At 38.0% G+C, this 144,179-nt stretch overlaps 3 protein-coding genes and 1 pseudogene across 6 annotated transcripts; 3 read left to right on the top strand and 1 right to left on the bottom strand.

The window, feature by feature from the left end:
- The first annotated feature begins 27,221 nt into the window (after window positions 1-27,221).
- On the top strand, window positions 27,222-27,725 carry LOC100616693 (adenylate kinase isoenzyme 6-like; annotated as a pseudogene).
- A 2,716-nt stretch (window positions 27,726-30,441) lies between these two features.
- Window positions 30,442-84,672, top strand: CCDC152 (coiled-coil domain containing 152). 3 transcript variants are annotated; one of them, XM_007487406.3, is made up of 10 exons: window positions 30,530-30,593; window positions 32,120-32,145; window positions 32,245-32,335; window positions 33,830-33,935; window positions 47,619-47,687; window positions 61,049-61,113; window positions 77,233-77,335; window positions 80,991-81,118; window positions 82,987-83,073; window positions 84,340-84,672. In XM_007487406.3, the coding sequence occupies exons 3-10, from the start codon at window positions 32,249-32,251 to the stop codon at window positions 84,460-84,462; spliced, it is 768 nt and encodes a 255-aa protein (XP_007487468.2). In that variant the 5' UTR covers window positions 30,530-30,593; window positions 32,120-32,145; window positions 32,245-32,248; the 3' UTR covers window positions 84,463-84,672. The 3 variants fall into 3 exon arrangements, with proteins under 3 accessions (XP_007487469.2, XP_007487467.2, XP_007487468.2); XM_007487405.3 differs by lacking the exon at window positions 32,120-32,145 and having other exon boundaries at window positions 30,443-30,593; XM_007487407.3 differs by lacking the exons at window positions 32,120-32,145; window positions 47,619-47,687 and having other exon boundaries at window positions 30,442-30,593.
- Window positions 84,568-96,535, bottom strand: SELENOP (selenoprotein P). Of its 2 annotated transcripts, none has more exons than XM_016431589.2 (5): window positions 96,277-96,535; window positions 90,818-91,033; window positions 89,539-89,751; window positions 88,615-88,732; window positions 84,568-86,179 (listed from the first exon to the last, which is right to left on the bottom strand). In XM_016431589.2, exons 2-5 carry the CDS (start codon window positions 91,018-91,020, stop codon window positions 85,775-85,777), a joined length of 939 nt encoding a protein of 312 aa, XP_016287075.2. In that variant the 5' UTR covers window positions 91,021-91,033; window positions 96,277-96,535; the 3' UTR covers window positions 84,568-85,774. The 2 variants fall into 2 exon arrangements, with proteins under 2 accessions (XP_016287075.2, XP_056680556.1); XM_056824578.1 differs by having other exon boundaries at window positions 96,222-96,363.
- Window positions 96,536-108,318: 11,783 nt separating this feature from the next.
- Window positions 108,319-109,263, top strand: LOC100017563 (vasculin-like). Its single transcript, XM_056820915.1, has one exon. The coding sequence runs from the start codon at window positions 108,355-108,357 to the stop codon at window positions 109,261-109,263; it is 909 nt and encodes a 302-aa protein (XP_056676893.1). The 5' UTR covers window positions 108,319-108,354.
- The last annotated feature ends 34,916 nt before the right edge of the window (window positions 109,264-144,179 follow it).

A 144,179-nucleotide genomic window follows, 5' to 3' on the forward strand; every position in this document is an offset into this window, starting at 1 on the left:
TCTCTTACTGCTGAAGGGACTCATGACACAAAAAAAGTTAAGAACCCCTGTTTTACCCCAGCCTGCCCTATAGGATCAGACCAGGAATCATGATTAGTGTCAGGAAAAGCAAAGGGGGATAAAGCAGAACACCCTTCATCCCCCATCCAAATTTCAGTCCTTAAACAAATTTGAGGCCTAAGCAGAGTCATCTCTAATTGACTTTGGATAACACATTAATTTTTCACTGTGATCAATCATACCACAAAATCAGTACAAATGAGGACTTCGTTTATTATTTTGTGGATTGTCTCTACTTTTAAAAACTGTTAATAATTCAAATTCAGTTTAGAAGTGTATATGTATACTTTATTTTCCTGAGGCCCTGGTTGTTAAACATTTACAGGCAGACCCCTGAGATAGCCCAGAGGTGTTAAACCAGATTTCAGCTGTATCTCTTATTCTTCCTCTTCTGTCTTATATCCTCAGGTCTTCTTCCCCCAGTTCAGAATTTTCTTCTTTTTTTCTGTCTGGTCTTCTGTTTTCATCGTTTCTTTTTTCTCACCTTTAAGCTAGCTTTTAAGAGACCCCTTCTGTTCAGTGGTTTTCCTTTGGCCTGTCGGTTGGAGCTGTGTCACATTCAGGACTGAATAGGCCCTTTTGGGACTTAGAGAAGATGCTGTTCTAGAAGTGCTAATGATTAATAGAGGCCACATGTGGAAACAGGAGGAGCCACCTGCCAAGACTGGACTGCCAAGACCAGACCACCAGTCTAGAAAACAAAATCGGGCCAGCTCCATTTGGCAGCTCAGGGGTTGCAGGCAGTCAATCAAAGCCATTTTTATTTATTTGTTCTTGTTTAATTTTAGATGACTCTAGCTCCTTATTAAATGATTTTTTTCTGATTATAACAAATTTCAAAAGTTGAGTTTCTCACTTTGAAAAATAATATTAATCCTGATGATTTAGTTACCACATGGATCTCTTTACATAAGCTTTCAGGAGCATCTATTAGTTTGGCAAGAAAAAGAAGAAATTCAGAATGAATCTAAGCTTTTCAAAAGTCCAGATATGGGATATACTCTTTGTTCTTCCACTGAGCTATTTGGTTCATTTTTGTTCTTAAAAGGAACATTAACTTCCCTGAAAGGAAATCTTTAAAAACAGGTTTAACATAGCACTTTAAGGTTTACAAACACTTTTCTCCCAAAGAACTGTGAAGCTGGAAGAACAAACATTCCTATTCCCATTTTACAGAGAAGGAATCTAAAGTTCCAAGAACTTCAGTGATCTATATGGTTCTGCTCACTTCACTTTGCATGAGGTCATGTAAGTCCTTCCAGATTTTTTTGAAAGGATCCCATTAAAGAAGGCATCATTGGACAAAAAGATATATGTATGAGTGTGTCTGTGTAAGTATGTGTGTAACTATGTCTTACTTATTTCTACTTATCAATTCTTTCTCTGGAAGTGGACATATTTAAATCATTCATATTCTTCAATTTTTCTTTTATCATTTGTCAGTTAAGGAATGACTTGTATTCATACACAATTGACTAAATTCTTTATATATATTTGTGAAATTAGGCCTTTATCAGAGAAATTTGCTGTAAATTTTTTCACAATTATATCTGTGTACTTCCCTCCATTCTATCCCCCCCCCCTTTATCCTACTCTCTCCTTTCACTCTGTTCATCTTTGAAGATGTTTTGCTTCTGACTACCTGCTCTACCAATCCACTCTCCCTTCTCTCATTCCTTTCTTCCCATAATTTCCTATATGAAAAGATAGATTTCTATACCCAACTGAGTGAGTATATTATTCACTCCTTAGGCCAATTTCAATAAAAGTAAGATCCAAGCACTCTGTCTTCCATTTCCTATTTTCCCTTTCACTGTTTATAAAAGCTCTTTTGTACTTCTTTGGTGTGAGATTTTACCCCTTTCTACTTATCCCTTCTCCCAGTGCATTCTGCTTTCTCACCCCTTAATTTTATCCCATCATATTCAACTCACACTTATAACTTCTATCTATCTATCTATACACACACACACACACACACACACACACACACATATATATGTATATATATATATATATATATATATATATATATATATATATATATATATCCCTTCTAACTGCCCTAATAATGATAAAATTCTTAGGAGACACAAGTGTATCATTTTCCCATTCCCAAGAATGCTTACCTTTATTGAATCCCTAAAGATTTCTCTTTCCTGTTTATTTATTTTTTTATGCTTCTCTTGAGTTTTGTATTTAAAAAGTCAAATTTTCAATTTAGCTCTGGTCTTTTCATCAGAAATGTTTGAAAGCCCTCTCATTGAATAACCATTTTAATACTCTAAGGAATAATATTCAGTGTTGATGGGTAGATAATTTTGAATTCTAGCTCCTTTGCCTTCTGGAACTTAACATTCCAACATCTCTGATCCTTGAATGTAGAAGATGATAAATGTGTTGTAATGACTGTGGATCTATGATATTTGAATTATTTCTTTATGGCTGATTTCAGTATTTTTTTCCTTGCCCTGGGAGCTCTGGAATTTGGCTATAATGTTCCTGGAAGTTTTTGTTTTCAAATATCTTTCAGGAGGTAATCAGTAGATTCTTTCAATTTTTATTTTATTCTCTAGTTCTAGAATTTCATAAGTGACTTTTTGTACCTCCTTTTACATTTGACCAATTCTACTTTTTCAGGAATTTCTTTTCTTCAGTGAATTTTGTATATTTTTTTCCATTTTTTCAATTCTGTTTTTTGAGGAATTTCTTCCACATGACAGATTTCTTTTCCTGTTTTGTTATTTGGCCTATTCTGTTCTTTATGGCATTATTTTCTTCTGCATTTTTTGTGCCTCCTTTACTAAGATGTTGACTCTTTTTTTCATTATTTTCTATATCACTCATATTTCTTTCCTCAATTTTCCTCTATTTCTCTTATTTGATTTTTAAAAATCCTTTTTTGAGCTCTTCTAGGAATCATTTTGAGATCTAAGACCAATTCACATTCTTCTTTGGGGTTAATGGAAATAGTAGTTTTGACTTCATTGTCTTCTGGGTTTGTGTTTTGATCTTCCCTGTCAACGTAGTAACTTTCTATAGTAAAATATTGTTGCTGTTTGCTCATTTTTCTAGTCTATTTCTTGACTTTTAATTCTATGTTAAAGTTGGGCTCTGCTCCCAGGATAGAGAGGGCACTGTTTTAAGCATCAGGATTTTTATGCAGCTGTTTTCAGAGCTAGTTCCAAGGATCTGTGGGTTTTAAGTTCTTCTCTGTAATTTGATCTAAGGAGAGGTGTGTTTACTACTCTCTTGGCCTGTGAAGGACCATAAGCACTCTATTCCACCTGTCACTGTGATCAGGCTCTCCACTGCCCTGGGGTCACAAGCCTTGGTGTGCTAGTGCCCCTCCTTGTCTTGGGACAATGATCCAGGACAATGACAGGGATATGGGCAATGTAACAGTGTCCTTCACTCAGAGCGAGCAAAGGATCACCTATAATGTCCTGACCAGTTATCTGGGGATTATATATAGAGAGATATAGATATAAGGGGATTCCCTTACCATCTGTAATCCAGAAACCACTACTACTGATTCAATTGCCCCCCAAAGATATAGCTTTCTGGGAGCATTACCTGTGCTCGATTGCACTCCACTCTCACTCTAATGAGACAGACTTTTTCTGCAAACCTTCTGAGTTATATTGGACAGAAAAAAAAAATTGTTTTAATCTATCCTTTTGTGAGTTATAGTGCTCAATAATTCATTTTGAGGAGTTATTGTTGTTTGTAGAGGAATTTGGGAGTTCTCAGGTAAGTTGCTGCCTTTCTCCATCATCTTGGCTCCATGCTCAAAACTTAAATTCTTAGAGAAATGTTTGTGTCCTTGATAGGGTAAGTCATTGTCCAGGGAAACACAGCTAGTATATGACAAGGACAGGACCTGAACCTTGGAAGAAATCGGGAAGACTTGGAAGTCACATTTGCCCCCATTATTAGGTTAATTCACTGAAGAAAGAAACAGCATACCATTCTAGAATCTTTGCCAAGAAAACTCACTGGCCGGTACAGTCAATGGTATCATGAAGAATGATTTGAGCAACTGAACAACCACCCATTGCTCATACTTATTAGGTACTTGATAAATATTTGTGTATTCAAATTGAATTGAATTGAAAAGAGGGCCTTCCTTCCACGGAATTCCTCTCTGAAGGCCTTGCAGTCATCTATAGGCACTGTCTAAATTTATGCTTCCAAGTCTTGAAACGGGTCTTTCCATCTCAAGGAACTTTTATACTATATAAAGATTAGCTAAAATTACCTAAAAGAATCTCTTCAGAAGAGCTCTTTAATCTCATTCAATATGACAGATTACAAGATGAAATGTAGAGGGAGGGACCTGATGGATGGATAGTTTAATAGAGTCTTCATTGTCTTTATTCCACTGATCTGAGTGAGACCAGTTGTCCCATTGAGGCCCCAAAGAAGAACTATTTTCTTTCAGAGCTTTTTGGAGAATGTAATTCACTTTGCTACAGCTTTCCCATCAATATCTCATTACAAGTGATGAACTTCATTTTTATCAATTTGGTGCTTTTGCTAAAGCCAGAAAATTGATTTTCAACACATTAATATTTTGTTTTCTCATGGAGTTGCAGGGCAGAAATAACTAATCTTTCAAAATGCAAAACAACCACAGAAAACCAACCAGGGCTTAACAGGGGAGAACAGAATATGTTCTCTAAGCAAACAAATCAGGAAAGCAATAAAATTAAGTGTCCCTCCCTTGTTAGTGTGATGGATTCAATTATGTAGGCAGGACACATGGATCATGTGCCTTAACCTCATTTTCTGAGGCCTGTCTATGCTCATATAAGCTGGAAGATAAATGGCCTGACTGGTAAAGTGGCAGCCACTATTTGTTACTTAAAGTTTTAAAATGCTCACAGGGGTAGAAGTGGAGGGTGAGAGAAGTAGGCTGATGAAAGTTCCTTTAAAAGTATATTATTATATCCTTTCACTTTTTTATTAAAAATATTTATTATATTTACTCATGGCCTTATGATATTGAAACTAAGCATAAGCCTGGAGATATTTCATTATATTTTCAGTATCTCTAAGAAAGGCTTTCCCCAACAACATACTGCTGTACATGAGAATGTTCTTGATGTAAAAACTTTTTTTTCATTTGCCTATATTATAACAAACTGAGAGACCGCAGAGCATATTATATAGAAAACCTTCTTTGGAGACAGAAAAAATGAGCCCAAGACCTACTTCAGGCATCTTACTAATTGTGTGCCAAGAAGAAGACTTTTAATCTCAGAATTCTCCAGGCAACTAGGGACTGCAAGGTAGCACAGTGAATAGAGTGCTAAGCCTTCAAATCTGGCCTCAGATACTTCCTAGTTATGTAATCCTGGGCAAGTCATTTAACCTTGATTGTCCAACCCTTGCTGATCTTCTGTCTTAGAACTGATACTATCAGAAGGTAAGGGTTAATTTTTTTTAATTAAAAAAAAAAAGAAATTCTCTAGGCACCTCATTAAGAAAGCATGTTACAGATGAAATGAGTTGCTGATCTGTCAGTGTTTCCATACCAGGGAGTCCCCCTACAAGTCTAGACCAGTCAATAAACATTTATTAAGTATCTACTATGTACATATGGTATCTACCATATATGTCTCATCAGTGCATGTACCATACAGTGCTCTAGATGCTGGGAAAACAGAGGCAAAAGACAGTACCTGCTCTTAAGAAGCTCACAGTCTAATAAGGGCTACAATATACCAATAGCTATGTAGAAACAAATTAATTAAAGGATGAATTATGAATAACCAGCAGAGGGAAGACACAAGAATGGAGGGGAATTAGAAAAAAACATTTTGTAGAAAGTGAGATTTTAGGGACTTGAATGAATCCAGGTAAGCCAGGAGGCAGAGATGAGAAGAGTATTATAGGCATGGAGGTCAAACGAAGAAACAGCTAGGAGGCTGGTGTCATGACATGACAGAGTAATTGGTTAGAGGGAGGCAGGAAAGAGGATATAATGCTGGAAAGATATGTGGGGCTAGATTATGAGATTATGAATACCAAGCAGAAGCTTTCATATTTGATTTGGAGGTGACAGGGGCCACTGGAATCAACTGAATAGGGAAAGAGTACCACAAACAGATTAGAATTTTAGGAGGATCACTTTGGCGGCTGAATGGAAGATTGACTGGAAAAGGGAGGGATTTGTGGCAGGAAGGAAGCCAAATAGCACTGCAATCTTGCAATAAGCCAGGAGTGGCTTCTTAAGAGCCTATAGCAAGGTGGTGAGAGTGTCAGAGTTGGGAAGGAGACATATATGAGGGATATTATGAAGATAAAATTGACAGGTTTTGGCAACAAATTAGATATGAGGTGCAAAAGAGGGAGGAGTGAGGATGACACCAAGATTGTAAGCCTGCAGAACTGGGAGAATAATGTTACTCTTTGTAGTAATAGAGAAGATAGGAAGAAGGGAGGGTTAAAGGTAAAGCATACTGAGTTCAGTTCTGGTCACACTGAGTGTGAGATATCTACAGGATATTCAACCCAAAATGTCAAATAGGCAATTTTAAGATATAAGTCAGATATAAGGTCAACAGAGAGGTCAGGACTAGATCATCAGGTTGAGAATCATCAGTATAGAAATGATAATTGAATTCATGGGAGTTGATCAGATCAACAAGCAAAAGAAAGATAGAAGGCCCAGCACAGAACCTGCAGAATATTCATGTCAAGTGGGATCTGGATAAAGAACCACCAAAGTAGTCTAAAAAAGAGTGGTCAGATAGGTAAGAGGAAAACCAAGAGGGAGCAATGTCAAGGAAACCTACACATAGTATTGAGGAGAAAGTGATTGCCAGTGTCAGTGGCTACAGAAAAATCAAGGAAGAGGAGACTTGAAAAAAGGCTATGAGATGTGGTAATTCAGTGATCATTAGTAACTTTGGAGAGAGAAGTTTCAGGTGAGATTGAAAAAAATTGGAGACCCAACTGTAAAGTGTTAATGAGGAGGTTGAGGGCAGAGCCAAGATGACAGAATAGAAGCAAGGAAGCTTAAGCCACCATAAGAATCCTCTCCAACCAATCTTAAAATAAAATCACAAGGGGGCAGCTGGGTAGCTCAGTGGATTGAGAACCAGGCCTAGAGCCGGGAGGTCCTAGATTCAAATCTGGACTCAGCCACTTCCCAGCTGTGTGACCCTGGGCAAGTCACTTGACCCCCATTGCCTAGCCCTTACCACTCTTCTGCCTTGGAGCCAATACACAGTATTGACTCCAAAGGTTTTAAAAAATAATAATAAAAATAAAATCACAAAATGATTACCAGAGTGAAAGAACCAACAAGGAGATAGAATGAAGCAACTTTCATGCAGAGAACAACTTGAAAGGTAGGCAGAGAGTATCTAGGTCTCTTGAGTGAGAGGGGATCACATCCAGCAGGAGACTACAAGAAGGAGTAAGCAGCAAGCCAACAGGAAGCCCTCCACCCCCACCCCACATCAACAGTTCCAGGGTTTGAACCTGGGCCCAAGCCAAAATCCAGACCTTGAGCTCCTGCCTAAGCCAACAGCAGTGCAACCCAATTCACATCCCGTAAAGTTCCAATCAAACCTGCCATGAGGTCAGGAATTCCATCCTAGGGCAGTCAATGCTATGCAATATGATCTGTGTGGGCACAAAGCAGGCCCAGGAGTCCCAGCCCAGGCTTGTGGTGAAGACCTGAATCCCAGTTTGGGGCAGTCTGTGTGGCACTCTGGGTCAGTGTAGACCCAAAGCTTGGTTTCCAAATCCCTGGAAAGGGCAGATCCCAGGGTGCTCACCTGTGGGGGCCCAAGCTTGATAGGCCTTTGCCAAAGCTCAAGGAGGAGCTCTACAACAGGGCAGTCCACAGTGGGCCTGAACTGATGAAGTCTAAAGTGAGGTCAAAAACCCTCACCCAAGCCTGAGGCTAGTATTTGAGCCATCAGCAGTCTCAGGGTATGATTGAATCAGCCATGAAGGTAGGTCTCAGAGCTCCCAACCCACAGGCCATCACACAGTCTTGGAAGAACTGAAACTTGAAGAAACCCAGAAATAAGGCTAAGAGAAGCAGCAAAGAAGAACTAAAGTTTAAGAGAGTACCCTATCCTCCCTTAGAACAAAGCTTACCTTTAAAATAAAAGTGAAAGTGAAGAAAAAGGCTGAGAAAATGAGCAAATGTTAAAAAAAAAACGCTCATCACAGAAAATTTTTATGGCAACAAAGAACAAGTTACAAACACAAAAGGGGACAGTGAAAGCAAAGCAAACACACACAAACATTCAAAGAAAAATATAAATTATACTCAAATTCTGGAAGAGGTCAAAACAGAATTTCAAAAATCAATTGAGAGATGGAGGAAAAAATGGAGAAGAGAAATGAAAGCAATGCAAGAAAAAAGGCCAACTGAAAAAGGAGACTCAAAATCTCATGGAAGAAAATCATTTCTTAAAACTAGAATTGGGCAACTAGAAGCTAATGATTTCATAAGACATCAAGAAACAATAAAACAAAATCAAAAGTGAAAAAAAACAGAAAGCAATGTGAAACATCTCATTGAAAAAACAACTGATGTGGAAAATAGATGCAGGACATACAGTTTAAGAACTATTGGGGCAGCTGGGTAGCTCAGTGGATTGAGAACCAGGCCTAGAGACGGGAGGTCCTAGGTTCAAATCTGGACTCAGCCACTTCCTAGCTGTGTGACCCTGGGCAAGTCACTTGACCCCCACTGCCTAGCCCTTACCACTCTTCTGCCTTGGAGCCAATACACAGTACTGACTCCAAGATGGAAGGTAAGGGTTAAAAAAAAAAAAAAGAATTATTAGACTACCTGAAAGCCATAATAAAAAATTAAAATTAAAAAAAAAAACCTGGACATCATAATACAAGAAATTATCAAAGAAAACTGCCCTGATATTCTTGAACAAGAGAGAAAAATAAAAATTGAAAGAATCAAAAGATCTCCTCAGAAAGAAATCCCCAAATGACAACTCCAAGGAATATAATAGCTAAATTCAAGAGTGCCCAGGTCAAAGAGAAAATACTGCAAACAACCAGAAAGAAACAACTCAAATATCATTGAGCTACAGTAAGGATTACATAGGATTTAGCAGCCTCCACATTAAAGGATCAGAAGGCAAAAGATCTAGGTTTATACTCCAAACTCACCTATCCAGCAAAACTGAGTATATTATTTTCAGAGTGAGGGTGGAGGGAATGTTCATCCAATAAAATAGAAGATTTAGAAGCCTTCCTGATGAAAAAAACAGACCTAAACAGAAAATTTGAAGTTCAAACACAAAATCCAAGAAAAGTCTATAAATATAAATAAGAATGAGAATGAGCTTCAATAAGGCCAAACTATATGTAATCCTACATGGAAAGAGGATATTTGTAAATCCTAAAAAATTTTATCAGGAGTAGAGGAGTTAGAAGGAGTATACATAGTCAGAGGGTGTGGAAGTAAGTTGATTAGGATGATATGGTGTGCAAAAGAACAATCAAGCAGTGACAAAAACAGATTTTGCTGAGAGAAAAAAGAAGGGAGAGATGGGATGGCATAAATTATCTCACCTAAAGAGCCATAAAAAACTATTACAGGATTACTATTACAGGAGGATAAGGGTGGTGATGAGAATGCTTAAACTTTACTCTCATCATAACTGGTTCAGAGAAGAATAATGGCCATACTCATTAGGATACAGAATCCTATCTTAGCCCATAGAGAAGTAGGAGGGGAATAACACAAGGAAGGGGAAAGTTGGGGGGGGGGGTTGTAAAAAGCAAAACACTAGTTAAGAGTTGTAAACCTCAAATTTCCTTAGACTTATAAATGTTGGAAATTTCACCATTGGGATATTTCATACTTGGAAAATTTCTTACTGATAGTCTATTGGAATGGGAACTCCATTGGCATGGGAGGTTCCTTCTCTTCCCTTCTTAAGATTACTTTAGGACAGAAAACCTTTTGCTGAACAATGGAAAGGACTTTGACCTATGCTTAAGCATAGAACAGGAATTTCTTTGAGTCTTGATTGATTTTAGAATTGATACAATGGAGATACTTGGAATAAATCTCCACCCTATTCAGTCCTAATAGGATTGAGTAAGGGCTGCAGCCTAGATCAAAATTTAATTATTCCAATCTCTACCATACTCAAGTTAACAGGATTTAGAAAGGGCTGGAACAAAGGAGTAAAGATTTAATCATTTGAAAAATATGACCTTCAACAGACATGTGCAAAAGCCAGAAACCTCTGGGCGGTCCTGGGTTAAGCGAGAGCCTCCATTGACAGGGAAATTGATGAAGAGTGATTGGTAGATGTGAGGACTGAGGGGAGGCAACTTGGATGGTGTCCTTAAAGATAGGAGGGTCTGGAGACTCGGGGAAGAGGATTGAGTTTTTGGTCGGTGTGGTTCCTGGGCTTGGAGGAAGCTTGCTCTGAAGGAAGCTGAAGGTGGGGGCCTCTGAGACTGTTTCTCCATTTTGGACACGTGAGTGAAAGGGACTGATCTCTTTTCTTTGCCCCAGCTATCTAAGGGCTTGGGCCTTTTGGCCCAGCCTAAACAGAAGGGGTACTTAAGCCCTATTCCCTTCTCTCCCCTTTCTCTCTCTATATATATCTCTAATTCCTTTCTTGCTCCTATTGTAATTAAACTCCAAAAAAGGCTGACGGCTGACTTGAGTTTTCATTTAGGAATTACATAGCTGATTCCTTGGCGACCTTAAATTAATATATATCAGTCTTTTAAAGTGATTCCCTTGTAACATTGTGGCTGACCACACGGGAGTCTAAAGAATCCTCTCAATAAAACTTTTTCCTTGCCTTTTTACTATACTGTTTCACCACTTAGTCCTTTTTTTTTTAAAAAAAAAAAACTTGGCTTAAAGACACAGCTGCTAGAACACGTGAGTATAAAAAACTTTTTCTCTTTTCTCCTTAAGTTAAATTGGAATCAGCAGTTTTTTCTTTTTCTTCCCTTTAATCTTAAGGGACAGCTGGGTAGCTCAGCGGATTGAGAGCCAGCCCTAGAGGCAGAAGGTCCTGGGTTCAAATCGGACCTCAGATACTTCCCAGCTGTGTGACTCTGATAGACAGAAAACAGCTGTTTTTAAATCTCAGCAACAGGACTCTAAAGTCCTGGCTGGAAGAACTGTTTCTAAATATCCTTTCCCTTAAGGAACAACTTCCTGGATTAAAAAAAAAAAAAACCCTGTGGAAAGTTTGTTGCTTTGCCCTGCTCCCCACGTGTTTTGTGAAATTACAAAATATACATATAAAAATGAGTACTACATTCTTTGACAATTATATGGCAGCTGAAGAAGTAGGGGCATTGAGGAATGAAGGATACCTCCAAATTTTTATATTAATAGGTACTGTCATTTTTGTACTCCTCAATACTATATTTAGAGATGAAAAAATAAAAAATATTGAGGATAAAATAAAACAAAATGAGGATAAAATAAAACAAAATGAGGATAAAATAAAACAAAATGAGGATAAAATAAAACAAAATGAGGATAAAATAGAAAATATTGAGGATAAAATAGAAAATGTTGAGGATAAAATAGAAAAAAATGAGGATAAAATAGAAAATATTGAGGATAAAATAGAAAATATTGAGGATAAAATAGAAAAAATTGAGGATACAATAGAAAAAATTGAGGATACAATAGAAAAAATTGAGGATAAAATAGGAAATATTGAGAATAAAATAGAAAAACTTGAGGATAAAATAGGAAATATTGAGAATAAAATAGGAAATATTGAGGATAAAATGGGAGATATGGAAGATAAAATAGGAAAAATTGAGGAAAAAATGCAAGCCCAATTAGAAGATCTAAAATGTTTCTTACAGGATCAATGGGCAAACACCCACTCTACCAGAAACAGACCTGTTTCTGAACCTTTGAATGAGGAAATTTCCTTCCCTGAAATAGAGATGGAAAACACCTTCCCTATAGCCCAGTTAACAGACTGCTTCTCTCGTGCAGTGCAAATCTTGTCTGAATTTAATCCCCAAAACCCTTCCCCTGCAATCCCAGCTTCTCATGTTCCTTCTCCTACAGAAAACCAAATTCCAATGCAAGGGAGATCTTGTCCTCCTAGAGAAACCTGTCCTTGTCAAACTGACCCACAGGTGCAAAATTCAACTAGAGGCCTGTTTCCTCTAAGAGAAGTACCTGAAATAGGACAAAATGGGGATGTGGTGACTTTAAGACATAGGATACCGTTTACTCCCCAAGAAATAAATGAATTTACACGAAATATCCCCACATATGAACAAGATCCTTTTCTAGTAACAAAAAAGATGGGAGACATATTTTTTCAATATAATCCGTCTTACAAGGACGTTGAGAGCTTACTACAGGCTTTTTTAAGTGAACGTGAAAAAAATAAAATAATTGCTCATGTCAACAAAACCCGGGGGCGTAATGCAGCACATTGGCCATCTCAGGATCCCGAATGGGACTATAATAATCCTGAGGACTATCTACAACTATACCGTTGTAGAGAGGCCATCCTCACGGCCATGAAGGAATGTGCGGACAGTACAGATAAGTGGATGGAACTGGAAAAAATTAAGCAAAAGGAAAACGAAACACCCTCCAGATTTATGGACAGAATTATCGAGTTTGGGGACAGATACTTAGATTGGGACTTAAATAAAGAGAATAGTTTAAGACAAGTTAGAAGAATCTTTGTAAATAATTCTTGCAAAGTAATTAAAAATTATTTTAAAACACAATGCCCAAGATGGTCAGATATGGACCTTGAAGAATTGCGAAAAACAGCTATATATGTTTTTAAGGGAAACGAAGAAAAGGAGAAAGAGAATAATGATGACATGGAGGAAATGAAGAAAAAAATGAGATGTGTAATAGATAGGATAACTAAATTAGAAAGTGGGCATGATAATGAACCAACGACAATTGCCCCTCTCCAGAAATCCAATTATCAATCCATTACTTGCCACTTCTGTGAGAAGAAGGGCCACAAAATGATGGAATGTAGAACCTTTCTTAAGATGTTTGGAAGGAATACACAGTTTAATAATGGTTTTAGAAATAACTATAGAAATTATGATAATGGTTATAGAAACCAGAATTCTAGAAATTATAATAATGACTATGGAAATAACTATAATGAATATAGAAATAAGAACTTTAGAAACCAGAATTATAGAAATAGGAATTGGGAATTTAATGACAATGCTCAAATTGAAGAAAATTTTAATGATAATACTCAACAATATATGAGAAATGGCGCTCGTCCAAAAATTACTCGAGGTACTAATGACCCTCAGAGAGGTGCCCTTCAGGGGGGGTGCCCAAGGAATATCCCAAACACAATGATGGTGCCCGGGGGGGGCTGGGGCACAGGAATCAGAGGATACAACCTTTGATTTCCCAGACCCTGATGTCCTACTACCCGTTGTCCCTATCCACTGCCCTCCCCATACTAATGAACCCCATGTTACCTTAAAAGTGGGTAACACCTATTATGATTGTCTATTAGACACCGGAGCTTCCTGGTCTGTATTAAAGAGAACACCTGATTTACAATGTTATTCTATTGGCTCAGAGAATGTAATGGGAGTATCAGGAATAACCCAAAGAGTTAAAAGACTTCCTCCTAGAATGGTGTCTGTAGGACCCCTAGAGGTACAACACTCCTTCCTTTTGATGCCTGACTCCCCTTTAAATTTGCTGGGGAGGGACCTTCTATGCAAACTCAGAGCCACAATAACCTGCTCCCCAGATGGCTCATTATCATTAGAAGTACCAGAGGAATCTTTAAATTTACTCCCTGTACTTCTCTCGGAAAACCAGGAGGCAAAAGAACCTTCCATTTTTGAAATACCTAAAGATATACCAGAGTCTCTTTGGGCCACATCTTCTTCTGATGTAGGCTTACTTAAATCTGCTGTTCCTGTGCAGATAAAAACTAAATCTAGCCCACCTCCTTCTATCCCTCAGTATCCCCTCTCAAAGGAGGCAATTGAGGGTATTACACCAGTTATTAACTCATTAATAGAACAGGGAATAATAATCCCTTGCAAATCTGAATACAACACGCCCATCCTGCCAATTAAAAAACCAAAAAAAGGACCCGATGGCAAACACATCTATAGATTCGTACAGGATCTAAGGGCAGTGAATAATCACGTTATAAAGAGACACTCCGTAGTTTCTAACATACATACTATTATTTCATCTATTCCTAGCACAGCTACATACTTTACAGTAGTAGACTTGTGTTCAGCTTTCTTTTCCATACCAATACATGAAAACTCCAGGCATATTTTTGCTTTCACCTGGAAGGGCTCACAATATACCTGGTGTCGGCTGCCACAGGGTTATGTCGAAAGTCCGAGCTTATTTGAGCAAATTTTGAGCCAAGACACAGACAATATAACATTTAAAAATAGCAAATTAATCAAATATGTAGATGATCTACTCTTGGCTTCAACAGATGCAGAAACATGTCAAGAAGATAGCAAACACCTTCTTTTGGAATTGCACAAAAGAGGACATAAAATCTCTAAGGATAAAGTTCAATGGTGTCTCCAAAAAGTAGAATATTTGGGATTCATCTTGACTGCGGGTGCTCGTTATATTTCTCCAAAACGAATTGAGAACATTCAAAAATTGAGTGCTCCTACCACTAAGAAACAGCTGAGAGCAATTTTAGGAGCAACAGGGTTTTGTAGACAATGGATTCCTTGCTATGGGGAAATCACTAAACCCCTTATAGCATTAACAAAGGATTCGGTTCCTGAACCCCTCAAATTAGAGCCTGAACACTTGTCAGCTCTAACAGATCTGAAAAAGGCTATCATGTCTGCCCCTGCTCTAGGCATCCCAGATTACAACAAGCCATTTACTTTATATGTGCATGAGCGAAGAGGAGTAGCCTCTGGTGTGTTAACTCAGACTTTGGGACCTTCTCAGCGCCCAATTGCTTATTATTCTGCCCAACTAGACCCAGTAGCAGCAGGAGCACCACCATGCCTTAGAGGAGTAGCTGCTACAGCCTTACTAGTAACAAAAACCGTTGATTTAGTATTGGGATGTCCATTAACAATAATGTGCCCACATGAGATTGAAGCATTATTGGTAAAACATAGAACACAGGCATTCTCGGATCAGAGAATTACAAGGTATGAAATAACCTTATTAAATAGTGAAAATATTACCTTGAAACGCTGTTCAACTCTTAACCCTGCCACCTTGCTTCCAGATTTACCCACTTCAGGAGAACCACTACATAACTGTGAAACATTAGTGTCCATGGCAGAAAAGCCTCGAGATAATCTCTTGGACACTCCCTTAGAAAATGCAGATCTGATTTTATTTACCGATGGTTCCTCTTTTATGAGGGATGGCATACGTTACACTGGAGCTGCCGTAGTCTCAGAATTTGCCACTGAATGGTCAGCTTCACTACCTTCTAACATTAGCGCTCAAGGAGCAGAACTCATAGCTCTAAAACAAGCTTGTATAATTGCCAAGGATAAAAAGGCAACAATTTATACGGATTCTAGATATGCTTTCGGCATTTGTCACTCAGTCGGGATGCTATGGCTCCAAAGAGGATTTTTAACCTCAGCTGGAAAATCCATAGCTAATGCAGAAATTATTAATGAAGTTCTTTCTGCTCTCAAACTGCCTAAAGCCCTAGCTGTAGTTCATTGCTCTGCCCATACAGGTGGCTCTGACCCTGTCTCTAGAGGAAATGACCGAGCAGATGCCGCTGCAAAACTAGCAGCCATAGAAGGACCTGGATTAATTTTAACATTAACAACCACTGATAATTTAAATTTATCACTCTCCTATAATGAAAAGAAAGTGGAAAAATGGAAACAAAAATTTAAAGCAAAACAAATTAATGGAGTATGGGTGTCACCTGAAGGAAAACCCCTGCTCCCTAGAAGTTTCTATAACCAAATTTGCCAATCTATTCATAAAAATGGTCATTTTGGCACCCAGGGCATCGTGGACTCTGTCAAGAGAGTATGGATAGCCCCTGGTATAACTACTGTAGCCTCTAAAGTATGTTCAGCCTGTCCTATTTGCCAGGCATATAACCAACATGCATATCGTGGAAAAGCCTTTGGGGGACGTCCTCTGGCTTACACACCTTTTGAACATCTACAGATAGATTTCATAACAATGCCAAAGGCTGGACGTTATAAATTTTGTCTAGTAATTGTAGATCAACTAACCAGATGGCCGGAAGCATTTCCTACGACCCGAGCCACAGCAGATTTTGTTGCAAAGATACTTTTAAAAGAAATTATTCCTCGTTTTGGCCTACCAGCACGTATTGACTCCGATAGAGGGAGTCATTTTACCGATTCTGTCTTAAATCAAATATATTCTTGCTTGGGGATAACTCCAAAATTCCATGTTCCATATCACCCCCAGAGCTCAGGCCAAGTGGAGAGGATGAATAAAGAACTTAAGACTATGATTGGCAAATTATGCACTGAGACCCATTTAAAATGGCCTGAAATTCTCCCTCTGGCCCTATTTTATCTTAGAAGCAGGCCTAGAGGAGACTTACATATTTCACCGTTTGAGATGCTTTTTGGACATCCGCCTATACAGGCTAAGCCTTTCTCCCCGGCTTATACATCGCTATTAGGGGGAGATATTACTATTGCTTCCTATATACAGGAGTTACAGCACAAACTACGTGAACTTCATGAATCCGGAGCTGCAATACAAGCTGGACCATTAGACTTTTCTCTGCATGACCTGAACCCAGGAGATAAAGTTTATATCAAGAATTTCAAGCGAACTGGAGCAACTGAACCTTCATGGGAAGGACCATTCCAAATATTATTAACTACTCCAACATCTATAAAGATTGGAGAAAGAGACTCTTGGATTCACTGTTCACATGTGAAGAAAGCATCTTCTGCTGAGACTGATTAACTCTATCTTATCATATGAATTGTGACTCTATCTTATCATAAGAATTGGAGATAATAATCCATAGACAAATGGATATTTTTTTTCAAGAATATATTGAATTACTGATTTTTTTCTTATTTTTTCTTATTTCTTTTCTTTTATTTTTTTATCAGAATATTTGATTTTTTTTTCATTTTTGTACTGAAGGTACACATAATTAATATTAATTTTTTTCCCTGCAGTAATACAAGTTAATATATATACTCTTGCTATAATATCAATATATGCCTAAAAGCTTTAAACTATGGGAACCTGCCATTTATTGATAAAATATTATAGGACTGTGATTAATGTTTGTGTCTGATTCCAGGAAAAGGGATAAAAACAAGGAGCACAGACTAAACCTGAATAGTGCCAATAGAGCACACATGAAATATTAAAGTGAGACTCAAGGTTGCGACGCTTAACTTATGTTTAAGTCGTAGGACTTCCTTGTATCTACACTCCTTTCGAAGTACTCAAACAAGTACAAAGCTTGACTATCATGCTGGCTCCCTATATCTCTGAAGAAAAAAAAATCAGACAAGGGAATGACATTTCCCCATCAAAATAGAATTCTAATTCTTTTCTTCTTATATTATGGCAACTTCCTGTAGTCTTGGCTACAAATGGCTAAGTGAAATATTACTGCATTCTGTCCTACATACTTGTGGGATAGAAATTACTTTAAACTGGACCTATACAAGGTCTATTTTGAATTTTTCTTATGTTTTTGATTATTTTTCTATTCTTTTGATAATTGACACATACACCCCCATAACTGAACATTGCATTCTGAGCTAAACTTGATAATTTTTTTTTAATACTTACTTCAGGGGGGATTGTATTTTAATTTAAAATCTAAGAATTTTTTGAATTTTTTTTGTTTGAGATTATATTTTTATAAAAATCCAAGACTTTTGTTTAAGATTTTACTTTTATAAAAATTTCAAAGATTTTGATTTTGTTCGAGAAAAGATCTTCAAGAAAGAAGCTTGAAACTTTTATATCCAGAGAATGAACTGTTGCAGAAAGATGCCAAAAACCTACACTTCATCAAGAAGATCAAGAATGAACTTTGGATGTGATTGATTGAACTGAACTTTTGATTGAACATTTATTGTAACATTTATGCCAAAAGGGACTGCCCCTAATTTGGTTTTCTGTCAATGCGCCTAGCAAACATTGGTTTTGCTTTCTTTTCTTTTCTATTTCCTCTCTCACTATTCTAATTTCTCTTAGAAATTGAATATTGTGTATATCTTTAGTTAGAAGTGAATTTAGAACTACAAAATGATTATGTTAAATGATCAATGGGGAGACTAGTCTCCCAATGATCATCAGGGGGGATTGTAAACCTCAAATTTCCTTAGACTTATAAATGTTGGAAATTTCACCATTGGGATATTTCATACTTGGAAAATTTCTTACTGATAGTCTATTGGAATGGGAACTCCATTGGCATGGGAGGTTCCTTCTCTTCCCTTCTTAAGATTACTTTAGGACAGAAAACCTTTTGCTGAACAATGGAAAGGACTTTGACCTATGCTTAAGCATAGAACAGGAATTTCTTTGAGTCTTGATTGATTTTAGAATTGATACAATGGAGATACTTGGAATAAATCTCCACCCTATTCAGTCCTAATAGGATTGAGTAAGGGCTGCAGCCTAGATCAAAATTTAATTATTCCAATCTCTACCATACTCAAGTTAACAGGATTTAGAAAGGGCTGGAACAAAGGAGTAAAGATTTAATCATTTGAAAAATATGACCTTCAACAGACATGTGCAAAAGCCAGAAACCTCTGGGCGGTCCTGGGTTAAGCGAGAGCCTCCATTGACAGGGAAATTGATGAAGAGTGATTGGTAGATGTGAGGACTGAGGGGAGGCAACTTGGATGGTGTCCTTAAAGATAGGAGGGTCTGGAGACTCGGGGAAGAGGATTGAGTTTTTGGTCGGTGTGGTTCCTGGGCTTGGAGGAAGCTTGCTCTGAAGGAAGCTGAAGGTGGGGGCCTCTGAGACTGTTTCTCCATTTTGGACACGTGAGTGAAAGGGACTGATCTCTTTTCTTTGCCCCAGCTATCTAAGGGCTTGGGCCTTTTGGCCCAGCCTAAACAGAAGGGGTACTTAAGCCCTATTCCCTTCTCTCCCCTTTCTCTCTCTATATATATCTCTAATTCCTTTCTTGCTCCTATTGTAATTAAACTCCAAAAAAGGCTGACGGCTGACTTGAGTTTTCATTTAGGAATTACATAGCTGATTCCTTGGCGACCTTAAATTAATATATATCAGTCTTTTAAAGTGATTCCCTTGTAACAGAGTGAAAGGAAAAGTAGAATCAAAAGGGGAAAATAATATAGAGAATATGTAGTTGGTAACCATAACTGTGAATGTGAATGGGATGAACTCACCCATAAAATGGAAGCAGACAGTAGAGTGGATTAAAAACCTGAATCCTACTATATGTTGTTTACAAGAAACACATTTGAGGCAGGGTGACACACACAGATAAAAGTTATAACTTAAAGATAAAGAGCAAGGCTTGGGATTGAGAGGTCCTTGGTTCAGATTTGGCTTCAGACACTTCCTAGCTGTGTAACCATGGGAATGTCACTTATGCCCCATTGTCTAGCCCTTTCTACTCTTCTATCTTATAGTTGATGCTAAGACAGAAATAAAGGAAGAAGATGCAAAGGGGATAGAGAAAAGGGCATCATAATATAATACAAAGAGCACTGTAACTGGAGTCGGGGGACTTGGGTTCAAATCTTGATTCTGCTGCTTACTATCTGTGACCTAGTAGCAAATCACTTAATCCCTCTCAGTTTTAATTTCCTTATCTATAAAATGGAGTAGGAGTGGGTAGGGAGGTTGAGCTAGGTACCCTCTAAGATCTCTGCCAGCTCCAAATTTATGATGTTAATCTGTAGTCAGTTCCCTCTTAGAACACCATAGCATTAGGTATCTGGTTAAAGGTGAAACTGAACATATTATGGTGACTGTGACATCTTGCCATGTTTGTTCATTCTTCCTGTAGATTTAAGTATGATTTCTTACGATTAGCTGAGTTTTAAGGAATCATGCAATCTGCTAATAAGCTCAAGCTGGTTTTCTTTGCCCATGTATTTTTTCTTAACAGTGGCTTAGATTAGCATTTTCCTGAGGATTCTATGTTTCCTGGCCATTCACAGCAGTTTAATTAACAATATAACCAAAAATGAATTACTTAGAATACAGGAAATGGGTCTGAGGCTACAAATCTGTGCTATGCATTCACTAAGTAATTCATGCAATTCTAAAGTAGTAAGAATGTGAAGATTCAATAATTCCAAAGACATTAGCATATCAGCATCATCACTAAATTTCCACTTCTCCTAATTTTCTGTTGCCTTCTTTGATAAGTCCTTCTGAACAATCCTTTTAGTTAATTTTGCCAGAATAAGCTTGTTATTTGTAATAATTTCTCCTTTGATCTTCTTGTGAGCTGTCCTAAGTTTCCTTCTGATCCATTCTGATCCCTCTTCATGGCCGAATTGCAGGCAGTTTTATGAATTCTGAATTTACTCCAAAAATTTGAAGCAATTCAGTTTAATTAAATAGACATTTCTTAAACTCCTATTGTTCACTAGACACTAGTAGTAGTCTCTCGGTATCCGAGGATGACGATTGTCTTTGTGCATTTTCATCTATGGTGTACGGAGTTAGGATAGATGAGTGTGCGCAAAGATACTTGTGCGTGAAGGAGATTTAAGAGGAAAAGTCGATGCACAGAGACAGTCCCACTCTCTCGGCATTGGAAGCCTGGGTCCAGTGGCATGAAAAGTCGTTACACCTGGAGACTTCCTCAGCTGCATTGGATGTCTGTGTTGTCCTTTGTGCTCCAACACTCTCTAAGCACTCCACAGTGCTTTGCTGTGTCGCCCTCTCAGCCGTTGAACCTTCTTATTGGTTTCTTCCGTCTGTTCAGCCACATGCTGGGTGAGCAAAGCCCTGGTTCACCAGGGGTCCACAACGACCCGATGGCTACCCTCACAAGGTTTGGCCGGCCTGTCGAAGCCGTTGCCCAGGGTGTGGCCGCTGCCGCATGCTAGCAGCTACTGGGAGCCACAAGTGAGAGCTGGGTATCAGGTGAGGGTCAGAGGCTGGAGAGCTGCCCTAGGAGGGCACGACAAGCCTTCCATACCAGAGATACTACCCCTCCCTGAGCACCCCATACACCTCTCACTAATAATACAAGGAATAATACAGGAATAACATAGGAATAATACAAAGCAAAACAACAGAAGTTTAGGCCCACAAGTAGCCTACAATCTAATGGGGAAGGTGTCGATGTGAAGCTGGGGTATGAGACATATAGATACATAAATGTGATACAAGATATGTTAAAAGAAAAATCTTTTGTTTGGACTTTCACTTTGATTAACAAAACAGAACTTGGGGGAAAAAAGAGAATTAAAAAGAGTTTACTAAAATACATCAGGGTAGCAATATGCTGATGGGCTAGTCACTAGAGATCATCTGATAAGAGATTCCAGCTTGAGCTATCAATAAAGACAATTTGGATAGGTTCGCCTCAGCAAAAAGTCATTGCATCTCAGCTCCTCCCCAGTTGCCTGTACATAGTGTTTAACAAATAGGAGTAAGCTAGTAGGTAATACAAAAACTGCAGACAGGGTAACATTTCCTCCAACACTGACAGCAGGACTAGAAATAAATGGATCACTGAGTCAGCCTATTTTCAATAGATAATATGTTAATGGTGAAAGGAGGGAAAAGGTAAGGAAAGGAAGGTAGCCAGGGGTCCCCCAGTCCCAGTAGGGAAATTGACCAGGCTTTTCTTTTTCTAGTATAATTATGGCTTGGGAATTAAATCAAATCAAGCCAGACTTCAGGGATCTTTAGATAGGTTTATTTTTGCTCTGAAAATAAAGTTCTGGAAAGGCTAGAGGAAATTAGATCTCCAGCCTGGGAGTAAAAGGCTCTCCGGGCAAAAGGATCTTTCACAGAAAAGGCGCAAAAATCAGGCTTCTCTCTTCTTTTCTACTTTCTCAGATACCTCCCACAAAGAAAGTAGAAGGCGTCTGAGGAAGCTGTGGTAGAGAATCCTGGGAGATGTAGTCTCCCAGGGTTCAGAGCCATTTTAAAACACACAGTAGAACACAAAAGCCTTAGACAAAGTTATATCTTAAACATGAGAGGAAAAACATATACTTGTTGGCAATCCAGAAATAGTAACCCTCAACTCTGAAAGTCCTAAACATTCAATATAAGTTTTCTATTTATTACCGAACTTAGAAGTTGAAGTCATTAAGGTGTAGCAGAAAGTAGGCTGAGCTGGGAGCCAAGAAATCTGGATTTTAATATTGGCTCTACTATTAATTGGATGTGGAGAGATTGAAGCAGGGTGACCAGTTAGGAGTCTGGTATGATAGCATAAGCAAGAGGCAAATAAGAGATTTGAGAAATATCATGAAAATAAAATCAATAGGATTTAATGGTCACCCTGAGGTTGTGAAACTAAATGACTGAGAAGATGGTGGTGCCCTAAAAAGAAAAAGGGAAGTTAGAAGAAGAATACTTAGAAGGAACAATTATGAGTTCAATTTTGAATATGTTAAATTTTTGGTGCTGGAAAGACATGAGGTTTAGAAATGTCGTGCTGCCAATTAGAGATGTGTGACTATAGTTAAGGAGAGTAGTTAGATCTAGATACATAAGTTTAGGAGTCTTTTTTTTTGGAGAGATGATATTTGAGACAAGAAGAGGATCCAGCACAGGAACACACGCTTAGGGTAGAGAAGATGAATGATGATTAGGGAGAAGGAGACTAAGAAGAAATTATCAAATAGGTAGGAGGAGAAATAGGAGTGCAGTGTCAGGAAAGCCATCAAGAATATCCAGGAGAAAGAGTGATTAACATTATTAAAAAAAAAAAAACTCGGGAAAGTTATGGCAGATGAGGACTTAGAAAAAGCCACTGGATTTGGGAGCTAAGAAATCACTAACCTCAGAACAGTTTTTGTAAGGGGAAGGAACTGGAAAACAGAATATAAGTAGATGAGAAATGAGTGGGTATTATGGAACTTGAAGCAATAAGACTATATTATATTTTTCAGGAATTTGGCAATAAAAGACAAAAGAGAGATAGCGTCATAGTTTAAAGAATCCCAGGATCCAGTGAAGGATTCTTAAGTGTCTAGGAGATCTGAGCATATCTGTCTCTTGGTAATGAGGTAGGAGCCAGTAGATAGAGACTAAAACTGAGAGAGAAATAAATGCTCAATGGAGCAAAGTGACAGAAGAGATCGGAAGGGGCCAAATCTAGGGAATAAGTAAAGATGTTGATAATGACAAGAATAAGAGTCATCCATTTTCCAAAGACTAGTGCAACAGAGAAAAGGACAGAGTAGGATTCAATCAATTCCATGGCCATATACTTAATAACCAATACTTAGCCAAAGTCTTGGCAGACCCCAATTCGATTCAATTAAACAAACTTTTATCAAAGGAAGAAGTGTCAAACTCTACAGGCAAAACTCCCTATGCTGTAGCAACCAGATTAAAGTGTAATTGAGAAATGTCATACATACAGCACAGATGTTAATTTGTGAGTTTTTTTAAGTCAATATGCTGCTCTGTCCATTTCTATTTGAGTTTGATACCACTGATTAAAAACCTAATATGTGCAAGGCTAGGTTCTGGGGTTTCAAAAACAAAAATTAAAGTCTCTGCCCTCAAAGAATATCCATTCTATACATGGACAGAATCAGATAAAACAAAGATCATTTTAGACCACAAAAAGTGAAATAATGGTAGGAGAGTAGAATAACATTAAGTACAAAATAGTAATGTTAGTTCACACCTTTGGCTAATTTTAGGTTTACAAGTAACCCCCCCCAACAATATTTCTGTAAAGTAGGTAATATAGGTAATTAGCAACTCCATCTTATAACAGAAAAATGAGGTTCAGAGTAATTAACTGAAATTTATAGACTACTTTAAGATTTAGAAAATATGTCATATGCAATATCTCATCTGATCATCACAACTCAAAACTACCTCACGAAATGTAGGTTCTCTTATTAGTCTCATTTTGCTGATAAAGAAACAAAGGTTGAAAGCAGCCAAAAGATTTAGCCAAGGTCATACAAGTAGGAAATCTTTGAGGCAGAATTCAAATCCAGGCCTTCCTGATTCTAGTTCCAGCATGAAAACACTATATCAATGTTAATATTAATTTTTTCCTCTTTTTAAAAATGGAATTCAGATAGAAAAGATTATATCCTGTAATTAATCTTTCAAGTTCAGAGATGAACCAAATAATTCTTTTTATAGTTAAATCAAAGCATTGAGCTATAAGGTCATTTTGTGTAACCCCACTGAAAAACATATTCAGAATAACTCCAATAACATATTGGATATAACAATAATATAGAATAATGGTGGTAATCTGTATTTCATCTTGTTACCATGATGAAACAAGATGAAATGGGATTTTGACTTCTTCCTCTTATTCTCTAAAATTTTAAAGCTTCTTATTCCATGTACCTGGGTTCTTATGAATATTCAGTATGGCAGCATCTATTTTAAATAGTTTCTCTGGCCTCAAATACGTCCCTGTTGTGTGGCTCTAGGCAAGTCTCTTAACCCTGATTGCCTAGCCCTTGCCACTCTTCTGTCTTAGAATTTAAATGAAGATAAGGGTTTTTTAATAAATAAAACAAAATGTTGTTCCTAAATTTTTGTGGATTTATCAAGGAGAATAAGAGTGATAGTTTTGTCTGAGAAAAGTCTGTGAATGCCATATTGTTTTTATATTGAACTGCCCTGGCCTCCTAATATTCAAGCAATATCACAAGATAAATGACAAATCACCAAATATGAATAGGATTATGAGAGGGAAAGGTGAGTATGGGCTAGAGCAGTCTAGAAAAGAAAGAAGAAAGAGAGACCTTCTGTGGATCCTAAGGAATCTGTATCCTTTAGATATGGATTTAGTTAAATAGAAAAAGGGAGATAGTAACTATTGGGTCTGTCTCCCAAATCGATCAGAGAGAGGGGAAAAGGACCTACAAAATACTTTAGCAGCTCTTTTTTGTAGTGGAAAAGAATTGGAGATTGAGGGGGTATCTATCAATTAGGGAATGGCTGAACAAGCTGTGATATATTCTTGTAATGAAAAATTATTGTTCATAATAAATGATGAACAGGATAAGTTCAGAAAAATCTGGAAAAAACTTATATGAACTGAAGCAAAGTGAAGCGAGAAGAACCAGGGGAACAGTATATATAGCAACAGAAATATTGTACAATGATCAACTGTGAAAGATAAAACTATTATCAACAAAAGTTCCAAAATAACTCCAAGGGACTCATGATAAAAAAATAAAATCCATCATCCACAACCAATGAAGAAACAGTTGGAATCTGATTGCAGATTAAACCACATCATCTTTCACTATATTTCATTCATTAATTTTTTATTGTATATGTTTTATGTGTCTTCATGGGGAATGTGGGGATGTGGCAAATATAGAAATAAAAATTGCATGAAAGCTTTAGTATAATTTATATTGTACTATTTACTGCCTTGCAGAAGTTGGGAAGGAGGAAGGGAGATAATATGAATTGTAAAATGCCAGAAAACAATTGTCAAAAGTTGTTCCTACATGTAATTTTAAAAATAAAATTTAATTTAAAAAAGAAAGAAGGATGGTATCCCATCTAGAGGGAATATTCTATGAACAAAGACAAAAGGAAAGAAGTAAGAAAAATAGAATGACAATGGGCAAAATGGTCTTACTGGAGAGGATTCTTGAAATTAGCTAGGCTAATTTTAATGGAATTTGCAACTGGAAGGACTCCATGTCTGTGTGGCAGAAAACATGTTGGTTAGGATGGCAGAAAATAACTATGATAATACTTATTGTAATAGGCTTGTGTTTCATTTCCTAAGTCGGTGTTAATAAGGTAGAAACTATCTTAATTAATCAACTAACTATAAGTCCGCCCCAATATCCTGAACTTTAAGCAAAATTCTTATTTCAATAAATCAGTAACTACTATACTGATAAAATCAGGAGACTTGCCCCCAGTAATATCTTTGTATCCAAATTTGGTCCATTAGGATAAAGATGAGCATCTGGTCCAAATTCAGGTAGGCTATATATTCTGGTACTCTTTCCTTTAAATTCTGTCATAGGAATTTAATAAATTTCCATCTTGTGGTTTCTCAGACAGCAGCTTTCAAGTAAATGTTCAATATGTCCTTTCTATTTCCCAAACCATTGGTGTCTGATGGAGGGGTAGACATGGGGGGGCACACAGCTAAATGCAGCTGTGTTAAAGACTTTCTCCTTGGTAGCTGACAGGACAAAGAACTAATGTGGTTTCTAGTTGACACACACAGTTTGAAGCCACTGAGGGGGTCGTTCCAAACACTGACATTCATAAACAAAACTGGAAGAGAAATATGTGGCACATTCTAACCGAGAATAAATCTGCCAGAAAACAAAATTTTTCTTGTTTTGCTTTTGCCTCATTCATTCATTTGAATACTTGCCCCATGTGAGACATTGTCTTATCCACTGTGGGGGGCTCAAAAATGAAAAGATTCCATCCCTATTCCCAAAGAGTTTTAGAACCTACTAGAAGAGATAAGTAGGAAAATAATTAGAAAATAAAGGCAGTCTGTAGCATGTGCCATGAAAGGTACAAAGTGTCACAGGGGATCAGAGGACAAAGGGCTCACTTCCTCTGCTCTGCTACAGGGTGACAAGTTACTGAAAGTTAGCTTTGAGCTTGGCAACAAGTAGAGGCTTGTCATGAAAGTTTAGTGGAATCTGAACCACATCAGTTAAATTAAAATGATGAATTAAAAACAACCAATTTGTAGGGGCCACCCTGGATGTCTCTGAGGCCTTCTGCTAACAATGAGAAGCACAGTCATTTTGGTTTACCAAACATTTTTAAAAATAAATAAATAAAAATACATGGATGTATACAAAGGAAACCCACCAACTCTGTAAAATCAATATAGCATAAAGGGAAGTTGGCAATTGTTGCTGGTTATACAAGTCTTCACTATTTTAGTTAGAACAGAAAATCAGAAAATATTTGGGGTTTTTAAATCCTTACCTTTTATCTTCAAATCAATATTATGGAGACACATGGAGAGAGAGCAGGCGACCAGGGTGGAGGGGATACCTCCACGACCATGAAGCTGTCCAACATCCTGCTCACTGGCACACCAGGGGTTGGTAAAGAACTTGCATCAAGAATAGGACTGACATAGGATAATGTGAGTGATTTAGCACGAGAATAATAGTTATATGATGGCTGATGAAGAATACAAATGTCCCATTTTGGAAGAAGATAGATTAGTTGATGAGTTAGAAAATAAAATTAAAGAAAGTAGCGTTATCATTGATTACTGCGGCTGTGACTTCTTCCCAGAATGATGGTTTCATATAGCTTCAAACAGATAATTCTATATTATATACAAGATTTGAAAAGAGGGTATACATAGTAAAGAAACTACAGGACAATGTTCAGTGTGAAACTTTCCAAATTCTTCATGAAGAAGCCATGACCTCCTACAAGCCTGAAATAGTACACCAGCTGCCCAGCAATGTGCCAGAAGAACCAGAGAGTAATTTAGATCAGATAATGAAATGGATTGAGGGGTGGATAAAAGATAATAATTGAACCTTGAGGGGAAAGCATGGATTTTCAAGGCTTTCCATGTAATGGTAAAGATTTTCTTCATGATTTCGCTCTCCCCATGCAATAGAAATTAAGACAACATACACCAGATTTTACTATCCAAGACTGTATTTTAGAAGTAACAGAAGGACAAAATATAAGGTTGAGTTATGGATGAATTAATTTTTTTTTCTCCATGAGAAAACTAAAAACCCTGAAATAAATTAATATGGTATTGGGGGGAGAGGGGTATCAATACTGTGTAATGGTTCCAAGGCAAAAGAGCAGTAAGGGCTAGGCAATGGAAGTTAAATGACTTGCCCAAGGTCACATAACTAGGAAATGTCTGACATTAGATTTGAACCCAGGACCTCTTCTAAATTAGCTAATCCAACTCCCTTAATCAACAGATAAAGACATTTTGGCTAAGTGATCTGATAAACTGGAAATGGAACTTGGGTATCCTATACTATGAACCATAGTGCTTTTCAAGTAACACAGAATTTTTGTCATAACATCTAATTCTTACCATAGTTCACATTTCCCTTATTGTTATAAGGAACAGAGAAATGAATACAACCAAGAAAACATCATATACAGCTACAGAATTAATACTGGAAAATAAACTGTGAATGTTACCTCCAGAGAGTGAACTAAAAGGTGAAAACATGCAAGACTTAATTTGTAAGAACATGTAAGTCTTCCAGACAATACCTTTGCAATGCAGGGAGAATAGTGATGGGTTGGGGCATTCATGGATAAAATCTATTAATAAATAAATAATTATTTAAAAAGAAGACAATGAGATATGCAGAAGGAAACACAGATTAGAGGAAAGCTTTTAAAGTTTCATGTGGAATTAATTATTAGTTATGAAGAAAAGCAAGCAAAACATGTGAGATTTGTGATTTCATTTATGTATAGTTTTTTCTTTGTATATGGAAATACTTGGGGTTTTTTTGGTTTTGTAAAATTTGCAATAAAAAAAATTTAAGCTTTAGAGATACAGTGAAAGATTGGCAGCAAAGCCAATCAGATTGTTTCAGTTACCTTACTGATTATTATAAAGCACAGTACATTATATGTAATCACAGTAATTAATATTCCTAGTATGGCTAACTGAAATAACATTTGCTGGTAGATTCTGTATCTACAAATGTAAGCAAATTAAAGTTGAGAATGAATTATGACAAATCAATTCAACAAACATTTCTTGAGCACCTACTGTATTCCAGGTACTGAACAAGGTGAAGGTGGAATTCCCACCTCCTCACTGTGATGACACATCCTCTATCCTGAAGGATCAGTGCCATCACAGTGAAATTCAGACTTCTGATATGTTTGGTGAATGCTAAAGAACATATGCATGTTCTCTAGAATGTTAGAAAGAATAAATATGATAAAATGATGCAAAGTAACTCAACCCCTTCCCTTATTATTGAAAAATCATGCTATATAAGACCACCAAAGATGCAGAGAAACTATCTACCTATTTCCCCCCATTAAAAAAAAAAGGAACAGGAATCAAAGTGGGAACAAAATCATAGAGCTAGAAGGGGTCTTCCATATCACCCAAAGACCACTGTCTTGTTTCACAGGATCCTAGATTTAAAGTTGCAGATCTCAGGGGACACACAGTCCACCTCTCTTATTTAGAAATGAAGGAAAATGAGCCTCAGAGAAGTTTAAATGATCCCACCAAGGTCCCACAGCTAGTTGAGGGTGAAAGAATTATGGGGAGAGACTTTCTAGGTGGCAGTGTATCTTAGTCTCATCAAGTATACCACTCTGTAGATAAAGAAAGAAGCTGGGGCAATGGGTAGAGTGTCAGGCTTGGAGATGGGAAGCCATCTTAATGGCTTAATGAGTTCACATCTGGCCCCAAATACTTACAAAGATGTGTGGCTCTGGATAAATCCCGGGCTCAAAAGTAGCCCCAGACACTTCCTAACTATGTGATCCTGGGCAAGTCATTTAATGCTGTTTGCCCTCCTGTCTTAAGAGTTGTTACTAAAACAGAAAGTAAGGGTTTAAGGGGGCTGGGGGTGGGGGGGCGCTCCAGTATCTGCCAAGAAAACTTAAATGGAGTGTGTTAGAGTTGGACAGGACTAAGCAACAGATAAATAACACTTTGAATAATTGAACATTTCAAGAATGAAAGAACTCTTTCTTTTCATTTTCATGGCCTAGAACAATTCAAAACGTTGTAGGTATTCAAAATAATATGAAACATGATTAACAAAATAAATCATTGAAGCTTGCCATTATAATGGAAAAGAAAGCGCCTCATCAATCAAGCCATCAACAATACCTGCTGAACAAAGTCACTGTTGTCTGCAGAGCCCTGTAATTGATGCCCTGGGGGGCTACACATAAGAATCGGGAGAAAGTGCAAAAGGAAAATAGGGTTGAAGAAAGCCAAGACTGGGTAGGCGGAGGAGGGCTGAGGAAAGACCCCAGGATTTGTACTTTAGGCCAGGATTAGAGCTAGATGGAACCTTAGAGCTCCCGCTAGCCCATTTTACAGATGAAGACAGAGAATTCCAGAAAAACGAAGGGACTTTTCGGACATCGTGCTGTCTCTGCACTCTGGCTCTTGCTTCTTAATGACCTGAGCCCAAGGCTGAGTGACCACCTCTAAGCAGGAGCTTAGACTAGAAAACAGTGAGCTCTAAGTCTCTGGTTCCTAAAATAGAAAAGCCTGCGGAGCAAAGAAAGGAGATCGCCAGGGAGAGAGCGGAGGAAGGAGGAACCAAGTGATGCCGGAACCTGTTTTTAGAGGGCTGTAGGGTTCCGGAGCGCAAAGACTACTGGGACTGGCGCCCAGGGAGTCTTGGGCGGGCTTTGCTGAAGGAAAGGAGGAAGAAGGAGGTGAGACTGTCCCTACGACAGATTAAATAAATCATGTTGGTTGATGGAAAAGGGGAATTGGGATGGAAACAGAGCAAGCCAGCCTTGAGAGGAGCCCTTAGAGGGACTGAGGACGTTTATCATAAAGAGAAGACACCGGGGTACCCTACCAGCACTCGATTTACTGGTTCTGCTTTGGCCAGGGAGGTGGGGGGGGGTGGTGGAAAGGGGGCAACGGAACTGGAATCTGTGCTGATGAGGTGCGAGGTCTCCAAGATGGCGCCACCGTGCTCAGTCTTCCCCCTGTGTAGTGCTCCGCCCCAGCACTAATCCCTTTATAAATAATAGTGACACTTATTTACCCATGCCTTAGGATTTATAGTGATTTGTCCATATTCTCATCTGATCCTCACAACAGCCCTAAAAGAATATTAATAACCAACACTTATATGGCATTGCCATTAGGACAGTCGCCCTTTCCTCATAAGAAAGAATAAAGATTGCTTCTTATACTATCCACTCGCTGACTCCAGGTTTGTCATTGTAATTTGGGTGGTGTGTGAAGGAAAGACCAGTCTTTGCCTCTTATACAGTGGGTGGTCATTTTATTTTATCCCACTCAACAATAACAATAATGATGATATTTATATAGTACCCACTATGTGCCAGGTACTATGGTAGGCACTTTTCAGTTTTCTTATTTGATCCTCACAAAAGCCATGATAATAATGATGATGATAACTAACATTTATATAGTATCTAGCTTGTCCCAGGCCCTATGCTAAGCACTTTTCTATTATTATCCAATTTGGTCTTCCCAAAAGCTATAATAATAACTAACTTTTATATTGTGCTCACTATATGCCAGGTACTGTATTAGACATTTTCAGTTATCTGATTTGATCCTCACAGCAGCCCTTATGATAATAATTATAGCACCTATTATATAACCATGTGCCAGGCACTGTGTTAAAGACTTCATGATTATTCTCCCATTTGTTATTCCCCACCCCACCCCCATTTTAAATAATATAAAAATAGCCAACATATTTTAAGCACTTAGTTTACTATGTTCTAACTAACATCTTAAGCACTTACTATGTGCTAGGCACTATACTAAACATTTTCTATTATCTCATTTGATCCTCACAACAACCCTGCAAGGTATACTTTTATTATCTCCATTTTATAGATGAGGAAATCAGACAGATAGAAGTTAGACAACTTGTCTGTGGTCACATGGTTAGTTTACATCTGAGGCCGAATTTGAACTCAGATCTTCCTGATTCCAGACCCTACAGCTCCCCATTGCTACCCCTAATACTGTTACTATCCCAATTTTGTGAGTGAAGAAACAGAGGCTGAAATTAGAGTAAGTAAAGGTCAGAAGCTAGATTCAAATTCAGATTGATTCCAAATCCAGTTGGTCAGTAAACATTTAAGTGCCTACCATGTGCCAGGCACTGCACTAAGCACTCTGCCCTCAAAGAGCTTACAAAATATGAACAGGTCTTACCTCACCACCTCTTCCTCTCTTCCTCCTCAAGGGTCTTCTGGGACTCCAACGTAACAGGTAATCTGATCAACTAATATGTACTAGTGCTAGTAAGAGAGTGGAATTCCTTTCCTATAGTTTTAACTCTTTTACACTTAATATTATTGGTTTTTCTAGCACTATGAATCAAACTGATGAAACAAATGTGAGAAAAATAAGCATGGTGAATCTCGACAAACTTATAAATGACTTCTCGAAAATAGAAAAGGTAAGTGGAAGGACTAAGCAGTTGTGTTTGGATTAAAGGATAAATAGGGAACTGTAAAATGAATGGAGAAAGAAATATGAAAAGGAAAGAGGGAAATGGCTGTGATAAAATAAAGAAAAGAAATTGATACCAAGCCTGAAATGTACTTGAACACAAGGATTGATCAGGTAAGAAGTGCATTAACATCTTTTAAATCTGGCCTCAGGCTCTTCCTAGCTATGTAAGTCACTTAATTCCATTTACCTAGCCCCTGTCCTTCTGTCTTAGAGTTGTTACTGGGACAGAAGGTAAGGGATTTTTTTTTTTAAACTCTTACCTTCTCTCTTGGAGTCAATACTGTGTATTGGCTCCAAGGCAGAAGAGTGGTAAGGGCTAGGCAGTGGGGGTTAAGTGACTTGCCCAGGGTCACACAGCTAGGAAGTGGATGAGGCCAGATTTGAACCCAGGACCTCCCATCTCTAGGCCTGGCTCTCAATCCACTGAGCCATCCAGCTGCCCCCTGGGATTTTTAAAAATACATTAAAATCAACCAATCAACCTTTTTTCCATCTAACTCTACATTTTCTTTCCATTTTTTATCTCCTAGGAAGGCTAGGTAATATAACAGAAAAAACACCAATAAGAATAGAGTATGAGAGCAGCTAGGTGGTTCACTGGATTGAGAGTCCAGCCTGGAGACAGGAAGTCCTGGGTTCAAATTTGGCCTCAGATACTTTCTAGCTATGTATCCCTGGACAAGTTATTTAATCCCAATTGCCTAGCCCTTGACATTCTTCTGCCTTGAAACCAATATACAGTACTGATACTAAGATGGAGGGTAAGGAGGAGAAAGAGGAGGAAGAGGAAGAAGGGAGAAAGAAAAAAACCCATGGATTCTAACCCAAGCTTTGACACTCATTAGCTATATAACCTAGGGAAAGTCTTTTAATTTCTCTAAGCCTCATTATTCTCATCAAATGTTGAAGGACCAAGTTAGATTAGGTAACCTTCAAGATTCTTCCAGGTCTGTAACTGTGGTCCTTTTCATTTCAGCCACTTTCCTTTCCTTCTCATATTCTCTTTTTTTCCCCACAGTTGTTATACATCCTTCTCATTCCCTGATCTCTTTTCCTTCAATCATTGTTGTATTTCATGAAGTCTGCCCATTTATATATAGGTTTTTCTAGAAACTTGTGTTTTGAATGTGCCAAAGACAATTAGCATGTGTTTTCTTAAGTGCTACAGATAAAAGGGGCGAAGAATATGGTTTTGGTAAAAATGGGTTGTATAAATACTGATGGTCCAGTAAACTTTAGAGCATAAACAATAAGCTTTACATATCCCTTTCATTATTTAGTATTCAGTATTTTGTATTATTTAGTATTCATTATTTCAGTATTTAGTATTTAATGTTAAGTCCTGATTTCTGAAAACCCAAAGTATCTTGCTTAAGGTAAAAGAATTGAAATACAATTTTGATTTGTCATTAAGCTAAATACATTGTATTTTCCACAGAGAATGTCAGAAATCAGTTCAAAGAACAACAAATTAGATATTCAGTTGGACAAGACTAACTCTTTGCTAACCTTCATGCAAACCCAAGAGAACTCCTTTAAAGACGGTAAGAAATTGTTTCCATAAGCTTATTATTTCGGATAAACACACTTATTAAATTTGTTGATGAGCAAATAGAGTATAATAGGAAGGCCCGTGGAGGATCAAAGATGGATGGAGAATGAATATGACCAGTTTCAGAGGCCAAGTGTTAGATAATTCATTTAGGAAAGAAAAACAATGACTATATACATGGCTCAGATCTTACTTGGTAATGAGAGAAGATCAGGGACTTTTGTTGAACTACAAGCTTAATATGAGCTGAAAGTATGGCACTGCAAGATTTATAAATAACACATAGAATATTTGAAATGGACTTCCCTTTGAAATCACTCATATCTAAGCTTTTTGATAAGGAGTGAATGTAAAATAAAAGAACTGACTTTTTGCAGACATACTGGTATTTAAACGAACATCCATATCAGTGTGGATACTTTATAGAGTATTCATTTTGGGAAGTTATATATTATTCTAATGAAGCTACCATTGCTCAAAATATTTTTGGAACTTCATTTTTAGAATTATCTTTAGAGTCCATAATACATTCTTTTTAATATCCTAATTGGTAGTCATTATTCATACTTTAAGAAGGATGTGATTTTTGTAAACAGCCTGAAGTTATACATAATTTAGTTGATAAAGAAATTAAGTGATCAAGCTATTTGAGGCAAAAAATTAGATGTGAGATACCCATTTTGACCAAAACCATGTTCTTCCCCCTTTTATCTATAGCACTCTGCATTTTAAAAAAGCTTTTCCCTTGAAATAAATGGAGTCAAGCAAAAAGAATCTCTTCATTGGCTGGGTCTCCAAATGTCTGTTTCTTTCACTGCATCACATCTCTGCCAAGAGGTGGGAAACCTGCTTCACCACCAGTCTTCCAGAGTTGTGATTATTTGATCAAATATTTAATAAATGCTAACTATGTGCTGGAAGCACAAGGTCAAGAAATAACTATATTCACAAGGAGCTTACATTCTAATGGGGAAGGCAAGAAGTGTGCGTGTATATGTATGTATCTATATGTTTGTGTGCATGTGAATCAATGCACATCTACATACATCTACAAAATACATAACTATAGGGCAAATAAATACAAAATATATAGAATATTTTGGGTGGAAATCTTGCAAAAGATAGTGTTTGAGCCACATTTTAAAAGAAGAGAGGAACTTGATAAGGAAAAAGTGTACTAGGTTTGGGGGATGACCAGGATGGAGATGAGGGGGGTATCATGTACAGGGAATAGAAAGAATGCTAGTTTGAATGTATCACAGAGTATGAGAGGATAATTAATGGCTAATGGAAAGATAGGTTAGGGCCATGTTTCATGGGGATTTAAAAGCTAAACAGAGGAGTTTAAATTATATCCCAGAGGCAATCAGAAGCCATTGGAATTATTTTGTTTGGAGAGTGACATGGTAATTTTCAGTCATTTAAATGAAAATTACTTTAACAGTATGTAAGATGAACTGGAATGAAAAGAGATGAGATAGCTTAATTAGTGGTAGTTGTATTGATTGTATTATCTTTTCCTCAAATGCTTCTCTCTTCTTAATCTCCTTATTATTGTGGATAGCATCATGTACCTTCCTACTGTAAAAATTAAGTCTGTAATAATAAAATTATTATAGTTTAGGAAGTTTATTAAATATCATTAGAAATCAAGGAATAAAGAGGATACAAAATAAAAACCACGTGCTGATGCCTGATCAGCCAGTTCAAACACTCGCCTTACCACCACGAAGCTCGGAACAGGAAATAAAGAGGTGGGACCTTCCACATCCCCACCTAACTTCCCCTATCTATAGGAAGTGTGTAATGACAGGAAGTCAGTGGGCTCCTGGGAAATGTAGTTCTTGTTCAGGGTAACAGATTTTCAATTATACATCCTCCCCTGACATCCGTGGAAGACTAGTCTTTCTGGTGGATCTTGTAAACATAACCAACTTTGAAATTACAATAATTTGGGGATAAAAGGAAAAGAGAACAAAACCGATGATTGCTAGGCACATTGACAAAAAGTCAGTTAGAGGACAGTCCCCTTCGGCATAAGAGTATACATACAAAACAAATGCATTCAACCCCACACAATTCAAATCAGCACATCCAAAAGTTCACTCTGGATATTTTGGTGCAGCATATAGTCTATGCAGGCATCTTAATGGTACCTTCTCCAAAGAGTTCACTTTCTGGAGTTGGAGAGGTAGCATGTTTCTTATCCTAAAATTACTCTCAAAAAGAATTTAAACTTTGCAATTTAGAATAATAATAATTATACATTCCCTCTGTGAAGAGGGTGTTGAAAAACCCAGGGATCACTTAAGAATGTATGGCTGAGTTATGAGGTATATGAATCAATTGGCAAGAGAAATAAAAAACATTTAAAAAATCTAAATAAAAAAAGATAATTTCTGGATGAAATGTGTGTAAAAATTCTAAGGAAAAATAAATCTATAACAGGTCCTTGAATCAGGGCCCAATTAAAGTGATTTAAGCAATTATGCATTTACCCAATCAGTAGCCAGGACTATAGAAAGTTTGCCACACCATGAAAGACAGAAAAGGGACTAGATTATAGGATCCAGGTAGGAACCAAATTTGAGATACTTGGTAGAATGTGGGACAAGGAAGACCTGCCTTTAACACATGTTAAAAGCTGCAACCTCGAACCCCAAACAAGTTCAAGTCCTCTTGTCATGGCTCAAAATTTTCATCAATCCCATTGGGATTGGTTGATCTCTTTGACCTTGTGCTCGATTGGCACTATGCAGTTTTGCTTTGTGCTTCTTTGCTACTGGGCAGTGGCTCTTTTTATATTCCCTTGTCCTGGAATCAGACAGAATCACTAAGCAAAGTTCCATAATTATTCTTTAAACAATCAGTGGCATCATTTTTATAGTCTCAAGCTTTTTGGGTATGCATTGACATTATAGCAAATATATTTTAAACATTACTGCAAAATCAAAAAAGTTAAAGAAAATTTTCTCAATACTGGTGACATGTGCTTCAGATACAAAAAGGAGAGAAAAAATAAAAACCTGAAAGTATATTGCACATGCAAGCAAAAACAATAATAAGAGTTTTAAAAATAAAAAATATATAGCTTACAATCATTGACACTCTGTGTCAGCTAAGGAAAGGTAGAATACAAAGGTTTCTCACCAAAAAAAAAAGAGAGAGAGAGAGAGAGATCCATTTCCTCTTCAAACCTGGCCATGATCCACTGTGAGTGCAAGCAAATGATTTTGACAAAGTAACAGTTTTTTAATAAAGAACAGTAGTACAGCATATAATGAACATTTAGAAAGTATCAAAGTTCCCAAAATTCACAATAGCCCAATTAATTACAATAGCAAACAAACCCACTCTCATATTTCATATAAGTTGTTGTATGACATAAAAAAAAAACCTATGAACTGATGGATAACTGTCACAATTTTTACAGACACAGCAAATCTTTCAACCTTGGCAAATATATTTTTAAACAAAGTAAAACTTATTTGGGTCTAGCACATCACCAAGAAATCTAGATTGTTCTGGTGGAAGTAAATTAAACTGAAGAATTTTGAAGGAGCTCTTTTTGTCTTCCTGCTTCATAGAAATAACTTGCTAGGAACATTTCTTTGTTTCTCTATCTTTAATACAACATTCTTTATAATATATATAAATATTTTTAAAATCATCCATTCAGAAACTACTAGTTACTAAAATTATTTCTGAAGAGCCCTTAGAATTACCATTTAAATTCTTAGCTCATTAAATTCTCCAGAGGTTACACACAATTTAACCAGTTTTGTTGAAATCCATCCATCATCATCTATGGGACAATTTACAAAGCCAAAATAGAAGAAAAAGCTGTTGGTTTTTTTTTAATATGGACTTGTTCAATAATATTTGTTCAGTATATTTATAGGGGAAAGGTAACAGTATATAGCAGTAGCTAAAACCCAGTACATTAAAATGATTCAGTGTAACAGAATAGTTTTGAATGCATTTATATGTGAACTTAAAACAACAAAATTAAATCTTAAACAAAACAATCTGCAAAATACAATAAGATACAGACACTTTCATTTAAAAAAAAAAAGGAGTCTGAAAAGGCTTAAAATTTCACCTCCATACCCTTTAAAGTTCCTTTTTCTAAAATTCAGATACCTACTGTCAGCACTGTGGGATTTCCCATGGTGAGGGAGAACATGGGTTTTAGGAATCTCAAACTGGGCAGGCCCAAATGGCAAAGAGTTTCAGGGAGATGAATTTCTCCCCTGAATTTCAGGTAAGATAAGTAAAAGGATCAGTGCACTCATGAATGGTAGAAGCTGTTTGAAATAGGCAATGCACTGCTCTTTCATAGAATACACCATGCTTGTAATCAACTCCCTGTTTGGAAGAGTCTCTTCCTTCTCCCAGTCCCCCCGAGGTAAAACATTAGTTTCCCCAGAGGGAGTTCGGAGGCTAACTGTTGCCTAAGGAAAAAACACCCCAGTTTTTTACCATCTGCCCTGACTCCTAGCTTCTTGGTAGCAGCAATCAGCAATAGCAGTAGAGGTCAGGGTCCAGGCAGAGGCCAATTTTAGGAGCAGAGCTGCTGGGGGCCTGGGACTGGGGGCCAGATGAGCAATTGGGATCGGGGGCTGGAGGAAGCAGTATCAGCAATGCCAGAGTGAGCAGCAAAGAAGGAGGAACAAGTAACAAAGGTCTCAAGCAGTTGGGCAAGAGAAGCGGTTTATCTCCTCTTCGCCAAGAATCCCCCAGCTAAAAATAGCCTTACCAGTAGGGACAGCAAGCAGCCAGGCAAAAAGTAGGAAAAGAAAAACACAGCAGCTCCAAAGAGAGTTGAAGTTTGTGAGTGTGGGTGGGGTGGGCAAAAAGCTTTGGCAGGAGAAACATGGCTTAAAAACATTATGTAGGCCATCTTTTAAAAAATGGAGTTTCTCATCCTTTTGTGGTTGCCAACTGTAAAAATTAAATCTCTAATAATAAAATTATTATAGTTTAGGTTTATTAAATATCATTAGAAATCAAGGAATAAAGAAGGTACAGAATAAAAACCACATGCCCATGGCTGATCAGCCAGTTCAAAAACCCACCTTATCACCACCAAGCTCGGGACAGGAAGTGAAGAGGAGGGACCTTCCATGTCCCCAGCTAACATCCCCTATCTACAGTAAGTATGTAATGACAGGAAGTCAGTGGGCTCCTGGGAAATGTAGTTCTTTTTTTAGGGTAACAGATTTTCAATTATATACTACTTAGGTGTCAACCTTGATTCCTCAATCACACTCATTCCCCATATCTAATTGACAAATCCTGTCATTTCTACCTTTGTAATATCTCTCATGGTTGGCCCTTTCTTTCCTCTGACACTGCCACTACAATAGCTTCATCACCTCCCTTCTGGATTGTTGTGGGGGCCTGCTGGTCAGTCTTCTTGCTTCAATTCTTTCTTCAATGCAATCTACCCTCCACTGAGCTGTCAACAATCTTCCTAAAGTGTGAATAAGACCAGTTTTCTCTGTTAGTCAGTCAACTCAGTGGTCTCCCTATGCCTCCAACAGAAACCAACATAAAGATTCTCTGTTATTTTCTTAAAGTCTGTTATATCCTGTCCCCTACCTAAAATCTAGTGACACTGGCCTCCTTGCTGATTTCTACCATCAATACTCCAACTCCCAATTTTGGACAATTTTTCTAGTTATCATCCATTCCTGAAACTTTCCCTTCTTAACTTAGCCTCTTGGTTTCCTTCAAGACTCAACTAATGTCTCACCTCCTACAAGAAGCCTTCCCCAATACTCCTTAATCATAATTCCTTCACTCTGTAAGTATCTACAGGTTACTCTTTATATATCTTGTTTGTACATAACTGTTTTCATATTATTTCTCCAGTAAAGTTATTTGAGAGCAGAGACTGTTTTTTGTTTTGTTTTGCCTTTCTTTATATCCTAGAGCTTAGCAGAGTTCTTGGCACTTAGTAGGGGCTTAATAATTTTTTCTTGATGACTTAAGGTTCCTGACTTCAAAAGAGGATTAATTAATCAAGGGGACAGTTTCTTTTCTCTTATATTTGTATTGCTATAGCTAGGATTCTTAGAACTATATAAAATAGTAATAGTGGCAATAGACACCTTTAATTTACTCTTGAGCTTATTGGAAAGGTCTCTACCTTTTCTCTGTTACAGATAACACTAGCTTTTGGTTTTAAATAGATAATATTTTGTTATAAAGAGTTCTTTCATTCCTGTGCTTTTTTAAAAACATGTTTACATAAAAGGATGTTTTGTTTTCTCAAAAGCCTTTTTAGCTTTTGTTTAAATAATCATATTTCTTGATTTTGTTATTAATATGATCTACTATGTTTATAGAATTCCTAATTTTGAGTCAACCTTGCATTCCCAGTATAATTCTTGCTGCATCTTAATGCGTTTTCAGTATGTTATTGTGCCCTCTTTATATCAATATTCATTAGAGATATTGGTCTATAGTTTTGTGTCTTTGCCTTATTTCTCATTGGTTTAAGTATCAGGACCATATTTGGCTCATTAAAGGAGACTGATTTTTTTGTTTGTTCATGATTTTCAGAGAGTTTAATGATTAGTTATTTCTCCTTGATATATTTTCAACATCAGATTTGTAATAGATAATTTACATTTTCTTTAATTTCCCAGTTTTTAATTGTTCTAATATTTCTTATTTTTTTATGGAGACATTGAGTTCTTTATTCTTTATTCTCTCTTTCAAGGAGTACATTACTTGAGTTTTTTCATCTTTTATTCTAAGGTATTTATTCTTTTATTTTTGGTTAAAATGTGCTTTCTTATTCTAGCTTTATACCAATTATTCTTTTTTTACTGTTTAAAATATATATAATATAGTATTTAACAACAGTAATTTAATACATATGGTTTGTTATAAATATATAATTATAATAAATATGTTTATTCAAGAGAAAAAATTCTCACATTAGTTATGTTCAAAAATCTATATCTCATTCGTTTTTCCCCACTCCTTCCTATTCTTCCTTCATCCTCAGGGAAGCAGGTAATATGATATAGGTTGAATAAATATTATCATATAACATTTCCCTGTTTGTCATGTGAAACAAGACATATTGCTTACACTAGAGAAAAAATCATGGAGAAAATAAAATAAATAATTGTATGTTTTAATCTGCATTCGGACTTCATCTATTCCTTTTACATCCATCTTCATCATGATTCCCTTGTAGTTGTCCTGGATCCTTGCCTTGTTGATAATAGTTAAATCATCTAAAGTTGATCATCATAGGGAGCAGCTGGGTGGCTCAGTGAATTGAGAACCAGGTCCAGAGGCGGGAGGTCCTGAGTTCAAATCTGGCCTCAGATACTCCCTAGCTTTGTGACCCTGGGCAAGTCACTTAACCCCCATTGCCTAGCCCTTACCACTCTTCTGTCTTGAAGCCAATACACAATATTGACTCCAAGATGGAAAGTAAGGGTTTAAAAAAAATCATGTGATTTTATTGAATACTTTCATATCAATGGGTTTTATATGAAAAACATTTATAGATTTGCATCAGTGTCAAATTTAGTTCATTCCATTAAAAGCAAATTTTTGTAAGGAGCTGGGATGTAGAGATCCAACAATTGTGTCTTTATCATATTTCAGTGATTACTTTAGAGAGAACTCAGCTGGTTGTTCAGATGGGCTTCACAGGGTCTTTATGTAACTATTCTTCCTTTTTAAAGGCAACACAACTTGAGAAGCCTCAACCTTCATAGGTTCTTCAGTTGACTTCTCTCATTTATACTTTTAGCTTCAGTTTCAAGAGATGATGTTTACTGGCCTCTGTGCTAGGGTCTTCCTGCCTTCTATGCTTCTACATCATAGATCATTGTGACCTGGACAGGCTTCCCTAGAAGCTGAAGTGTCCATAAAACACACAACAAAAAGAATGCCAACTCTATAACCATGGAAGTGAAGGATGTGTATGAATGGTTTAGAGCAGTGATGGTGAACCTTTTAGAGGCCATGTGTTATGCCCCCAACCAAGTGCCAGGTGCATCCTGCCCCCGACCCTTGCCCCACACAGGGGAAGGAGGAAGTGCTCCCATTGGGCTACTGGGAGGAGGGGTGGGTGAAGTGAGGAATGTCCCCAGTGAGTGTAGAGAGGGGGAAGGGATTTACCGGAGCACTCCACTCCCCTCCAGCTCTGCCACCTGTGAGTCACCCAACTTACCCACTGTGCACTCCCATTGGGCTGCTGGGCAGAGGGGCAGAGATGTGAAAAAATGTCATCAGGCACAGTAAGAAGTAGGAAGGGAGCAGCTCTGCTCAAGTACCTCTGTATTTTCTAGTACAGAGTTTCTAGTACTAGTAACAAACTCTGGGAAATAGGGGTTAGAGGGGAGGGTGGCACACATGCCCACAGAGAGCACACTACATGCCATCTTTAACAGGCATGCCATAGGTTCATCACTGTTTTAGTGAGATCCTCAGTGGTAATCACAGTGTCCTAGCACACAGTAGCTAGTTAACAAATGCTTGTTTGGCTGAATCAAATTGAATTGAATTAGTCTTACCCTCACACTGAAAGGACTTGGAAGTAGAAAGCCCATATAATCCTTGGAACCCAGAGTTGATGCAAGAAGAATCTCAGTTTTACATCCACACTTATAGGAATCTAGATGCAGAAAAGAAACCTTATTAGACACCAAGGATCACCAAATTATACATAGTTATTTTGGGATGTGGATACACTGGCCAAATCCATTAGTTTACAAGTAATTTATTCTGCTGACTGACTGGTGAAGAATTTTCTTGACAACTATCAATTGGGACTGAAGTCTCTACAGAGATATTTCTCCTAAGATAAGCATAACTCAAGTTTACAAAGAAGCAGCTCATTTATTTCCTCTGGTAGGACTGTTCTGTTTCGTTGAATTGATGTATAGTACAAAAGATAAGAAACATTTACATCATGCTTGAAAATTTTTCATCGAAGTTTTTTTTTTCAATCTTTTTTAAAAAGATTTTTTGGTATATTTTATTTTGAAATTGTATACCTTATTCTATTTTATGTATTATTAAAATATTATGATATAATAAATAGAAATATATACAAAGTATATAAAATAAAATACAAAAACGGGGGGGGGCATTACTATGGTCAACCCCTCCCAATTAATCAAGAAAGAGGAGAAAAAATACCCTTGTAATAAATAAATAAATAAATATACACGAGCAAAATAAATCTACAAATAGTCATGTCAAAAAAGCCCAAAAATGTGCCTCTGCACTTTGCATCTGTCAGGAGCTGAGTAATGTGGATAAGTCTTCTGGCAATATTATTTAGTCATTGTTTTGATCAGAATTCTAAGGTTTTCAGAGTTGATCTTTAAAATGTTATCATCCTTGTAATAAATTGTTATCCTGGTTTTGTTCATTTCAACTTACATGAATTCATACTACCTAGGACTCTGTAAAATCTATCTCTTGTCATTTATTATGGTATAATATATGTGTTTCTACATTTTATGAATATTATATTCATATACCACAATTTATTCTGTCATTCTCCAATTGTCTAAGAAGCTGTCCTTAGATTCTAGTTATTTTCTTTCCTCACCTTTAATTCCCTCTTCAGGATCAGAAATTTTTTTTTATTTGTTACTATTCCTTTCCCAACATTGACCTTCCTCTTAACCTCCACTCCCTATCCCTGTTTCAGTACCAAACTCTGTGTATGTGTGAGTGTGTTCAATCCTCTATTGTCCATTTGGCATAAGAATAAGGTTCATCAAATGCCCACTCCCTGTATCTTGTCTCCTGTGTTTGTATAGTTTCATGTTCCCTAATTATGAGAAATATTACGTGCTTTCCACCTTTTTTCTTTCTGTTATAATGTACTCTACCTTTTATTCTCTCTCTTCCCTTCTTCAAAAACTCAGAATGGAACCTCAGTTTCTGCACTGATCACCCCCTCCCTAAGTCAAGCTTCCCTGGATTTTTACGTTTCAGAAAACAATCACTTCAGGGCACTGTCTAGCATCTCAAGACAGAATGTTAGTAATCTCAGAGCCCCTTGGTTTAAGTTGCATTAGTCCAAGTCACACTCTGCCTGTTAGATACCATGCTGATCCCTGTCCATTGGGGTTCCCTGGGAACAGCAGAGAAGGAGGACTTCCAACATCAACACCTTGAAGTTTTTTGATCAGCTTCTCTAGTCCTTAGTAATACAATCATAGGTGTACATTTCTAGGGCATGAAGACAGAGGAAAATTGAGACTCAATTATTTATCCTCTCCCTGGATTTCCATCCCATTCTGTTCAGCGAAAGATTGATAAGGAATTAGATAATCTAGGAAGTCTAATGGGCAAATGGCACTGCTTAATGTGGGTATGGGTACCAACAAATTGTTTTCATGCTTATAATAGTAAAGAAATCATGAAGTGAGAAGAGAGAAATCCAAGAGAAGTGATCAAAAGACAAAAATAAAATTAACGTGAACAAAATAAGGGAGGGGGGGGAGAGAGAGAGAGAGAACATTGTGAAAGGATTTTATACTGTTTGAATTATACCCTGACTATAAAGTCCCAAGATTTAAAATGCAAGACACTGGTGTCAGGAATTTAGTATAAATTTATTTATACTTTTTTTAAGAGTATGTTTATACTCTTAGTTTGGAATTTGTTTATTTTCTCATTCCAAAATAATCACTGGGTTACTAATTCATTCAATCAGGACAAAGCATGTCTTTCTTGTTTGAGATTCATATTTTAATTTGATAGGATATTGGCCCAAGAATAGTACTTTGACCTTAAGTACTATAGAGAATAAGATTTGCAAAGAAAAAAAAAAGTCAAAGCTATAATTCTTACATCCTGAACTATGCTATACTTTAATTGGGGGAGGGACTTTGGGGTTTTTTTGTGGTGTATTTTTTTTTTTTTGGAGAAGCATGTAGAGGGGCTAGCTGGGTAGCTCAGTGGGTTGAGAGTTAAGCCTTGAGATTGGAGATCCTAGGTTCAAATCTGGCCTCAGATACTTCCCTAACCATGTGACCCTGGGCAAGTCACTTAACCCCACTGCCTAGCCCTTACTGCTCTTCTCCTTAGAACCAATACACAGTATTGATTCTAAGGTGGCAGGTAAAGGTTTAAAAAAAATAAATAAATAAAGAAGCATGTAGAGCTGTTCACATTACAGTATATTGTATTACAGGAGGTCCCTCTTGTGTTCGTGTACTAAAATTACAGATTTTAAAACACTAAAATACTACATTCAGTTATTCCTCAGTCACTCTGTAACCAGTTTACATATAAGCTGCTGGAGCTACCTTAAAAAGATATGTAAACCAATTAATTAGGGGAATTAATTGATAAATAAGGAAAGGAGAAAGGAAAGAAAGAAGGAAATACATATTTTTCAAGTATTTTTTATGTCCTGTATTCTCTAAGTATTTTACAAAATATTATATTATTTGTTCCTTACAACAGCCCTGGGAGGTTCAATTTCAGTCATGTCTGACTCTTTGTGACACCATTTGGGGTTTTCTGGGCAAAGACACTGGAATGGTTTACCACTTCCTTCTCCAACTCATTTTACAGATGAGGAAACAGGGGTAAGAGACTTGCCCAAGATAACACAGCTAATAAGTGTCTGAAGCCAGATTTGAACTCATTTAAATTAGTCTTTCTGACTACAGGCCTAGCATTCTATCTACTGTGCCACCTAGTTGCCTCTCCCAGGGAGGCTGGTGCCCATTTGACAGTTGAGGAAATTGAATCAGATAGGGTTTATGTGACTTGTTCAAGTCACCTAGTTAGGAAGTAGCAGGTCAAATTTGAACTTAAGTCTTCCTGACTACAGGCTTAGTGCTCTATCCTCTAAGGCGCCTAGCTGCCTTGGTAGATAGTTGACATCTGACACTTTGATACCTGGAAACATCAAGAAGATGAAAACAAAGATTAATAATTGTAACACTTTGCATGTATATAGACTTTTTCTGTTTTAAAATATTTCTATTTATTGACTTATTTTAAGATAATATGTAGTAATCATATGTAGGGCCCCCTTTTTTAAGGTGGAAAGTGTGATTAACCCCAAACTGTGCATACTCAACAGTTAGCTTTATTGCTGTGAATTTATACAAGTCAGAGCTTTTGTATTTATTAACTTTTAAGCCATAAACTTAAAGATGAAATTATTTTTGTGTTAAGTCTTTTAAAAAATAATCTTTTTCTGTTTTGACATTTTTAGATTATAAACTCAGATAGTGTCATAAGCCAAACCTGTTAGTTTGTCTTAAAACTAACTATTTAAGTACAAAAATATTATTGTGACTCTTTTTTATAGTAGCAGAGAATGGGAAACTGAGGGATATTTATCAACTGAAGAATGGGAAAACTAGTTTTGGTATATGATTGTCATTGAATACTGTTATGCTAAAAGAAATGAAGAAGGGAGTGGTTTCAGAAAAACCTAGGAAGACTTACATGAACTGTTGCAAATTGAATTGAACAGAACTAGGAGAACAATTTCTACAGTAACAAAAATAATGTAAAGATAATCAACTTTGAAATACTTAGTAACTTATCAGCATAATGACCAACCATAATTTCAGAGGTCTGATGATGGAACATGCTATCCACCTTGTTATATTTATGGTTGGACTGAATATATTTAATTGGTCGCCAGGAATTTAATTACTAAATCCCAAAAATGGATTACTAAAGTCAGAATGAAATTTATGGTAGTTTATTTTACAATAGAGGGAATTTGTTAAGGAAGAGAGGAAGAGGAGGGGGAGAGAGAGAGAGAAAGAGAGAGAGAGAGAGAGAGAGAGAGAGAGAGAGAGAGAGAGAGAGAGAGAGAGAGAGAGAGAGAGTGAGAGAGAGTGAGAGTGCTCTGGCTTCCTCTGAGCCAGGTAGGAAATCTCAAGACAATGGGCCTTTCCAGAGGCTGACACCTCCAGAAGCCAAGGAAAGGAAGTCAGTCTTCACATCGTCTTGTGTCAGTTCAATCAGCAGATTCTTTATCAGCCTCAACTCCAATAAAACTGCTTCTTACAGGAGGTTCCACTCCAAGTGGCTTTCTTCACTCCAAGTGTGTCTGTGTGTGTCTCTGTTTCCACTTTTAAAAACCTTTTTCTCTTGCTTCACTTCCCTTATATTTTTACATCTACCAATCACAGCTAATGCTCCACTCCAAGACTGCCCCACTCTTTCACACATGGGTCACAGACTTCCCAATTGATGTATGAAATGAGTGTTCATACCTTTTTGTGATTAAAATCGAAAATGGGTAACATCTCCATACTCAACTTTAAGTACTGTGCTTACATTTTGGGGGATTAAAATCTAAAAATAGAGGATTACAATTTAATGAAAATAAAATAAAGTTGAATTTTTCAAAAAAGAAAGCTCATGACAATGCCAGAATGTGCATGACTTAAAACAATGTCTCATTCATTTCTACGTAATTTTCTTTGAGATGCTTGGCTTTTTATCAAATAGTTAATAGTAATAGTTTGAGTATAATATAGTATATATTATATATACATATTATTATATACATGGTTATTATTAATAATGATATTTAATGATTAATATTTTCACTTAAGATTTTTTTCTTAAGCAACTATAAGTAGTTACCAAAAGTAACTTTTAAAGTTTATAGGTGAATTTATTCATTTTTATTTTTTAGAATATACTACTTTGCAGAATGTGATAAATGGACTACAGAAAACCATTGAAAATCAATATGATTTGAAAGGTAAATTTTTTAAAGTTGGGCTTTAGTTCATTTCATTCAAGCATAGATGTGATTTATTATAGAACCTCTTAAAAAGTGGAAATCCTGACCCCATTAACAGTAAGGGCTCTTTATTTGGCTTTATTTTAGCTCAGCTCTTCAAAACCATGAATATTTGATATTTATAAACCTTTCTTAAATTATTAATAAAATATTTTTAAGAGGCTGCATGTTGGGTCAGACCAATGATCCATCCTTCCTAGAATTCTCTCTTTTCAAAGCAGCATCAGAGGATTTTTAAGGTTGATTATACCAGGTATTTTAATCAACTTCAGACAGTTAAAGATACTTCTACTCTAAATATTCTTAGTTTCCTTTAATAAAATAAGCCTGTGTGTTCTGAGGTAAAATGTTTGTGCTTAGAGATTACAAAATGGTGGTGTTTGACATTTTCCCTATAAAATGGATTTGGAGAGTTTTTTGGTTTTAGGCTGAGGTAATATTTTATAAATGTAATTTCAAAAGCATTTGAGTATACAGTTGTCTGTGGCACAATTGCATTGTCTTACTTAGGAAACCTTAAAATTGGCCCTGCTCCTGTATCTTTTTATGATAATTCCAATCAAATAGACAGACCAGTCATACTTACCTTTTTCTGATTCAGCTACAGATATATATGTCTGTCATGATGGCACTTGTCCATTTCAGCTTAAACAAATTTTTATACTTAAGCCATTGTTCTTACAAGCAACTCCTAATGTGTCATTCCTTAAGGAAACAATTGGACAAGAAATTTATAAGACCAGAGGATATATCCTCTTTAAAGAAATACTTCTAATTATCTTTTCTTACCCATTCCTTTTCCTTAAAGTTCCCTTTTGAATTATGGTTGGAGCCAAAAAAAACATACACAGCAACTTGAGAGCTCCTTGTCCAGAATTCAAAGACATGCATTCAATGTGGGATAAAATATATTATCCCAAGAGGACTAATGAATTAATGGAATTTTGAGTGCTATATTCCATGACTGGATTGAATGGTTTCTTATGGCCTATCATTCTAGAGTTTAAGTGAATCTAAAAGTTAAAGTTATCTCAGGGTTTCTTTTTAAAAAAGCATTCTGGGGGGCAGCTGGGTATCTCGGTGGATTGAGAGTCAGGCCTAGAGACAGGAGGTCCTGAGTTCAAATTTGACCTCAGACACTTCCTAACTGTGTGACCCTGGGCAAGTCACTTAACCTCCATTGCCTAGCCCTTACCACTCATCTGCCATGGAAACAATACATGGTATTGATTCTAAGTCAAAAGGTAAGGGTTTAAAAAAAAATAAAAGCATTATGGTAAAGGTTCAAAGTCAAAACCCTTCAATGCCATAAAGTTCTGAATTTATGTTAAGCATCATTTTTATTTAAAGGAATATTTAAAAGGTCCATCACCTTTGCTTAAAGAATGTCAGATTTTTCACAGATCTGTAAATAAGTTTATGTGTAACCATTAACTCAGAAAGTGTAATTGTACTTGTCAAGAAAATATGTTAATTGGTAATATAATTTTTATTACACTTCTCCAGTGTATTAGGCAATGATTATTTCAAGGAGCTAGCTGCATGGTATAGTAGAAAGTCTCCTCACCTAGAGCCAGGAGAGAACTAGTCTCAAATCCTACATCCAGTACTTACTAAGTTGTCTAACATTGGACAACCAAGTCACTTACCTTTCTTTCCATTTTCTCATCTGTAAAATGGATATAATAATAACTAAAGCACCTTCTTTTACAAGCTTATTGAAAGGATCAAATGCAATAATGTATGTAAAACACTCTCAAACTTTAATATGTGATCTCAAGAATTGATTCAGTTGACTTTTGGATATGCCTTTCCTTGCTTCATATGAGTGCTTTATTAGGGAGGACAGTTGTTCCAAGTAAAGGAGTACCTTTTTCTAGGTTAAGAATATGTCCATGTTAGATTTTGAACTTTCTTGAGAAAGTAGCCCTACTCTTACCATCTTAATTTCCCACCCATTGTCAGTAGAGGTTAATGGATTCTCTAGGGGACTGCATCTGTAACTGCTTCCCAAGCTTTGGGCCTCTTTATTTATACTGGACATTCTTTTCCTCCCCTACATTCTGGCAGTAACATACGGAAAAGTGGTTGGGGTCTCCTGCCAAGGTACAGAACTATATTTTGGCAATGCCTCTGCAATTTCACAGTATGAATGAAAACCTGAGTTTTTCATGTCTTCCTGAATGATTTCATGATGGAATTAATCAGATTTTCAAAAGAAAAAAAAAAGAGTATAACTGCCAGGAACCATGAAAGGTCTTGCTTTTGTTACTACTTGTCTAATCCTAGGATCATGTGGAACAATATACATGAACTATGTCTAATAGGTTGAATCTGTATTATTACTGAAGCAAGAGAGCTGGAAAAAAGTTGACCAAAAATTTGAGAGTCTTTTCTAATTTGTCAATAGTCACTTATCTGCTTCTCATTGCCCTTTTATATTATCCTTTCCTGGGACTTCATTGTATCCCAGATACTAGACTCCCAGATTATAGGAGTCCGTGATGCCTTTTTTCCTACAAAACATAAAAATATTTTCTACAAAACAATGAAATTCACGTATATTCTTATGCAGCTTCCAGCAGATACACTGCTCTCATTTCCTCACCTACTCTATATATATATATACATTCAAAAATAAGTAGGCAAGCAGGTAAATTAGAAAATAGATAGGGGGTGGCTGGGTGTCTCAATGGATTAAGATCCAGGCCCAGAGACAGGAGATCCTGGGTTCAAATCTGGCCTCAGCCACTTCCCAGCTGTGTGACCCTGGACAAGTCACTTGACCCCCATTGCCTTAGCCCTAACCACTCTTCTGCCTTAGAACCACTACACAGTATTAGTTCTAAGACAGAAGGTAAGGGTTAAAAAAAAAAGGAAAATAGATAGAAAAAGAAAGAAACAAAGAGAAAAATGGATGGGTGGATGGATGGATGGATGGATGGATGGATGGATGGATGGATAGGAAAAGAGAGAGAAAACCTCAGGAGTGAAGTTGCTGCCTCGGGAGGGGTGAGCCAGCCTAGATCAGAAAAATAGAGTAGATTAAAGTAGATAAAATATAGAACAACATTGAGAGTGACCACTGTACTTCCAATTAAGTTGAGATAAGGAGAGCCAATCTCCTTCTCTCTCTCTCTCTCTCTCTCTCTCTCTCACACACACACACACACACACACACACACACACACACACACGGGCAAATCGAGAGAGAACATTTGAGTGCTTATTACATGCCAAGCCTTGTGCTAAGTGTTGGGGGTAAATATACAAGCAATAAAGACAGTCTCTGCCCTCAAGGTGCTTATGTTCTAATGGGGGAAGACAGCACATAATGGAGAGCTGAAAGGATGAGGATATGCAGTAGCAGTACCTTTGGGAAAAGGTGACTGGGAATTGACACAGAAGCCTGGATCCAGATAACTTAATGCAAAAAGTTGACCTGTCAGAACCCAGGATATAACATAAGAAAGCATATTAGGGCAATACTGGTACATGTCACATTTTCCATGTAAAGTGTCCAGCTTTATAACAAACAAGGAAAATATTTCTCACAATACATTTGGTTTCCTTCTTGTTCAAAATCTCCAAAATTTAAATCTAAATAACTTGTCCCATTGTTTAGTAGTTGGAAGTTAACTTGTCCTTTGGCAAATGTCATTTTACTAATCCTCTCCCATTCCTTACCTTGTAACCTATGGGCATTTCCAGAGGATAAAAGGTCTAAAGACCCAAAACCTAGCCCTGCCACTTGCTGTTAATGTGATATTAGCTAAGTCACTTACCCATCTTTGCCTCAGGTCTCTCATCTATAAAATGAGGGAGTTGAATTCATCTACTTCTAAGATTCCTCCTTGATCTTGTGATCTATGGCCTTAGAACAGAGGTCCCCAAACTATGGCCCATGGGCCACATGAGGCCCCCTGAGGCCATGTATCCGGCCCCCACTGCACTTCTGGAAGGGGCACCTCTTTCATTAGTGGTCAATGAGAGGAGCCCTGTATGTGGTGGCACCGCAAAGTGTGGCAGTGCTCACATACAGTACTACTTCCGGTGACATAATCCTTTGTGTGGTGCCTTGTTCTGAGAGTAACTGAATGAGAACGAGGCGCCATGCAAAGGATTATGGGGCTGCGCAATGGAAGATGTCAGCGTGGTAAGTGGGGATCTGGGGGAGGGGATTCCACACTGTGTATACTGCTGCACAGTATAGTGGTGGCGGTGATGGGCCTGTGCAAGGTGTGACAGGCCCATCCCAGCCAGCGCTGCAGCCTCCACTATCCCAGACAGCAGTACATAGATTTGTTCATAGTTTTCTCCAACGGTCTGATGGACTGTGAACTGGCCCCCTGGGTAAAAAGTTTGGGGACCCCTGCCTTAGAAGGTCATCTAGTCTAAGTCCCTCATTTTACAAAGGAGAAAACAGATCCACAAAGGTTAAGTGAGTTGACCAGGGTCACACAGATTAATAGAGTGACAGGACCAAGATTCAAACTGTGATTTAAAATGGCTTTGAATCCTGGGAGACTATATCTCCCATGACTCTCTACCCCAATTTCCTCAGATACATCCCACTTCCTTTGTGGGAAGTGTCTAAAAATATTATAAAAGAGAGAGAAGGGATGGGTTTTCACACCTTTTCTGCAGAAGAGCCTTTTGCCCTGAGAGCCTTTTCCCCCCAGGGCTGGAGATCTAATTGTCTCTAACCTTTCCAGACCTTTATTTTCAGAGCAAAAATAAACCTATCTAAAGATCCCTGAAGTCTGACTTGATTTGATTTAATTCCCAAGCCATGATTATACTAGAAAAAGAAAAGCCTGGTCAGTTTCCCTACTGGGACTGGGGGACCCCTGGCTACCTTCCTTTCCCTACCTTTTCCCTCCATTTTCCCCATCAACAATAAAACCTAAATCCTTTGATTCCAAATCTTTTCCAATTAAGAAATGTTCTTTAAAAATTGAACCCTTCAGGATGAATAGAATATTCTATTCATAAAGAATATGAATAGAATAAAAAGAGAAGCAACAGAAGAACTTGGGATGTAGAAACAACAGTAATCATAACTGAATGGAAATGGAATGAATTCACCCCCATAAAATGGAAGCAGGTAGCAGTATGAATCAGAAACCAGAATCTAATGATGTATTGTTTATGAGACACACTTAAAGTCACAGAATTCAAATAATATACTTCAGCTGAACTTTTAAAAAGGCAGAAGTAGCAATAATGATTTCAGAAAAAGCAAAAGTAAAAATAGACCTAATTTTAAAAGGGTAATTAGGGTAACTACATTTTATTAAAAGGAACCACAGAAAATAAAAATTTACAGCAAATTTCTCAATAAAGAACTCATTTCTCAAATATATGTTGAGTATAGAACTGAGTCAAATTTATGTGTGTGTGTGTGCCATTACCCAGAATTGATAAATGGTCAAAGATATAAATTATAATTTTCAGAAGAAATAAAAACTATAATCCTGAAAAATGCTCTAAGTCACTTTTACTTAGAAAAATGCAAATTAAAACAACTCTGAGGTATCACTTCACACCTATCAGAAATGGCAAATGCTGGAAGGGATGAGGAAAAAATAAGTACACTAATGAATTGTTGCAATAGTGAACCAGTCCATCCATTCTGGAAAATAAGAGCTATAAAACTGTGCATACCTTTTTACCCAGCAGTACCACTACTAGATCTGTACCCCAAAGAGATCAAAGGAAAAGGACCTATATGTACAAAAGTATTTATAGCAGTTCATTTTGTGGTGTGGTGACAAAGAATTGGAGGTCAAGGGGATATTCATCACTTAAGAAGTGGCTGAACAAATCATAGCATCTGATTTTTTTTGTGATGAAGCACTATTATGTTATGGGAAATGATGAGGGAGGTAGTTTCAGAAAAAGCATGGCAAGACATCTATAAGCTACTGAAGCAAAATGAAGTGCGAAGAACCAAGAGAGATCAATGGCACAGTAACAGCAATGTTGTAATGATGATAAATTGAAAGACAGCTACTCTGATCAATACAGCAATCCAAATCAATTCCAAGAGACTAATGATTAAAAAAAACTATCCACCTCAAGAGAAAAATGAACTCTGAATGTAAAATGACATACAATTTCCTCACTTTTTTATTTTTCTTGCTTTTTAAAAAAATGGGTAGTTTATATTTTCTATGAATTCACATGTATAATTGATATATATTCTCAGGGGGTGGGGGGGGCTAGAAGGGAGGGAGGGAATTTGGAACTCAAAACTTTAAGAAATGTTTAAAATAAATTCATATATTTTAGAACCTTTTTTGTTGTTGTTGTTGTTTTAAAGAAAGGCAAAGAAGAACCTGTTGGAGAAAAATTAAAGCCACAATTGTTTTGCAAAGTCCTTCATCATGCAAAAAAAAGAAAAAAAAGAAAAAGACCAATTTATTAAAGCCCAAAATTCTTAATATGACTTTTGGCAAGATGAACAGAGAAAGAGGTTACTTGTCTAGTTTAGGGACTGAGTCAGACAAAATCAGTAATGCAAAATGCCATTTGAATGTTAAGTCCTCTCACCATTCAGAACAACAAGAGCCTGAGGTCTTGAAAGAATAGCCAGAGTGAAAGTAAATGTGTTTGACGTACTAGTAAAGAACTCTGGCCGAATGATGAAAGAAACTAGTGCCAACCATGCTCATAAGTTGATTGCCCTGCAGGAGAGAGAACAGTCTCAAATTTAACTATTTTGGATTTCCTTCCAGATTAGGCTTTTGTTTCCAGATGAGGTTATGAGCCTCAGTTAAGATCAATTATAGATGCAGGATATTAAGCCAGATAATGTGTAAGCAGTACAGCATTTTAATGGGTTAGTCTATTTTTCTGGCAGAATTTTTCTTCCAATATTTCCTATCTTTCCAAAATTCTGCCTTGTGTGTTGAACAGAAATAAAAATGACAGTATTGTGACCAGCACCTATGATAGTGCCTTATACATAGAAGGTACTTAATAAATGTTTGTCGAATTGAATTGAAACCAATAAATAGATAAAAATCATTTTGTGGACAGCCTGCTACATCTAAGTGTTGTAATATAGTAACTTGGACTTGGTAATACTACAATTCCAGATGACAAAAGAAAGGCAGATCAATTGTTATTATTTAATATCCTCTAAAGGCATTACATTCTAAAGTTCTTGTCACATTTCTAGGATAGCTAGAGCTAGATCAATAGATAACCTATATCATTTTGGATTATGCATTTTAGAGAATGATTTATTACCCTAAATTTTAATAGTGATAAATATCATAAATATTTTAACACCTTATGGTCACATTCGTAATTTCCTTTGAAAATCACACTCCAGGTAAAAAAGGAAAAGCAGACATCATATTCAAAACTGCTCCTTTTCAAATATTACAGTTATTTTGAATAAGTGGTTAAAGAACAACCCCCTTGAATATATATTCCTAGAGCTTGCAAAGGACTTTGCATACATTATTCCATTTGATTCTCAGAATGGCTCTGTGAAGTAAGTACTGTAGGTATTAGTGTCTCATTACTCAAGAAAAGAAACTGAGGCTTAAAGCAATCAAATGGCTTGCTTGTATTCGTTCTCCCAGGTTGTGAGTGAAGAAGGCAGGATATTCTGACTAAATCTAGCACATTATCTTCTGCACCACACTGCTGCTTGCATCCATTGCTCTTGGTCACATTTCTTGTTAATTCAGTTTTTCGTACCCAACTCTTTGTGATCCCCAATTGGGGTTTTCTTGGCCAAAATGCTAGAATGGTTTGCTAATTCCTTCTCCAGCTCATTTTACAGTTGAGAAAACTAGGCAAACAGGGTTAAATGACTTGCCCGGGGTCACATAACCAGGAAGTATCTGACCCTGGATTTGAGCTCAGGAAGATGAGTCTTCCTGACTCCAGGCCCAGTGCTCTATCCACTGTGCCATCTGGCTGTCCAACATTGATAATGTCACGATTCTTGAAAGAAGAGTTGAATAAATAATAAACCTCATCCCATAAATTTTATGTAAAAAGTGAATCATTGATGAAATTACCATAAAAATGAAGCATTATATATTATAATGTGACTCATTGTGACACAAAAGCGCTCTAGCCCTTTACTAGGTGGGTATAAGCTTAGTTTTAGAAGGGATACTATAGCAGCCAACAGATTTTATATTTTGACTATAATTTTATTATCTAACATATTTTGCTCAGAAAAAATGTCATTTTACATGCAGAGTTAAATATGAGAACACTTCAGACTGTTGAATACAGAATTCTTTGTAGCCTGTTTTTTATAAAAATGATAAAAATATTTTACCAGGTTTAGGGAGTATTCAAGAAAATTCTCGGAGTGTTAAATGTTGACACACAATTTTTAAATAAAATCTGTAGCTTAGCACTTTAAAATTGTAAATGGTTTAAGAGGCAAATTTGTAATGCATACATAAATGAATAGACAGATATTCACATGTTTTTAATTTAATCCATTTGGTTTTAATTTTTCATGACCTTGCAATTCCACAAACACACATGTATTTTTAAACATGTTTTATTATCAACAACCACACTACCAGTATTCACCAGACAACATGAATTGATTGAGCGCTTCAAAAGGAAGCCATTTTGATTCACCCAAACTTGGACTCAAGGCCAGAGTTGCAGTAACCATAACTCATAAAACTAAACATAAACACTTGTAGCTCTCAGAATGAACTGCATATCCATTCCAGCATACTGCATACATGATTGATTACAGTATCATATAAAAAGCAGAAACTTCTTAGAACTGTTGTCTCCCCTTAGTAGAATGTGAACTTCTTGAAAGACAGGACTGTCTTGATTTTTTGTTGGTAACCCTAGTACTTAGCACAGTACTTTGCACATACTAAGAGTTTAATGAATGCCTTTTCATTCATTTTCATAGGAGTTTGTCTTGTAAGTTTTTTTTAAGTCCTTCTTGAAAGGCCTAAAGTTATGCTAGCCCTGTCTTAGCACAGTGTGTAAAATACTGTGTTCATATTTTCAGAGTTATGTTCTTTTAACTCTTCATCATTTTGATGTTAACAACTCCAGTGTTCTTCATATGATGCCAGGTGATTGGAGTGTTAAATGACACCTAAAGAGCAATGGAGGGGCAGATAAGTGGCTCATTGGATAAAGTCAGGCCTGGAGATAGGAAGCTTCGGGTTCAAATGCAGTCTCAGACATTCCCTTCCTAGCTGTGTATTAACCTCAATTCCCTAACCTTTACTACTCTTAGTACTGATTCTAAGAAAGAAGGTAGAAGGAATTGTAAAAGGCATAATAACAGAGACGAATGACCAGAAAATATAAGCCAATCATGTGGCAACAATGGGAGAATTTCTTTGTGATACATTTTTACCCCCAGTATGTTTAAAGAACAAGCTCAAGGTCTCCTGAGTGTTGGATAAGGCTTTTAGTGAAGAATTGGGGGGGAAACTTAGATACAGGGTAAGTCATAGAGAAATTTCTATCTGTATTTTTAGAGAAAGTTACCACATAGATAAAACTACAAATCTATCAAAATACTTCTGGTATCAATTTCTATTCTGAATATTTGATTAAATGGGACATTCGAAGGGACAAGAAAATCAAGCAACTTGATATAACCCACCAAAGGTACTTAATTTATATTAGAAGAAATCTTCATCAAAACTCCAAGTTGATTTTATGGAACAACTTCAGAAGTATAACAATTTACTGTTAGAAGGGGCTGTAGATGTGATTTAGTCTAGCCCCTTCATTTAACAAAAATTATTTTTCCCCAATTACACATGAAAATAATTTTTAACATTCATTTTCCTTAAAAATTGAGGGATTTCAAATTCTCTCCCTCTTTTCACCTTCCTTTCCCTTCCTCCCTACTCCTGAAACAGTAAGCAATCTGATATAGATTTTATATGTACGGTATGTAAAATATTTTTCCATATTAGTCATTTTGAATAAGAAATTTCAACAAGCAACAACAACAACAACAAAAGAAAGTGAAATATAGTGTTTCAGTCTCCATTCAGGCTCCCTCAGTTCTTTCTTGGAGGGCAGATGGCATTTTTCATAAGTCTTAGATCACTCCATTAGATCATTCACAGTTGTTCAAAAATTTTTGCTGTCATTGCACACAATGGTTCTACTCAATTCACTTTACATCAGTTCATATAATTCTTTCCAGATTTTTCTGAGATCATCCTGCTCATAATTTCATATAGCACAATAGTATTCTATCACAATCATAATCACAACTCGTTTAGCCATTCCCCAAGTGATGGAAAACACCTCGGTTTCCAATTTTTTTGCCACCTCAAAAAAGAACTGCAATAAATATTTTTGTACACATTGATCCTTTTCCCTTTTTTAAATCTCTTTGGGAATACAAAGTAGTGGTGTGACTGGATCAAAGGGTATGCCACAATTTTAGAGTCCTTTAGTCACAGTGCCAAATTGCTCTCTAGAATCATTGGATCAGACCACAGCATACTGTCCTCTACTATTCTGGTCCCTGGAGAGAATAGGCAGAAACTAAAATTCATCTTTACAAATATCTCTCTCACCAAATTCCCTTCTGAGGATAGTCAAGTCAAAGAATGAGTTGCTCCCTGGTTTGCTGCTTGATTGATTTGCTACTGGGTAGAATCAAACAGGCTTGATATGGTAGCCTACCTCAGACTTGATTTTGTTAGACCTCTGGGTCCTTTTCTGATCACAAGTATGTAATCTGGTCTGTCGGTTCTTTTTCTTTACCTTTACCTTTCATCTTAAAATTTATATTAAATATCAGTTTCAAGGCTGAAAAGATGTAAGGGCTTGGCAATGGGTGTTAAGTGATTTGCCCAAAATCACACAGCTAGGCAGTACCAGTGGCCAGATTTGAACCCAGGGCTTCTCTCTCTTTTTCTCTCACTCTCAAACTACTGGGATATCCAAGTGACCTGTTCTGTCTGTTCTTGATAATCATCCAAGGAAGATCAGGAAAGAAGAAATACAGCAGGACAGAAGAATGAGAGGTGAGGATGCATTCATAGGCACATGGTGACCTGAATGAGGAGGTATGGGCACTGCAGCATTGATCCTTCTCTCCCTACCTGGAAATTTACAGAAGTTCTTCATCCCCATTCAAAAGCTGTCTGGGATCTAAGAGCTTTGGCCTTTTTTGGCCTTTTGTAAGTCTATTCAGTTCTAGCATAATAGCCAGTTACAAGGCTTTTTGTCACCATGAAAAGTAAGCTAATAAGGAAACAGAAAACTACCTACAAATACTCTACATATTGGGGAAAGGTTCTTTTTATGACAGATGCCTGGAAGCAGGCTCACTAAACTTCCACATGAGCAGGCAGAATATATTATTAATGCTCTAAGGACTGTGCCCTCATAGGCAGGAAAAAGACATGTACAAAAATATTCATAGCTGCTCTCTTTGTGGTGGCCAAAAATTGGAAAATGAGGGGGTGCCCTTCGATTGGGGAATGGCTGAGCAAATTGTAATATATGTTGGTGATGGAATACTATTGTGCTCAAAGGAATAATAAAGTGGAGGAATTCCATGGGGACTGGAACAACCTCCAGGAAGTGATGCAGAGCGAAAGGAGCAGAACCAGGAAAACATTGTACACAGAGAGTAATACACTGTGGTACAATCGAACGTAATGGACTTCTCCATTAGTGGCAATGCAGTGATCCTGAACAACCTGGAGAAATCTACAAGAAAAACCACTATCCACATCCAGAGGAAACACTGAGGGAGTAAAAACACCAAAGAAAAACAACTGCTTAAATACATGGGTCAAAGGGATGTGGTTGAGTATGTAGACTCTAAATGAACATCCTAGTGTAAACAACAACATGGAAATAGTTTCTGATCAAGGACACAAGTAATACCCAATGAAATTGAGCATTGGCTGTGAAGGGTGGGTGAAGGGGAGGGAGGGAAACAATGTGATTATTGTAACCAAGGAATAATGTTGTAAATTGACTAAACTAATTCAAATAGAAAAAAAAATAAGTCAAAACAACTTTGAATTTTCATCTCCTATCCAACAAATTGGCAGAAATGAGAAAAGATGAGAAAAGTGAGCCTTGGAGGTTAGTATACTTATTTGATTGGTTAACATATAGGTGAGTGGTATGAAGAAGTATTAATCTCTACTTAGCAACCGTAAGCCTTGTTTACGTGATAGTTTTTTTTTTAATTGTTGTAATGATTCACTAATTTAATTTTTTTTAAACCCTTACCTTCCATCTTAGAATCAATACTATATATTGGTTCCAAATCAGATAGAGGGTCACACAACTAGGAAGTGTCTGAGGTCAGATTTGAACCTAGGACCTCCTGTCTCTAGGCCTGGCTCTCAATCCACTGAGCGATTATCCAGCTGCCCCCCCCAGCTTAATATTTTCTTACCACATGAAACTATTTTCTTACTCATTAAAAGTGTTTTTCAATTGAGGTTTTTCATTTGTTTGTTTTTCATCCCACAAGATAAAGAAAACCAGAATGAAACTTTATTTAGTTTGGATTTTGGAAGAAATACATTTTTAATCTACCTGAAATTTAATTAAAGGGTACAGAAAGTTTTCCTATTGAATTTTTATGCAATTTGGCATATGCTTAAGTGAATATATTTCCTAGAAACACACATCAAAAGAGCAGTGACCCATCTCTAGTCTCTTACTCATCTTGACTCTAATCCAGATCTTTTATGTTTTGAACTCTATCTCTGACCCTAATCTTGGACCTTACAAATTACCACATACCTGCCTTCATACCTACTTTTAGGCCCAGTCAAAAGCCTAACTACCTGCTCTGACACAACTCTTAACCTGGTTTCAATCTTAGTCCTAGAACCATTCTCTATATTTAGAAATGACCTGTTTATGCCATAAGCACAATCCCAAAGCTTAAAAATATGGAAGCCAAACTGAATATCAATTTGAGATTTACACAGCTAAGACCTTCAAGCACTACTCAACCCTGCCCCACCTCACCCCATTATGATCTTCATATCTTTGAAAGTATATACACACACACACATATATATATATTAATCTTTTGATACAAAATTCTGTGAGGTAGGTAGTGTCACTGCTATTGCACACATTCAACAGATAAGGGAGGAGGAGGTCAGAAAGGTAATGATTTGCCCATAGTGGGTAAATAGCAGTCAAAAAATTCAGTACTCTGAAATTTTTTTTTTTTGTGCATTACATAGGAAAATGAGGAATAAATGTAACTTGTGGCTCAGTCACCATTGAAAACAATTGTGGAAGTATGTATAAATGTATGAATATGTATTTTTATATTTCTTATATAGATGAAAACGAGCAGCTAAAGAAAAGCAATGACATCTTGAAGGAGAAGTTAAAATCTCATGAGCAGGTAAGGTTTAATGTAACATATTAAGTCAATCTTGGTTGTGTATAACTCTACTAAGTGGGTCTTAATGTTTTTTTAAATCATGAAATAAAACACAGTCCCTCTCATTCACTCTTTCTCTCCCCTCATCCTCCCCCCTTCCCTCTTTATCTATCCATATCTCTGTCTCTGTCTATCTCTCTCTCTTTCTCTCTCTCCCTCTCCCTTCCCTTCCTTTTTCCTTTTCTCTCATGTTATATATGTATGTTTATTTCATTAAAAGAGGTAATTTCCAACAAGAAAACATATGATAGATTAAGTGTCTTTCCCAGGATCAACATAGCTAATGTGAGTGTCATAGGTAAGATTTGAACCCAAATCTTCCTAACTGAAGCTGACTTTCTAGCAACAATATATATTTCCTCTCCAAATGTATATATTGCATATATATATATTGCAACTTGTTTCTCATCTTCAGTTAACCATTGTAGTCTGAAAGCCAGAGATTTTTAAAATTAGAACAAAAAAAATAAATTTACAAATAATACTGGGGGGGGGGGTTAACTGGTGTGATAAATACACAATTAAATAGTCTGCTTTTAAAGTGAGGAAAATCAAACTTTTGTATCCAAAATTAAAACAACTGAAGATGAAATAAATGAAGCCAGTAAGAACTATTTTGCCCAGTTATGTACCAACAAAACTAATAATCTAGATGGATATAAATTTTTGAAATTCTAAAATACTAGATAAACAGAAAAAGAAAAATATTAAATAAATTGATTTCAGAAAATAATTAATTGAACAAGATAAAAATAAACATATAAATACTTTTTGAAAAAAAAGAAGCTATAGCATGTTAAAAATATTACACACTATAATCAGATTGGATTTACTTGATGAATTCAGTATTAGTTCAACAAATATTACAGGAAGACTAGGCCTCTGCACATGTTCCAACACCCCCATATATGAGGAAAACTATAAACATGATAGTAATGCAAACAACCTTGTTATTTCAGTAGTTGCCCAAAAAGCTTTTGATAAAATTTTCCATTTAAAAGAATAAAATAACACTAGGAAACTTAGGAATAAATAGACCTCTCCTTGATATGGTATAATCAACCTAAAACCAAGAGCCAATATTTTATGTAATGGAAAAAGGAGACCCATTTTCATTAATATTATATCATGTAGCTATCGTTATAATAATGGTGGTGGTGGCAGCAGCAGTAGGTAACAGTAATAAAAGCTAATATAGAATATATAAAAGCTAATAATAATAGTTCCTTAACATTTGTAAGCATTTTATATATATTATCTCATTTAAGTTTGATCTCTAGTGATACAACGAAAAAAAAATTGAGGGAGGCAGCTGGGTGGCTCAGTGGATTGAGAACCAGGCCTAGAGATGGGAGGTCCTGGGTTCAAATCTGCCCTTAGGCACTTTCTAGCTGTGGGACCCTGGGGAAGTCACTTAACCCCCATTGCCTAGCCCTTACCACTCTTCTGCCTAAGAGCCAATACATAGTATTGATTCCAAATGGAAGGTAAGGGTTTAAAAAAAAAAAAGAACCAATACACAATATTGATTCTGTGGAGGAAAGAATTTACAATGCGTGCAAAGGACATCATCTGTCAGTCAAAATGAAGATTCTATTTGGAATGTAACAGTTGGAGTTAAGCCAATGGTGAACTAGGCTCAACTGGGTTTTTTGGCTTTTGGCTGAACCTGAAGGAGTTTTTGGCTTCTGAGAGAGGTGGAGAAGAAGCTATTTGTATCTCTGGAACTGGTCTGGCTGATTGGCAGAGGAAGACGAAGAAAGACAGTTGTCCCCATATCTCTCTGACTGACTCTGTGTCACAATTGTAACAGAATTGCCATTTCCCTCAATATCCTCCAAACCAAGGCTTCCTGTAGAGCAGCGGTTCTCAACCTGTGGGTCGCAACACGGGTGGGGGTCGAATGACCAAAACACAGGGGTCACCTAAAGCCATCGGAAAATACATATTTCTGATGGCTTTATCCGCTGAGAAATCGCGCTACTTTACAGCAAGATCTTGGAAAGAATGGGGACCCTGCTGCTCGCACATTGTACTAATATTAGTTACCTATCAGCAGCCCTTCCCCTATGAGGGGCGATGGATTTACCCTGTTGCCTGGAGACTGGACTCAAACAGAGACCCAGAGAGAGCACTCCAGCGCTGGCTCCGGAGGGGTTAAGAATGAGTCCTGGAGCAGATAACAGAGCCAAGTAACCCCATCAAAGTGAAGCCTCAGCTCGAGCTGGAGGGAGGTGACAGGAAGAAGAAGGCAGCATCTGTGGACCCTCTCCCCAGGCAGGACTTAGCTCCTGCCCCAGCGCTCAGGCTGCCTCCTGCTAGATTAATATTTTTCAACATATAATTAAATATTGTTTTTGTGATTAATCGCTATTTTTAAATTATGTTTCATTTGTAGCAATAAGAATACATAAGAGTAGTAGTAGTAGTCTCTCGATGACCGAGAATGACAATTGTCTTTGTGCATTATCATCTATTGATGTACCCTCATGTGGCTTTGAAGTCCAAAGACTGAGGCACAAAGTTTGTGGCACGTGGGGCCTGGGGCGCCAGTTGTTACGGGAGGTGCGGTTGTGGCCTGGTGTTGGCGTTCACGCGCAACAGAAAGACGTCAATGTCGCTCATCTTCAAAGGTGGTGGTGGCATGGTTAATGTGGGTTCGCCAGCTGCTTCTGACAGAGGCAGCAAGTTCTAGTTGCTTTGGTGTAATACCAGCCCACTTCAAGTTTGACTTTAGCTGATCCTTGTATCTTTTCTTTGGTCGGCCTTGTTTCCTGAGTCCAGCTGACAGTTCACCATAGAATACCTGTCTTGGTATTCACTGTGGGTCCATGCGGATGGCGTGTCCAGACCATCGTAGCTGGGTTTTGAGGACCATGACTTCGATGCTGGTGGAGTAGGCTCTGTCGAGGACTTCCTGATTAGTGATTCGGTCCTGCCATCGGATCCTCATGATTGACCAGAGAGAGCTTTGGTGGAATTGCTCCAGCTGTTTCATGTGCTTCTGGTACAGTGTCCATGTCTCGCAACCGTACAGGAGTGAGCTGAGGACCACTGCATTATATACTTTGAGCTTCGTCGCAATGCTTACTCCGCTGTGTTGGAGGACTTTGGAGCGCAGCCACCCAAGTTCCTGGCTGGCCTTTTGGATCCTGACATTAATCTCGTGGTCTAGGGACCAGTCATTGGCGATGGTGCTGCCCAGGTACTTGAAAGTGTTGACGTTAGAAAGCTGCGTGCCGTGGATTATAATGCACGGCTGCTTTGTTGGCCTCCCTGGTGCAGGTTGGAACAGCACCTCTGTTTTGCTGAGGCTGATAGTCAGGCCAAACAGTTTTGTTGCGGTGGAGAACCTGTCCACAATGGTTTGAAGATGATTTTCTTGGTGGGCCATGAGAGCACAGTCATCTGCGAAGAGAGCTTCCACGATGAGTCTCTCTGTTGTCTTTGTTTTTGCAGTCAGGCAGCGAAGGTCGAATAGTGAGCCATCCAGTCGGTATTTGATGTAGACGCCCAGGTCTAGATCCATCACAGCATGTTGTAATACTTGGGTGAAGTATATAGGTTGAATAGTACTGGAGCAAGGACACAGCCTTGTTTCACGCCATTGGAGATGTTGAAGCCATCGGAAGTCTCTCCACCAGATAGGACTTCCCCTGTCATGTCGACATGAAAGAGCCGGATCAGTTTGACGAATTTTGCTGGGCAACCGAGCTTGCTAAGGATCACCCACAATGTGTCCCTGTTCATTGTGTCGAACGCCTTCGTCAGGTCTATGAAGACAATGTAGAGACTCAAGTTCTGGTCAAGTCATTTTTCCTGCATTTGCCTCACCGTGAAGACCATGTCGATGGTGCTGCGATCTGGTCGGAAGCCACATTGTGATTCAGGCAGGTTCTGCTCTGAAACAGATGACAGGAGTCTGTTGAGTATAACACGGGTGAGTATGAAATAGATGACAGGAGTCTGTTTAGTATAACATAGACCAGTGGTCTCTCAGCCCTATAGGGCAGCAGGGACATTTGGCAGCATCCTGGGCAACTGATAAGCCCTCTCTAGGACAGCACTGCTCACCCTAATCAAGGGAGGGGACTAGAAAAGGTGTCCCAAACATTGCCTGCCCTTCAAACACCCAGTCAGCACACCGTGGCTGGCAGGTCATCCCTTTAAGAGGTCAAAAAGAAAACAAAACACAAAGAAACTCCTACTAGGAGCATGGAACATCAGAACATTACTTGATAGAGAGAATACCCCAAGACCTGAGAGAAGAACAGCTCTAATCGGTAAAGAACTGGCTCAATATAACATCAACATCACAGCATTAAGTGAAACACGCTTACCGGAAGAGGGATCACTCAGCGAACCCACTATTGGATACACCCTTCTTCTGGAAAGGTAGAGCCTCAAATGAAGACAGAATCTGAGGCAATCTCTGCGAATGCCTCAAGGAGAGAGAGAGAGAGAGAAAGAAAAGATAGTAGATTAGATTCCGTGGGGAGCGTGACGGAGCCAGGTATGAGATGGCAGAAATGAGTCAGAAACCAGGCCGTATTGATTACAATGGAGCCACAGCAGAACTCCAATCTATCTGGACGACACAAAGGCATCAACCATCCAGTGATCCAAAATTAATACCACACAGGTCGGAGATATGATAGAGAAAAGAAAGTGCCTGGCCAAAGGCCAGGTCCCAGGTAAGAGAGATAGAGAAGGAAAGGAATTAAAGATGGAGCTTGGCCTCAGCAAAGACAGACATAGGTGAGAGCTAAGATCCAAGAGAGAGAGAGAGGAGCCCGCTGTGGCTGCTTTTAATGTCTTTGATATGCAAATATACACAATACATAGGGATGATTATCAGTGGTTAACAAGGTATAGGTGTGGTTTTTCTTAGCCAGGTGAACACAAAGAAACCTGTTTTCTCGCCTGACCTAGGGGAAGCTGGGATCAAGGGTCAGAGGCTTTCCTAGCCATGCGCAAGACTGAGCATGCTCTCTTCTAAGCCACTCTGTACATTCTAACTGTTTCCTTTGTCCATAGCTAGGGGTGGACTGCTACAGAATCCACGGTGTTGGCCTGGCTAAGTTTGCTCAAACAGCTGCCAGACTTGCCTGTGGGCATCAGTGAGAGGCTCATGAAGATCCTTTTACCTCTCAGCAAAGACTGATATGCCACAATCATCAACGCATATGCCCCAACAATGACCAGCACAGAGGAGACCATTGAGAAGTTCTACTCTTCTACTCTGACCTGAGTGCTGTCCTGCACTCAGTGCCCACAAATGACAAGCTGATACTACTAGGAGACTTCAACGCCCATGTTGGCCAGGACCATGAAAGATGGAAAGGAATGCTTGGCAAACACGGCGTGGGAAAAATGGACAATGGCCTACTGCTACTCAGCAAATGCTCAGAGTTCGAACTCACCATCACGAACACTGTGTTCAGAATGGCGAACAAATATAAAACAATGTGGATGCACCCAAGATCAAAACAGTGGCATCTCATTGACTACATCATTGTACGCCGGCGAGACATCCAGGATTTACAGATCACCAGAGCCATGAAAGGAGCTGAATGCTGGACAGACCACAGATTGGTTAGAGTGACTCTTGAAATGCTCATTGCGCCTTGCCATCCAAAATGCGCCCAGACAGTTCACGCATTTTACAACGTGAGTCATCTTAGAGATCCATCTTATTTGCAAACATTCCAGTCCTGCCTGGACAACAAGCTGTCTGCCAAGGGACCACTCACCACTGGAAGCTCTACCGAGAAATGGAACTAGTTCAGAGACGCAGTGAAGGAAACATCAAAGGCAGTCCTAGGCTCCAAACAACACAACACTGGTTCGAGGAGAACAACACTGCTATTGAAGACCTATTGAACAAAAAGAACAAAGCCTTTATGGAGTGGCAAAATAACCCAAACTCTACTCCTAAAAAGGACAGATTCAAGTCTCTCCAAGCCACGGAGCAGTGTGAGATCAGGAAGATGCAAGACCGATGGTGGGAAAAAAAGGCAGAAGAAATCCAGCACTTTGCTGATACGAAAAACTACAAACAATTTTTCAGTGCCCTCAAGACTGTCTATGGGCCATTAAAACCCACCACCACTCACTTGCTATCCTCTGACAGTGACACTCTCATAAAAGATAAAAAAGGCATCAGCAACAGGTGGAAAGAACACTTCAGTCAGCTTCTCAACCAACCCTCTTCAGTCGACCAAAGCATCCTTGACCAGATCCCCCAAAACCGCACCATTGAACAACTTGACGTCCCTCCTTCAATAGAGGAAGTCCAAAAAGCCATTAAACAAATGAGTGGAGGCAAGGCACCCAGTAAAGACGGGATCCCAACCGAGGTGTACAAGGCCTTAAATGGAAAGGCGCTCCAGGCATTCCACATAGTGCTGACCAGCATATGGGAAGAGGAAGACATGTCCCTAGAACTCAGAGATGCCTCCATCGTAGCCCTATACAAGAACAAAGGTGCACGAGCAGCCTGTGACAACTACAGAGGCATCTCACTACTCTCCACTGCTGGAAAGATCCTCGCCCATGTTATACTCAACAGAGAATACATAATGCATATCAGGTGTTTACATTCCAAATCATAACTGTAGCAAAATTACAGTTTTGAAGTAGCCACCAAAATAATTTTTTGGTTTGGGGTCACAACATGAGAAACTGTATTGCAGGGTCACAGCATTAGAAAGATTGAGAACCACTGCTATAGAGAATAGGGAAATCCTACTCCTCTTACCTTATCCTCTACTCTTATCCTGTCTTCCCCAATAAACCCTTACTTGAGTTAAAGAAGAAAAAAGAGTATTTCCTCTGAAATCTCAGTTCACAGTAGAAAGGGGGGGAAGGGAAACTGAAAGGCTTCTGAAGAGGGAGAAAGAGGGAGGAAAAGGGAGGAGGGTAGGCAAACCTTGATCCATTAGTCATCTAATATCAATCAAAGATACACCCCCCTCAAGTATCTATTATAATTCTAAACAGAAGGTAAGGGTTTAAAAAAAAATTGAGTGAATAAGCATAGAAAAGGGGGGGAGGAACTATTATTTCTTGCAGATGATATGGTGATCTGTCTAGAGAACTTGTGTCTCCCAAAAAGTAATCAAAACATTTATTAACTTTAACAAAGTTACAGAATATAAATCCACATAAATCATCAGTATTTCTATTTATTATCAGCAGCAAAACCCAGAAGGAAAAGAGAGAAGGAGAAAATCCATTCAAAATAACTACAGGATATACAAAACATACCAAGATAAATAGAAGAACTATATGAACACTAAATAACATTTATTATACAAATAAAGACAGATGTAAATAAGCGAGAAACAGTCATTATTTGTTAGTTGACCAGGGCAATATAATAAAAATAACAAATCTAAATTAATTTACTTATTCCACATCATGCCAACCAAACTAACAAAGGATTACTTTACAAAGTTAGAAAAATAATTCTAATGAAATTAATCAAGAAGAACAAATGGTCAAGACTCCCAAAGGAAATAATGGGGGGAAATGGAAAGGAAGGGAACCTAGTAATATGAGATCTCAAATTATAGCACAAGCAGTAACCATCAAAATTATGTATGGAGGCAACTGGGTGGCAGGTTGGTGGCTCAATGGATAGAGAACAAGGCCTAGAGATAGGAAGTCCTGGGTTCAATTCTGGACTCAGATATTTTTTGGCTGTGTGACCCTGGGCAAATCACTTGACTCCCATTGCGTAGGTTCCAAGACAGAAAGTAATGTCAGATTTATGGAGAAGGGAAGAATTTAAGACCACCAAGGGATAGAGGACATTACAAGATATAAAATAAATAATTTTTATTACATTAAATTAAAAAGGTTTTGTACAAACAAAACCAATGCAGTCAAAATTAGAAGGAAAGTAACAAACTGGGGAAAAATTTTATAAACAAATTTCTCTGATAAAGGTCTAATTTCTCAAATATAAAAGAACCAAGTCAAATTCATAAGAAATCAAGTCATGCCCCAATTGACAAATGGTCAAGGGAAATGAATAGTCATTTTTCAGGAAAAGAAATCAAAACTATCTAAGACAAAAGGTAAGAATAATAAAAAAAAAGAAACAGATGTATTAGTGAAACAAATTAGGTGCATAACATACAAAAGCAAATAAATACATCAAATTTGTGTTTGATTTACTCAAATACTCCAATATCTGGGATAAGAACTCAATTAAAAAATTAATGGGAAAATTATAAAGCAGTCTTACAGAAAAATACATAGAGACCAACTTCTCATACTATATAATAAAATAAGCTCTCACTGGATATGTAACTTAAATATAAGAAGTGGCATCATAAGCAAATTAGAAGAGGAAGGAAGAAATCCATTAGATTTATGGCTAGGAGTAGAATTCATTATCAAACAAGGAATAGAGAGAATTGCATTAGGTAAATTGGACAGTTTTGGTTAAATAATTTTTTTTTAATTTTCCAAAAGCAAAATCAATGCAGCTAATTAGAAAGGAAACAGATAGCAGGGGTGGTGGTATGGAATCTTTGCATTAAATTTGATCTTTTCTCATTTCCAAAACATATAAGAAATTGATTCACATTTCTTTGAACAAGAGCCACTCCCCAATTGGCAAATAATCAAAAGATTATTTAAATGAGAAAAAATATATAAGCTATCAGTAACCATATTTTTTAAATGCTGCAAATCATTAACAATCAGAAAAAAATGCAAATTAAAGTTAACATTTTTGCAGATATGATTTTCTACCAGAGAACCCAAAAAAATCAACCCCCCAAAAAATAAAATTAATAACAAGTTCATCAAAGCTATAATATGTAAAATAAATCTACATAAATCATTAAAATTTTTGTATATTAACAATAAAAACCAGCAAGACAAGATGAGAAGAGAGTTTCTATTACAAAAAACTACAGAATATATTAAATATTTGGGAATCTTCTTAAAAACACATATGGGAAATATATATATATATATGTATATATATATATAAAAGCACAAAACACTCTAAAGAAATAGAAACCTAAATAAGTATAGAAATATTTTTTCTTGGGTAGGTTGTGGCCATGTCATAATAATGACAATACTGTCTGAATCAAGTTACTTATTTAGGGTCATACCAATATTCCAAAAGATTATTTTATAGATCTAGAAAAAAAGATGAAATTCATATGGAGGAATAAAAGGTCAAGAATATTAAATAATGATGGGGGAAAATTCGAAATTGTGTAAAACTAGCAATACCAGATCTCAAACTACACAAAAAGCTATTATCATCAAAACTATTTCATACTGGTTAAAAAAATAGATTGACCAGTGAAACAGATTAGGCACTCAACATAAAGAAGCAAAGGAGTCTGATAGCTAATGTTTGATGAATCGAAAGACCCCAATTCTTAGAGGTAAGGCTCACTATTGAACAAAAACTCACAGGGAAATCAGAAAACAGTCTAGAAAAGTCTAGGTATAGACCACCAATCAGACCATATACCTAAAAATAAACTTCAAATTGATATATGACTTAGATATTAAGAGTCACATTTTATAATAGTTAAAAAAAGAAAAGCAAACAATTGGAGCAGACAAGTAAACAACCAAATTCAATTCAGTGTTTAATAAACCTGAGTACATTAGTTACTTGTTTGTCAAGAATTGCTAAGAAAACCAGAAAACAGTTTGGTAGAAATTAGGTTTAGGACCTCAGCAATCTAGTATTTGATAAACTGAAAGATCCCAGCTTTGGGTTAAGAATTCACTATTTGACAAAAACTACTGAGAAAAATTGGAAAACAGAAAAAGTTGGGTTTAGATCAATATCTCTTACCCTCTAACAGTCAAAATGGATAAATGACTTAAATATAAAGAGTAATATTAGAAGTAAATTAGGGGAACATAGAATAGTTTTACCTCTCTGATCTATGGAGAAGGGAAGAATTTATGACCAAACAAGACATAGAAAGCATTCCAAGTTGTAATATGAATAATTTTGATTATATTAAAAGATTTTTTGTACAAACAAAACTAATGAAACCAAGATTAGAAGGGAAACAACAAACTAGGGGAAAAACTTATAACAAATTTTTCTGATAAAAGTCTCACTTCTCAAATACATAAAGAACTAAGTCAAATTTATAAGAAACCAAGTCATTCCCCAATTGACAGAGTTTTCAGATGAAGAAATCAAAGCCATCAATAATGATATGAAAAAATGTTCTAAATCACTCTTGATTAGAGAAATGCACATTAAAACAACTCTGAGGTACCACTTCACGTCTCTCAGATTGGTCAATATGATAGTAAAGGAAAATGAGAAATGTTGGAGGGCATGTGGCAAAATTGGGAACTAATGCATTGCTGGTGGAGTTGTGAACTGATCTAACCATTCTGGAGGGCAATTTGGAATTATGACCAAAGGGGTATAAAACAATGCATACCTTTGATCCAGTAATATCACTACTAGTCTGTATCCCAAAGAGATTTTTTTTTAATGGGAAAGGACCCTAATGTACAAAAATATTTATAGCTGCTCTTTTGGAATGGCAAAGAATTGGAAACTAACGGGATGTCTCTCAATTGAGGAATGGGAATGGGAATGGCTGAACAAATTGTGACATATGATGATGATGGAATACTATTGTGCTGTAAGGAATGATGAACAGGATGATTTCAGAAAGAGCTGGAAAGACCTACATGATCATTATAATGCAGAGTAAAATAAGCAGAACCAGGACATTACCATACACAGTAACAGCAATATTGTGGAACAATCAAATGCAATAGATTTTGCTACTAACAGCAATACAATGATCCAGGACAACTCTGAGGGACTTATGACAAAGAATGCTATCCACCTCCAGAGAAAGAACTGCTGGAGTCAAAATACAAATGAAAACATACTATTTATCACTTGTTTATCTGGGTATATATTTTGGGGTTTTCGTTTTATTATCAGATGAGGCACTTACAAAAATGAATAATATGAAAATATGTTTTGAGTGATAATGCATGTACAACCCAAATTGAATTGCTTGCCAGCTCCAAGAAAGAGAAAGGAAGAAGAGAGGAAGGCAATTTGGATCATATAACTTTGGAAAACTTATGCGGAAATTTATTAAAATTTTTTTAATCTAAAAAAAAGAAATTAGGTTTAGGCCAACACCTTAAACCACATAGCACAATAAATGCAACACAGACTCAGGATCTTAATATTAAAGGTGTAATAATTAAAAATTTGGTTTGACAAAAAAAAATGTTTTTTAAAAAAGAATTGTGGTCGCTGTAAATAAAATTAACTTCTTAAGTTAAAATGCTGTTTAGTAGCTTTATTTACAGCAAGGTAGAGATATTAAAGTGGGAAATATAGGAAGGATGTAGAAAATATCACCTAGATAAAAATGCCCTAAGTCCAAATCCTAGTGCCTTCAGACCATGAATGAGAATCTGAATCTCACCATTTCCACAAAAGTGTCTACAGTCAGGTGTTCCAACAACCAAAAACCGACACTGTGAATTTTAAAAGTACTCCACCCTACTCAGACTGTACCTCAGAAGATTTGATTTAGCTATTTCCTGATACATTGTAACAATGGAGATACTTGGTCTAACAGAATCAGGTCTTGGGAACTCTACATTGCTCCACCCTGCTTAGTTTAACAAAGTCAGGAATGTCTGCACCCATACTCAAGGATTAAGTATCTAAGAAGATGGCCTTCAACAGACATGTGCAGAAACAGCTGACAGACTCCTGGGCTGTCCTAAGTCAAGCTAAGCTAACATTGGTACAAATGAGACGCAGGAAAGTGATGTAAAACCATCTATATAGGGCATGTCACTTCCTCTCTTCGGCCTCTTTCCCCAGAGAGGCGGCTCTGGCTGGCAATATGCTAAGTGTTATAACATCTTGGCATGGTGGCAGTTATTTGTCTGGGTTTTGGTGGTGAATTTGCCCTTGGGCTAATTCAGGTTCAGGCATCTTGGCTGAGCCCTCTTGGAGTTCAGGCTGATTCCTTCCTCCTTTATTCTCCAAAACCTTACCTTCCTAGAGCCTCTAATCTTCCCCCTGGCACTAGCCAGGCGGGAGAAATCCTACACTCTTTCCTTCTCTCTCCTTCTTAATTTCTTTCCACTATATTAATTAAATCACCATAAATTTCCAGCTGACTTGGGTATTTTTTTTTTAATTTGGGATATCCATGGCAACCAAATAATTAATATAGTTTAGGTCACAATGCTAAAATTATCCTTTACAACACTGAAGAGGCTGAGCCACAAAGGGCAGTCTCTCACACCAAGGAAACAAGACTCTCAACTGAGTAAGTTTCCCTTTTCAGCCTGAGTCTCCAATGTAGGAAGCTGAATCTTCACCAGAATCCAAAGTCCGGATTAGGAAGCCAAAATCTGCAGAGCCAAAAGATGCTGAAAACTGCCAAGAACTTTCAGTGCACACAAGGCCAAGACCTCCAAGAATCCCAGCAGAACTCCCACTCCTGAGGTCAAGAGCCTCCAAGAATGAAGAGCCCAAATCTCTCTCAGGCTCCCTCTTATACACAATTTTCTCCACCCAATCAGCTTTCCTTCAGTCACATCTCAGGAATTAATCACAGCCTTTCAATTTGCCTTGCACTGGGGGAGATGGGGGAGGTGCTTGTGGTGTGTTAGAGCATGAACTTTCTTTGTTAGTGACTTACTAAGTATTAAGTAGTGGTACTTTTAAGTTCTTTATTAATTAACTTAAAATGGACAAAGGGAATAAAAATTCCCTTTCACAAAGATTATACTATAAGAAAAATTGGAGGAGAATCAGCCAGGTATTTTTCATAGGATTTTACTGGACAGTAAGTTCTGTTTGAATTAGTTATATGGATGGCATGGCCACCCAACAAGCTAAGCTCTATCATCCATGAAAGTAGAGTATCTAGAATTAGGAATGTTCCATCATATTCTGATCCAGTTCAACTGCAACTGGAGTATGGTTTTCAATGCCAGGGGTTGCAGTTGAAAGGGGACATTATAGCTGTGTGACCTTGGGCAAGTCATTTAACCCCCGCTGCCTAGCCCTTACTTCTTCTCTGCTTTGAATGAGCACACAGTATTGACTCTAAGAAAGAAGATTTTAAATTTCTAAAAAGGGCGGAATATTAACAATCTGGAATGAGTTCAAAGGATGATCACTAGAGTGGTGCAAAGGTCAAAATAAAAACCATTTCATATAAGGACTAATTTTTTTTTAGAAAATTTTATTTAGTCAATTTAGAACATTATTCCTTGGTTACAAGAATCATATTTTTTCCCTCCCTCCGCTCCCCCCACCGTTTCCCATAGCTGACAGGCAATCCCACTGGGTGTTACGTGTGTCCTTGATCAGAACCTATTTCGATGTTGTTGGTGTTTGCATTAGGATGTTCATTTAGAATCTACATCCCCAGCCATATCTCCTCAACCCATGTGACCAAGTAATTGTTTTCCTTCTGTGTTTCTACTCCCACAGTTCTTCCTCTGAATGAGGATAGTGTTTTTTCTCGTAGATTCCTCCAAGTTGTTCAGGATCACTGCATTACCACTAATGGAGATGTCCATTAAATTCGATTGTACCATAGTGTTTCAGTCTCTGTGTACAATGTTTTCCTGGTTCTGCTCCTCTCACTCTGTATCACTTCCTGGAGGTTGTTCCCCATGGAATTCCTCCACTTTATTATTCCTTTTAGCACAATAGTATTCCATCACCAACATATACCACAATTTGTTCAGCCATTCCCCAATTGAAGGGCATCCCCTCATTTTCCGGTTTTTTGCGAATATTCTTATACAAGTCTTTTTCCTTCATATAAGAACTAATTAAACAAACTGGAATAATTATTCTGGAGAAGAAAAAAAATTTTAAAGAACAAGGGGTAGGGAGAGTTGTTTTCAAAGAGGACTCCTGAAAAGGGAAATTCATCCTATTTTGAGTCACTTCAGAGAGCACAGCCAGGATTAATGAAGAGAAGTTTCAAGGAGGCACATTGTCAGCACCAGATATCTAAGGAAGGCCTTTCTGATCATTAAAGCTGACCAGGCTTTACTGGGTAATGAGTCTCTATAACTGAAACGGTGACCAGTAAGTGATGTTGTTGAAGAGATTCTGAGTTCTGTAAAGGGTTACTGAATAAGTGGTTCTGAATAAGCCTCCACTCCTGGCCAAAGATTTGAAGATTGGGCTCCTGCTAGCTTCAGGAAGAGCCTGATGCTTGTGTGGTAGGGCCCTCTGCTGGCCAGAGGACATGACGATTGGACTTTAGGTCTTAAATTTACATTTGTATTTTTGTATTGCAAGTGCTGTTCTCAAATGAGATGACTCAAACAATATTTACATTGTGACAATAATATTAATATTTAGACCTGTCTAGACAACTCATTCTAAGTCATGAAACTATATTTTTAATGTAAGGGAGGAGGATTCGGGGTCTTCTCCCTCAGTTGATACATTCAACAGAATTGCTATCAAGGTATAGATAGATAACAAGGGGTTAATACTTGGTGACCCTTTAGGAAATGTGAATATATTTTTCTGCAGCAGATGGAAAATATTTTAAGGGCTTTAAATAACTAAGTCTTTCAAGGGAGCAATTTGTGGAAGAGACCTGCCTAGAGGGAAACATTCCATCTAACAGCTCAAGAGTTTCTTAGTTGGGTAGTTTAAAACACTGCTGAAAGGCAGCTAGGTGGCACAGTAGATAGAGTCAGAACTGGAGTCAGGAAGACCTGGGTTCAAATGTGGCCTCTTCCTAGCTATATGACTCTGGGTAAGTCATTTAATCCTGTTTGCATAGTCCTTGCCCATCTTCTTTTTTTTTTTTACCCTCACCTTCCATCATAGAATCACTACTGTATATTGGTTCCAAGGCAGAAGAGCAGTAAGGGCTAGGTAATGGGGGTCAAGTGACTTGCCCAGGGTCACACAGCTGGGAAGTGTCTGAGGCCAGATTTGAACCTAGGACCTCCCGTCTCTAGGCCTGGCTCTCAATCCACTGAACCACCTCTATGCCTCCTTGCCCTTCTGTCTTAGAGTTGTTGCTCAGACAGAAATTAGGGGTTATTTAAAATGCACACACATACAATTCAAGGAATTCACAGATTCTGGGAATCTACTTTAGTAGCTTACCCAGCAGATTTGCTTCAACCAAGAGAAAATTCATGAAGAGTATGAAAATAGAAAACTTATAGGTCCTAAAGTACAGTATTAGGCATTATAAATTATCTTTACTATATCCTTCACATGTTCCTCATAACCATTTTACTTTAAATTTGAGCTTATTCTTCACATGGATGCTATATGTCTTTGGGGGAGAATGAGCCCAAGGTTTGCCGGAGTAATGTTTTATAACTACTCTCCTTACTATACTTTCCTTCCATCTCAGTTCTTTGAGCCAAGTGTATCTACTGGTCAGTTCTTAATGGGAAGCACAGGGAAGGGAGCTCATTACCAATAGTTTGGGGATTAGCCACCACTAGGTAAAAGGAAAGTGATGGTATGAGTTGGAAGGAGTATCCTCGGGAGGGCTCTATCAGAAATGACAAGGTACATTTCACATAGACAGCGAGACCTCGTTTTGTACAATCTTCCAAAACCCTTTGTGTAAGCTGAAAATCCTGCAACATAGCAAACCCCATGTTTTAATAAGTTCCTAATATGAACATAACTAAGTGCTTTACAACTTTTCTTCGGCTTATCAGAGCTTCCAGCCTCACTACTCTTGAACTTTGGGGTCATTATCAATAACTAAATAGCATCAATGAAACAGAGAAGCTCTGCTCTGAGGTGGACACATTTGACACAGGTGAAAACTGGATAAAGACTGATATGAGGAGCTGTTTGGCACAAAACAATGTAATGACTCACACTAACACTTTCCAGAATGAGAATGACTGGGTGAACTTAAGAAAATAGCAAGGACTTAGTGCACAACTAACATTTTTTATTTTATATATTTTTCTGTCTATATTTTTTAAATTGCTATTTGCATGTGTTGAGTTTGCATAAAATAAGATCCTACTGTACAGGTAAAACTAAGGTTTTTTTAATAGGAATATAAGCGGCAAATTGACAAACTTGTAAGGGAAATTCAAACTAAAGAAGAAGAACACAAGATGGAAATCAGAAAAGCTAATCTGGACATGCAAAAAAAATGTAGGTACCATAAATTTTTGTATATATGATTTTTTAAGATATTCATTATTTCACAGTCCCATCCCCTAAAATTTAATTTTTGAAACTTCACCACCTTAATAATTTCACCTTCATATCTAGATCAAACTATACCATATACTTTTTTTTAATCTTTAATTGAACTTGGGAATTTGTTTGACATTTCATTTCCAAGTCAATTAATTTGTATTAAGAAACAATATCTGTTTAGAGTTTCTTATTTGAACTTTATATAAAGAACACATTTGAGTATTTTGTATGCCTTCCATTAATGACTTATCAAATTTTATTCTCTTTCTAAAGAATATCACTTGAGTAATGATCCATCCAATTTAAAGATTGATATTGTGGCTGTTCAGTCATTTTAATTGTGTCTGACTCTTTATGACTGCATTGATCTTGATCTATAGAGTTTTCTTGGCAGAGATCCTAGAATGGTTTGACATGTCCTTCTCTAGGGGCAAACAGAGGTGAAGTGTCTTGCCCAAGATCACACAGCTAGGAAGTTTTCTGAGGCTGGATTTGAACATAGGTCTTCCTGACTTCAAGCCCAACACTCTATCCATTACACCCATCTGCCTCTAGATTCATGTAAAGTATTTATTGAATGAAAGTAGAATGTCATATTAGTGTAGCAAAGGAAGTAAGAGATGTAACACCTGCACAGGAGACCTTAAACTATAATGAGGGTCAAGATATTGCCATATGTGTGTGTATGTGTATACATGTTAGTGGTAATTTACACCCAATATAAAGTATCTTTAAGGAAAATTATTTCTAGACATCTTTAAGAAGTTTATAGTTGCTTATATGCCAACTGGAAATTTTATAGCGCTTTATCATTACAAGAGGCTTATGTACATTATTGCATTTTACTTTTTCAACAACCTCCTGATGGAAATGGGCTGAGTACGTAGTAAAGTCTGAAGAGTTATTTGCCCAGAATTACACTGATAGTGAATGAATGAAAAGCATTCAGAACGGGAATACTGTGCACAAAACCCGGTGCTCAGTGCTGCTAATACAAAGAGTGTAAAACAAGATGACAAATAGCACTGCCCAGGTGCTCCCATTCTACGGGGAAGACCACGTTTACAGCCAAGCCTAAGCCTTAAACCTCGATCTCCTCATTCCAAATTCAGCGCGTGAGCTTTATGCCGCACACCATCTGCAGATAATTACCTTAAGGGCAACATATTTTCAAGGAAGTCAAAACCAGACTGTAACTATTACCCCCTTGAGGATGAACCTCGGGGCACTTTACTAAATGTAGTGATCTGAACATGCAGAAAAGTTAGTCTTAAGGATTTTAAGGTAAACAGACTCAAATAGACATTGCAGACAGACCCTTTCATGAAAACACAATAATACGATCAGCTGCCTAAGAGCTGCGAAGGTGCGAAGAGCAAGGATCTGTCTACACCATTTAATTTCATCTTCTTCATCAGGAGGAAATGTGTTTGGGGGCTTTGGGAATCAAATGTAAACAATTTATAAAGTATCTTTAAGTTTTGGCTGAGGATGCCTGCGCGCCAACCTCAGGAACCCAGCAGAAGAGAAAGGGAAGCGACGGCAGGGGGCGCCCGGGGCTCGAGCAGCCTCCTAGGGGAGGATGTGCAGGGCGGGGTCGGGAGGCGCCGCCCTGGCACCGGCACAGGTTCGGTTGCTTCCCACCCCCACCCCCGGTCCCTCTTCCCCTCTGCCTGTCCCAGTTGCTGTCCCTTGGAGGACAGAGGCTTGAAAGCTCTGGCACCAGGTGGGACCGACCGGGGTCCCACAAACACCTCGGGCCCCTTTAAGGGAAGGGTTTCCTTTGTGTCGGTCAGGATTAACAGAATCGCGGCTCTTCTGCAGACGCCCTGGTTCAGGGTTTGAGTAGGAAAAAGGCGTTCTTTGGATTTCAGTCTTTCGGAACAATATCAATTGTCTCCTGTCCAGCAGCTCCTGGGGGCTTCCGAGACGACGGTGGGCTTCCCCAGGGACAGGGCAGCGGCTGCTGTCTGCGGCGATTTTTCTTCCAAGACATCCACTAGCCCAGGGCCTTCTTTAAGGAGCCAGCTTTTGTGTCATGTCAGTACTGAGTCGTTGTCACTTATTGTCTATACCAAACAACCAGATGGTGCTGGACCTGTTTGAAAAAGACCTGAGTTCAAATCAGTCTCAAACACTTCCTAACTGTGTGACCCTGGGCAAATCTTTTAACTGCTGCATTAATATTTGTAAAATGTTTCTCAAACTTTCAAATACAAGAATTGTGAGGATAAAATACATTGATATTTGTAGTGTTTTGCAAACTATATAAGTAATAGCTAGTGTTATTACCTAGAACAAGAATAAGAAACTTGCTTGAGGATCCTGGATTTATCACTTTTCAGAAATTGGTTCATCATTGTACCCAGAGACTGATACACTGTGGCACAATCGAATGTAATAGACTTTTCTACTAGCAGCAATGCAATGACCCAGGACAATCTAGAGGAACTTTTTAAAATTTTTTTTTAATTTGGAAATTTTTAATTAATTTAGAATATTTTTCCACATTTACATGATTCATGATCTTTTCCTCCCCTTCTCCCACCCCCCTCCCATAGCCAATGAGCACTGGGTTTTACAGGTGTCATTGATCAAGACTTATTTCCATATTATTGATATTTGCACTGTGGTGATCATTTGGAGTCTAAATCCCCAATCATATCACCATCAAACTATGTGATCAAGTAGTTGTTTTTCTTCTGTGTTTCCACTCCCACAGTTTTTCCTCTGAATGTGGATAGTGTTCTTTCTCATAGATCCCTGAGGGTTGTTCAGGATCACTGCATTTCCACTAAGGGAGAAGTCCATTACATGCGATTGTACCACAGTGTCTCAGTCTCTGTGTATGATGCTTTCCTGGTTCTGTTCCTCTCACTCTGCATCACTTCCTGGAGGTTGTTCCAGTCCCCATGGAATTCCTCCACTTTATTATTCCTTTGAGCACAATAGTATTCCATCACCAACATATACCACAGTTTGTTCAACCATTCCCCAATGGAAGGGCATCCCCTCATTTTCCAATTTTTGCCACCACAAAGAGTGCAGTTATGAATATTCTTGTAAAGATCTTTTTCTTTTTCCTTATTGTCTCTTTGGGGTACAAACCCAGCAGTGCTGTGGCTGGATCAAAGGGCAGACAGTCTTTTATCACCCTTTGGGCATAGTTCCAAATTGCCCTCCAGAATGGTTGGATCCAGAGGAACTTATGAGGAAAAAATGCTATCCAGATCCAGAGAAAGAACTGTGGGAGCAGAAACGCAGAAGAAAACATATGATTGATCACATGGTTCAATAGGGATATGATTAGGGTTTTGATGTTAAAAGATCACTGGACTGCAACTAGGAATAACATGGAAATGGGTTTTGAACAATGATACATATATAATCCAGTGGAATTGCTTGTCAGCTCCAGGAGGGGGGGAGGGAAGAGGGGTGGGAAAAATAATGAATCATGTAACCATGGAAAAGTATTCTAAATTTTAAAAAAAGAAAAAATAGGTTCATAGTCTTTGAACATTTCTTAAGTGTTTCCTAAGCTGTAGGAAACATTAGTATTTTTCAATGGTATTATTAAAGTGTTATCTGGCATTTGTGTTTTTCTTAGTTGAGTTAAATGAAGAAAAACACAAAGAAGTGATGGAGAAAAAGGAAATGGAGATTTCAGAGTTGACCACAAAGTTAAGAACTCAAGATATGGATAAACAGAATGAGATCATCAAACTACAAATAGAGGTAGAGCTTGGGAAATCAGATTGAGTTTAAGCTCCAATATCACATGTATACAAGTTGAGAGCCCAAAAGGAATATAGCCAATCAGACATTCCCTATCAATAGTTACAGTTATCCCTTCTACCCGAAATTTTTGAGGGATTAGCAAAAATGTTGGATGAAAAAGATTTTTTTGGGACAGTTAAAATAATGGGGCAAGTTCATCTAGGCCTTTTTTCTCATTTCGTAACTCTTGTAGAGCAGAAAACAACCTCAGAGCTCATCAAATACCACCCCCTTCTTTATGATGAGGAATAAATGGTGCACCCCAACATCGGTGATGAAATGTTTGAGCCCTGATTCTTTCTGACTCCTTGTCCAGGGCTCAGGGTCTGTGCACCATAGCACAAAGTCTCTTTTTTGGCTGCTTGTCTTTGGAGTATCTACAGTAAGACATCATTGCAAATGGCAGGCATGTTGGGCTGTGGTGCATTTGCCCTGAGTTGGGACCCAGAAGGGGCAATGGCCTGGGATGTGTTGACCAGAAAGTGTCAGGCCATGGAGGGAAAGCTCATCACATGATGAATGGGCAGAATAACAGTGGGCACAAACACAAGGGAGCAAGCAGACAGCAGAGGCCCGCTTCTTCCAAATCTTCTGCTCTTCCCAGTGTACCAGACTGCCTGTTAATCAACAATCCAGCAGGCTCTGACCTTTGCGAGCATTCCCTCCCTGCCCCGCACCCCATGTTTTATGGAGAGATAGGAGTCAGGGCAGGGAGGAGGTGCTACGGCTGAAAGTGAACATGCTGAAGCCAGCAGTAGCAGTGATCCTTACTGGCCCAATCCTAACAAAACAAGGAGAGCCAAGCAGGCAGAAAAAGCCCATTAAGAAATATATTAACTAAGGCCCAGTGATCTGGAGATGGGTTCTTTGTACAGGTTAACTGCCTCGAGTGGCTATGTTCTGCAGCCTGTACAGTACTTTTATTCTTCCCTTCTGGGGCGTGCTTTCTGGTGGAATCCTAGATAAAGGAAAGAATGCAGAAAAAAGCAAAGGAAAGCAAGCAACCTTCCAGTTCAAAAGAGAGAGTTAAACTGAATTTTTAGAGACATATGATTGTCTTTCTTTATGTAATACAATTGTCAAAAGACAAGACATCTGAGGGGGCAGTGAGGTGGCTCAATAGAAAGAGAGCTAGGTCCTGGGTTCAAATGTGACCTCAGATACTTCCTAGCTGGGTGACTCTAGACAAGTCATTTAACCCCATTTACCTAACCCCTACCACTCTTCTGCCTTGGAACAGATATTCAGAATACATTCTAAGACAGAAGGTAGTTTGTTTGTTTGTTTTTTAAACATAAGACATTTGCCTTATTTGAAAATGTTTCTAACTTCCCTCTAATAAACAGTAAATTGATTTGAATGGAAAATCAAATTCCTTTCTTAAGACTTGTTCCTTAAGAAAAGCAAACTCATTAATTAATTCTCATTCTCACACTTGATCCATTCTGGGAACACAGATGACCCCTCTCTCCTCTGCTGAGTGCAGGAGTATGGGCTAGCTCCAGAGTGGGATAGCAGGCATTACCAATAACAGCGGCTTTCATTGAACTGTTTTCCTTTGTTTCAAGGAAAAGTTCAGTGGTGGAGATATACATATCTGGAAATAGATATGATATAAAAATAAAAGGCATCTATAACACTTTTTTTTTTAATTTAAAGGAGCTGTTCTTTAAAAAGAGGAACTTACATCACAAATTAAACAAGAAAGTAGCTTGGTATGGTTTATTAGCAAATGATTCACAAGAGGCATGGAAGGAATTATTCCTGTGATATAAAAACACCTTCATGAACCTTAATATAACTTTAAAATTCTCATTTTTTTATAGTTTAATGCTCAACTGGCAAGAGCTCAAACAAAATCAGCAAAATCATATCCTGATTCAACTGTTTTGCCTCAGAATATCTACAGAAGGGTATGTGATTTTGTTTTTTCTGTCATTATAATTCTCCAAGGAAGAAACCGATCAGGCCCCCCAAACCAATGATGCCTCAGGTGACAGGATTGCTTTTGAAAAGGGGGCTTTATCAGAGAAATATCACCTTCCCTCCACAAAACCCCTTCCTGTATTCTTCAGTGGTAAAAAGGACAATATCCAGGCATCTGAGAAATATCTGAGATACAGTGTTTAGATATGTCACCAAAACTTAAGCTACTCCTTACTTATGATAATTCATAAGATAATGAAAATATAAAAGATATTCTCTAAGATATTAGAAAGATAAAGATTTCTGCCAACTTGAAAACATAACGTTCCTAATTGTATAATTTAGAACTCCCAGGGAAAAAGTGATGGATAAATATGTTAGTATTTCTATCTCCACCTCTGAGAATATTTTATTTTATTTACCCTTTACAGAGTGTCATTTATAAGATCTTAAATCACTCTAAATCATTGTACATGAGAATTCAAAGTGACTACATTTCTAGAATTTGAATATATTCATCCTGAGACCACACCATTCATAGACCATATGCTGTTACCACATTGTGCTGTGTGGTATCACAACAGCTATAGGATTGTCTTTAAAAAGTTCTAAATGGGGGGACAGGTAGGTGGCTCAGTGGATTGAGAACTAGGCCTAGAGACAGGGAGTCTTGAGTTCAAATGGGGCCTGAGACACTTTCTAGCTGTGTGACCCTGAGCAAGTCACTTAACTCCCATTACCTAGTTCGTACTCTCTTCTGCCTTGGAACCAGTACACAGCATTGATTCTAAGACAAAAGGCAAGTGCATTAAAAAAAAGTTCTAAGTGATGAGCAGATTGTGCTTTAAAATTTCAGTTATGACAGAATACAACCAGCCTTCTTGAAGAGACAAGTCCTGATCCCGCAACTTGCAGTGACTAACTCTGTAACCCTGGAAGACCCTAAGTTACAAAGCAATTATTCTGCATTGGTAGAGGAGTTTCCCCACCTATACTCCCTACAACAATCCATGGGGTTTTCTTGGCAAAGATACTGGAGTGTTTTGCCATTTCCTTCTCCAGTGATTTCAGTGGATCCTTTTGTCAGGAAATCAGAAGTTAAGCGACTTGCCTGGGATCAAACAGTATCAAGTATCTGAGTGAAACAAGTATCTGAGTCAGGTCTTCCTGACTCCAGGCAGCTGCCAAAGAAAGTGCAAATGCAAACTATTATTCCTAGATTGGACTAACAAAATATTGTTTTCTTGATTTAGAAGCTCCAGCATCTCCAAGAAGAAAAAAACAAGGAAATTGCCATTCTTCGTGATACCATTAGAGATTTAGAGCACCGCCTCACTGTTAGCAAGAATTTTCAGTTTAAAAGAAAGCGGCCTTGATCACAACCAGCATAGATCACAACTCTGCTTTCCTGTCAACCTCTTTTACACAGGAGTCGGGATAGATCAGGATCACACCAACAGCTAATCTCACAAACACACACACAAAGTTTAAACGTTGTTTTATTGAGAGTTGGTTCTTCTTTTTTACAATCCCACACATTTAGCACATTTCCAAGTCTACTTAACTTCTTGCTTATTAGTATGAACCATAAAAGAGTTCAGGTCCACAGGAGTCAATTTACCTGTTAAACCATCATTAACTATGGGAACACTTTCTAAGCAACCTGCTAATAAAAAGCCAATCTTTTTTTCTTTCATTCCAGTCCTTTCTAGAGAAATACTCTCACATGTTTAAACAATATGATGCAGAGCTAGATAAAGAAAACAAGCCATTGCAAATGTTTTATTCTTACATGTAACTCTCCAAAATCAATTAGATGAGTTAAACTATAAAAATAAACAATAATAAAAAACTGTTATTTTAAAGTAATGTGCTTTTCTTTTTAGTAAAGTTAACATGCATTAAGTGTTCTTGAATCTTGAACTACGAGATGTGATTCTTTAATTTCTTAGCTTAGAAAAGGTAGCATTAAAAAGATAGAGAAAGTAATATAAAGTAAGGTAAATACATCTTTTTTGTTTTTCCTCCATTCTGGATTGCAAATTATCCAACAGAAGCCCCTAAGTTATAGTTTATGCTTCTGTCTTCATTAATGCAAGCAGAACACAGGAAGAGAAACAAGGAAGATATATTAACCAGATGCTGCAATCACCTTTCAGCTGGCACTGTAGTTTGGGTCACAATTTCTTTAGCAAGAAGGTTTCATTTGGAGGCCAATAAAAGTCTGGTTTTCAAATCTTGATACAACTTTTTCATTTAGGATCACTTTTTATTAATTAGGTAGTTTGTGAAATGGACAAATATTTAAAAATTTTAAAGCAAATTTGTTTTCACCGCCAACTAGCTGGCAGTGGAATCATGCCCAAACTTGGAGGGTTTTTTTTCCCAGATTTAAAAAGTTTAGTTTGTGGATCATTTTCACCTTCCTGCGTTATTTTTTCATTTTCAAGCATTTCTGGTTTCTGTGGGCTCAAGCTGCTGACCAGGGTGTCAGGCAGCTGGAGGTGAACGTCACTGTCAGGATTCAGTGATGTTTTCCTCTGCCCGTTGCCCCTGTCAGCTACATGAGGAAGGGAGGGTAGTGCCTTTACAATGTCAGGTGACTGCATTGCCTAAACGTTCAAATATCAAATGTCGACAATGTCAGCATCAGCTCCTAGGAGCTGACCCTGAACTTTGGGACAAATTTCAGAGTAGCTGGTTGGCACAACCAGAAATTCCCTTTCGTCAGAGTTTCTTTCTTGGAACAGAAAGCTCTGAAACACTGATTTCTGGATTTTCTTGGCTCTCCGGGTGATCTGTGTGTCTGTGCTGGGGGCCAGCGGCCTCATGGTGATGATGAAGACCTTGAGTAGGGTGAGAATGGACAGCTCCCTCGGAACCTTCTGGCTTGTCATTCTCTGAAGGCGGGTGCCCGAGCCGGTGATGATGCTGGTGGTGGCGGTGGGGAGGGGGGTGGTGGTGGCCATGGTGATGGTGTGGATGGTGGCCATGGCGGTGGGGAGGGTGGTAGTGGTGGTGCAGAGAGGTTGTAATTGTTTCTTCCTCAGCTACCAAAGATACATTCTTACAAAAACCTTCATCATCTAGGGTCTGAAATAGAGTAATGCCACTAAATAAGTCACCATTGACAATTCTATGAAAACTCTCCACTTGAATAAGCCAAAAAGAATTTACAGCCATGACCCCTTCTGACAGACCACATGGGTGTTTATGACTCGGTGACCTTTTCCTTTTTCTAGCCTGCTCACTATTAAAAGCGTGGTATCCTACTTGTGTGACCCTGCACACGTCACTTAATTCCCCTTGCCTAGCCCTTCCTGTCCAATTGGTTCTAACGCTGAAAGACAGTAAGGACGAGGCAATGGACTAGACAGTGGGTGAGGATTTAAAAACAAAAACAAAAAGCATGTTGTCATATTGCCAGATCAGCCACACACACCATTTTAATGTTTCCCCTGCTAACACTGGCTGTCGTTGCTGTTTCAGAAAACGTTTGTTTACGGTTTACATTTAATCAGAGGATCTCAAAGCATTTTTTCACCCGAGTGAATGAATGGCACCACTTTTCATTTCCGTACACAGCTGCATAAAAGTTGAATATGATGTCAGTTTGCAGTGAAGGCCTCCAGACAGTCAGATGGCCTACATGGCTGGTCAGCAATTTATATGTTGTCCAGCATTGTTTCCAGGGCAAATAAACCTCTCCTGGAGACTCAAAATGCTAACTGGCCGCTGCAAAAGGGCTAGTTCTCCATGCAATAGGCTTGTTTTGAACATTAGATTTGTTTTTAACTCATTAGCACAACAGTTCCCTTGGCAAGGCCAATGCCAACTAGAGCACTGCCAACCAAAGTTAACAATTTACTCATCTATTTCCCCAGGACTCCAAGTCTCTAGTAAACAAGTTTTTCAGTTTTGTTAAGGCACACAGGGGAAAAGAAAGGGGACAGGAGTGAGGGAGAGAAATCGCAAATCCTGTGGTATAACTGCTCAAAATTAAGCCTAAATCTAATTTTTGCTCTACAGAAATCAAACACTCAAATCAACTTGAAAAATCAGGGCATTTCAGGGTCAGATGCTCCAATACGAGGACTCACATTTTAGAAGACACCTGGAAGTCATAATAGTTCCACTGAGTTTTTAGTATACAGCTATTAGGTAGCAACTTTTAAAAATCATTTTTGTTACCACCTGTGTTAATGAAGAGCCTAGAACATTTAACCCTTTACTTATGAATCATGAGTAAATGTTTAAAAGAGGGAGATATTTAACAAAAGGAAGAAAATGATAGAACAAATCTCTTACACAGTTTTTCAGAAATTAACTGATTAGAAGTTGTTACATGTCAAATAGGCAATCTACACACCCATATACTCACATATATGTATATACCTATACATATATATATATATCTGTAGATGGATGGATGGATGGATGGATGGATGGATGGATGGGCAAGTAGGTAGGTAGGTAGGTAGAGATATGGAGACTATCTTTTCTGTAAGGTTTCCTAAAGTTTCCTGGACACAAAAATTAGGTTTTTACTATATTTTTAAAATATTATATAATTGAAATTGGAATATTTCTAGAAGGCAGAGCTGGGAGGGAATTGATATTTCTTGGCTGTCATGCTCAGGTACTTATCAAGTGCAGGTAATCCAAAACACAAAGGAGGAAATGAGAACGCTATGAAGTGATATGACTGAAGTGAAGAACCTTTTTGTGTCTTGAAAGCTAAACAAAGAAAACAGCAGGGTTCCTCTCAAATCCAGAGGTACATTCTGAGTACCTGCTGTGTGCAAGGTCCTATGGGAAGGCACCAGAGCCATCAAAACAAAACTGTGATTAGGTTTGGGAAGCTGCAGTTGCTCTTTATGCCCGGTGGGCACCTGGCCCAAAAGAGTGTGATCAAATTCTGTTATGAAGCGAAAGATTCCAGGTAGGCCAACTAATAGTTCAGTATCTAGCTAGCTGGGGACCCCCACACTCAACTTATACTTTTATTAAAATTTATGGCAAAATAATAGCAACAACTCTTAGGTGGGAAATACTTTGAAGTCCTCCAATTAAATGTGAATTATAAACAAAATACTTTTTACATTCATATCAGCAATAACAGTGCCAGCAATGGAAACACAGCTTTGGTGTTAACACAACACGGATCGCTGATCTTTCAGATTAAAACTATTTTTTTTAACCCATACCTTCTGTCTTTGTATCAGTTCTAAGATATAAGTGCCACAAGGGCTGGTCATCCGGGGTTAAGTGACTTTTCATGGGTCACCCAGCTAGGAAGTGTCTGAAGCCAGATGTGACCACAGGTCCTCCCAACTCCAGGCCTGGCACTCAATCCACTGTGCCAACTAGCTGACCGTGAGGCTTGTTGTCAAAAATGGACTTGGCATCTTAAAAAATGTGTTGAATTTTAAATGATGTTGTTATAAATTATTTTATGTTCATTAGTTTAATCTCAAATTCTCCTAGCATTATCTCCTCCCCCCCAAGACTTAATTAAATGAAAATACCGTGTATGAGCAGTTTCCACAGGCTTTTTCACAGTAAGCACTTTTAATGGCATCTTCTACATAGGAGAAACTCAGAAAGGTGTGAGGCAAACCAAGATGATACACCAGACGACCACATCTAAACAAAAACAAAACATACAGGTCACATCACATCAGCATCTTTTTCAAAACTTGCACCGTAATGAATCCATAAAACATAATTTTGTATGTTGGAACCTCATTCTAACATTTGTGGTCCAGACTACAAAAGCACAATTTAGGTGAAAAACCTGTGACAGCGGGGGACGGGCATCTTGAACTTTGAACAACAAATTCCTCTGGATAGAATACAAAGAAGAGCTCTGGCACTTTAACTCAACACTCTGTCACCAAAGTCTAGCACAGGAGTTGTAAATCAGTCAAATATAGATTTGCAACAAGAGTCAGATATTGCCAGAGCCTGAACAATTTCCCTCTATACAGAGATGAAGTGGCTCATCCAGAGCCACTTGGGGATAAATCTGAAACTAGGTCTACCTGACTCCAAACCCAATGTCCTGTCCACTGTCACACTGCCTCCAATTTTACTATGCTAATCATCCCTAGATTACTTTGATGAGGACTACCCATAACATGAAGTGGTCCTTCTTTGTAATATTCTAATATCCAAATATAAAATGGGAGAGTTCTTGCCCTGTTTGCTGATGTCAATTATAATTATTTCCCTGCATGCTGAGAAAGGTAGAACATTCCAATATTACTTTGCTTATTCAGAAGGAAAAAAAATTTAAACCTAAAACCAAAATACAACTATGCACTTCTTTTGGTAGAAATATGGTTTGGTAATAAAGCAAAAGCCATTTTTAATATTTGGCTAACAGTATGATTATGAAAATATAAGTCAAGTTTCATTCAAGTCTTCAATTCCATTCATAAGGGACACACCTGTCATATATGAGAAAGTCATCCTTGTTGCCATTTAAGGTAGTCCAGACATCTTTTTGGTTTTGTTCTTGTTGATAAACAGTAATATTTTTGGAAACCTGATCTTGCAGCTCTTTGATATTTAATCGAGATGCATTTCCTTGATGGTTAACAACAACATATGAGATGTTAGAAAATCCTTCTCTCTCCAATTTCATTCGCAGGTCTTCCAATCTAAAATTTTTAGAAAGAAAAAAATGTCCCATTTTATTTAAGTAATAGATATATTCTTATTAGTTATGAATCAGCAGCCTCCCTGCAGCCCCCTTTCTCCTTTCATCTTTCACTTTCTCTTTTTTCCACCTGTGTCTCTCTTTTTCTTCCCCTTTCTTTTTCCCCAAAGAAACAGACTGAAAAATAGATGGATAGATAGACAGAGAGAGACAGAAAAATAGATAGAAAGACAGATAGATATAGAGATAGATAGGCAGACAGATAGATGGAAGTGACTAATAATGGACAATGAATTGGGCCCAAAATTGGGAAAAGAAACAGGGCAAGATAAATCAATTTGAGAAACTTCACGGGGATTTTAAGGATTCTTAGCCATCTCTGGCACAAAAATCCATTGTGTTAACATATGTGATTTATGGTTGATACTTTACGATTGTGAATCCCAATATACTATGTTCTCTAGAGAACCAAAATTGACCCAAGGGTCAAGTAAAAGACCTATGATGGGCTCAAATAGGCTTCTACATATATCCAATGACACCCTATACACAAAAAGTGACATAAGTAAATATTCAGGAAGGGAATTTTTAGAAAAACAGGTAGGCTGCCTTCCATGTATTTAGATCTAGAAATAAAATATGGATAATCCAAGAGCTGCACTGGTACCCACAGGATGTTCTTAGCCCTAGAAGAAAGCCTCCATCTCAATAAGTAATCCTTTGTAGAGGACCTGTAGAAAACCCAGGCAAGAGTGGCACAAGATGAGTAAATGTGATATGGTCTATCGTGCTAGGGTTAAAATGCCCACCTCAATGCCATCACAGATCCACTGATGAAAAAAGAGTTGCAAAGGTCTACTGCAGATGCTGGGAATAATCTACAAAAGACAGTCCCTGCCCTAGTGAAACCTATAGTTGAGAAGGGGATAAAAAAACACAGGGAACTATAATATACAAGTATTTTATGCCAGATGCATCAAAAGAGGTGAAAAAGACACTGATTTGTGGAAGCGTGGGGCACAAACGAAGATCTTCGCAGGTCTTTTAGAACCTTAAAAGCATCTTACCTGGAGGCCTGCAGAATGCACAAGTATCAGCTGGCTTGGAGGAGGGCAACCACAGTCACTCTACCCAGAGAGTCCTGCATTGGATCTTGGTCTCCTATGTGCCATTTGGGAGCATCTTTGCACCGGGTACTTTGCACCTGGCTCTCTGCTCCCCCACCTGGGAGGAGGCAGAGAGCCAGGGCAAGCCCCAGGCCTCTCCACATTGTGGAGGTTTTCCTGGAAAGAAGGAAATTGCTATTAATACCAATGATGATGATCACAGACATTTAAGTAGCAATTGAAGGTTTTCAAATGGCTTAACAATAATTATGAAGGAAAGAAGCAATTTATTAGCAAGCATTAAGTGCTACTATATGCCAAGTACCGTGCCAAGACCTGAGGAGACAGGATCTCATTTGATCTTCCAAACAACACTGTGAGGCAAATATTACAGGTATGAGTTTCCCCATTTTCTACATAAGGCTCAGAGACATTGTAACTCAAGATCCTACTTCTAGTGTCAGAAGCAGAGTTCGAATCCTGGACTCTTCTAACTTCAGGTCCAGCATTACAACTGACTACAAACATATATTCTGTGGTAAGGAGGTTTTGCAAAGCTGGATGCATGAGAGGTTGCAGGGCCAACATTCCACTTAGAACTCTCCCAGGAGCAGGGACTGGACACAGGCTGTTCCTGGAAAATCAGGAGGTGTCAGTTTGGCTGGACTCCATTGAAGGGAGAAGCTGCATCTCTCTTGCTCTCAAGATAGACCAGAGGAATACCTGACTAGGTTTCTGGGGTGGACCCAGAAACTCGGTAGTTACTTTCCTTTGGCTGCCTGGATATTCCTGCCTGATTCCTACTGCTGAAAACGACAGAGAAAGTGGATTTCTCCTGGAGTTTGCTGACATCCCTTGGAGGCCACATAGTTGTGAGAATTTCTTTGGGCCCCGTTCTCTTTGCCCCTACAAACCCCTCTCTAACCTTAATTACTCATTTTATTTAGTTAGGTTAAGGTTATTTAGAAAAGCTAAGATTTTACTATCTGGGATGGTTAGAAATAAGTCACTCCCTGATTCCCCTTTCATTCCCTTGTCCCTTTAGATAATAAACCTGCTTATATAATTGGTTAGTGGGATCCCATCTTTTAACCTTCCCTTCTGGAAAACCTCCTTATTTCAGTTCTCCCTGTTGCACTCTAAAATACCAAACAGAGCTGAAGAAATTAAAGTTACCATAAAGCACCTCTTCCAAAAATTAAACTCCTTGCAAGTAATTGAAGCTTCGTCCTCTGGACTCGGATTCTACCTACTACCGTGTCTTTGAGGCAGCTTCAAGCTGTACCTTACAGTGTAATTAATGTCAAGCCCACTGGGGACCCCCTGGTTGGGGGACTCAGGAGGGCTGGTGGGAATCAAGTGGCCAATGGCAATTTTGTTGAGGGCAGGAATGATATTCATAGGGGAAATGACGAGGAAAGAGAATTAGGTGATCTTCGTACAGAAACAAGGACAGGTAACGATTCACAGGGCAAGGACAATGAGCCTAGGTTACTTCAGTGATCACAGACAAAAGGTGTATATGTAATGGATCAATCTGTCAATGTACGATTGGGTAGGTGACTCCCTAGCCAGACTCCTGATAAAATTCTTGCCCTAGTGGTTTCTTGGCAGGACATCTGGTAACTTGGAGAGAAGAATGGGTTGAGTTCATGCTAAGGGGAAGAGCTACTGCTTTTAAACTGATGGCTGTCCAGAGGCTTTGCATTCTGGGGGGCCCTCTCACTACTGGGGGCTACAGTGTAAGATGGTCAGAACCATCTCCACAACGAAATTATGGTGACACAAAGAAAAAAGAAACCCTGCCCAATGGGGAGCCATAGCTAGAAAACTACTGATACCCAGAGCAAGCAACACCAAATGGGGATGAGAGGAGCAAGGCAGGAAAAAGAGCAGGGTAGCCTCCTCAATGCCAGGGCTTCAGACGTCATTGAGAGATGGGAAAAGGTGTAGGTGGAACTCAGGGGCAATTCACCTGGAATGGAGTCTCCTGAGAAGGAAGCAATTATCTTTGCTATCTAGGTCCTAGGTCCAAGAGTTTCTATGCTATTTTAGCATTACAAGTACTATCATTGCCCTCTATATTTTAGTACCCGGCAAATCCCTTTTGGCTCCCTCTTAGTTTTAACTTTGGTGCAATACTCTGTAAATTCAGGCCTTTGTTTAATATGAAGTTGGTATTGTAGCCACTCAATTATGGTACTTGACGATACTTTTGTATAAATAAAATTTTAAGTCTAGATAATGCCCAACACAAATTGTTACTTTCATTCCTCCATAATCGGTATTTTAAACTCTTTGTATCCTGGACTAGAGCCCTTCTCAAAATAATGTTTTATAATGCTTAAAATAAAGAACATGGGATTATGAAGGCTGCTAATCGTTTTGAAATAAAGACGTCATTTCCCCCCATCGAAGTTCAAGGAATCCCTGAAATCTATCCATGACCCGCAGGCTAGGAATATCTTCTCTTTAGGGACCAAGGAAAGATGCAGGTGTTTAGGGGAATAGTGAAAAAAAAAAACAACAAAATAACAACAAAAACAAAAAACCTGGGCCTTGAAGCAACCAGGACAGGAAGAAATCCAAGGAAAGTATCATTAGGCTAGCTCTAAAATCATTAGATGAGTTGTGCTGTCTCCTATAGCCTCCCTGTTTTTTCTCCTACTTGTGAAAGTGTAATCTCTCTGTTGAACTGTCAGGGACTTATAGTTGCTAACCTAAAGCTCACTGTCTTTAGATTCCTACAGACAGCTACACCCAAGATACACATGGAATGAGAAGTTTGGGGGTCCCTGAATCACTTCAGATTCATGGGAGCCTAAATTCATTTGGCAAATTCACGCATATGTAATTATGATTATGATGATTATAACACTCACTCATTTATCTGGTGCCTTAAGGTATTTTAAATGCTTGCAAATATTTTCTCCACCTTATAGATAAGGAAACTGAGGCTCAGAGAGAAAATGACTTATGCAAGGTCATCCAGGTATTAAGTGAGAGAGCAAACTCTCAAGCCGGGGGAATAGATATTCTATTTAGCACTGAGATATTCTCCTTGGAGTTCAGAATTTTAAAGTTTTAAGGGACCAACTACCCCTACTGAGAAAAGGAGGAGTAACTGGCATCAGGGCTGAAGGATAGGCACTTGCCAGGTACTGCTCTCTGAGTGGAGGGTGTGCAAATGATGAATAACCAAAAGTTTAAGATGCCATTTTGCAGACAAACATCTAAGCAAGAAGTTTTTGGAAAATGAAACCACTAAAAGACAAGCGAACTTGGCTTAGACAAGATGAGGTCAGAAAATTCCAAAACTAGGAGTCTCGTGTGTTGTATGGCAGTCCCAGAACCAATAAAAAGAACATTTTTTGGAATTGTAAAAACAACTAAAATTTAGGGAGAAAATGATTCACAGTGGAAATGGGCACTGGAAGGAGACTTGGAGAGTCTAGATGCCATGACACTATATTATCCAATAAATTAGCAAAACAAACAAGTGCCTGGTCCTGGAAAACAAAGTAATAACTGCATTAAGCTAGCCTATGTTACTGCAAGTTCTATGGTTTTGTTCTATAGCAACTCTTGCTAGGAATTTAAGCCAAGACTTATCTGGATCCTTGTATGCTCTTCCGTTGAAGTGAGCCAAAGTGTCAGAGCATGACCAACACATTATTTAACATTTCAAAAACATCCTAAAATCCTATCCATACAGAATTAAATAATAGGATCAGAGGACCTCTTACAGTCATTTCCAGATGCATAAATCTATAATATAATTCTGAAGCTCCCTCTGGCGGTCTCTTTGTGAAAGACAAAGGATTCCAGGATACTCTTAATGATACCCTAACTCACAATCATGTTAGTAGTCAGATTACTTTGGTAACTGACAGCTTTGTCTTATTTCATTTTTAAAAGACTCTAACTAGAAAGGCTTAAATTCTCTTGTTTTCCTGACAGCATTGTTCTGGAGTGTTAACCATTAGCTGGTTACCTAGCAAGCAATGACTTCCTAGCAAAAACAACACACAAACGGAGCCAATATTATGGGAGTCTTTCAAAAGGAAAAGCCATAGAGCCTTATGCCCTCAGTGTCATGAATTAATTCTATCTCCTGCCTACTTACTTTAAGAGCGTTATTTTGGCACAGGAGGTAAAATTCTCAAATTAGAATCCAAAAGACCTTAAAGCATGAGAAAATGCTAATTATTATTAGAATCCAGAAGACCTTAAAGCACTGTGTAAATGCTAATTATTATCATCATCAGAATGGGCATACCCTTTTCATGCTCCCTATTATGGACAATGAATATTCTCTGAAATGATTTGCATTTTCAGCCTCAAGTAATTCAAACGAATTTACAACAGATGATTGGGTTGGTCGACTATATTATTATTAAAGCATGTGGTTTATATATTAATATATAATTATTATATGTAATTACAGACCTTTTCTGATAATCCTCCCAAATCGCTTTTCAGAGCTTTCCTATCACGCATGTATAAGAAACCTCTCCTTACATAGGAAGAGAGATATGTAAAAGTTTCCTCCTCCTCCTCCACCACCACTTGGCATTCCCCAATTTTTCCTTCTCTTACCCTAGAACTCGGTGTTCCCTTCTAGTAAAGTAGAAGGCAGCATCCGGGGCTGATTGGTCAGTCGCTGCCCCGCCCCTCTCCCCCTCCTCGCTGTTCCCCACCCCCAATCTCGCAGATCTGGGCAGGAATCGCCATCTGCGGTGGCTTAAACTCCCGGGATGTGTCCCGGAGGCACGATGTACTTGCCCGCTCCATCCAGAAGCTAAGGGCTAGCATTCGGGCAAGAACCTGAGATGGCAAAAGTGCCGCGACTAGAGCTTCCAATCCAGTTGGCTGTAGTGCCGTGCCTACGCGGGCACATGCGTACCCTCCTCTCTCTCCTTGGCCCTTTCATCCCTAGCACAGCAAACAGTAACTGCAAGCACAGACATTTAGAGCTGCTTCCTAAATGAATTCAAGACCGCATCCCGCTTTATTTCTTGGGCACCAGTTCCCCGGGCCACCTCAAAGCTCCTAGATCTCTCTACGCGCGATTTGCTCAAAATAACCAGAAACCACTACAAGGCAGCAAGCGGTCCATCACTTAAGCCCTGACTCCGCCCCAGGGCCAGCCAGACTTGATTCTTCTCTCTCTTCGTTGTTTTCTTTTGTGGCGTTTCTTCCCATAAACTGTTAGTGTGGCGTATGTGCACCATAGAGGCATGCAGATGTATGAACATACCCGGATTGTGGATGCGTATAATGTTTGCACGCACTTTGTATGTGTACGTGTGTGTGTGCGCGTGCCCGCGCGCGGCCCAAGTTATGAAAAAAGAAATGAAAACACCTTTGGCAAACTCAAAAGTGCGGTTGACTTCGAAAGCAGCCGAGTGCCCACTTACGCTCTCTGCGACGCGCTCCGTCCGACTCTGCTTAGCTCTGCCCAGGTGTGCCGCAGAAACTGCCTCCTTCGCCCAACACGGCCAGTCTACCCCCGCCCGCTCGGGCCGCTATTTATAGTCCCCTTGTTTATTCCCCCGCTCAGCTGTGGTCCAGAGTTCAGGGCTCCCAGACGCAGTGACCTTGCCAGCAAAGCAAACCACCCTGGACTCTTTGTGACTAACGTGACTGATAGCAACGAGGGTTCTGTGCCTAGCAAAGGACCTAATGAAGGTGGAAGGAGGGAAACAATAATATCACTTTTTATTGTTTTTTTTTTAATTTCCTCCACCCCAATGGATTGGATTTAATGGTACAGTCGGGGGGCGGGAGGAGGAGGAAGGCTGGACTCCAAGTCACATTCTTTCCTAAACTATAAAGAGGAAAAACTTGTGCTGAGCCAGCAAGCTGTGGTTTAGGGGAATTTCTTTTTTTTTTGTCTGTTTTGAGTGTCGAACTTGTATGTATGTGTGTGTCTCCGTGTGTTCACCTGTTGATCTTGTGAGGCACCTTAACGTGTGTGTTGGGGTGGGGGGGTCAGAATGTGTCAGAAAAAATAATGCTGCCGGTTTCAATTACTGATTCAATGGAGTTTTGTTTTGTTTTTCTTGCATTGGTTAAATGCGTTCAGGTTCATTCAGAGCCCAAATCAGGAGGAACCTCCTAGGATCTCTTCTTCTTTACGTTAAAATTTCAGTTCAGTTCAGTTGAACATACATTTATTAAGCACCTTCTGTGTGCAGAGCCCTGGGAGCAAGGCATCTCAAAGGGAGACATAGTCTATACTTTAATACTCGTATGTGTCCTGGATCTCATCAAAATGGATACTCCCACCAGAAGAACTGATAGTAAGCTACTACCTAGCCCTCTAAATGACCCTTGTCCCTGTCCTCCCATAAATGCTCTTAAAAAGATTTTCTAATGAATTCTCAGGCTTTCTCAGGGATTTTAAGATGTGGGGAATGGAAGGAAACTGGGCCAGTGCAGCATTCATTCTGCCCCCTTATTCCAAAAATAACCAGCCAACCTTCTTTATTAATAATTGATCCCCTGGATTAAAAGGCATGATTACTATAGAGAAGCACAACAATGCCTAGTGGAGTCTGAGGGAAGGAAGGTTGGCACTGATTTACTTGGGAGGAGTGAAAGGAAAGTATCCTGGAAGAGGTGCCCCACTGTAAATTAGGCTTCTCAGGATAGGTAGAGCCTGAAAAGAGAAAGAATCTTAGAGGCACAGTCTGAGAAAAAGTATGACCCTGTTAAGGAAACTCCCAGAACTGTGGAGAGAATTCATTTTGATTGAATCATAGATTATGTGGAAGATAGAAAAAAAAAATGGAAAGATAGGGAGATACAGAATGAGTGGGGAAGAACCCCTGAATGGCCGGCCAAGGAATCTGAACTTTTTTGTGTGCTTTTTTAAAAAGTTTATTTATTTGATTAATTTAAAATATTTCCCACATATACATGATCCATTTTCTTTCCCTCCCCTCTCCCAGAGCTGACAAGCAATTCCACTGGGTTGTACAAATGTTGTCACTTGATACCTATTTATTATTCTTTTTTGGTATAGAGTGATTTTTTAAAACCTAGACCCCAAATCACATACCCATATACATATGTGATAAGTGATGTCATATGTCTTGTTTTTGCATTTCTACTCCCAAAGCTCTTTCTCTCAATGTGGTTGGCATTCTTTCACATAAATCCTTCAGGAGTGTCCTGGCTTGTTGCATTGCTACTTGTAGCAAAATCTATTAAATTGAATTTTTCCACAATGTTTTGCTTTCTGTGTTCACTGTTCTTCTGGTTCTGCTCACTTCATTCTGCATCAGTACATGGAGGTTCTCCCAATTCATATAGAACCCTCCAGATTATATGAATCCTTACAGCACAATAGTATTCTATCACCATCATATACCAGGGGCACCTCATCATTTTCCAATTTTTAGCCACCACAGAGTGTGGCTATGAATATTCTTGTACAAGTCTTTTTTCCTTATTATCTCTTTGGGGTACAAACCCAGCAGTGCTGTGGCTGGATCAAAGGGCAGACAGTCTTTTATCGCCCTTTGGGCATAGTTCCAAATTGCCCTCCAGAATGATTGGATCAATTCACAACTCCACCAGCAATGAATTAGTGTCCCTACTTTGCCACATCCTCTCCAGCATTCATTACTTTCCTTTGCTGTCATATTGGCCAATATGTTAGGTGTGAGGTGATACCTCAGAGTTGTTTTGATTTGCATCTCTCTAATTATGAGGGATTTAGAACACTTTTTCATGTGCTTGTTGATAGTTTTGATTTCTTTATCTGAAAACTACCTATTTGTGTCCCTTGACCATTTGTCAATTGGGGAATGGCTTGATTCTTTTGTGCAATTGATTTAGTTCCTCATAAATTTGAGAATTGAGACCTTTATCAGAGGTTTTTGCTATAACAAAAACTTTTTTTAAAAAAACAGTCTAATGAATACCCTGACCCTCTCCTCAATCTCCTGTACTTTCCCTGCCCCTTATACTTTTCTAACTCTCTGCCTTATAGAGGGAGATCTAACATTCTATGCTGTTTTATTATTGTTCAGGTGTTTCAATCAGTTTTGTGATTGTGACTTTTTGTAACTACATTTGGGGTTTTCTTTTTTTTTTTAACCCTTACCTTCCATCTTAGAATTAATACTGGGTATTGGTTCTAAGGCAGAAGAGTGATAAGGGCTAGGCAATGGGGGTTAAGTGACTTGCCCAGGGTCACACAGCTGGGCAATGTCTGAGACCAGATTTGAACCCAGGACCTTCCATCCCTAGGCCTGGCTCTCAATCCACTGAGCCACTCAGCTGCCCCCCATTTGGGGTTTTCTTGACAAAGATGTTAGAATGATTTGCCATATCCTTCTCCAGCTCATTTTATAGTTGACAAAATTGAGGTAAACAGAGGTAAGTGACTTGTCCACAAGGGTCATACTGATAATGTTTCAGGATGGATTTGAACTCATGAAAATGAGTTTTCCTGATTCCAAGGTCAGTGCTCTATCCACTGCACCACCTAGCTACCCTATTCTATACCCTACTTCATCTGAAAAATGGGAATAATAGTTCTGACCTGACTTGCCTTGTCTTTGTTATAAAGTTTAAATAAGATTTTGGATATGAAAGCACTTTGCCTCCTGCTTGAAATCCAAAGCTTGAAACCTTCGCCTTTAATGCAAATGATGCCCTGTGGGTTAGCTCCAGATCCACATTCCCAATCACCTGCTGGGCCTCTCCACCTGGAGTTCCAAAGATGTGCACCCATCATCTCTCTCTCCTGTCCCATGTACAATGGAGATTTTGAACCTCAGACTTTAATCCCCAGAAGTCCTTGATATTTCCCAGAATTCCCTATAATCTCACCTGAATCTCCACCTGGGAGAGATCACAATTAGTATTTAACTGGAAGTAATGCCTACCTCTTTCTTTTCCATTCCATTGCAATGATGTAGTAAGTAAGCTAAGTGCTGGGATTCTGAACTGGCTAATCAGCCGTGGGCATGTGGTTATATATTTGTATCTTCTTTATTTCTTGATTTCTTAATAAACCTCATAAAATATAACATTTTTATTACGAGATATAATTTAATTTTTACACCCATCCTCACCCCTCACTTATCTATTTCAATGACACCACCATTTGCCAAGCATTCAGAATTAAAACTTGTGAGTCCTCTTTGACTGAGTCTCCTTCAGCCATCCTCCCTTCCAATGAGTTCTCCAATATTTCCTGGATCATTCCTCTTCTTTCCTTTGACACTGCCACCACTATAAATTAAGCCTTATCATCTCCCTCATGGCCTCTTGATTTTGATAGGTCTCTCCACCTTCAGTTGTCCCACTCTCCACCTCATCCTACACCCAACTGCCAGAGTAATCTTCCTAAGGACCAGATCATTCTCATGTTACAAAGCCATCGTTTACTAAGTGAAGTCTAAATGTTGCGGTCACTGCAGACCTTCCAGCAGAGTTGAGTGCCTGTAGAGGATGTTATGGAGAGATTTCATGTTCATGTTCCAGATGGGATTGAACTAAATGGATCCTACCAAGGAGTCTTCCTGTTCTAAGAATGATATCATGTTTGTATAATGTTAAATTTACAAGGAGTTCTCCTCACACCAACCCTATGAGATCATGTCAGGACTATTCTTATCTCTGCTGTACATATGAGGAAACTAAAGGGAAATAACATCCCTGAAGTCAAGCAATCTATAAGAGGCAGAGCGAGTATCTAAACCCAGGTCTTCTTGGGTCAATTTCAACTCTTTCTACTACACTATTACTGAGCCTCTAAGAAAATCTTTAACCTGAAATTCAAGATCTCCTATAATGTGGCTTCAGCCTACCTTGCCAGGCTTATAGTCTGCTATTTGCCACTATCCTTCATCCTTTAGTTAAATAGGGTCCTTCCTTTTGGCTGTCTCAGTGTCTCTGCTCACAGCATCCTACCTGCCTGGAACAAACCACCTTGTTACCTCTCTGCATCGTGGCATCCCTGATGCTTTTAAGACTCAATTCAAACTCCTTACTTATTTTTACACTTCTATGATCTTTAGTCAGTTCCTAGTTTGTGTGTATGTGAATGATATGAAATAAAAGTCATCTTTATGTTACTCTGTGAAATTATATTATATTACTTTGGGGTCTGTGGCACTGATTTTATGTCAGCATTTGATATTGGGAAAAAATGAATATTTCTATGGTTAAAAAAGGCTTTCCTGAGGGAGATTTTGTACAGTGATTATACGTCCAGATCATAGCTAAGGGCTATTGGTATAACCAGTATGATATTATTGAAACTTTGTGTTGTATATATGTATTGGGGGTGGAAGATAAATATGTGCCTTTGTATAGAACACCATTTTTGGTGCAATATGATATCCTACACTTTTTTATTGTAGTTTAATAATAGATATATTTATATGTATAAAACCTGTTTTACTTTTTAGTTGCTTCTCCAATATTGGCTGTCTCTTTTTATTATTTTTTTCTTTTTGGTATATATTTTTGTTTGACCACATTTGACTCAAACTACAAAATCCTGTTGTTATAGAAATTGAAAATTAAATAAATATTCCTACAGTTTAGTTTAAAAAAAAAAGACTCAATTCAAGGGCTACTTTCCGCATGTGTTCCTTATTGTCCATCCCCACCCCTATCCTTAGCTGCTATTACCTTCCTTTGTGTGTGCATAAGTGAGTGTGTGTGTTCCAAAAATCTTGGTGCAGTTTTAAACTTTAATAGCTTTTTGGTTTTTTATCCTTAGTATCTAGAACAATGTTAGGCACACAGTAGATGCTTGCTGATTGACTCTCAGACTGATAGATTGACTTATAGCACAAGTCTCATGAATGATACATGGAACTAGATTGGATTGAATCTGAAAAGTTAAAAACTGTTTTACAAATTCAAAGTAGTTTCATTTTTAAAAGGAAAACATGAACAACGAAGGTCATTAAAGAGGGAAAATAAAGCAGAAATCTCTGCCTTTAAAAGAGAAAGACTTTATATTTGTCAGATCTGTGAGAAAGGAAGGAATTTAAGACCAAGCAAGAGATAGAGAACATTGCAAAATGTAAAAGGAATGACTTTGACTATATCAAATTAAAAAGGGGTTTGTACAAACAAAATCAATGCAACCAAAATTAGAAGGAAAGTAACAAACTGAAAAAAAAACATTTTTATAACAAAACTCTCTTTTTTCTAAGTTCTATTATATTGTAGGCAAATGCTCAGTTTGATGGGAATTGTTAACACAGAATGAAAAAAATACATGTTTATTTTGCCCCAGATTTTTAATTTAATTTTAAATTTTAAATTTAATTAAAAATGTTTGATTTACCATTTTATTTTATTTTAACTTAATTTTTAATTAATTTTTTAAATTAAAGTTTTTAATTTAATTTAATTCTTAATTTTAAAAAATTATTTTTTTTAATTTAAAAAAGATAATCATACCTATCTGTAGTGCTTACCTAATCAGATTTTTGTGGGAATCAACAGAAATCATGTGTAATTCCTTATGAGACAAAATTCAATGACTAACTGGACCTTGGCCAATTATTAAATTCATTAAAGGAAAATGGGGAAGACTTGTGTGGGTGCCACAAATTAAAATCACTCCAAAAGGATTAGAATCTTTCATTACAGAATGAAAAACAATGGCTGTGACTCAAATTTACAAAATCATAAAGCTTACACTTAGAGCAAGCACACAGTTACCAAATATACAAAAATACATTTAGAATCTGATGGGATCCTGAGAAAAAGGATAATTCTAGGCAAATAAAACTTGTTTTACCAGATAGGTAAGAAATACAAAGCTACTCTACCCACAAGAGGAAGCAACATTCAGAAATAGAAGAAGCTTCTCAAAAGGCTGCATGGAAAATAATTCATAGAGAGTTATTAAGGGAAGTAGGATGTCTTGAGGTTGCATTCTTTACCTGCTTTGAATAAACTGGCATCAGGGACAATAATATCTCTCACAAATGTGTTCCCTGAGATCACTTTCATAGATAAAATGTGAGGCAAATGACCCTCCTAGGGCTCCACTCTTGGAGTTTTCAAGCTCTTCAATTCAATTCAATTCAATTCAACCAGCATTTATTAAGAACTGGATATTGGGGGGGGGGGGTATGATTCAATTTTTATTTTCAACTCCAAATTCTTTCCCTTCCCCCTCACACTGCCTTACTCACTGAGAAGGAATGAAAGAAAAAAAAATTACAAATATATATGGTCATATTATTTTCTTCCATTAGACTATAAACTCCTTGAGGGCAAGGATGCAATCATAATAAATTCAAAGTAATTTCCAGTGGGAACAACATGGAAGAATTTTTAAAAAGCCTCTTGATAAAGTTAATGGACACATGATTTAGAAATAAAGGGTAACAGAGATCAGAGGTAAGGAAAAAGGACATACTTATAAGAAAGAAGTTAGGGAGATGAATGCAATCTTAGATGAGTGAAATATGATAGTTACTTTGAAGACCCTGCATGAGGCTAGTAGTAGATCTAAACCCAAGTATACACATAATCCAAACATAGTTTCTGGGGAGACAACAGTGATTTAAAGAGCATATGTATTCTGCTTTAACACATATATAATAAAAACTGGAAAGACTGATTTGATGCAAAGTGAAGTAAGCAGAACCAAAAGAACAATGTATACGGTAACAGAAATATTATACAATGATCTACTGTGAAGGACCAAACCATCATCAGCAAAGCAAGCTTCCAAGATAGCTACAAGGGACTCATGATGACAGTGCTATTCCTGGGTCAAATATTATATTGCTAGAGCAGCTGTGAATTGTTTTTTAGGAAACAATATGGAAATATACATTAAGAGCTGTAAAGCTGTTTGTGCTCATTGACAAACGAATCTCATTACTAAGATTAAGACCTAACGGCATTATTGAGAGGGCAAAATGCTGTGTATGTATGAAAATATTCATAGAGGTTTTGTAATGACAAAATAACTAAATAACAAATGGAATGATTGGGGGAAATGGCTAAATAGATTGTTATATTTGATTGTAATGGATTGTATTATGTTATACAAATTATAAATATTAGAAATATGAGAAAATAAGGGAAATACATGAAGAGATTAAAAAAAAGAAGAAAAGAAAAGAAGAATACATGATTACACTAAAACGAATAGCCACAAAAAAAAGAAAAAAGTATCCAAGTAAAACAAATCCAAAGGGAACTCAAAAGCAGAGTATGTCTATATTAATACATATATATAATTTACATAATTTTTTATCTCTTTGGAATACAGACCTAGTAGTGGTATTACTGGATCAATATTGTTTTATAGTCCTTTGGACAGAGTTCCAAATTGCTCTCCAGAATGGTTGGGTCAGTTCGCAACTCCACCAGCCATCAATAGCAAAATGAACTGGCTTATGCCCCTGGGATTTCATCACAGGATCATAGTTCATAGACATAGTCCTGGAAAGGACCTGAGAGATCATCTAATGTAACCTCTATATTTTATTGGTGGGACAACTGCAGCCAGAGAAATTAAATGATTTGCCTACGTAGGAAGCTTCCCAACTAGAATTGGAATTTGTCTTCCCAGCTCTAAGTCCTATCTACTCTCCAACTCTGTCCACTGCCCCAAAAACATATTTGCTATTCTCCCACTATGTAGCCTCCATCTTTTCGATTTACTGAGTTTTGCCTTGGAACCAGACCCATCATTCCTCATGTTGTGGCAACCTTTCTAGGAGGCAATGAGGTATTATAGTGGATAAAGTATTGGATCTGAAGTCAGGAAGACCTAAATTCAAATTAGGTCTTAGATATTTGCTAGCTATGTGACTGGGCAAGTCATTTAACCTCTGTCTGCCTCAGTATCTAAATCTGTAAAATGGAGGTAATAGTAATACCTAGTTCCCAAGATTACTGGGGAGCTGATGAAATCACAGAGGTATCCAGACATATACATATTGATATAGGGACCTCCCAATGAGGAAATTATCTCAACAAGTGCAGATTTGTTGTTCAGTCACGTCCAACTCTTCATGGCCCCATTTGGGGTGGTTTGCCATTTGCCAGACAAGGAAACTGAGGCAAACAGGATTAAGTGAGCTGCCCAAGTTCACACAGCTACTAAGTATCAGAGGCCAGATTTGAACTCAGGTGGAGGAGCCTGCCTGACTCCAGGACTGACTCTGTGCATTATGGTGATCCCTAGCTGCCCACAATGCAGATATGCACTTGCTTGGTACTTTGTGCTGTCTTAGTGAGTAGATACACATAGGGTGAAGGATCCACATATGTATCACAGAACTGAGAATTAGAAGTAAAGTCAACCCATACTCCAAAGCAATCCCCACGATAGCATGTGACAAATGGTTAATGGATAGACAATTATTTTGGTCTAGACCCATGATTTTGCCTTCTTAATCACTTGCAGTCTGTTTCCTCATCTGCATACTGAGATTGGACTAGACAGTCTCTGAGGTTTTTTCTGCTTCTAGATATGTGATTCTATAAAGATTTGAGATTAAGGCTTTTGTCTTCACAAAGATAAATAATTTTGCCTTCCTGTTGTGAATTTTTTAGGTAAAATTGCCTTCTGGTCTGAATAATCATGATAACTGACACAGTGGTCTCCTTGCCTTTGTGTGCCTAAGCAGGGGTTACATTATTTCCAAGGGATGTTTAAGAGTATGCATGCAGCTGAATAGTTATTATGTTTGAGTATCACTGTTCCCAGTCAACCATGTTACCTTTTTAGGAAGTGGGGAGGTTGCCAGTTTTGTCTGGAAATAAGAGATACAAAGGGGGAGGAAGGCATCTTCAAAGTGAATGAGATAAATGAGAACAATGAGCAAAAGAAGAGATGGGAATCACAACTTAGATTAGATAAAAACCAAAGTTGGAAAGGGTTTTTTCTTAAAGATCTTTTCAAATCTGAGAAATATTTGATTAATCAAACTTAAATAGTTGCTCCTTTCCCCTAGATAAGAATGTTAACTGAGGGCCCTGGATTTCCTGTGGTGAAGGGAACACCAAGAAAATAACAAGTTATGGGAAAGTAGTCAGGTCAGAATAGGAAGTTTTGAAAGCTTCTAGCTAAATCCAACTATCTCTGGTGATACAGAGTAAGCAGCAGCATAGGATAGCCCCTCTTTACTTCACTGTCAGAGAAGGAGCAGCATCACTATCAGCATCAGATTAGATATGATCTAACTGCCATATTATCACCCACATGCAGAACTAATCACAAACAAGTCACATTTTTAGACAGGATCTGTTCAAAGAAAAGGAAATGTTTGATTTGGATATTATTAACAATTCAATTAATATTTTTATACCACTAAAAATTAACATATTCAAAATATATTAGGTTTTTTATTTTTTCCTTTATCAAAAAAAATGAAATTATAAAATTTTAAGTTCATTTTATCAACTTTTAAAAATTCACTGTCTTAAAAACTCAATAAAACCAGGAGAACATTGTACACAGAGACTGACATATTGTGACACAATCAAACATAATGGACTTCTGTGAATCTTAAAATTTCTCAGACTCTAACCTTAGAAGATTTGCTTATGTTATTCCCCATTCAAACAATGCAGGTACTTGGTCAGGAATGTATTGAGAACTTAACCTTACTCCACCCATATTTAGGTATACTTTAGGGGAAGATAAAGTTGTGAACTCCTTTCTGAACAATGAAAAAGTACTTAACTCACACTTAGAGTGAGGCAAAAGCCCTTAAGCTAGATCTATTTTTAGATCTAATACAAAAGGGTGCTAAGTACCTATGAAGGTCAAATTAATCACTAAAGGGCAAGCTTAGCCAAGAGGTGTGAAATACTCAGAAGTTTTAGTCTACCCAGAGAAGGTGATAACAAGATGTGAATTAAGGTGATAACAAGATGTGAATCAAGAATGGTCAGTCCTTTGAAAAAGCATCTACTGTGATTGGTAGACGTGAAAACTTAGGGGAGGTGACGTAGGAAAAAATTCTCTTTAAAAGGGGCAGTCTGAACCAGTTCATAAAGAGTTCAGATCAGTTGAGCTCAGGAGCTGAACTGGAGGGTCTCTCTGAACACTAGAATTTTGCTTGGAAGAGATCTTGTGGTGAGTGATTAAAGACTGATTTCTTTTTCTCTCTTAAAAGAAAGGCCTAGGCCCCATTGGCCTAGGCCCTAGCCTTCCTATTGTTTCCTCTTACTCTGTCTCTCTCTCTTTCTTTAATTCCTTCATTTGTATTAATTAAAATCTCCATAAAACCCAGCTGACTTGGGTATTTCATATTTGGGAATTTTTCCCATAGCGACCACTTTATTTTTAATATAAAATAAAGACACTAAAAATTTATCTTTGCAGTTTTGGCAATTCAAAGTCTTAAACCTATATTTTCACAGTCACAGTTTATGGCAACCACTCTTTTGTCTGTAACAGTTTATGGCTGACCATTATAGATTGTGACGAAAAACCCTCAAAAATTTCGGTGACATCTCTTTCCTTTCTCTCTTTATTACTTGCTTCTATCAGTCAGTCTTTTTAAAGGTGCTAACTCGGCTTCAAAACACAGCTGCAAGAGCGGGTGAGTAAAAAACATTTTGATTTCTCCTTAAATTAAATAGAACACAGCTGTTTTAAATCTTAGCAACAGGGCCCTAAGGTCCTGGCTATGGGAGCTGTTTCTAAATATTTTTTCCTTTAGAGAACAACTGACTAGATTAGGATTAAGGAAATCAAGAGAAAGCTTTGGCCTTGTCCTGCTCCCCAGGAGCAGGGCAATTTTCTAATTTACTTTAGAAATATGTGGCTACAGCCAGTTCACAATGTACTTAACAACTGGCTCATCAGCTCCATGGCCAAACTTGTAAAATTCTCATTCAGTGCCTCTCTGAATTTGCTCATACCATGGAGTTTATGGCAAAGTATAATCGACATGCTACTCCCCTTTGGTATTTTGATTGTTATAGCTGTAATATTGTATTTCCTTACAAAACCCACTTTTCAGTCAAACCAACCGATTGTTCCTTCTACTACTCAACAAAATGCAGAAATAAATACTCTGCTTGAGCTTATAGAGGAAAGTCAGGGGGAGATTGTAGCTTTTATGAGAAGCATTAAAAGAGAATTAAGAACATTATCAGAATCTCTGGACCACCTTGCTCTCCACACTAAGCTTCCTAGACAACCCACTGCTCCCCCTGCCAACTCGGTTTCTGAAAACCCTACTCATGCTTCCTATCCCACACCCTCCCCTCTAAGTTCACACCCCACCCATGCTGACCACCCTACCACCTCCACTCTAAGTTCACACCCCACCCATGCTGGCCATCCTAATGCCTCCACCCTAAGTTCACACCCTACTCATTCCTCTGACCCTAACGCCTCTGTATCTTTCCCCCCAGTTACTAACCCTTCTTCCTTTGCCCCTCCCTCCCACCCTGCCCAATTCAATTCCCATACCCTTCCTACAGATGTATGGGAGTATCCTCTGAATCCTAAATCTAGAGCTTCAAGAATGCCAGACATTAAAAAAGGCAGTACAAAAGATTTACAGATATCTGGATTCCCTGAAGTAGGAAATCTTCATTCTCAGTCAGTTAAAAATGGAACTGGTACTAGTGTTTATAAAGGATTAATCCCTAAACTTGCTGTTCCACCTAGAAAGCCAACACAATGGAAAAGACAAACTAAAGAAAATATAATTAGAACTCCCTTCCCTCGTGAACCTATATATGGCATTGGCAAATTTAATGCCTTCAAATCAACTGCCAAGAATTTTTGTGTATCAACAAATTCAGTTAAGGAGTGTAATTGCTCAAATTCCTCTTCTCTTCTGGACAAATTTAATCAGTCTCATCTAACCAAACTCACCAGGATGAGTACTGTTAAGAAGAGAGAATGCTTAAAAGCATTGAAAAGGGACAGAGTAAAGAAGGAGCACAAAGATGGAAGTCACATGGGGCCAGAGAAGGATGATGACTCATTTAATTTGCATAATAGCAACAATACTCACCATGAAAATGACATAAACCGAAATTCTGATGACAACGAAATTTCGCAGAAGAATGGCAAATTGACCTCCATGATTTCCCAACAGATCATTCAGCCTTCTACCTTTCCACTAACTGCTGTCTTTTCAAGTTCAGTTGAGGCAGAGCATAGGTTATTAAAGGAGATGGGTTGGCAGGAAGACAGTGAAAATGATGAAACATGTGCTCCCTTAACAGAGGATGAGATAAGGGAATTCCAAGTTATTTATGAACAGTTACAGAAGAATGGCCTTAAAAAAAATGGTATTTTGAAAAATAGCCTAATCTGTGACTTCAAATTTGGACCCTGGAAAAACAGCATTTTCAAACCCACTTTTGAGAATGATGACACAGAGACAAGCAGCAGTGACACATCAGATGATGATTATGTGTAAAGGATTCTCTTAACAGCATTAGAATTTTTAGTGTGATACATCTCATACAGTTTGGGGTTCATCCTGACTGCGGGTGCTCATTATATTTCTCCAAAATGAATTGAAAATATTCAAAATTTAAGCACTCCTACCACTAAGAAACAGTTGAGAGCAATTTTAGGAGCAACAGAGTTTTGCAGACAATGGATTCCTTGCTATAGGGAAATTACTAAACCCCTTATAGCACTAACAAAGGATTTTGTCCCGGAACCCCTCAAATTAGAGGCTGAACACTCGTCAGCTCTATCAGATCTAAAAAAGGCTATCCTGTCTGCCCCTGCTCTAGGCATTCCAGATTACAACAAACCATTTACTTTGTATGTACATGAGCGAAGAGGAGTAGCTTCAGGTGTTTTAACTCAGACTTCGGGACCTTCTCAGCACCCAATTGCTTATTATTCTGCCCAACTGGACCCAGTAGCATCAGGAACACCACCATGTCTTAGAGGAGTAGCTGCTACAGCCTTACTAGTGACAAAAACTGTTGATCTAGTATTAGGATGTCCATTAACAATTATGTGCCCACATGAGGTAGAAGCATTGTCGCTAAGGTATAGAATACAGGCATTCTTGGATCAGCGAATTACAAGGTATGAAATAACCTTGTTACATAGCGAAAACATTACCTTGAAACGTTGTACAACCCTTAACCCTGCCACCTTGCTTCCAGATTTACCTACTTCAGGAGAACAATTACACAGTTGTGAAACATCAGTGTCCATGGCATAAAAGCCTCAAGATAATCTCTTGGACACTCCCTTAAACAATGCAGATCTGATCTTACTTACTGATGGTTCCTCTTTTATGAGGGATGGCATACGCTACACTGGAGCTGCTGTAGTCTCAGAATTTGCCACTGAGTGGTCAGCTTCACTACCCTCTAACATTAGCGCTCAAGGAGCAGAACTCATAGCTCTGAAGCATGCTTGTATAATTTCCAAGGATAAAAAGGCAACAATTTATATGGATTCTAGATATGCTTTTGGCATTTGTCACTCAGTCAGAATGCTATGGCTCCAGAGAGGACTTTTAACCTCAGTTGGAAAATCTATAGCTAATGCAGAAATTATTAATGAAGTTCTTTCTGCTCTCCAGCTTCCTGAAGCCCTAGCTGTAGTTCATTGCTCTGCCCATACAGGTGGCACTGACCCTATCTCTAAAGGAAATGATCGAGCAGTGCCGCTGCAAAGCTAGCAACCATAGAAGGGCCTGAATTACTTCTGACACTAACAACCACTTATGATTTAAATTTATCACTTTCCTATAATGAAAAGGAAGTGGAAAAATGGAAACAAAAATTCAAAGCAAAACAGATTAATAGAGTATGGGTGTCATCTAAAGGAAAACCCCTGCTCCCTAGAAGTTTCTATCACCAAATTAGCCAATCTATTCATAAAAATGGTCACTTTGGCACCCAGGGCATCGTGGATTTTGTTAAGAGAGTATGGGTAGCCCCTGGTATAACTACTATAGCCTCTAAAGAGTGTTCAGCCTGCTCTACCTGCCAAGCATATAACCAACATGCATTTCGTGGCAAAGTCTTTGGTGGGCCTTTTGAACATCTACAGATAGATTTCATAACAATGCCAAAGGCTGGACATTATAAATTTTTTCTAGTCATAGTAGATCACTAACCAGATGGCTGGAAGCATTTCCTGCGACCCGAGCCACAGCAGATTTTGTTGCTAAGATACTTTTAAAAGAAATTATTCCTCGCTTTGGACTGCCAACACATATTGATTCAGATAGAGGAAGTCATTTTACTGATTCTGTCCTAAATCAGATATATTCTTGCTTGGGGATAACTCCCAAATTTCATGTTCCATATCATCCTCAGAGCTCAGGCCAAGTTGAGAGGATGAACAAAGAACTTAAAACTATGATTGGAAAATTATGCACTGAGACCCATTTAAAATGGCCTGAAATTCTCCCTCTTGGCCCTATTTTATCTTAGAAGCAGGCCTACACATCTCACCATTTGAGATACTTTTTGGACATCCGCCTGTACTGGCTAAACCTTTTCCCCCTGTATATACATCACTATTAGGGGGAGATACTACTATTGCTTCCTATATACAGGAATTACAGCACAAACTACATGAAGTTCATGAATCCAGAGCTGCAGTACAAGCCGGACTACTAGACTTTTCTCTTCATGACCTGAACCCAGGAGACAAAGTGTATATTAAGAATTTCAAGCATACTGGAACAACTCAGCCTTCCTGGGAAGGACCATTGCAAATATTGTTAACTACTCCAACATCTATAAAAGTTGGAGAGAAGGACTCTTGGATTTATTGCTCACATGTGAAGAAAGCATCTTCTGTTGAGACTGATTGACTGTACCCTATCACATGCATTGGAGATAATAATCCATAGACAAGTGGATACTGTTTTCAAAAACACATTGAATTACTGAATTTTCCTTATTTTATTATTGCTTTTCTTTTCTTTTTTATTAGAATATTTGATTTTTTCCTTTTTTTCTCATTTCTTGTACTAAAGGTACATACAATAAATTTTTTTCTGCAGTAATAGAAGGTTAATACATATATATACACTCGCTATAATATCAATGCATACCCAAAAGCTTTAAACTATGGGAACCTGCCATTTATTGATAAAATATTATGGGACTATGATTAATGTTTGTATCTGATTCTAGAAAATGGGATAAAAACAAGGATCACAGACTTAACCTGAAAAGTGCCAAAAAGAGCACACAGGTCAAAATGAAACCAATCCATGTGGGATTGATGACCTTCTACGCCAATATGGAAGGAGTTGAAATTAATGTGGACTCGAGGTTGCGACGCTTGACATATGTTAAGTCGTAGGACTTCCTTGTATCTACACTCTTTGTGAATTACTCGTACAAGTACAAAATTTGACTATCATACTGGCTCCCAAAATCCCTGAGAATGTCAAAAATCAGACAAGGGAATGACACTTCCATATCAAAATAGAATTCTACTTCCTTTCCTTCTTATATTATGGCAACTTCCTGTAGTCTTGGCTGCAAATGGGTAAGTGAAATATTACTGCATTCTGTCCTACAAACTTGTGGGATAGAAATTACTTTAAATTGGACCTATTCAAAGGCATATTTTGAATTTTTTTCCTTATGTTTTGGTTGTGTTTTTCTCTTCTTTTGATAATTGACTCATACACCCCCATAACTCAACATTGCATCCTGAGCTGAACTGGATGTTTTTTAAGACCTACTTCAGGGGGGATTATATTTTAATTTAAAATCCAAGATTTTTGATTTTTTGTTTGAGATTGTATTTTTATGAAAATCTAAGATTTTGATTTTGTTCAAGAAAAGATCTTCAAGGAAGAAGCTTGCTAACTCCTAAATCCAGAGAATGAACTGTTACAGAAAGATGCCAGAAAACCTACACTACATCAAGAAGATCAAGAATGAACTTTGGATATGGTTGATTGAACTGAAGTTTGATTGAACATTTATTGTAAATGTACTCTTTTATGCCAAAAGGGACTGCCCCTAATTTGGCTTTCTGTCAATGAGCCTAGCAAAACATGGGTTTTGTATTCTTTCTTTTCTATTTCCTCCCTCACTACTCTAATTTCCTCTTAGAAAATTGAATATTGTATGAATCTGTACTTAGAAGCACATTTAGGACTACAAGACGATGATGTTAAATGATCAATGGGGAGACTAGTCTCCCAATGATCATCAGGGGGGATTGTGAATCTTAAAATTTCTCAGACTCTAACCTTAGAAGATTTGCTTAGGTTATTCCCCATTTAAACAATGCAGGTACTTGGTCAGGAATGTATTGAGAACTTAACTTTACTCCACCCATATTTAGGCATACCTTAACGGGAAGATAAAGTTGTTAAACTCCTTCCTGAACAATGAAAAGGTACTTAACTCATACTTATAGTAAGACAAAAGCCCTTAAGCTAGGTCTGTTTTTAGATCTAATACAAAAGTACCTATGAAGGTCAAATTAATCACTAAAAGGGCAAGCTTAGCAAAGAGGTATGAAATACTCAGAAGTTTTAGTCTACCCAGAGAAGGTGATAACAAGATGTGAATCAAGAATGGTCAGTCCTTTGAAAAAGCATCTACTGTGATTGGTAGACGTGAAAACTTAGGGGAGGTGACATAGGAGAAAATTCTCTTTAAAAGGGGCAGTCTGAACTAGTTCATAGAGAGTTCAGATCAGTTGAGCTCAGGAGCTGAACTGGAGGGTCTCTCTGAACACTAGAATTTTGCTTGGAAGAGATCTTGTGGTGAGTGATTAAAGACTGATTTCTTTTTCTCTCTTAAAAGAAAGGCCTAGGCCCCATTGGCCTAGGCCCTAGCCTTCCTATTGTTTCCTCTTACTCTGTCTCTCTCTCTCTTTCTTTAATTCCTTCATTTGTATTAATTAAAATCTCCATAAAACCCAGCTGACTTGGGTATTTCATATTTGGGAATTTTTCCCATGGTGACCACTTATATTTGATTTAAATCAAGACACTAAAAATTATCTTTATGCTTTTGGCCATTCAAAGTCTTGAACCCATATTTTCCCGGTCACAGATTATGGCAACCACTCTTTTGTCTGTAACACTTCTCTACTAGCAGGGCAATTCTGAGGGACTTGTGAGAAAGAACACTATCCACATCCAGAGGAAGAACTGTGGGAGTAGAAACGCAGAAGAAAAACAACTACTTGATAACATGGTTCGATGGGGATATGATTGGGGACATAGACTCTAAATGATCACCCTATTGCAAATATTAATAATATGGAAATAGGTCTTGATCAATGATGCATGTAAAACCCAGTGGAGTTGCTCTTCAGATCCAGGAGGGGTTAGGGAGGAGGGAAAGATCATGAATCATGTAACCATGGAAAAATGTTCTAAATTAATTAAATAAAAACGGAAAAAATAAAAACTCGATAAAACCACTTAAATGTTATTTCTAATCTTGAATGAAGATTTTGTTCACTTTTAGACAAATCTCATTCTCTTATTTATATTTTCTTCCTTCCTTTCATCTTTCCTTTCTCCCTTCTACTTATCCTTACAACAATTTAATAATGTAGGAACTATTGTCATCCCTTTTAACAGATAAGGAAACTGAACTCAAAGAGATTAAATGACTTGCCCACAGAATTAGAGGCAGGTCTTTCTGACTCTGAGTTGAGCACTCTATCCATTATACCAAACATCTGTCTTTGCTGTCCTTGGGGATAGAGACAGTAACAGAGCAGATTCATAGTCCTTCAGTCATGGCAGAGAGAATTCTTCCCCACCCTCCCGCCCCCCTTTTTAGCAGAGAGAGAGTCCTGGGAAAGTTACCATTTGTTGGGTTAGTTAAAAATTCTTGCTGGCAGTTAAGACAGCATGTGGTCTTTTCCCCCTTCTTTGGAGCCTGGAAGTGGGGCTTTCCTAGGTTTCTGGTGTTAAAAAATTCCCTTCAACATCTATTTCACTCTTTAAATCAGCAAATCTGTTGGATTAAGTACACTGCCAGACTCTGGGCATGTGTGGACATTTGTTTGATTTATTGCTGCTTTCTGTCTCATCCACACACTCCGATTGGGATGCCACTTACTTTCTCAGTGCTAATAGTGTCTTATGACTAGCTGTGTATGGTGATTTCACAGTTTTTGAAAGTTCCCTCCCACATGCATAATATGTCCCCCAGCTTCAAACATGTCCAAGCTCTCTATGTGAATAAGTGAATGGAAATATCTTCTAGTCCCAAGCTTTGGTCCAGATACTACAACTTCTAGCTTTGGCCGTACTGGAACAGACTTAATCCAATTACACCTTGTTGTAGTGCCTAACTCTTTTCCATATTTTCACATAAACTTCTGCCCAACATGATGAAGGTCTTCCCCTTATTCTTTAACATCCCATGAGTACTAGGGAAACTTTAGGCATGTAAGACAAGTGCGTGCTCCTGATGCCCACACGAATGGTCTAACTGGCTTGCCAGTGGAAAGAATAGATAAGATTTGAGGTCTAGATCGTGTCTGAGGAAAAGACTGATTTCCCCCTTGATGTGAGTAAGAGAAGATCCATGGCTAGATGCTTACTCCTTCAATGTCCTTATCTCCCAAGAGGACATTTTCTCTGACCCCTCAAATATTGCTGGTCTAGCAGAGTAAGTGTGGTTAAAGATAAAAGCCACTTCCCTCATGTATAGCCAACATCTGCCAGCTTAACTCATTCTTAGCAAATGCTGCTTATGCAATAACAACAAAAAAAAAACTCATGAAATGCAAGCACTGAGTAAACTCATGTATTTGAGCAAAACAGCAAATGGAGAAGGAAAAATTTTACTGATTAGAATATACCAGAAAATAGACAAGAGTGAAGGAGCTCTTTAGATGACAAGACAAAATGGTTTGTTTTTCAATGGCTTCAGTTGTGTCCAACTCTTGGTGGCACCCCCCTCCTCCATTTGGGATTCTCTTGGCAAGGAGTAGTTTGCCATTCCTTTTCCAGTTCCTTATACAGATGAGGAAAGTGAGGTGGACAAGATTAAGTAACTTATCCAGGGTCACGTGGTCTGAGGCTGGATTTGAACTCAGGTTTTCTGATTCCAGGTCTAACATTCTATCCTCTGAGCCACCCAACTATCCTTTGGATAAGATATAATCTTAGTGCAACAAAAAGAGAAATTCTGAGCTAAATAAGAGAGAAAATCAGTAGGGAAGTAAATGGGTAATCAGGCATATATAAAGGATTCTGTTTCCCCTGTATGTCTGCAGTTTCCAAAATCTTGCTCTCCCTCCATATATTTCTCCTCCTCTAAAAAAATCTAAAACCATATGTCTCTCTCCAATGGATCCTCAGTACCAGTTTGAATCCTTACATAGCTTGGGGCACAGAGTCACCAGTTAAACATCTTCCTTCATATATATAGCATTGTGAAAAAATGTCTCAGGCTTGGTTACAGGAACATAAAAAAAAATTTAAAAAAATAAAGCAAAAATATAGCCCATTTCCATTTAGTATACCCATGACCGCTTAGCTTCAGGTTGTGTGGGCAGACAGAAATTAAAACCAGGAATAATTCAGACTCGTCTCGCAAAGCCACCCCTAACTATGCTCAATGAATCACCAAAAACAATAAACCCTCAAACAATAACTATTTGGGTATTTCATAAAATGTGTTTGGAGAAGAGATCATAAGGGAAAAGACTTGTACAAGAATATTCATTGCTGTGCTCTTGGTGGTGGCAAAAAAATTGGAAAATGAGGGGATGCCCTTCAATTGGGAAATGGCTGAACACATTGTGGTATATGTTGGTGATGGAATACTATTGTGCTAAAAGGAATAATAAAGTGGAGGAATTCCATGTAACTGGAATGATGATGCAGAGTGAAAGGAGCAGAACCAGGAGAACATTGTACACAGAAACTGATACACTGTGGTACAATCAAATGTAATGGACTTCTCCATTAGTGGCAAGGCAGTGATCCTGAATAACTTGGAGGGATTTACAAGAGAAAATACTATCCACATTCAGAGGAAAAACTGTGGGAGTAGAAACACAGAAGAAAAACAACTACTTGAATACATGGGTCGAGGGAGATATGATTGGGGATGTAGACTATAAATGAACATCCTAATGCAAACACCAACAACATGGAAATAACTTATGATCAGGGACACATGTAATACCCAGTGGAATTGTGCATCAGCTACGGGAAGGGTGGGGGAAGGGAAGGGAGGGAAATAATATGATTCTTGTAACCCAGGAATAATGTTCTAAATTGACTAAATAAATAACTTACAATGAAAAAAAAAAACTCCAATACCTGCAAAAAAATAAAAATAAATAAATGCTTGTTGACTTGACTTGGGAAAAAAATGTGTTTGGGGATCCATATTAATATTCAGAAAAAATCTTTAAGTTATTGAGAAGACACAATAGCCATCTAAACAGGTTTTGACCAGGAGTCATGTTATTTAACATAATAAAGTCCAAATAGATATTACTTTTCTATTAAAAAAATGATAACTGAGAAATATAGAGAAGTGTGGTAAGACTGTAGATGAACTCTTACAAAGGGAAGTAAGCAGAACTAGGGAAATATGACTATGATATAAATGGAAAAAACAGAAAAAAAAAGCAATCAAAGCTAAATGCTTACAAACTGATCAAGTTTAGCCCCTTTGCAGAGGTGGGAAATGATAAGTATAAAACAATCCATATGAGGTAAGACTTTTTTGATATGTTAGTTTCAATGAATTTGGGAGGTTTCCTCCTTTTCATTTTTTGTTAGAAGGGGACAGGTGGGAGAGTGGGAATACTGGGCATTATGGTAATAGGTAATATGGAAACAAAAATTCCAAATAAACTAAATCTAAAAAGGCACAATATGAAAAACAGAAAAACAGAAGTCTATAGCTCTTTACAATGTGAGTAGGAGATAAAATTGAAACCATTGTGATATAATATTTAAAGGCAAAATAGTTTACTCTAACCATATGATCCTTGTCAGTTTATATTTCCTCATTTGTAAGTGGGGATAATAATGAAGCCTTCCTTGAAAGATTGTTGTAAAATCAAATGAGAGAATATATGTGAGAGAATATATATATATTGCATATATATAAGCCCTTTAAGAACTACAATATAAATCAGCTATTGTGATTACTATTATGAAAACAAAAGGCTTTTGCCCAAATAAAATGAGAAATGGCTAGAATAAGAAGAAAATATATGACATGGTGAATGAAAAATTTGGGATAAATATCTCTGATAAAATTCTTTCTTTTAATTTTATTTTTATTATCATGCAAAACACATTTCCATATTGGTCATTGTAAGAGCAAACTTATAACCAAAATCCCAAAATAAAACCATAAGTATACTGATGTGAAAGATAGTATGCTTTGATCTGCATTCGCCCAAATCCAATAGTTCTTTCTCTGGAAAGGGAGAGCATCCCCTGTCATCCCCTTTCAGAATTGCCTTGCTGAGAATAGCCAAGTTTTTACAGTTGATCATCTGATAAAATTCTAACATCTCTAGGTGGCTCAGTGGATTGAGAACCAGGCCTAGAGATGAGAGGTCCTGGGTTCAAATCTGAAATTAAGACACTTCCTGTGTAACCCTGGCAAACCACTTAACCCCTATTGTCCAACCCTTCTACTCTTCTGCCTTGGACACAATGCACAGTATTGATTCTACGACAGAAAGTAAGAGTTAAAAAAAAAAGTCCTAACATTCAAAACCTACAGGGAATTTATACAAATCTATAATATTAAGAGCCATTCAATTTGGAATTATGTCCAAAGAGCTTTAAAAGAATGCATGTCCTTAGGAATAGATCAACACCTCACACCCTACACCAAGATAAATTCAAAATGGGTGAGTGACTTAAACATAAAGAAGGAAACCATAAGTAAATTGGGTAAACACAGAATAGTATACATGTCAGACCTTTGGGAGGGGAAAGGCTTTAAAACCAAGCAAGATATAGAAAGAATCACAAAATGTAAAATAAATAATTTTGACTACATCAAACTAAAAAGCTTTTGTACAAACAAAACCAATATAACTAAAATCAGAAGGGAAACAACAAATTGGGAAAAAATCTTCATAGAAACCTCTGACAAAGGTTTAATTACTCATATTTATAATGAGCTAAATCAATTGTACAAAAAATCAAGCCATTCTCCAATTGATAAATGGGCAAGGGAAATGGATAGGCAGTTCTCAGATAAAGAAATCAAAACTATTAACAAGCACATGAAGAAGTGTTCCACATCTCTTATAATCAGAGAGATGCAAATCAAAACAACTCTGAGGTATCACCTCACACCTAGCAGATTGGCTAACATAACAGCAAAGGAAAGTAATGAATGCTGGAGGGGATGTGGCAAAGTAGGGACATTAATTCATTGCTGGTGGAGTTGTGAACTGATCCAACCATTCTGGAGGGCAATTTGGAACTATGCCCAAAGGGCGACAAAAGAATATCTACCCTTTGACCCAGCCATAGCACTGCTGGGTCTGTATCCCAAAGAGATAATGGACACAAAGACTTGTACAAAAATATTCATAGCTGCGCTCTTTGTGGTGGCCCAAAACTGGAAAACGAGGGGATGCCCATCAATTGGGGAATGGCTGAACAAACTGTGGTATATGTTGGTGATGGAATACTATTGTGCTCAAAGGAATAATAAAGTGGAGAAGTTCCATGGAGACTGGAACAACCTCCAGGAAGTGATGCAGAGCGAGAGGAGCAGAACCAGGAGAACATTGTACACAGAGACTAATACACTGTGGTATAATCGAACGTAATGGACTTCTCCATTAGGGGCGGTGTAATGTCCCTGAACAAATTTCAGGGATCCAGGAGAAAAAAAAAACACCATTCATAAGCAAAGGATAAACTATGGGAGTGGAAACACCGAGAAAAAGCAATTGCCTGAATACAGAGGTTGAGGGGACATGACAGAGGATAGACTTTAAATGAACACTCTAATGCAAATACTATCAACAAAGCAATGGGTTCAAATCAAGAAAACATCTAATGCCCAGTGGACTTACGCGTCGGCTATGGGGGGTGGGGGGGAGGAAAAGAAAATGATCTATGTCTTTAACGAATAATGCTTGGAAATGATCAAATAAAATATATTTAAAAAAAAAAAAAAGAATGCATGTCCTTTGATCCAGTAATAATACTACTAAGTTTGTATCCCAAAGAGAATTTTTTTAAACTGGGCAAGGATTTTGTTTGTACAAAAATATTCATAGCTGCACTTTTTGTAGTGGCAAAAAAATGGGAAATGAGGGGGTGTCCCTCAATTGAGGAATGGCTGAACAAATTGTGGTATATGATGGTGATGGACTACTATTGTGCTATAAGGAATGGTGAATGGATTGAATTCTATAAGAACTGGAAGAACCTACACAAACTGATATGGAGTGAAATGAGCAGAACCAAGAAAACATTATACACAGTAACTGAAACATTGTGGGATGATCAAATGTAATAGATTTTGCCACTAATAGTAATGCAATGATCCAGGACAATCCCAAGGGACTAATGAGAAAGAATGCTATCCACTGCTAGAGAAAGAATGGTTAGAGAAGAAATGCAGAAGAAAACATGTGATTTATCACTTGTTTATATGGGTATATGATTTGGGGGTTTTGTTTTTAAAGATTACTCTGTTACAAAGGTGAATAATACGGAAATATGATTTGAATGATAATATATTTAACCCAGTGGAATTGCTTGTCAGCTCTGGGAGGGGGGAGGGAAGAGCAAAGGGGAGAGAACATGAATCATGTAACCATGGAAAAAATATTTTTTAAAATAAAATTATGTTATAACCTGAAAAAAAGATTTTTAAAATATTTTTGATGAAAATAAATTACTTTTGAAAAAGTCATTTAGATAAGTAGTTAAAGGATACATATGTTTCTCCAAAAATTACAAATAAACCAACTGCAAATCCATTATATGAAAGATGACTTCAAATCACTAATTTTAAAAATGCACCTTAAAAGAAAAACTCACATTTGATCCAAAGAACCGATTGTTGGGAATATGTCTTCAAAGAGGTCAAATATAGAAAGGTCCTAAATATTGTCATCATTGTTCATCCCTCATACTCAAAGATGATTGATGACATCATGAATTTAAGGGAGGCAGAGTTGTACAAATCATCAGCCTCACTTTCTCTCCCGGAATCATCAAGATCCAGTGGCAAGACAAAGTCAAGACAACTAGTGATGGCTCGGGATGCAGTAGATGACCTTGGATTCTTCCATGTCTAATCAAGTTCTGTGCTCTCTAAAGCAACTGCTTCCACCTTGGAACAAATTTCCCTCATCTTCCCCTTCCACCACTGGAAGTCTTCACATGCTTGGAATAGGCATCTTGTGGCCACTGTGCATGCTATAGCTTCTTGAAGTCATGGGTAAGAGATGGTGGCAGGTGGACACCAAAGGAGAAAAGCAATCATGAAAAGGACCCAGCAAGCCCTCACACCAAAGGTGCTAGTCTTTCCTGAACACTCCATACACCAATATCCCAAAATATTAATAATCACAGCAAAAAAAAATTAAAATAAACTAGGTACCAATAATTTAGGAAATGGCTAAGTTAATTGTATGAATGTCTGTGAAATGTTCTGGCATCACAAAAAGTGATGAATAAGAAATACTAACTCCTTAAACACACTCATCCTTTCAACAAATACAAAATCACTAAAGTGTAAACTCACATTTCTTTTAAACAAAATCATTCCTTTAGCTTTCCCTCCTCCCCCATTGTTTTGGACATTGTATTTTATGAGGGATTAAGTGGGAAATATATTAGGAATTTGTATGATATATCTAAACACAGTTCATCAATGATTTTTTAAAATCACCTTAGTTCTCCAAATCACTATGCATATTGTGAATCTTAAAAACTGCTCAGACTCTACTTTAGAAGATTTGGTTAAGCTATTCCCTTATTGTAACAAATGGAGGTACTTGATCAGGAATGTATTGGGAATTTTAACATTATTCCACCCATACTTAGGCATACTTTAGGGGAAGATAAAGTTGTAAACTCCTTACTGAACAATGAAAAGTCCCCAACTCATACTTATAGAGAAACAAAAACCTTAAGCTAGGTCTACTTTTAGATCTAATACAAATTGGTGTTAAGTACCTATAAAGGTTAAATTAATTACCAAAAGGTCAAGCAACTTACAAAGGGCAAGCTTAGCAAAGAGGTGTGAAGTTTTAGTCTACTCAGAGAAGGTGATAACAAAAGAAGATGTGAACTAAGAATGGATAGTCCTGGGGAAAAGTGTCTACTGTGATTGGTAGATGTGAAATTTTAGGGGAGGTGACATAAGAGAAATTTCTCTTTAAAAGGTGCTGGCTCTCTCTGAACTTAGTTGGAGTTGGGACTAGGGGAGTTTGACGTTAGTTTGGAGGAGCTGGCTCTCTGAATTTAGTTGGAGTTTGGAGTTAGTTGGAGGAACTGGGTCTCTGAACTCAGTTCAGGATTTCAGTGAAGGACTGGAATTTTGCTTTAGGATGATCTTGTGGTGAGTGATTAAAGACTGACTAGTCTCTCTTCCCTTCATACTATTTTTCTCTTATTCTCTCTCTCTCCCTTACCTTAAATTCCTTCTTTGTATTAATTAAAATCTCCATAAAACCCAGCTGACTTGGGTATTTTCATATTTGGGAAATTTTTCCCATGGCGACCACTTATTTTTTATTTAAATCAAGACACTAAAAATTATCTTTACAGTTTTGGCAATTCACAGTCTTGAAACCCACAATTTCGCAGTTACAGTATTCACATAACTCCTAAATGTCTTATAGTGATCATAATGACAATGAATTCCAATTTTCCACCAACATCTTAACACAGCTCTTAAAAACTTTCTTTCTTTTTAAAATAAACCCTTACTTTTCATCTTAGCCTCAGTACTGTGTGTTGGTTCCAAGGCAAAAGACAATAAGGGCTAGGCAATGGGAGCTAAGTGACTTGCCCAAGTTCATACAGCTAGAAGTTGTCTGAGGCCAGATTTGACCTCAGGACCTTCTCTCTCCAAGACTGACTCTCAATCCATTAAGCCACCTAGCTTCCTCCAGAACTTTTTTAAGTGTTAAGAAATTATCATGTACCTTCAGCTCTGAGTGTTTCTACTTTAAATATTTAATAAAAATGTTTCAATTTATCAGTCAAATTTATCTAGCTTAAAACCTCTCATGTTCCTTTCCAACATTTTCTCCACTCCTTTGCTCCTCTTGAACAAATGGTATTTGGATTTCTTCATTGAATTCCTCATTGGAAATGTCTTTGGATTTTCTTGGAATCCTAGGAGTATAGAGATTTTTATTCTTGCTCTTTCTCTCCTAATAAGCATTCCATAATTCTTTTCTTAGGTTGACAATTATATTGAATGACATTGTGTATTCTGGCTTACTACTTCAAATAAACACATAGGTGGGGGCTTTGAGCTGCCATTTGCAATAGATTGAGAGTCACAGGGTACTTTGAATTTCTAGAGATCTCATATGTGAGGTAGGAGGTACCCCAGGTATTTACAGTTATTACTACAAAGTTCATTCAATTCCAGTCAATTTAATTTCAACAAATAATTTAAAAGTACTTGCTACATGCTAGACACCGTGCTAGTTCCTGGGGTACAAAGAAGAAAAAAAAGAATTCTTGTTCTTAAGTATGATTATATGTGTGTGTGTTTGGGGGTAAAGAAAATATCACATGTATAGGAGTAATAAAATACAAAAGAGAATAGAACAAATTCAAGGGAGCAATCTTAACAAAGCATGAGGAAAAATTTGAGGCAAGATTATCAAGCAAGTTTTCAAGGAGGAGATGGCTTTTCAATGAGTCAGCCTTTAAAAGGAATGAATTGCTTTCTTAGGCAGAGATTGAGGAAAGGGTTCCTGGGAAGAGGATGGGGCAAAAAGTCCATTCTAGGGATGAAGAACACATTACTAAGTAGTTTTATTCTAGAACTAACTATATCTGTCTTAATTTAATGTTACTTATATGATACTCCAACAACACACTTTCCATACATTTTCTCATTTACTCTGTGTACTCCAAAAGGGGAGACTAGCACCATCCAAAGTTATGGAGTGGGGTGGGGGGAGTTGGGTAACTCAATGGATTGAGAGCTACACTTAGAGACGGGAGGTCCTGGGTTCAAATGTGGCCTCAGACACTTACTGGCTGTGTGACCCTGGACAAGTCACTTAACCCCCATTGCCTAGCCCTTGCTGCTCTTTGGTCAACACGCAGCATTGCTTCTAAGGGTTCTTTGGGGTTTTTTTTAAAGTTATGGAGGATAGAGAGCCAAATATCTTAACTCCTTTTTTAGAACTATCTGACCATGGAAAAGTTGCCTGGCAAAAAATTAACTTTTTCTTAATTGGAATTATGCAAGCTATGGTTGGATGATCGCCACCATGCCACACTCAACCAGAGTACACACTTAGTTCAAATCAAAGGCAGTGAATAAAATAACATAATAAGGCAAGTAACCATAGGACATTATCCCCACAGATCTAGAGCAAAACAGAAGAAGGGCTCACATATGGCCAGGACACTCAGAAGTAAGAAACACTTATAGCCTGGGCAAATGGCAGACTGCAAGCATAAAGGATGGGTGAGGCCAGCCATGCCTCCCGGTGATGGCTTCATGATGCTGCTTTCATTGAGTTTGTCCCCTGTTCTTCTCATCTGGCGTTTGTTATCTGTGTCTGCCAGGTGCCAGTCGGCTTGCCTGGTGCATGGTGCTGGGTGTGGTTCCACCGAGCAAGCAATTGTGAAACTTGTCTTGGCTTCCAATTTCAGTCTTCAGCTGTGATGATTAACTGAGATGTTTGTTATCACTTTCTCATCAGAGGAAGAATGGGCTCTGCCATTTGCTCTTGAAAAAACATTGTTTAAACCCTTATTTTCTGTCTTAGAATTAACACTAAGTATTAGTTCCAAGGCAGAAGAGCAATAGGTAATGGGGGTTAAGAGACTTGCCAAAGGACACAAAGTAGAAAATGTCTGAAGCCCCATCTGATCCCAGGACCTCCCATCTACCTCTTGGCCTGACTCTCCATTCACTGAGCTACCTAGCTGCCCCGCATTGCTCTTATTTTCTAGAAAAATGGATTCCTTATGTTTTCATGTCATTTTCATTTTGGAAAATGCCCCCTTCTTCCTCCGCTATCCCTTTCTGCACTGGTTTGGAGTCCAGAGTCATAATTTTCCACTCTTTTATGGAGGCAGGCTCTTCACAAAAATAATATAAGATTAAAGTTCTGCATTTTTCTTCCCTTCCTTTTGTTTCCCACGTCCTACCCCCTTTCTCAACTTTGAGATTCCTCTCTGTTCGAATCCTGCTCACTGTAAGGATTCGGTGAATATCTCACTTTGTGCTCTTTAAATTATTCCCAGATCAAAAGGTAGCCCAAAGTTACCTTCTCTTCTTTTGGCCTTAGATGTTATTATCTGAGCCCTTCATCTGGCTCTTTATTTTATATGGCTAAACTGAATCACTCAGTGCAACAATCTAAATGAGGGTTCTCACTGTACATTCAAAGACTTTTTCGCAGTCAGGAAATTTGAGCAGTTTCTTTCAGCTATTTCACTTCCTGCATTTGGCAATAAATTCCTCTTCAAATGAGGGATTATAGAGTAATCCCATATCCTCATTAGAGAGGTAAAAAAAGAAAAAAGCCTATGTATAAGACTCTTCTAAAAGAAATAGCTATCTGGCTGAAGGTGACACTGAAGTGCTCTGTTCCTCTAAATTTACATTTATCTTAGAAAAGAAATGCTTTAAATTATTTTTACATATAATTGTCAAAAATAAAATATTATTGAAAATTTCATCTACATTCATAAATTCATTTATAAGTGAGATACATGTAAAATTCATTAGACAAGCCTCCTCCCTGCCCCACTTTGGAATATAAACATGTATTCCCCCAGAAGGTTAAGAGAGTAAAGAAAGTTATACTTAAACTATAAGAAAAAATATATTTTACTCTAGTAAAAATTGCTAAAAATAGGGACTAGAAGTATTCTGAGTCAGTCAGAAGTAATAAAAGTGAGTAGCCAATAGCCACAAGCCTTCAAAGATCTACCTGAAATGCCCTCAATGGGTACTTTTTGACCCCATTGGGGATTAGGCTCCCTTTTTGTAATATCAAGATCAGAAGATCTGCACCTTCTCTCTGCCCAGAAATGATAAGTGATTGTGTATAAAGTGACTGAGATATTTTGGAGCAAAAGAATATTATTTTTATTGTTCTGGTTGCTAGTTGTCCTCAGATTATGTGATGTAGAAACTCTGTCCAGCTCTGAAGTGACACATTTTGTGATCATAGTTAAGTATCTCGATTCTAGAGAGAAATTTGAAAATGCTTTTGTGTCAAATTTTTCAGATAAGGATTTGTATCCAAGGTATATATGGAAAACTAGCAGAAATATGTAAAACCAAAAGTTATTCCCTAATAGATAAATAAGGATATAAACAAAAAGTCCTCAAGAGAAAAATAGCAAACTATTATAAATTATATGAAAGAATTCTCCAAATCAAAACAATACCAAGATTTTACCTCACAGCCAGCAAATTGGCAAAGATGGCAAAAAAAAAAAAAGGAATAATAAATGTTGAAAGGGTTGTCTGAAGGTGTAAAAACTAATACATTGTTGGTAGAGTGGTGAATTGGCACAAACATTCTGGAAAACAATGTGAATCATGCAAATAAAGTGACTTAAATGTATATATGCTTTGATTCAGAGATTCTAATAATGGGTATCTACTCCAAGGAGGTCATTTACCAAAAAAAAAAAGGCCCCTTATATGCAAAAAAGTTTTATAATAGCACTTTCTTGTAAAAGCAAGAAAAAGAAACAATTTAGATACCCATCAATTAAGGAAAGGCTCAACAAGTTGTAGTACATAATTGCAATGGAATATTACTGTGATATAAAAAACAAAAAGTATGATAAACACACTGAAGAATGGAAAATCTTAAATGAATTGATGGAAAATGAAGAAAGCACAGCCAGGAAAATAATATATACAATGATTTCAACAATGAAAATGAAAAAAAAAAACACAAAAATATAGAAAATGAATGTTTCTAAATTATGAAAAACTAAGTTTGGTACCAAGGAAGAGATATGAGAAGACATCTGTTGCCCTGCTACTTTGCAGAGTTTGGGGGTCCATGACTATTAAACAGTGAACATAATATAAAAAAAATTTTTTTTAAGTTCATCAGTATGGCTAATTTTTTTCTCTTTCCTCCCTCCTCCCTCCTTTCCTCCCTCCTTTCCTTCCTTACTTCCTCACTTCCTTCCTTCCTTCTTTGCTTCCTCCCTTCCTTCCTCCCTTTCTTCCTTCCTTGCTTCCTCCCTTCCTCCCTTCCTGCCTTCCTTCCTCCTTTCCTTCCTTCCTTTCTTCTTTCCTTCCTTCCTTCATTTTTTAGTGATTCTTTGGGAGAGAGAAGGACAAGGCTATGGAAGAAGTACAGGCCATGTAAAAACAAAAGATTGCTATAAGCAATCTCTTTTTTAAAAAAAGAAAGAAACAATGAGACAAAAGTGATTTAACTCCCTTTTTAGTAGCCTCAAGCCTGAATCTGTTCACTGCTATCTGGGTCCAGAGATAAAGAGGAAGAAGGAAGCCAACCCAGAGCTAGAGCCCAGCAACAATGTTATTATTGTTGGATAGGGAGAAAGATGATGACTTGGCAAAGTTATGGGGGAAGGGAAGAAGCAAAGACCTTCCTTACTCTTTGTGACAGTTGGAAAGAAATAACTGCTGAGCTGGCTGACACTCAGAATGTGAGGATCCTCCCAGCAAAGCACAAGGAGTTCTGTCCAGGCTCACTTCCTCATTTTGTTTTTTTCCATGACTGCTCCCCAAAGTTCACCCAATCAGATCTGGAGCCAAATGATCCAAAGAGTATTCAGATGAAAGTAACTGATGGTTCCTAGTGCTTGTCAGCTTCAAACAATTTGCCCTACTTTTCATTAGCTTGAGTTTTCCTTTCTTGATCTTAATCCAACCATGAGGCTTTTTGAAGAGTTTGAGCAAAAGGAAGGTTAGTGTTGGGGGCCTTTCAGAGGGGGAAAACCACATGTTTCTTTTTTGCTAGAGAAGGAAGATTTCCAGAAGAGAGCTTGGAGATTTTCTCCTCCTTGAATTCCTGAAAAAACATTTTCAATGTTTATGTGCCAGGAACCCTTGCTCACTCATCTCTCTCTCTCTCTCTCTCTCTCTCTCTCTCTCTCTCTCTCTCTCTCTCTCTCTCTCTCTCTCTCTCTTCTCTCTCTCTCTCTCTCTCTCTCTCTCTCTCGCTGGCTCTCTCTCGCTCTTTTCCTCTTTCTTTTCTCCCTCTCCCCTTCTCCTTCTGTCCCTGTCTGTCCCTTTGTCTCCATTTCTATCTGTTTATACACACACACACACACACAGACACACACACACACACACACACACATAAGATTGGACTTGTCCTTTCACTGATATAAGGAAATCCTCAGGTAAGAAAATTTCCCCCACAAATGCAGGTGGACTCAGTCTTCCTGACTTCAGAGCCAGTTCTGTATCTGCTCTGCCATGGTTCTTCTCTTTATAAACAGCACTATTCAAATCAGGCAGAATTCATCTTTAGAAAGAACACAAATTGAGGGGATGCCCATCAACTGGGGCATGGCTAAACAAATTGTGGTATATGTTTGTGATGGAACACTACTGAGCCCTAAGAAACAATGAGCAGGCTAATTGTTTTATATTTTATTTTACCAATTACATGGAATAACAAATTTCCACTTACATTTTCCAAAGTTCTATGATCCAAAGTGTCTCCCTTCCTCTCTTCCCTTCTCCCTTCCCCTGCTGGCAGGCAATTTGATCTGGCTTATTATTATCATGAAGAACATATTTTTATATTGTTCATTTTTGTAAGACAAAAATAACCATCCAAAACAAAAATCCCAAACCAAAACCCCAAATAAACTAAAGTGAAAATTCATATACTTCCATCTGCATTCTAACTCCAATGGTTCTTTCTCTGGAGGTGGATAGCATTCCCCATCAGAAGTCCCTCAGGATTGTCTTGGATCACTATATTGCTGATAATAGCTAAGTCTCTCACAGTTGATCATTCCACAGTATTGCTGTTACTGTATATAATGTTCTCCTGGTTCTGCTTATATCACTCTGATCAGGTAATTAAAAAAAAAACTTGGAAAGGACTACATGGGATATTGAACAGCAAAATGAGTAGAACCAAATGAACATCAGACACAGCTACAGATTTAATACTTGAAGAATAACGTGTGAATGACACCTCCAGAGAATGAACTGAAAAAATGGATACATGAGAAGATATACTCTATCTATCCATCTATTTATCTTTCTACCTATCTGCCTATCACAATCTACCATCTATCTATAGCTGTAGATATATAGACATATATATATATATGTTTGCCAGATGATGCACTCTATGATTCAGGAAGGAGAAAGAAGAATTGAGATACTTGTAAATAAATTTTGGAAAGGAAGAAAGAAAGAAAGAAAGAAAGAAAGAAAGAAAGAAAGAAAGAAAGAAAGAAAGAAAGAAAGAAAGAAAGAAAGAAAGAAAGAAAGAAAGAAAGAAAGAAAGAAAGAAAGAAAGAAAGAAAGAAAGAAAGAAAGAAAGAAAGAAAGAAAGAAAGAAAGAAAGAAAAGGAGGGAGGGAGGGAGGGAGGGAGGGAGGGAGGGAGGAGGGAAGAGGGAGGGAGGGAGGGAGGGAGGGAGGAAGGAAGGAAGGAAGAAACAAACCCCATTAGAATTAAGATGGACTCCATGCTCTTGTACTTCATGGTCCTGTGGCTCATGAGACATTGTGCTATAAGAAATTACAAGAAGCAATGGCTGAATAAGTTTGGGATTTCATTGTGATAGAATACTACTGTGCTCATGAGACATGAGAGATGTGTCCTAAGAGGAGACATGCCCCCAGACGGCATCATCAACCTTTGGAAAATATCGTCTGTGAGTTAGGAGCTCCCCAGAGCTCAGTACTGGCTGATAGTGGTCTACAAGGTCACCTAAAGCCACCTTGAATAAGCAGGCTAGCCCTGGAATAACTAGTGGTAATTTATAGCTGTCCTAGAGAGCCTTCTCTGAGGCTGGGCTGGCTTGTAGCCCTAAAGCCTCTCAGGAAGACTGGGGGTTCTGCCATCACCTGTTACTTTCCTCCTGCTCCCTGACTTCTCATTAGCCCCCCAAAAGTTCTAAGAATTCTGGCACTCTCATAGGTAGAGGCCACCTGGGCCATGAACTGCTGGGATCCAAAGTGGGGTGTTCCTCACAGGCTTGCCCATTTTCAGGCTGATCTCCTGTACTGGAGCTGGGTATAGCCAGGAGAGTCTTCCACATAGTAGCTCTACCATTACAGTCATACTTGACATTGATATTAAGGTTTGCAAACGACTCGATGTGCATTATCTGCATTTTTAACCCTCATAGCAACAACGAAGTAATTATTCTTGGCATGATGAACTCCATTTTCCAGATGAGAAAATGAAGACTCTAGAGATTCACCAGGTTGTCGTAGCATGGCCACAGAACACTGTTAGAATCAAAAGCAGGATTCCAACTCGGGCCTCTCTGACTCAAAATGGAAAGTCCTTTCTCTTAATAAGCAGCAGATCAGGTGTGATTCTGGACCTTAAGGTTCCACCTTCAAAGCACACAACAGAGTCCAAGCACTGGACTGGGGCTACAAGTATAGTGAGTAAAATAAACCCTATTCAAAACAAGTCAATAGAATAATTATGCAAATATCATTTATGTAGTGCCTTAAGCTTTGCAAAATACTTTGCAGAGGTTTTCTCATTTGATCCTGACACCAACTCCATGGAGTAGGTTCTATTATTAATCTCATTTGACAGCAGAGGAAACTAGGTCTCACAGAAGCTGTGACAGAACTTGAACTTGGGTCTCCCTTATTCCAAGTCCAATACTTTATCTATTGCAAGATCTAGCTGCTTTTAATGGGGGAGGAAAGTGCATATAAAAATAAGTATGCCATAATATAAAATGTATATGTCTATGTGTGTATGTGTAGGGAAGTCATTATTGTCCAAGTCATTTGGGAAGGAGAGCACTAAAAGTTGGAGGGTCAAGAAAGGCTTCATGCAAAAGATGGGGCTTCAGCTGCTTTGCTCTGAAAGAAGGGAGGTGGGGGAGGTGGGTGGTTCAGTGGACTGAGAGCCAGGACTAGAGATGAGAGGTGCTAGGCTCAAATCCAGCCTCAGACACTTCCCAGCTGTGTGACCCTGGGCAAGGCACTTGACCCCCATTGCCTAGCCCTTACCACTCTTTGGCCTTGAAGCCAATACACAGTATTGACTCCAAGATGGAAGGTAAGGATTTAAAAAAAAAACAGCACTTCACAGACCTATAAATATTATATAAATATTAGTTATAATTACAATTTTTAACCTATGTATTCTAGATTTGGTGCCTTTTTATAGCACCCTGCCAGGTATCCAGAACTTCTGGACCTTCTTGAGAGGAATGCAGTAATTGGCAGGAAAAAAGGGGAATTTAGATGACTTTGAGTCTGAGGGGACCCAATGGCTCAACAACATCATTTCTAAGAAGGCAATACTCTTCTTTTAAGGCCTGGAAATTCTCTTTCTTAAGTTCTCTTTAGAAAAAGAAGAGCTCTCTAGTTAGAGTTGGGCAAAAATTTTATCTTTATTATAATCTAACCTAGCCTGAAATATTAAGTACACCCCCAAGTCCTGAATATTAAATACCTGATAGTCAATAAGCATTTAAGGGCTTACTACATACTATGCTAAAGTATTTCTTGCATACTTTGTGTGTATGTGTGTGCATGTGTGTGTCTGAGAGGGTTGGGGGAGGAAGGGAGGGAGAAAAAAAGAGAGAAAGAGAAAGAGAGAGAAAGAGAGAGAGAGAGAGAGAGAGAGAGAGAGAGAGAGAGAGAGAGAGAGAGAGAGAGAGAGAGAGAGAGAGAGAGAGAGAAGTACTTTGCTTTTCTTTATTTTTAAAATTCTTTTTAAAAAAATCTTTTGAGGAACATCCAGGTGGCTCAGTGGATAGAGAGCCAGGCATAGAAATGGGAGGTCTTGACTTCAAATCTGACCTCAGATATTGCCTAGTTGTCTGACCCTGAGCAAGTCACTTAACCCCAATTGCCTAGACCAGTGATTGTGAACCTATGGCACAGGTGCCAAAGATGACACACAGGGCCCCCTCTTCCCTCCTTGTAATTTCTCCTCTTATAATAGCATTCTATCAATCATATACTACAACTTATTCATTTTCTAACTGATGTGCATCCCCTCAATTTCCAACTCTTTGTTACTATAAAAAGAAAAAGAGATACTATACATATTTTTTGTACATATGGGCTCTTTTCCTTTTTCTTTGATCTCTTTAAGATATAGACCTAACAGTGGTAATGCTGGGCAAAAGGGTATGCACAGTTTTATAATCCTTTCAGTATAGTCTCAAATTATTCTCCAGAATAGTACCAACAGTACATTAGTGTCCCTGCTTTTCAATATCCACTATAGTCTGTTATTTTCCTTTACTGTCATATTGACTAACCTAACAGATGTGAGATGGTATCTCAGAATTGGTTTAATTTGCATTTTTCTAATCAATATTGATTAAGAATATGTTTTCACTCTCTCACTAGAGATAGTTTTGATTTCTTTTTCTGAAATCTCTTTTCATCTCCTTTGACCATTTAGCAATTAGGAAATATCTCTTATTTTATACATTTGACTTGGTTCTTTATATTTTTGAGAAATGAGACCTTAATCAGAGAAACTTGATGTAAAAAGTCTTTCCCGGTTTCTTGATTTCCTTCTAATTTGGGCTGCACTGGTCTTGTTTCTGCAAAACTTTTTTTTTAATTTCGTGCAACCAAAATTATCCATTTTACTTCCCATGATCCTCTCTATCTGTTTGGTCATAAATTCTTCATTTTTCCATAGATTTGACAAGTAAATTTTTCAATTCTCCCCTACTAATTTGCTTATATCACCTTTTATATCTAAATATATATACCCATTTTTAACCTTACCTTGGAAGATAGTATGAGATGTTTGTCTGTGCCTAGTTTCTGTCAAACTACTCCCCAGTTTTCCTAGTAATCTTTGTCATATATTGAGTTCCTGCCCCCAAAAGCTTAGATCTTTGGGTTTATCAAACACTAGATCACCTATAATCATTTACTACAGTATATAGTGAAGTTTAATCAATTCCATGGATCCACCACTCTCTTTTTTTAGCCAGTACCAGATTGTTTTGAGACTTTGAGACTGGTACCTTCTTTCACATTTCCCCTCCATCTCCACCTCTCTGGTCCCTTGTGAGTGGCCACAAGCCTTCCTGTCCACTGTGGAACTGTGACCAGATCCCTTGCTTCCCTAAATCACACACACTCGCCCTCCTCTCCATCCTAAAACTGGGACCAGGGTTTGTGACTGGCCACACACCTTCTTCTCTGCCCCGCAACTGAGATCCCCCAGAACTGTGTATGGGCAATGAAGTTGCCAAATGGCACCAGGTCCTGTGCCCAATGCCAGCAAAATGTCCTACTAATCTCTTTCTGGCCAGTTGTCAGATCACCTTACTGTCTCTGGGCTGAAAGCTCTGGAAGCTGCTGCTCTCCCTGTTTCTGCCTCCTCCAAGCCATGATGTGCACTCTGGGCCAAGTCAGACACCGGAGTCATAGACATTTCTTGCTGATTTCCTAAGCTTTATTGGACTGGAAAAATGTCTACCCTGACCTTTTGTTGGCTGTGCAACTCTCGAATTCAATTTGACATGATATTTTAAACTCGTTTGAAGGAAAGTACTAGGATAATTAGGATAATTAGAATGATATCATAATTCATGCCTCTATTCCACCATCTTGGTTCTGCCTCTTTTTGCATATTCTGGAACTAACAAAGTTGTTTGTAGGAATTTGGGGTCTACAACTTAGGCTTCCCTTTCCCCATCCACTAAATTATACTCCAACTAAGATGAGGATTACCAAGCATATCACAAGATCACTATGCATGAGAAAGAGACCATAAATACAATCTACACTTGAACAAGAATACCTTTAATAATATTTCTAACATGGTTAAAGATGTTTAGGTGGTTAGACAGTTTCAGCTTGAAATTTTTCTGTGATGGAGAACTCACAGCTCACCTACGTAGCCCATTCCACTTTGGGAAAACTTTCATTGGTAGAAAGCTCTTCCTTCTATTAAGCCCAAATCAGCTTTCCTTCAAGTTCCATCTATTGATCTTCATTTTCCTGTGAGGCTAAGCAGACTAATAACTCATATATGTTTCAAAAACAAAAAGTATTGGATATGTCAATTACTGAGTGGATTCAAGGTTTTTAGCCCATCTGGAAAACAGAATTGTGGAAGAGTAACTTAAAATATCTTCAACAATAGAAGATCAATGACATCCTACGTACTTAATTATACAGACAAACTAGCAGGGTTTGGGATTCAGAATAAGGAAAGCCAAGAATGAAATGAATCATTCCCAAAGACAATGGAGAAACACTAAAAAAATATCAAATCACAGTGGGGTTAAAATGAATATGAAAGCATCAGGAACTAGACCTTGAAACTTGCTGAGGTTCTTGTTGAGCAAACTATGAGCAAAATATGACTTTTATTCAGTATACGGAAGGCAAGAGAGGGTGAGTGGAGAGTTTGTCTCACAAGGTCAAAGTGGCAGCAGTCAGTTTTCAGAAACCAGGAGAAGATTGTGCAGCCCAAAAAAACATGGGAACTAAACTAAGAGGAAAGCCAGGATATCATATGAGGGCTTAAAGGGAAGTTATTTGTTCACTCAACAAATAACAATTGAACATCTTCTATTGGCAAAAATGATTATATAAAATCATATATTGTCGTGTATGACTCTTCATGACCCCATTTTGAAGTTTTTTTGGCAAAGATCATGGAGTGATTTGCCTTTTCCTTCTCCAGTTAGGTTTACAGATGAGAAAACAGGGTTAAGTGACTTGTCCAGGGTCACACAACTATTAAGTGTCTGAAGCCAGATTTTAACTCAGGAACACTGGTCTTCTTGACTCCAGAACTGGTGCTCTATCCACTATGCCACCCAGCTGCCCAGAATCAGAGAGAATTATTAGAGAGGGGAAAAAAATGACTTGCCCAAAGATACAATAAAGAGAACAATACAAGCAAATACCATAAGAGGGTACAGATGCTAAGGAGTTTTAAAGTGGAGAGAGCATTGTGGAATGCTGCATTCAGGGAAGGAAGGCTTCTAAGAGGAGGTGAGCCTAGGCTGGTCCTTGAAAGATGGGTAAGTTTTCAAAAGAAAAAGATATAGGCTGCTGGAATGACATGCAATTTTTTAAGGCTGAGGTCCCTCTCTCTTGGATCTCTTTGAAAGGCATTGTAAACCTTAAAATTCCTTAGACTTATAAATGTTGGAAATTTCACCATTGGGAAATTTCATACTTGGAAAATTTCTTACTGATAGTGTATTGGAATGTGAACCCCATTGGCATGGGAGGTTCCTTCTCTTCCCTTCTTAAGATTACTTTAGGACAGAAACCTTTTGCTGAACAATGGAAAGGGCTTTGACCTATGCTTAAGCATAGAACAGGAATTTCTTTGTACTTTTCTGCCAACCTCTTCCGTTGCTCCAGCTCCCAGTCGAGGTGAGCAAGGGTCTGCTGGTGAGGGTCCCCCATGGTGATCTCACACTTGCTGATCTCTGGAGGGGCCTCCCGATAAAACTCTTCCATACTTACCAGTTCAATTTCTTCATGTTTTGATTTAAATTCCAGGCACTTGGTGATCTCTTTCTGGAGGTGCATCACCTCATACAGCAGGTTCTGGAGCTGGAGGTGATAGGTATCTACTTTCTGCTTGGCCTCATGGGTCTGATCTCGCCCTTTCTTCAGTCTAATGTGAGCCAGGCGGTTCAGCTTCTTCAGGGTCATGAAATGAACACAGCTCTGGATCCTTCTCTCTTCTATTTCAGAAGCACTGTCCCTGCTGCCTCTGCTCTTGAGCTCTTGGATTTCAGCCATGAGTCACTGGAGTTCATGGCAGGTAAACCTGTAGAGGTCATAGTCCTTGTTGGGGTCTCGAATGTCCACCTCGGCCTCTTCACTGTAGTACTTCATCTCCAAGTCTATCTCGCTCCGATTCCGCTTTCCCTCAGGTGGGGCTCCATCACTTCGGATCACTTTGGGTTTCCGCTTTTTGTTTGATTCTGTGGACATGGCTGACTTCTGCATGATACTGCTCACGGCTGAAGGCTGCTCAGGTACTCCTTCTTTACTTCAATCTCCTTCAGGATTTTCTCTTTGCTAGCCAGACATTCTTTGTACTTTAAGGTTTACACAAGACTTGAACCTAAATTTTTCAGTCTCCAAACACATAAACATACAAGCTCTCTCTCTTCTCTTCTCTTCTCTTCTATTCTGTCATTTTGTTCTTCTTCTTCCTTCTTCTGTCCCTCTCTCTCCCTCTCCTCTCTTTCTCTCTCCTTCCCTCCCTCTCTCCCTCTCACGATAATTTTGAAATCCTTCCATTGCCTTTGCTTAATAATAGTTTTTGATTCTCCCACTCCATTTACTATAGTTTTCGATACAAGGTTTATATTTATTTTTTACAATCTTAATATATATTCAACATAACATGAGTAAATCAAAACATGCATCAGAAATGTGCTTTTTTAATGTTGCTTTCCTTTGGGTGGGAGGGAGTGCCTCAGTATAGTTTTACATTGCCTTTCCTCATAGTCCTTACATTAAAAGAAATTCCTGTCCTTGGAGGATATCCATTTATTCCATGTCCTTCCAAGGTTTGGGAGAGCTGCCAACAACACAGCTGTGATGGAGAACTAGTTTCAGCTTGACATTTTGCCAGGCTACAAAGGAAGAACAAAATGCTTTCTGCTGATCACGTATCACAGCTTCTCTGCCAATCTTCTTGTAAATACATGTGCAGAGGAAAACAAGATGTCAGAATGAAGAGTTTTAGAACCCATAGAAGGGAGATGAGGCAAGCCAGTAAATATGGCTTTGTGGGTATCTTGAGGAATTCTTCTGAGGATAAGGGGCAGAATCTGTCTTGTTTATAAACAGAATAATATCCTGCCTGGCTGCTCTCGGCTAAAGTTGTGTGCCTCCAGAATTATGGTCAGCCATTGCTGTCTTCCCCAAAATGTTTCCCCCTTCCTGTTTGCCATTATTGTACCTTTTTCATTCCTTTAGCTCCAGGTTTCAATCTCTCTTAGCAAGCAATTGTACTTGGAAAGGTAACACTGTGTTGTTGGTGGGAATGAATTTCAGAGTAAGAAAAATGGGAAGAGACCAAAGTATCTCAGTCATCTGAGAAGGGGAAAGTATATAATGCTGCATGAAGGTTTGGTGGGAGGAGGCAATCAATGGTTAAGAAAGAGGAGGCTGAAAGCCAAAGATAATTAACCATTTTACAGGCTTGCCTTTAGCAGAGCCTATTTACCTCCAACTCTGAGTACAACTTACAGAGAACAGTATCATTCTTCCCCATATTAAAGCCCTAAGAAGGGAAGGGAACAAGCATTTCTCCTTTTTTTTCCCCCCCAACTTTTACCTTCCATCTTAGAATCAATTCTGTGTATTGGTTCTAAAGCAGAAAAGTTGTAAGGGCTAGGCAATGGAGGTAAGTGATTTGCCCTGAGGTCAAATTCAAATCCAGAACCTCCTATCTCTAAACCTGACTCTCAATCCACTCAACCACCTAGATTCCCCTCAGAACAAACACTTCTTAAGTACCTATTACATACCCTACCTTGTGTTAAGTATTTTATAAAGACAATCTCTCTGATCCTCACAAAAACCCTGGGAGGTAGGAGCCAATACTATCCCAATTTTACAAATATTGAAACTGAGGCAGACAGAGGTTAATGACTTACCCAGGGTCACACAGTTAGTATCCAAGGCCAGATTTTAACTCAGATCTTCCTCTTTCCAGAACCAGTGTTCTATCCACTGTGCCACCCAGGAGAAATAGAGTCATTTTGTCTATTGAAGATCATTTGTCTATTGAATGAAGGATGGACTAGAGTTGAAGGATATTTGAGGTGGAGAAACAAATCATCAGGCTATTGCAATAGACCAGGCATTAGGTGATGAGGACCTGCACCCAGGGAGTTGCTGTATAAGAAGAAAAAATGGGGTTTATACAAAAATATCAATAGAATTCACAACATATTGAATATGAGGAGCAAAAGAGTCAGTGGTCCAAGATGACTTCTAAATTCTGACACTGGGTAACTGGAAGAATAGGGGTAGTCTATTAGATGGTATTAGAGAAGTTAGGAAGAGGGAAGGATTTGAGGGAAAAGATAATGAGTTTGGTTGGAAACATGTTGAGTTTAGATGGCTCCTGGACATCTAGTTTCAGACATCCAATAGGCAGTTAGAGCCGTGACACGAGAAGTCAGGAGCCAGGTCACAAGCTCTAGGTTAGATTAGACAAAATAGATCTGAGAATCATTTGCACAGAGATGATAATAGAATCCAAGGGAGCTGATGTGATCCCATCAAGTATAAGTGCTGAGCTTGGAGTCAAGAAGACCTGAGTTCAAATCCAAACTCAGACACTTACTGGCTCTGGGACCCTGCACAAGTCACTCAACCTCATTTTTTCATGTTTCACTTTCCTCTATTGTCAAATGGGGATAATAGCAACCAGGATTTTTGTGACATAATGAGAAATGACATAATATTTATAAAGTACTTAACAGTGACTGGCACTCAGCACTATATAAATATTAGTTATTCTTTAACACATGATGAAATCGAGGTTCAGAACAGTTAACCTAACTTGTCCAGATTTGCACAAATTCTTAGGAGCAGAGCCTGGCAGAGAACCCCAAGTGCTTGACTTTAGTGTAGTGATACCTGATAAAAGAAGGGATTTGGGCTGAGGGATCACAATGATCATTCCACTTGCATCTGCTGTCTCTGCCTGGTTTCAGCTTCATGGAACAGGATGCCCTTGCCCAACACTCCTTGGCCTCCTTTGACATCTTGTGCCCCAACCTTTCCTGGATCCTTTTGTGTGTGTCTCCTAAGCTCTTTGGGGTCAGGGACTGTCTTTTATTAATTGTATTCTGAGCATTCAGCACAGTGCCTGGCCCATGGCAGATGCTTAATAAAAGTTTATTATAAAAGAATGACCTTTAGAGCAATTTCAAAATCCTATGATTCTAAAGTAATTGTTTTCCTTCTTTGCTGAAACTTTCAGACTCTGTTATCATCCATGGAAGCTATCTTTCCAAATCGATCTCAATTTCAATCATACTCATCTGTCATTGCTGTTAATAGACATTTCCTCTAGAAACATGAATGGTTAATAAATATTCAAGTTCTTACAATCCTATAGGCTTCTAGTTATTAAATAATGAAAATTACATAGACTTCGCAAACACACAGGGCTGTCTTGTTTACTGTGAAGTGGTCAGAACTTTATCACATGTTTCCAAAGAACAGGAAGTTAAACCATGTGCTTTCAAGTCCCTCAGAGAACAAGTCAACACTACGTGCTATTTGCTGAACTTGAGTCAAGAGAGCTTTGGCCTTCTCTGACCCTTCACTTAAAAAAAAAAAAACTAAAAAGTGGGGAATGTGAATATCGAAAGACAACTTTCCTGGAACTGCAACCTTTCCACAATGATTAAACAAGGAATAATAACAGCAAACATTGTTTCTCCCTCATAAGAGAGAGCTTCCTCCAAATTCCTCTATTCGGCTAAGGCATCATCAAACTCCCAGGATGCCAGATGTGCAACTTCAGAATTACTCTTGACCCCTCCCTCTTCCTTACCTGCCCTATGTAACCAGTTGTTATCCCGTCAGTTCTCTCTCTTCAGACATCTCTGGTATCACCTTCACTCACACAGACCTCCCCTACTTCAGGCCCTCATCTCTTTTTCCCTAGACTATGGCAATAGCTTTCCAGTTGGTCTCCCTACTTTCCGGGTGTCTCCTCTCCACTTTCTGCATTCCTTATGAATCCATGTAAGACATGGTTCTTACCAAGTTACTCCATTGCTTAAAACTCCCCTTGCTTGTAGAATAAAATAAAAACTTCTCAATCTGGTATTTCACACCTTCCACAGTCTGGCTCCGAACTAATTTTAAAGCCTTATTTCATATTACTCATATTCACACTCTCTATACTCCAGCCAAACTAGCTGCTCCCTATATTAGACATTCCATCTTTTACCTCTACTATTTTGCCAAGCCATCCCCCTGGAATGAGCTGCCTCACTTTCCTTTCCAGGCTTAGTCACAACATTCAATACAAGCTTTTCCAAATGAGGGGTTGCCCTTTGATTAGGAAATGGCTGAACAAATTGTGATATATATTGGTGATGGAATACTATTGTGCTGAAAGGAATAATGAACTGAAGGAATTCCATGGGAACTGAAACAACCTCCAGGAACTGATGCAGAGCGAAAAGAGCAGAACCAGGAGAACAATGTACACATGGACAGATACACTGTGGCACAATCGAATGTAATGGACTTCTCTACTAGCAGCAATGCAATGATCTAGGACAATTCTGAGGGACTTATGAGAAAGATGCTATCCACATCCAGGGAAAGAACTGTGGGAGTAGAAACACAGAAGAAAAACAATTGTTCGATCACATGGTTCAATGGGGATATGATTGGGGATGTAGACTCTAAGCAATCACCCTAGTGCAAATATCAATAATATGGAAATATAGGTCTTGATCAATGATACATGTAAAACCCATTGGAATTGAGCATTGACGATAAGAGGGGGGTGGAAGGAGGGAAGGGAAAGAATATGAATCACATAACCATGGAAAATTTTTCTTAATCAATTAAATAAAAATTTTAAAAAATACAAGCTTTTTCAGATCGCCTGACTCCACTCCAGTTGTCAGTGCTCTCTCCTTTTCAAATTGCCTTAAGTTTATTTATCTAAGTATAAGTTGTATCCCCATAATAAAATGTAAGCTCTTTGAGAATAGGAACATTTTATTTTTATTCTTTGTGGCCACAATTCAGAGAATATTGTCTTGAATCTTTGTGGTTGTTTAGTCATTTTTCAGGAATATCTGGTTCTTTGTGTTCTCACTTGGGCTTTTCTTGGCAAAGATACTAGAATGGTCTGCCATTTCCTTCTCTGGTCCATTTTACAGATGAGGAAATGGACACAAACACGATTAAGTGACACACAGCTAGTAAACATCTGAGACCATATTTGAACTCAACAAGATGACTCCAGGCCCAGCACTCTATTCACTACATCACCTAGGTACTTAATACTCTTTTCAGTTAAATAAATATTTAACATATATAAATGTGAGTTACTTGTAATATGATTATCTATGATTTGAAGGAAGGAATTTGCAGGAACATGCAAGCAAGGTGAAATTATAGAGAAACAAAGGAGAGGAGCTTTGGAATGTTGGTGAGGATGAGGGAGAATTCTGGAAGGCAATGGAATTTAAGGGGGCTGGTTAGAAATGGAGGGGCTTTGGGGAGCTTGAACTCTGGTTGGAGTCAACTCTGGGCTTTCCTCCTGGTCAAGTCAACTTTTAGATCTCAAAGTGCTTCCTGAGAAAGACTTATTAAACTCTTGTTCCTGTTTCTGAAATCTTGGAAATGTCTACCTGTGTGGACTCTTATCAAGAAGCAATTTACCTGAAGGGTTTACCAAGAGAGGAGACTGAACAGAGCCATCAGGAGCTCTGGCTCCCTGACCTGCTAACAGCCAAGAGACTATAGATCCATTGATTTAGTCTAGAGTTGGCTATTGGCAGGAAACATGTAGATCAGTTAGAATTTTTCAAGGTTGCCACCACTCAGGTGGAAGTGGGAACTTCATCACTCTTTGTATTACCCAGGGATCCTATATTAAAACACAGAGAAGCAGTCAGATCTAACTATTAGGATCTAAGAGGAGACCAATTGGAGGGGTTTTGGGGAGAGAGGGTCTACTTTAATTGAGTTTAATTGTTGTATGAAATGTCTCTCCAAGGGGAGAAGCAAGAGAGATAGGGAAAATTTTAGGTGATGTAAAAACAAAAGAACAATAAAATTTTATTTTTTTTTTAAAGAATCACTGAGCTAGAGAAAACTTTAAGAGGTCACAGATCATTTGTCTGCAGCAAAGGAGGCCTGAATGTGAACTCTTCCTAATGGTATAGACACAACAAATAAACATAAAGACAGAAAGGACCTACCCTTACAAAAATATTTTTAGCAGCTCTTTTTGTAGCAGCAAAAAATTGGAAACTGAGGGGGTATCTATTGATTGGGGAATGGATGAACAAGTTATGGTATATGGTCGTAATGGAATACTATTTCGCTATAAGAATGAGTTCAGAAAAACCTGGAAAGACTTATATGAAATGATGCAAAATGAAGTGAGCAGAACCAGGAGAACAAGGTGTCAGGAACAGAAATACTGTACAATGATTAACTAAACTTTTAACAGCAAAACAAGGTTCTAAGATAACCAGAAGGGACTCAGGATAAAAAAGGCAATCCACAACCCAGGAAGGAACTATTGGAATCTGATTGAAAACAGTGGTATAACCTATATCCAATTATTTGCTGCCTGGGCTGGGAAAGGAAGAGAAGAGGTGCAAGAGAGGAAGAGAATCTGAATTACAAAATGTCAGAAGACAATTGGCAAAAATTGTTTCTACATATAATTTTTTAAAAATTATTTAACCAAAAGAATGATCATATGCAATAATAAACAAGTGCTTATGAAAAGGACAAAATGCTATATGATACCTGAAGAGGGAAAAATATTTTTGATAATTGAAGAAATCAGTGAAGGCTTCCTGGAAGCGGTAGCATGTAAAGTTAGACTTTAAAGGATGAATAGCAATTCTACAAGTAAAGGTTATGTGAGGGCAATCTATGCATAGAGATTTACATGAGCAAAAGCAAAAATGTAGACTGCAGAGTGTGTAGGGGTAGGATAATTTGCAGTTTGGCTGGAATAGAGAATACAAGTAGGGAACAGTGTGAGATGAGGCTGGGAAAGTAGAGTAGTAACAGGTTATAGAGTACTGATTACTATACTGAGAATGAAACCATATTCAGTAATAATTGTGTGGTTTGTTTTTTTTAAATTGTGTCCTGCCCTTCATGGCCCTATTTGGGATTTTCTTGGCAAAGATACTGTAGTGGTTTGCCATTCCCTTCTCCAGCTCATTTTACAGATGAGGAAACTGAGGCAAACAGGATTAAGTGACTTGCTTAGTCACACAACTAGTGTCTGAGGTTAGATTTGAACTCAGGAAGATGAATTTTATGACTATCCACTGCCACCTAGCGGCCCTTCATAAATGATAGCCCACATTTAAATACACTAAGGTTTACAAAGAGAACACTAGAAGATAGCATGTATAAGTGTAACTATTTCCATTTTATCAATAAAGAAACTAAATCTCAGGGAAGTGAAGGTATATCTGCAATCCTACAGCTAGAAACTGTCAAATCTCCTGGCACTGTGTCCAGGGCTCTTTTCATCATATCACCTGTGAAGCCTATGAAGAATTAAGCAAAAGGGTGACTTGACAAGACCTATATGTAAAGGGATTAAATCTAGAGGTGAAGGACGGTTTATGGGGAAGAAGAGTGAAGACAGGAAAACCTATAAGGATATTATAACAGTAGTATAGATGATGGAAACGAAGACCTCTATAGTGGAAGCATTGGAAATGTTGAGATGGAGAAGAAAGGGTGGGGGGAGGAAAGGAGGGAGGGAGAGGAGGGAAGGAGGGAAGGAGGGAAGGAGGAAAGGAAGGAAGGAAGGAAGGAAGGAAGGAAGGAAGGAAGGAAGGAAGGAAGGAAGCAAGCAAGCAAGCAAGCAAGCAAGCAAGCAAGCAGGCAAGCAAGCAAGGAAGGAAGCAAGCAAGGAAGGAAGGAAAGTTGCATAGTCCAGTTGTTATGAATTGCATTTCTTCTCTAAGGCTCTGTTATGGTGCAATGGTTTGATTATGTATTGATGTAACACATCTCTAGGGCAGGCAATTAGTACCATCCTGCTTCTGGGGGATGAATGTTTCTCATTGTTCAACTAATGAATTACTCACCAGGATCACAGGGTCTAACTAAAGCCCTGCCAGAAAGGCACAGAATTCTCCATACCCACACTGCTTCTTCTGTACTCTTCCAACTCTAAGACCTGGATTCATTTAGGTTTGGATTTTTGAATCTCCCAACCTCCCCTACATTTACATTTAGACTCTGGGTATTAGCCATTTGGCTAATAAAGTTGTAAAGGTCTTTGACAGAAAGTCAGTAGAATCAATT

The sequence above is a fragment of the Monodelphis domestica genome, chromosome 3 (genome assembly GCF_027887165.1).
Source record: "Monodelphis domestica isolate mMonDom1 chromosome 3, mMonDom1.pri, whole genome shotgun sequence".
Lineage (NCBI taxonomy): Eukaryota > Metazoa > Chordata > Mammalia > Didelphimorphia > Didelphidae > Monodelphis > Monodelphis domestica.

Bases quoted from the DNA above. Each gene is read 5' to 3' on its own strand.
- CCDC152 (XM_007487405.3), top strand. From the start codon at position 32,249: ATGAATCAAACTGATGAAACAAATGTGAGAAAAATAAGCATGGTGAAT. The intron at 32,336-33,829 runs GTAAGTGGAAGG...TATTTTCCACAG, and splicing joins ACTTCTCGAAAATAGAAAAG to AGAATGTCAGAAATCAGTTC. The intron at 83,074-84,339 runs GTATGTGATTTT...TTCTTGATTTAG, and splicing joins CTCAGAATATCTACAGAAGG to AAGCTCCAGCATCTCCAAGA.
- LOC100017563 (XM_056820915.1), top strand. From the start codon at position 108,355: ATGCCAGACATTAAAAAAGGCAGTACAAAAGATTTACAGATATCTGGA.